General features: G+C 44.1%; 1 protein-coding gene across 1 annotated transcript; it reads right to left on the bottom strand.

Moving 5' to 3' along the window:
* Nucleotides 1-47027: 47027 nt before the first annotated feature.
* KCNJ6 (potassium inwardly rectifying channel subfamily J member 6) lies at nt 47028-140613 on the bottom strand. The gene is made up of 3 exons (XM_061192688.1): nt 140316-140613; nt 137548-138468; nt 47028-47353 (listed from the first exon to the last, which is right to left on the bottom strand). Exons 1-3 carry the CDS (start codon nt 140611-140613, stop codon nt 47028-47030), a joined length of 1545 nt encoding a protein of 514 aa, XP_061048671.1.
* Nucleotides 140614-144179: the final 3566 nt, after the last annotated feature.

Below are 144179 nucleotides of genomic sequence, written 5' to 3'. Positions count from 1 at the left end.
TCTGACAGAGTTGCAAACATGCCGACAACCCCCAAATGATCTGATATGGGATCCTTAATAGGCGTGGAGGTGTTCTCCAGACAAGAAGTCCCGCCCTCGCTGATGGTGCTGGTTCTGGATTAGAAAACCAGGTGGGAGTTTGTTTGACAGATCTGCCAGGAACTGCAGGATGACTTTCCTGATCTGGAAGAGTGAATCTCACATATTTTACCCATTTGCAGGTATTTTAAAATAGTTTTTGTAAGATGCAAACTTTACATGTACAATATCTTGGGGTTCTCCCATGTTTATTGCAAGAAGAGCTCAGTGGTGTTTATACTGAATTCTGGGTGCGCCCTATGACCTCCAGCCCCCCCTCACCCACCAACTTCTCTCTGGTTCTCAAACTGCACTCCCCTAGGACCCCTGGTGCCGATGACTGACTGGTGTCCTTTAGGCTTCATGCTCCAGGACCCATTCCTCCTCCTGGGTCTTTGGCCAAAGTCTTTCTTCTGCTAAACCAAACCTGCCACTTCCTTCAAGATTCTGCTCAAGACTCTCTCTTCCGAGGAACCTTTCCTAAAAACCCGACTCCATATTTTCATCATTGGCCTACCCCATGCCCTTGATAAGATGAAGTTTGACCAACGACTCTATGGCAATAGACATTTGCATTCACATAACTTTTCTCTTCTCTTGAATTATTTGCTTAAATTCCCAGGACTGAGTTTACTGGATCAAAGCAGACAGATATTTTTATGGCTGACAGAATTCATTCATTCAAAAAATATTTGTTGAGCAGCTGTGGGGTGCCAGGACTGGGCCAGCAGCTGGTGGTGAAACAGCAAACTGTCAGCCTTCCTGGAACTTACCACCAGTAGAGAGAGAAGACCACAAACAAATAAACAAATAGATAGATAGACAATCAGGTAGATGACCACCATAGAGAAAAACAACGCAGAGTAGGAGGCCTGGAAGTGCCTGGTTGAGGGATGGTGAGGAGGGGTAGGGAGTTGCTGTTTTACACAGGGAGGTCAGGAAAGACCTCCATGTTGAGGAGATATTTGAGTGGAGACCTGGAAGAGGAAAGTGAGTAAGCCATGCTGATAGATAAGGGAAGGACAACTCAGAGGAGCAGTAGGTGCAAATGTCTTGTGTGTCCCCTTCAGAGACTTCCATTAAGTGCATGTTGGTACACTTGACGATGTCCCACAGTTCTCCTGAGACACTGTTAATTTTTTTAAAAATTCTTTTTTCTTTCTGCTGTGGACTGAAAGTTTGTGTTCCTCTCCCCCCACACAACCAAATTCATATGTTGAAGCCCTAATCCCTAGTGTGATGGTATTTGGAGGTAGAGCCTTTGGGAGGTGATTAGGCTTGGATGAGGTCATGGAGGTGGAGCCCCATGATGGGATTGGTGTCCTAATAAGGGGATGAAGGGACCAGAGATTTCTCTCTCTCTCTCTCTCTCTCTCTCTCTCTGCCATGTGAGAACCAAGAAGAGAGAACTCACCAAGAGCCCAAACATGCTGGCACCCTGATCTCGGACTTTCAGCCTCCAGAACTGGGAGAGAGGAATGTCTGTTGTTTGAGCCACCCAGTCTTTGGTATTTGTTACAGCAGCTCGAGCTGACTAAGACACTTTCTCTTCCTCAGCCTGTGTAATCTCAACCGACCTGTCTTCAAATTTGCTGTTAAGCCCCACTCTTCAATTTTTCTTTGCAATTACTGTACTGTTTAGCTCCAGAATTTATATTTGTTTATTTAAAAAAATAAGTCTCATCTCTTTAGTGATATTATCTGTTTGGTGGGACATAGTTCTCATGCTTTCTTTTTGTTCTCAGGCTTGGCCTCCTTTAGTTCTTTGAATCTATTTATAATAGCTGATTTAACGTCTTTATTTAGTAAGTTCAACATCTGGGCTTCCTCAGGGGCAGTTTCTGACAGCGTTTTTTTCCTGTGGGCCATATTTCCTGTGTTTTACAGGTCTAATAACGTTTTTGTTGCAAACCGGACATATTAAATCATATGCTGTGGAAACTCTGGAAATCACATCTCCCAGGCTCTGTTAGCAACAGCTGCTGTTTGTTTACGAACTTTCTGAACTAAATGTGTATAGTCTATTTTCTTCATCATGTGTGGCCACTGGGATTTCAAGAGAACTCACAGACAGGACAATAATGGCAGAGTCTGGGAATGGGGCTTTTTGGGGGAGCAACTTGCCCTAACTGCCCCAGCTGGGAAAAGGCAGATGGGCCCAGGGCAAGTGAAAATGCTACAAAGTTCACATTTCTTACCAAGATTTAGTCATTTTTCTTGAATAAATCTCCTCAAATTGTTGCAAGCCTTTGGTTAATTTTCAGAGTACTGAAAAAGTTGCTTTTGACAATTTTCTGTCATTTGCAGCCAAACCTAATTTCAACATTTGCTTGAAACTTACTTTCATATCACTTACATTCAGGTTTGCAAAACTCTTTGCTCATCACTCACTGGATTCCATCTTTAATCCAACTCACCCATGTGCTGTCAGATGCTCCCTGGTCATTTCCTCTCTGTGGTAACTCTTGCCCCTCTAGGACACTGGCCTTTATCCCAAGCCTTTATCACATCTGGGCATTTTGCTTTCCATTTTCAACTGGGGCATGAGGACAGGAAGGGGCTGTTTTCTGATTATATAATCATCATGCTTTCCATGGCTAAGTGATTGGAGAATTGACTAAACTTTATATCTGGGCTTCTAGGTCAGTTTTCTTGATACACCTTTTTAAAATTGAAGAACAGATGCAATGAGCTAACACTTTATTGGGGGTATGTGTGTATGTGTGTGTGAAAATCCCTGAGAAGCCAGAAGTAGGGGTAATTGATTGAGCAGAGAAGGAGGGAAAGCAGACAAGCGGGTGTGTTACTTACCTGTCCCAGCCTCGCCAGACAGGCTGGCTGGTTGTTTGGTCCCATGCACTGTCTCCGGGCTGGCTGCATGAACGTGCAGCTGCTCAGAACCATCCTTCAGGAGGGAGGCAGGTAGAATTCATCCACTGGATCCTCCTGTTCCATCTCCCATTGTCAAAGTTCCCTTCGCAGAGATCAGCTTCCCACACTTCTGGGTCCTGCCACCTGCCCAGGAAGCCCCAGGGGTTGGAACCTCTCCTGGGCTACTGTCACCCCTTCTCTGGTCAGTCTGTCTTATTTCTCTTAGGGAGCACGTGTTTTTTGTTCTGTCTTTCCATGGGGCCCTTTGGCTTGGTGGTGGAACCACTATTACCTTCTGCTTCAGAAGTGGTCTTGATGGGTGAAATGGTCCCAGGATGCTTCCCACTTGGGGATGCTGTCACTTTCATTAACATGACCGACAACCCTTCCTTAAGGGGGAAAAAGACAAATCATAAAAACAAACCCAGCAAACGAAAAATAAGAGACATTGGTGACTTATTTAAAAGAAGCTGGGGACTTCCCTGGCGGTCCAGTGGTTAAGACTCCGCACTTCCAATATAGGGGGCGCGGGTTTGATCCCTGGCTGGGGAACTAAATCCCACAGGCCGCGCATGCCAAAAAAAAGAACCTGAAGGGTATGTCCTTGCATCCCCCAACCCCCACTGTCCAGGGAACGTGGCCAGTGCCCATGGAGACTGGCCAGTGCTCTGTGTGGGTGGAGCTAAGTTTTCCAAGGCCTGAAGCTTGTATTATTGGAGGGTCCATTTTAATAACAAATAACATGAAATTATGAATATGGAGTTAGGTTTGATGGTGAATATTTATTTAGGAGAGAAAAAATCACCATAGATCATAAATTTAATAACACACCCATTAAAAAGTCCAGAAAAGTAACACACTATATTATTAGTTAGCTGCCCGAACCACCTCTTTTCCCCTCTTTCTATTTTTTGGGCTGCATATTCTTTGCTTTCCTCTTCATATGACAATGATTTTAAACTATATTTAAAAAGAAAGAATAGGTTGGTCATTCGGTCTTTCCTCTGGCATCTGTGATCAATATTTGTTATTGATAGTTTGGCAAAGATTAATTAATTAATTAATTACAACCTCACAACTAATTACTGGTAATATCATGTAAAGTTTTAGGATTGTTAAAATTGGGACCATATCTATTGAGTTTCTATTTTTTTTTTTTTTTTTAATTATTATTATTTATTTTATTTTATTTATTTATGGCTGTGTTGGGTCTTCGTTTCTGTGCGAGGGCTTTCTCTAGTTGTGGCAAGCGGGGGCCACCCTTCATCGCGGTGCGCGGGCCCCTCACTATCGCGGCCTCTCTTGTTGCGGAGCACAGGCTCCAGACGCACAGGCTCCAGACGCACAGGCTCAGCAATTGTGGCCCACGGGCCCAGTTGCTCCGCGGCATGTGGGATCCCCCCAGACCAGGGCTCGAACCCATGTCCCCTGCATTGGCAGGCAGACCCCCAACCACTGCGCCACCAGGGAAGCCCCTTGAGTTTCTATTGATTGTTAAAATTGGGACCATCTCTATTGAGTACAACCTCACAACTAATTACTGGTAATATCATGTAAAGTTTTAGGATTGTTAAAATTGGGACCATCTCTATTGAGTTTCTGTCACCCGTGAGCTTTAAGATTGCAAGGCATTTCAACTTTCTTGTGATTCACTATTCTTAAGTATTCTTTGAACCGATCCTCTTTAACCAGATGGTCATCAATGTCCTTGTTGTAGTGGTGTGTTAGGAGTTTTACGTTATCTTCATCAGTGTCAGTATTCAGTGTCACAGAATCAAAAAATTGAAATCTCATTTCAGTGTGATCCTATGACTCACTTCTCATTATTAATTGGATACCACATCATTCAAGAAACAATTATTTCTATTAGAAATTTATTTCCTTGTCTTAATGATTGACTACTTTTAGGATCATCTAAACTTTTTCATTATTAACGTTCTCTCTTTGATAGCAGAATGATTTCTGTTGTTCATTTCTCATCTTTGTTGCTTTTTAAATATTCTATTAATTTTTATGTGTATTTTCTTTCAGTGCTTTAACAAATGTTAGTGTCAGAAAAGGCACTTTTTATACAAGTCCATACGAGTCTATAATTTCTCATTTGTTTTATTGAAACATTCCAAAGCACATTTTCAAATTGCAGTTAAACTGGCATATTCAAGTTTTATCAACTTTTTTGAATAATTCTTTTTCTCATTCCTGCTGTGTTTGGGGTTCTCTCTTGAATCTTTAAAAACATATATTAAAGTCCTTAAAATATTGTTATATCCAAGTTACAAGGCTTGAATGAATTTATAGTAGCATCTCTCTACAAATAGACTCTTCAAATAAAAATCCAGTTGATAATGTGTGCTTAAATTACTCAATCACTTGAACCTGAAAAAAAAAACATATAATTACTGCAAAATATCACAGTAGTTAACAACTTTAGGTCTCATGAAGGCAGTTTTTTCTCCTATGAAATTAAAGAAATGAGATGCTCAAGGCAAATATATTGTGATATTTGTGTCACCAAGCCAGGTGAATTGGAACAGAGGGCAGGAAGAGTGTTCCTGGAAATCATTTCTGCACTAGACTAGTTTCTCATTTTATTTCTCTGCTACAATTCCTTATATTTTCACGAATTTTGCCCATTTTTCACTCTAAAAATGTTAACATATATATTAATACATTTAAAGTCTTTATTTGCACATGACAGTTCTGGGTCATCCCTGGGTCTGTTTCTACTGACTATTTTTTCTATTTATGGGTCATATTTTCAGGTTTATTCACATGTACTTTAGGTTATTTTTCTTGTTGTTGTTTGTTTGTTTTTTAATTAAATACTACAGTTTGAGTATAACAGAGCAGTGAAAACAGACAGAAATTATAATATTTTCCAGGAAGTGCTTGCTCTTTTTTGAGTCAGGTATCTTGGTCTAGGATCTGGTCTCTTCAATCTAATCATTAGTTGAGCTGAATTAGCACTGGGGTTGTCACTCTGGTTAACTTAATTCACCTCTGCTCCTAAATATCTTGAGTGTGGGATTACCCTCCTTCCAGCAGTGCGGTGAGATCTGATACCACAAAATTTCTCTTTCTTGTGTCATCTTCCTGGCCACCATTTACTCAGTAAATTTCTGTGAGAGAGGGTTGGCAGACAGTGATGTCTGACTCTGTGTTTGGGACTCCACCAGATTCAAGTCTACACATCAGCTGTTAAACACTCAGTTTCTCCTTACCCCCCCAGTTTTTCTCTACCAGTAGCAAACTTGCTTTTCTGCCCATCCAGGCTCCCATACTTGACAACTTACCCCAGTAATGGAAGAGGCCATGCTCAACAAAGAAGGACTCATCCCTCTCTGGATTTTAGTTTATTCAGACTTCTTTTGAATCTACAATTCTTCAGTGGTGTTAAAGAAAAATACAATTTCAAGCTTATCCAGTGCTTTCTCATTGCTATGGTGTAGTGGTGGTCTTTTGTGATCTTTTACATCTTAACCAGAAGTGGAACCTCTTCATTTTGTTTTGATTTTGGAAAACCTGCTCTTTTATATTTTGTTTCTTTTAAGCCATTATTTGTTTTGTTTATTGCTTTTGATGTCTCTTTTAATTTAGTTATTTTTTTCTGAAAAATTTTTCTTGTATTTCTAATCCTGTTTTGAGTTCTGTCACCTGTCCTTTCAAACCTTGTACTTCTAAATGTTTCTAGTTTTGATTTGTTACACCTTTTTTTTTTTTTTTTTTTTAACCGCACTGCTCGGCTTGTGGGGTCTTAGTTCCCCTACAAGGGATTGAACCTGGGCCATCGCAGTCAAAGTGGCAAGTCCTAACCACTGGACTGGCAGGGAATTCCCTAAGTTATACTTTAATAACATCTATCATTTGCTTAATTCCTTTCACCTCATTTCAAATATTAGGTTACATTTTCATCTGCATTGTGCAGCATAGCTTTCTGTTTTGCTTTCATTGTCTGTAGGGACAATACTATGTTCTTTTCCTCTTTTCTCTTATAACAACTTTATACGAGAATTGGCCATGATCCTTTTCTATTGTGTTTTGTTTTTTGTTTTTAAGTGAAATGAGTTTTTCTGTATTTATAGGAGTGAGGGATACAGCAAAATAGGTTTTGTAGCTTCCTGGCTCTAGTGCTCCCTCTTCTGCTGCTTTTGCAAAGTGACAAAAAACATTGTATTCAATATTTTCTGAGATCTGACTTTCTGATCCCCTCCCCCACTTTTTTCCTGCACCACCTCTGTTCCCTGCACCCTTTATTCCTGATCTCTTCCTTGTGGAGTTTGTCTTGACAGGTAGCTTCCCTGTGCTATTTTTGAAGGCTTCTAGACTGCACCTTCATGGTCAGAATGGTGTGTCATGGTCCCCTTGTGCTCCTCTGTGAATTGGATGCTACCATTTTCAAATTGGACCTCTGTGCTGTCAGTGAATACAGGTGAGCAATGTTGTGGCTTTTCTGTTCTCTGTTCTGTTGGAATCCCTTTCTTTCCTCCCACACAGATCCTCAACCCTACAGGTCTTGTAGCTGTTGGTGATTTACCCCACATACTCATTCTGCAAGATTCATTGGAATACCTTGTTAATTATTTTGTTGTAGAAGTTCAAGGTCTTTGATTTTGATACACTGGTTGCTTGGTCTGATTTGATGGAGGAATTTGAAGAGATGAAAATATTACGCCTCACAATCTCCCCAGAATCCTTGTCATAATTATTTTCAAATGATTCTAAAAGAAAAAAAAGATGTTACTGATGATTCACCTCTGATGCCAGTCAACTGGGATATTTCTAGAGAAGATGGTTCTGTTCTGGTTTGGTAGCTACACAAGGATATGTCACCATCTATGACTGTTTTCACAGAATCCCACAAACTCTGATCTGATTCCTTCACACCTTGTATTTTCCCTGTTTTGGGCTGAATTGTGTTTCCCCTAGATTTATGTTTTGACGTCCTAATCCCTGGTACCTCAGAATGTGACTGTATTTGGAGATAGGATCTTTAAAGAGGTCATTAAGTTTACATGAGGTTATATGAGTGGGGCCTAATCCAATAGGACTGCTGTCCTTATTAGAAGAGGAGACTCAGACACAGAGAAGTACAGAGGGCAACCATGTGAAGACACAAGGAGAAGGTGGCCGTCTACACGCCAAGGAGAGAGGCCCTCAGAGGAAACCAACCCTCCTGACACCTTGATCTCAAACTTCTGGCCTCCAGACTGTGAGAGAATAAATCTATTTAAAGCCTCCCAGTCTGTGGTACTTTGCTATGGCAGCCCTAGTGTGATTCAACCCGCTCGCCCCGACCCCGCCCCCCCCCAACAAACAAATGCACACACTGCTTGTGAGAATCTGTTCCCAGTTCACCACGTCTGGAGTCAAAAGACCATACCAGGACCTTATTTTCCCTCTTGATATATAAGAATAGCTCCCTAGACCTTTTACTCCCTTAAAAAGCTCATTTCGTGGGAAGAATAAGCTACAATATTTTTCATTTTATTTTGTGATCTTGGTTCAGGCAGAACTCGGAGGTGACTGACCTTTTGTCTGTTTTCTTATAATCTGTTCTCTTATAGCTGTACCTACAGATGTTTAAATTACACTAAATATATTCTCTGCCTTCTCTCTCTCAGACTTTCACTGCAAAGGCTTTCTGGAGAAGGAGTATGACAGAAACAGGGCAAGCTTTGATGGAAGAGAGAGGTGGGTTCAGACCTTCTGTCTGTTGCTCCTGTGTGGGATACTGGGTGAGGCACCTAACATCTCAGAGCCTTTGCTTCCTCCTTTTGAAACTGCAATGATGCTCCTCCTTCAAGGACAGGCCCAAGGGTCACAGGAGACAAAGCTGTCATTTGCTTCCTGGCACATAACAGACATCAAATCAGTGCTATTTTCCATTTTTTTTTCTCTTCCTTCTCCCAACCACAGTTAGCCAGAAAAAAAAATCATGAATCAAAGAAAATTTCAGTTAATTGAATATATGTTTAAATGTGCGCAAATTAGCAACATATTACTCCCTGCACTCCAAATGAGCTGTCATCACCGGGAGTCCAGAGGGGTGTTGCTTACGAACTCGGGAAGCACACCACGAGCAGCTCTCTGAGCGTGGTCCTCTCTGCAGAAACAGAGGCTGCTTCAAGGATTCTCTATGTATCGTTTTTATTCAGCAACTGGCAAGCTGGTGTCCTACCTAGTGGTCAGCAGGAGGTAGCCCATTTTGAAAAGAGATGAGAAGACGTTTCATATGATCTTCAGAAGTCTGTAGAACTATCAGTTCATCCTTTTCTCCCCATTTACAGAGGCCCGGGCAGTGTAAAGCCCACTATGTGAGGGTGGCAGGGGGCGTAGTACGTGTGCAGCTGCCGTGGCAACCGTGGGACTGATAAAAGAGGTCCTGCTCAAGAGAAAAAGAGTCACTACATTAAGAGGCACACTTTTGAATGATTTTCTTAAAATATGAATGATTTCAAATACACAGAAAAGTTCATGACAAACACAGCACATTTACCACCCAGCTCTAGCGAGTTCCAACATTTTGTCATACTTGCTTCCTATTTCTTTAAGAAGCAAAAGAACACACATGCTGGCAAAGCTCCCAGTATATCCTTCCATGATCCCTTTCTTTTTCCCGTCCCTCACCCAGAGGGGAACTGTCATCTCGAATTTGGTGTTTACCTAGAATGGCATTTGAAAATTCTATTAACATCCTATATGTGAATCCCTATTTTTTTTGTGTTGTCAAAATGTATTTTATTGATGTCATACTGTGTATATTCTTTCTATGACAAACAAATAATGCAATAAACTCTCTTGTGCCATTTTCCCTATGGAACTTCTGTAAGAGTTTTTCTATTCTTTTCCTAGAAACAGAACCGCTGGATTGAAGAGCAAGTCTTTTCTTTCCAGAGTGATTGTAGCAAATTACCCTTCAAATACCCATGTGTAAGTGATCCCATGGCTTTATATCTGCGCTGATACTGAAATTGTTAGGCTTTTGAATATTTTCCAATTGGGTGGTTATAAAATATTTCAGTGTTTTAATTTATCTTTCCTTAATTAGTATGTATATTGAGCATCTTTTAAAAAATTTTTTTGTTGAAAAATAGTTGATTTATCATGTTGTGTTAATTTCTGCTGTATAACAAAGTGACTCAGTTATACATATAAATATTATTTTCCATTATGGTTTATCACGGGATATTGAATATAGTTCCCTGTCCTATACAGTAGGACCTTGTTGTTTATCCATCCTATATATAAAAGTTTGCATCTGCTAATCATACTGGCCATCTTTTTATATATTTCTTGGTCTTGTATTTACCTCTTCAGGATGGGGGCTGGTTTCCAGAAAGACCACACCAGGAATAGAAGCCTGGAACTTTCAGCCTCACCCCCCCCCCAACCTCTGGGGAGAGAAGAGGGGCTGGAGGTCATCACCAATGACCAGTGGTTGAATCAATCACATCTATGTAATGGAACTTCTGTAAACACTCCTGAACAATGGGATTCAGGGAGCTTCCATGTTGCTGAACACATCGAGGTGCTGGAGGGTGGCCTCCCTAGAGAAGGCATGGAAGTTCTATGTCCCACCCCCAACCCCCATGCTTCTCTTCCATTTGGCCGTTGTTGAGTTGTATCCCCTATGATAAACTGGTAATAGTAAGTGAAGTGCTTTCCTGAAGTTCTGTGAGTTGTGCTAGAGGATTATCAAACCTGAGGAGGGGGTCTTGGGAACTTCTGATTTATAGCCGTTTGGTCAGAAGATTGGGTGGCCCAGGATTTGTGAATGATGTCTGAAGGGAGGGCAGTCTTGAGGGACCGAATGACCCCTTTAACTAACTCCAGGTATAGAGTGTCAGAACTGAATTGAATTGTTGGCCACCCAGCTGGTGTTGGAGAGTTGGAGAAGTGGTGTTGGAAAAGACACCACATATTTGGTGTCAGGAGGAAAAAAATCTCTCAGGATTGTACATAGTGTATGTGTGGTGCCATCATGGAGGGAGCAATTAACAAATTCATTCACTTATTCCACAAATATTTATTGCACAACTGCTTCACACCAGACACTGTTCCAGGCACTTGGGTGGTGAATAAAATATAAAAAAATCCCTGCCCACGTGGGATTAGATTCTAATAGGGAGCAAAGAAAAGAAAAAAAAAAAGAAATCAACATGTAGCAGATCAGGAAGTGTATTAGTTTGCTAGGGCTTCCTTAACGAAATACACAAGACTGGGCAGCTTAAACAATAGAAATGTACTGTCTCTCTGTTCTGGAGGCCGGAAGTCTGAGATCAAGGTGTCAGCAGGGTTGGTTCCTTCTGAGGCTGTGAAGGAGAATCTGCTCCAGGCTTCGTGGTCATTCTGTTTCATCGTTTTTACATCATCTTCCCTTTGTGTGTGTCTGTCTCTGTGTCCAAATTTCCCTTTTTCACAAGGACACAGTCATATGAGATTGGGACCCTAATGGTCTCATTTTAACTTGATTACTTCTGTGAAGTGTCTATCACCAAATAAGGTTCAGAGGTAAATGGGGGTTAGGATTCCAACATATTTTGCCGGGGAGAGACAATTCCACCTCTAACAGGTAGGTATTGGAGAATACAGAGGGCAGGATTGGGTAGGTTTGTATATAGAGAGTGGTCAAGGAGGGCTTCCCTTAGAAGGTGCTGTCTGAGCAGAGACCTGAAAGATACTAGGGAACAAGTCCCACAGATGTCGGGATGTTGGGGGAAGAGCTGCCAAGGCAGGTTTGTGGGGGGGGCCCTGAGACCCTTGCTGAGGGTTTGAGGAGCAGCAAGCAGGCAAATGGGGCCAGGATGGAGCTGGTGGAGAGGGTCATGGCGGCGTCTGCTCTAGTATGAAGGGCTGTATCAGTTTCCTGAGGCTGCTGTAAGAAAAGACCACAAACTGGGTGGCTTAAAACAACAGAAATGTATTCTCTCACAATTTTGGAGACTGGAAGTCTGAAATCAAGGTGTCGCCAGGGCCATGTTCTCTCCCCTGGTGGTTGCCAGCCATCTTTGGCATTTCTTGGCTCACAGCAGCATAATTCTAACATCTTCCCACCTCCACTCCCCCCTCCCCCATCGTCTCACAGCCATTATCCCTCTGTGTGTCTGGGTCATCACTTGGTGTCCTTCTCTTTGCATCCCTGTCTCTATGTCTCTTCTCCTCATCTTATAAAGACACCAGTCTTATTAGATGAAGAGCCCACCCTACTCCAGTATGACTTCACCCTGATGTACATCTTAATTTTATCTTTAAAGAGCCCATTTCCATATAAGGTTACTTTCGCAGGTACCCAGGAGTTAAGGCCTCAACATACCTGTTGGGGGGACACAATAAAACCCACACAAGGACCTTGTACGTGAGGTGGGGCCATTAGACAGTAGGGGTTCCTGTGTGTCTGATACTCTGCTCAGGGCTCTTTGATGCATGGAAGCAGCTGCACGGAATAGAGCATCTTTTTAGCGACACATCCCTTGCCTACTTTCAGAAAAGCTTGGATGCAGCTTATAAAGGTAAATGCATAGGTAATAGGACAATTACAAAAGAAAGGAAAAATTTCTAATGACAAGACTGAGAAATAACTATATTCTGGCCCCAGGAATGCATCGAGGACTGAATTCACTGGCAACAAAGGCAAAAGGGAGAAATTGGTTTAGTTCCATAAATGCCTTATTTTTTTTTTCTTTAAATTAATTAATTAATTATTTTTTGGCTGTGTTGGGTCTTCGTTTCTGTGCGAGGGCTTTCTTTAGTTGCGGCAAGCGGGGGCCACTCTTCATCGCGGTGTGCGGGCCTCTCATTATCGCGGCCTCTCTTGTTGCGGAGCACAGGCTCCAGACGCGCAGGCTCAGTAGCTGTGGCTCACGGGCCCAGCTGCTCCGCGGCATGTGGGATCTTCCCAGACCAGGGCTCGAACCCGTGTCCCCTGCATTGGCAGGCAGATTCTCAACCACTGCGCCACCAGGGAAGCCCACAAATGCCTTATTTTTAAAATACAACATAAAAGCCATAGGTTAGTATGATGACAAAGGTCTGTAGCTACAGTTTGGCAAAGTCGGGGAAACCTCCCCAGCATCTGTTTCCTGTCCTGATCCTCTCTCCCCTTTGCCCGGAAGTCAGCATTTTGGGGACCGGCTGAGGGTGTGCAGCATCCTGTTTCGGAAAGCTGAAAGCATCGTATTATCTCTGAATCCAAGGAGGGCTTTCTTTGTGGAGAGTTGAAACCACACGCTTCCTAATGATTCAGTTGAACACAGCGTTTGCATTTAGAAGTCCGAGAGGGAGGGACAGCTAATGGAATCAGTAGGTCGAGACTGTGCTGAATTGACCTCAAATCACCCTTAAACTGACCACACCGGTCACATTACCCGCCCCCCATCGCCCCACTCTGTGTCACCCCAAACCCTGCTTCTTTGTTCCCTCCCACGTCCCGGTGAGTCCTCCTTCAGCACCTCCTGTGTACATCACTCCTTATCCTCCCCCCAGCCACAACCCCAAATCGCCCCTTGTATCCATTTCTGGATGACGGCACCAGCCTTGACTAGCCTCCCAGACCCCTCTGCTCTTAGAGGAATCGTCTCAAAACCTAGCACAAGCATGTCAGCCCTTCCGTAAGGATGGTCAGTGGCCCCAACCCTTCAGCCTGGCCTCAGAGGGTAAGTGGAGGGTGGAGACACACAGCCCTGCATCCCCATATTGAGGCTCTCTGAACCTCAGTGTACTTTAGCCGAGTTGGCTAAAGGTGTCACTGAGGGGATCCTGCTGACTCAACCCTATAACGTCGGGTAAGGATGCCAAGTGTCTTGGGTGGCTTTGCCCTCCTCTCCCCTCCCGCTGACACCACAGTTCAAAGCTCAGGGAGCAGTCTTACTTCTTTCACTTTTAGGTTCTTTGGGGGTGCACCATCACGCACTAGCCATGGTGTTGTAACGTTGCCAGGATTTGGGGTGTTGGGCAATCTGGATGGAACTCAGTGATGAAATGGTGAGCCCTTTGGTTCTCAGCTGCATGCCATCTCATGCTCCATCCGCAGAGCTAGGGGTCCACCTTTCTGAGAAGAGAACTCTTCTAGAAAGCAGACGTTCGCTTCTTTTTTTGCTATAAGATTCTCCATTTTTAACCTAATATGCATAATCTTCTTATTTTAGGTGCTGAATTAGCTAACATGAGAGCAACTTTATGGAAGAAATGATAACGTTCAATTATGCCCCAAATATTTGTTTCAGGGTGGTGAGAAGCGGTGGTGGGTTGCTAACGAAATAATTAGAAGCGGCTGCTTGAAGTTTCCTCAGTTTTAATAAAGCGGACATTCCTAATTAGGGGTGACAGATGAGGCTGACAGGCATTTGGACAGCCAGATCCACCTGAAACAATTATTTTACAGACAGATTATGGCCATTACAGCCTTCAAAGCTTCCAGAAATTTCTGTTAGCTCATGGACCGTGGGTTCCTAGAAATCTAGTTTCAGACATCGGAGGGGTTTGAACATCCATGGGGAGGGCACCCAGGATGCTTTGTGTGGATGCTGGATCTGGAGCTGGGTAGCATGTTGGCTCCCCTCTTGCTAGCTATGAAGCCAGGGCAGGTTACTGAAAGATCCTGAGCCTCAGTTTCCTCATCTCTAAAATGGGGGTAATCAAACCTAGCTCATCAGGGGTTGTGGGGAATCTCACCAATTGATGTACGTGAAGCACTTTGCCCAGTGCCCAGTATTTGGAGGCCAAGTAGCTTCTATTTTTACTCTGTGATCAGGTGCTCACAAGCAGAACTTTCCGTGTCGACCATGATCACGTGGGCAGCCTGCTTTCCTTCGTTCAAATTCTTTTTTTGAGGGATGGATGAGAAAAGGGCTTAAGACGCCAGACTTAGAGGAAGCTGCTTGCTCAACGCAGGGCCTCCTGGAGACTGATGATATTACAGTCTGGAAAGGCTAGAAGGTCAGGGGGCATGATTGGCTTTCTCCTTTTGCATGTTCCGGGAGGGCCTATTTAGGCTCTGGGGATGTGTTCCCAAATTTTTCAGGGTCAGGAAAAAAGTGAATTTGTAGCTGGGTGGTCTTCCTTCTTCATGCTGTGCAGTGCCGAGGTTGGCCCCTCAGGCTGGGGCGGCGCCGGGGAGGACTGGGGAGATGACACCAAGCATGGTTTGACTTGGTCTCAATTGCTCGATGAGGGTAGAAGGATGGGTCATGGAAGGCAAGTCCTGGGCTGGGATGGTAGCCATGGGTCACTCTCCCATCCCTTCTCTGGGGTTCTCTGCTTCGGTTCTCTTGGGTGGAAATTCCAGTAGGGAACTTGGATTTTTCCAGTGCAGTAACTTGAAAGGTAATTGATGATAATACTTCTTGACTGTAATTGTTGAATCCTGGTACGGTCCAGGCACTTAGCTAAGCTTTCGCTCACAGTGGCTCATCCATCCTGGCAATACCACTCAAGATAGGTCCTGCCGAGGGTGCTGAGGCTCAGGGAGGTTGAGTGACTTGCCCAGAGATGCACAGAGTATGGCAGATACACACCTGAGTCCAGAGCAGGTGCATGTAAACACTGTGCTGCTCTGTCCTCCAGGGCTTTCTCCCATGGTCAATTCCCCCTGCGGCCTCTGTAAACTCAGAGCAGACACAGAGCTAGGCTTGCTTGCTGGGCTGTGAGCCCACCTGGACTTTGTGTTCAAGGAGCTGGCAAAGTCGACAGGCACAGGTAACATAGAACAGCGCCATCCTGGGTGGGAGTGCGAGGTGCATGCAAGCGGGGTTGGTGGACTGATGGCCGGAGGTCTGGGTCCTGCTTCTGACTGTCACCACTGGAAAGGGGACATTCAGCCATCTGCATCTTCTTCTGGCCTGAGGAATGGGGCTATGTCCTTCTGATGTAAATCCTTACAATTCTAGGTCTCTGTGTGCTGTAGGATTTTAGGAAAAAAGGAAGCCATACGTGGCTAGATGGAGCCAGGGATGCATTGGTGCTCTCTGCCAAGCTGTAGGCTGCATGATGTGCTTTCCAGACGGATCCAGGCTTTGTACTGCTCCCAGGCAGTCCTGGTCCTCCCCCAGGTGAGCCCTGGCTTTGCCCTGCATCAACCCTGATACTTACCTGGTTGAGCCCTGGTCCCAAGCCTTGCACTGCCCTTGGGGAATGTGTGCAAGCCTGGCATGTCCCGGTGCCACCTAAGCAGGTGAGTTGGTCCAGCAATCCCACAGAACCAGCCCTGGATGCCCAGGGTCACAGAGTCACAGAGTCTGGATGCCTTTGCCTCCCTCTTAGTGGAGCTGCTCCCCTTGCCCTCCTTCCTCCTGGGAATGAAGAACTCCAGAGGGACCCCAGACTCCCTTCTCCCTTGTGGGACCCCCTGATATCAGTGGATGAGAAGGGAGGGATTGTATCCCACAGAGACCCCTCCTAAGCCTGTGCTCTGGCTTCATGCAGGCAGACCGTGACCCTTGGAGGATGCGTTGTAGCCTGAAGGGAAGGCAAAACAAACCTCAACACTGTGTATTTTTCCTTTAAAAAAATGCACCAGGAAAGTGTAACTAAACACAGAGACATGCAGGAAAAGCGAATACCGTTCCTCGGGCTCGCTTCTGTTCTTCCACGATGCATTTCAGAGCGCGGTTGACCTTTCTAGTCATCTCCTTATCTCCTCTGAAGGGTGGCAGCCTGCAAAGTTTAGCGCCTTTTATCGGCTGAACGGTGGAGATTGCCGAGTGCTCTAGAAGTGGTTTTTGTTTAGACCGTGTTCCAAGTTATGCAAGACATCCCCTCCGGTGGATAACGGCAGGTCCCTGAATCCCTTGTCTCCTGTCCCTCCCTCGCCCCCTCCCTCTCTGCCCGCTGCCCTCTCCTAGTTAATAGAGGAGACTCCACCTGGGATGTCCTTCTCTCCTGGTGGCCATTGGGAATTCATACGTGGGTTTCAGCCTGGTGACAGTAGCCTGGACAGTAAGAGAAAAGCCCCCTACCCCAGAGTCTGACAACTTGGGTTTGACCCTGGCATAGCCTCCAGCACACCTCTAAGTGGACAGGTCACTTAACCCCTCTGAGCTCCCATCTCCTTGTCGTTCCATGCGGTACCAGTAGTTCCCACCCACTCAGGTGTTGTGGTCGGAAGAGAGACATTGTGTGCCCTTTCGTTCTTTTCCCATGAAACTTGAGGACAGTGCCTGTCATATAGAAAACTATCCAGGTGAACTGTCATTGTCATGATGCCATCAGGGTGCCCCCGCAGTGTCTTCTTGGTGGAGCCCAGACACCGATCAAATCACTCCTGTTTAGATTGGAGAATCATAAACCTCAGGTCTCCCAAGATCAGGGAAAACACAAGGGGTTCCAGACATGACAGTGTGGCTGCCTTTCCTTGTGTGTGTGGTTCTATTTCTGGATTTCCCTTTCTCTGCCGATTGGACACCTGGGGGTTGGGCTTTATCTTCAGTTCCCAGCACTGCTGTAGCAAGTTACCATGGACGGGGCGGCTTAAAACAAAAGACCTGTATTATCTCACCGTTCTGGAGGCCAGAAGTCTGACATCGAGGTGTTGACAGGCCCCGGCTTCCTTTGAAGGCTCCAGGGGAGGATCCGTCTTGTCTTTTCCAGCCTCTGGTGGCTCCTGGCATTCCTTGGCTTGTGGCCTCATCACTCCAACCTCTGTTTCTGTCTTCACTTGGCCTTCACCTCTGTGTCTGCCTTCTCCTCTTTGTAGAAGGACACTAGTCATTGGATTGAGGGCCTACCTTATGATCTCATCTCAACCTTAACTAATTATGTCTGCAAAGAGTCTATTTCCAAATAAGGTCACATTCTGAGTTTCTGGGTGGACATGAATTTCTGGGAAATACTATTCAATCTACTACAGGTATTAACAATGGAGTCAGCATGGGGTAGCCACACATTCATGCCCCGGTGGCCTGGAAGCTCCTTCCTCCAGGCCCTGAGACAGGCTGACCGGACTGGAGAATGTTCCTCTACTTTCTTTCTCCAGAGCCCAAAGCAGCTCAGAAATTCCCTCTTGCTCTCCACTGGCATTTCCCTGACTCTTCTTGCAGACTTATCTTTTGAAATCTTCCTATTTTTCTGTCATCCCAAGTACCCTACAATGAAACCAAAGCCATGTCTGAATGCTGTGGCTTCTGAGCGGGTAAATAATTTTTTAAAATGCTAAAATGTTTAAAAACAAAACATTTTAAATTTGAAAAGAACACAGAGATAACCACCATATATAAATCAAGAAATTGGCGGGGCTGCAAAAACGCCCAAACCAAAGTCTGTCTGTTCTGCCCCCTCAGCTCTGTTGTCTGTTTCCGCGCCCATCTTGGGCTTTGTGGGGATTTCATTCTGCTGGCTTTGTGCACACATAACAGATCTCCAGGTCTTGGCAGCCCTTAGGGAGCAGGTTCTGGCAGGCAATCATGGACAAGACTCCTTTCCTTTCAGGAACTAGTGGTATTTTGTTCGTATGCCCTTATGGGCTTATGCAGCACTTCAGTGCTTAGAGGCAGAATTTTGTCATCTCTTTGTGCGCAGAGATGTTAGTTGCAAGTGGATGAGTGGTCTTTGGCCCATGGTGGGTGAAGGCACAGCCCAAGGTTTGGTTCTCCTCCCGTAGCTGGCGATATGGTTGTGGGGCAGGGTAGTGATGGGGGTGATGGTTCCAGCTAATTTGTTTCTTGTGCATCTTTGGCCCTGGCAGTCTCCCTCTAGCATTTCCCGGAGTGGAAGAGAATGTAAATCCTCTGTTTGTTTGGATTCTGTTTGACATCAATTACCTTGGTCAAGCTGTGTCCTAGGGCTATCAGGGCAGCTGTCTGACTTCATTTCTCATCTTGGGCTTCTCCCATCTAGGGCTTGTTAAGGCCCATTAGCCAGTCGTGCATCTCATATGAGTAAAGGTCTTTTTTTTTTTTTTTTTTTGTGATTCAGCTTAATTTATTATTTAAAAAAAATTTAAAATTGAACTATAGTTGATGTACAATATTACATAATTTACAGGTGTACAATATAGTGATTCAAAAATTTTAAAAGATATACTCTATTCATAGTTATCATAAAATATTGGCTATATTCCTTGAGTTGTACAATATATCCTTGTACAATATATATAGCTTATTTTATACATAATAGTTTGTGCCTCCTAATCCCCTACCCCTACTTTGCCCCTCTCTCCTTCCTTCTCCCCACTGTAACCACTAGTTTGTTCTCTATGTCTGTGAGTCTACTTCTTTTTTGTCATAAGGATCATTTTATAAGGCAGCTCTTTGTGATTCCAGCACAGGTAGAAACTCAGGAAAGACATGAATAGGTCTTGGCTGTTGTGTTGTCATCAGAGAGCCACTATAATGCTCTAACAGGAATGTAATTAATATGATAAGGTTCTATTTTCCTTGTTGCTATTTTTTCTTTCTTTCTTTTTTTTTGTGATAGAAGGAATGTGTGAATTATGGGGGAGGAAGTTAAGGAGGGCCTCAGTGCATGTTGTCTGGAAGGACGTGGAAGGGGGTGGGGACAGTGTCCAACCTGGGCTGAGGGAGTTAAACCTTTCACTGGGCCCTTCCAGATCTAGTGTCGGGAGGATTAGAAGGCAATTGCAGTGCACTGCAATGCGGGCAGGCCGGGTTTTTCTACTACAAGGGCAATGAGTAGTGAACTTGCCCCTCCCCCATGGTGGAGTAGAGTCTCTGCCTCCTTGGATCTGGGGTTAGGGTGGGCACCGTGATTGTTTGGGCCAGCGGAGTGTGGTGACAAATGGCCCAGTTCCTGGTGAGACAGGCTGGGACCTGGGACCCTTTACTGCAGGGCTTGCACCTGGACAAACGTCTCCTCCAGCAACAGATACAAAGAAGCTATAAGGGACTAAAAATAACTGCGTGCATGCACAGCTGGGGCAATGTATGAACAGTAAGATACAAAAAGGCCACGAACCAACTGCCATTTCTGATGTACCAGGAGCAAAAGCAGGGGACTGCGTATGATCCTTGCACACAGCACAACCCAGGGGGTGGGCAGTCTGCCTGAGCCGTCCCTCTGGGCCCAACCCACCGATCCATCCCTACCTCCACCCCATTTAAGGAACCAGCTCGCCCACACTCGGGGAACGAGCAAGGGAACCTGTTACTTGTTTTCTCTCCCTCGTGCTGCAGCACGAGTCCCAATACAGCCTTGCCCGTGTTCCTAGCCTGGCCTCTGATCAATTTCTATTGATTCAAGAATCCTAGAACCCTGGTCAGTAACATTGGCGCTGCCCTTCACTGAGCGGTGTGGGCTTCTTGCCTCTTGGAAGCGCTGTCCTGTGAGGAGTGGGACACCTGGAGACATCCACGCTGGGCAAAACCTGAGTCTGGTGGCTGTGAGCATCCTGGGCCATGAGCAGCCACGTGGAGACAGAGCTGGGCGAGGAAACCAAGGCGCCCAGCTGACGGCTCACGGATCCGAGACACACCATCCCCGCACGCGCTCCCCCGTCCACAAAACTGTGAGCAAAATAAATGGTTGTTTGAAGCCTCTATGGGTGGCTTCACGTGGAGAAACACATACCTGGGGCATTTTGTCAAGACAAGATTGGTCACCCAGCTGGGTCGGGGAGGAAGCTCTATGAAAAGTGGCCCAATAAACTGGTAGATAAAGATTTCAGCTGCTCTCTCAGGTGAAGGTGAAGACGGGCGTCTATTGGGGACCAGCGAGGGTACACGATCACTGCGCAGGCCTGGATGAGGTCCCATCACCCCGCCTCTTGGTGGGGCAGGGCAGCTGGAACAGTAAACACATGCAATCCCCAAGTCCATTGTTCCATCACTTAGTGAATGCCTACTGAGCTCACACCTGCTTGGCACACGAGACAGGAGGAGTCGACAGACACGACTCTGGTCCCAAGAAATCCCTGCCTGTCCTCGATGGGATGGAGTTCCTGCGGGGTTACTGTGGAGAGGGAGTGGGCTCGCTTGGAGTTTGGGCTCCTTGATTAGGCAGCTGACCAGTGTCCTCAGACCTGTTATGTCCTGGTCGGCCTGCCCCATCTCTGCCTGCTGATGCGGTACTGCTGGATGCCCTCCCTGATGGCCGGTTTGGGGAGAGACCCAGCCAGGCGTGGCGTTAGTGGCAAGACCCTGCTGAGGAGGTCACGGACACCCCATCAGCTAGTTTCCTTCATCATCAGCCAGCGTTGGGCCCCTGCTGGTCTTGGCTCCCTGGCTAACATTCTGCTGCCCCATCCTGGCTCGAGCCTAATGACCCCATCACCACGTGGGTAAAGATGGTTGGTCCTGGTTTCCATTTCTTCCTCTCAGCACGAATCTGTGTATTTGCTGGGTCATCTCGGAATGTTTAACACATAACTGGCAGTATAGCTTTCAATTCAATATTATCATTGCAGCTTGCCATGTCATTTTGGACTAAGTGTTATAATCTTTGAGCCTTTGTTTTCTCAGCTAGAAAATGGACTAATATTACTGATTTTGCAGGGCTATAAGGATATGGAATTCCTTGCACCTATATGTAAATGTGCTAACAAGTGGTGGGTTTTTTCTGTGGTTATGCCATCAAACAATCAGAGTCCAAAAAGGGAAGAATCATCGGCTTGCCTTGAGTCTATAAAAGTAGAAAAACCATGTTTTTTGAGACTGGCCTGTGGAAAAGAAGCTGGAATGGAGAGCTACAATGTATCGACAGTGGCCTTCAGCAAGGCGGCCCTGTCACCTCTTTACCAGCTCTGGTAGGGACAAGCTGTGTTTTGAGGAACTGGCCTTCTCATCTTCTTGTCTTTGGGATTCCTTGACGCTGGAGGGCAGAGAAGCAGAACCTGGTCTGCTCAAAGCATCTTTTGTGGATGGAATTGAACTCCCAAGTCTTCCTTCTAGAGATGACTTCAGGGCTTTGAGAAAAAGAAACATGATGTTGTGATTTAGGAAAACTGTAACTTGAGCAATTACTGAGAAGACCCAAAATAATGCATTTCTTTGTAAGAGAAGAAAGATCATATTATACAATCAAAGCATGTGAAAGGATGTGTGCATTGTGTTGGTTAAAGAAGCCTAAGGTGAGCTTTGGGAAAGCATTAGCAGTGGGAGATGCTGGCTGTTCTGCGTCCCACTGGATACAACGTCCATCCCTCCTGATGGGTCCTGCCAAGTGATGAATGAGAAACACTTACCTTTCTGTAGGATATCTACTGACCTTAGGTGGCTGAATTGTAGCCCACTGGTTGTAAATGCTCAGGTCACAGTGATGGTCAATGATCAGAGAAGAGGACCTCTTTTTTTTTTAAATTTTTAAATTTAATTTTATTTATTTTTTAATACAGCAGGTTCTTATTAGTCATCCATTTTATACACATCAGTGTATACATGTCAATCCCAATCGCCCGATTCATCACACCACCATCCCCACCCCCCCCCGCAGCTTTCCCCCCTTGGTGTCCATACGTTTGTTCTCTACATCTGTGTCTCAATTTCTGCCCTGCAAACCGGTTCATCTGTACCATTTTTCTAGGTTCCACATACATGCGTTAATGTACGATATTTGTTTTTCTCTTTCTGACTTACTTCCCTCTGTATGACAGTCTCTAGATCCATCCACGTCTCAACAAAAGACCCAATTTCGTTTCTTTTTATGGCTGAGTAATATTCCGTTGTATATGTGTACCACATCTTCTTTATCCATTCGTCTGTTGATGGGCATTTAGGTTGCTTCCATGACCTGGCTATTGTAAATAGTGCTGCAATGAACATTGGTGTGCATGTGTCTTTTTGAATTATGGTTTTCTCTGGGTATATGCCCAGTAGTGGGATTGCTGGATCATATGGTAATTCTATTTTTAGTTGTATAAGGAACCTCCATACTGTTCTCCATAGTGGCTGTATCAATTTACATTCCCACCAACAGTGCAAGAGGGTTCCCTTTTCTCCACACCCTCTCCAGCATTTGTTGTTTGCAGATTTTCTGATGATGCCCATTCTAACTGGTGTGAGGTGATACCTCATTGTAGTTTTGATTTGCATTTCTCTAATAATTAGTGATGTTGAGCAGCTTTTCACGTGCTTCTTGGTCATCTGTATGTCTTCTTTGGAGAAATGTCTACTTAGGTCTTCTGCCCATTTTTGGATTGGGTTTTTTGTTTCTTTAATATTGAGCTGCATGAGCTGTTTATATATTTTGGAGATTAATCCTTTGTCCGTTGATTCGTTTGCAAATATTTTCTCCCATTCTGAGGGTTGTCTTTTCGTCTTGTTTATGGTTTCCTTTGCTGTGCAAAAGCTTTGAAGTTTCATTAGGACCCATTTGTTTATTTTTGTTTTTATTTCCATTACTCTAGGAGGTGGGTCAAAAAAGATTTTGCTGTGATTTAAGTCAAAGAGTGTTCTTCCTATGTTTTTCCCTAAGAGTTTTATAGTGTCCGGTCTTACATTTAGGTCTCGAATCCATTTTGAGTTTATTTTTGTGTATAGTGTTAGGGAGTGTTCTAATTTCATTCTTTTACATTAGCTGTCCAGTTTTCCCAGCACCACTTATTGAAGAGACTGTCTTTTCTCCATTGTATATCCTTGCCTTCTTTGTCATAGATTAGTTGACCATAGGTGCATGGGTTTATCTCTGGGCTTTCTATCTTGTTCCATTGATCTATGTTTCTGTTTTTGTGTCAGTACCATATTCTCTTGATGACTGTAGCTTTGTAGTATAGTCTGAAGTCAGGGAGTCTGATTCCTCCAGCTCTGTTTTTTTCCCTCAAGACTGCTCTGACTATTCGGGGTCTTTTGTGTCTCCATACAAATTTTAAGATTTTTTGTTCTAGTTCCATAGAAAAATGCCATTGGTGGTTTGATAGGGATTGCATTGAATCTGTAGATTGCTTTGGGTAGTATAGTCATTTTGACGATATTGATTCTTCCAATCCAAGAACATGGTATATCTCTCCATCTGTTGGTATCATCTTTAATTTCTTTCATCGGTGTCTTATAGTTTTCTGCATACAGGTCTTTTGTCTCCCTAGGTAGGTTTATCCCCAGGTATTTTATTCTTTTTGTTGCAATGGCAAATGGGAGTGTTTCCTTAATTTCTCTTTCAGATTTTTCATCATTAGTGTATAGGAATGCAAGAGATTTCTGTGCATTAATTTTGTATCCTGCTACTTTACCAAATTCATTGATTAGCTCTAGTAGTTTTCTGGTGGCATTTTTAGGATTCTCTATATATAGTATCATGTCATCTGCAAACAGTGATTGTTTTACTTCTTCTTTTCCAATTTGTATTCCTTTTATTTCTTTTTCTTCTCTGATTGCCGTGGCTAGGACTTCTAAAACTATGTTGAATAATAGTGGTGAGAGTGGACATCCTTGTCTTGTTCCTGATCTTAGAGGAAATGCTTTCAGTTTTTTACCATTGAGAATGATGTTTGCTGTGGGTTTGTCATATATGGCTTTTATTATGTTGAGGTAGGCTCCCTCTCTACCCACTTTCTGGAGAGTTTTTAATCATAAATGGGTGTTGAATTTTGTCAAAAGCTTCTTCTGCATCTATTGAGATGATCATATGGTTTTTATTCTTCAATTTGTTAATATGGTGTATCACATTGATTGATTTGCGTATATTGAAGAATCCTTGCATCCCTGGGATAAACCCCACTTGATCATGGTGTATGATCCTTTTAATGTGTTGTTGGATTCTGTTTGCTAGTATTTTGTTGAAGATTTTTGCATCTATATTCATCAGTGATATTGGTCTGTAATTTTCTTTTTTTGTAGTATCTTTGTCTGGTTTTGGTATCAGGATGATGGTGGCCTCATAGAATGAGTTTGGGAGTGTTCCTTCCTCTGCAATTTTTAAGAAGAGTTTAAGAAGGATGTGTTTTAGCTCTTCTCTAAATGTTTGATAAAATTCATCTGTGAAGCCATCTGGTCCTGGACTTTTGCTTGCTGGAGGATTTTTAATCACAGTTTCAATTTCATTACTTGTGATTGGTCTGTTCATATTTTCTGTTTCTTCCTGGTTCAATCTTGGAAGGTTATACCTTTTTAAGAATTTGTCCATTTCTTTCAGGTTGTCCATTTTATTGGCATAGGGTTGCTTGTAGTAGTCTCTTATGATGCTTTGTATTTCTGCGGTGTCTGTTGTAACTTCTCCTTTTTCATTTCTAATTTTATTGATTTGAGTCCTCTCCCTCTTTTTCTTGATGAGTCTGGCTAATGGTTTATCAATTTTGTTTATCTGCTCAAAGAACCAGCTTTTAGTTTTATTGATCTTTGCTATTGTTTTCTTTGTTTCTATTTCATTTATTTCTGCTCTGATCTTTATGATTTCTTTCCTTCTGCTAACTTTGGGTTTTGTTTGTTCTTCTTTCTCTAATTCCTTTAGGTGTAAGGTTAGATTGTTTATTTGAGATTTTTCTTGTTTCTTGAGGTAGGCTTGTATAGCTATAAACTTCCCTCTTAGAACTGCTTTTGCTGCATTCCATAGGTTTTGGATCGTCGTGTTTTCATTGTCATTTGTCTCTAGGTATTTTTTGATTTCCTCTTTGATTTCTTCAGTGATCTCTTGGTTATTTAGTAACGTATTGTTTAGCCTCCATGTGTTTGTGTTTTTTATGTTTTTTTCCCTGTAATTCATTTCTAATCTCATAACATTGTGGTCAGAAAAGATGCTTGATATGATTTCAATTTTCTTAAATTTATTGAGGCTTGATTTGTCACCCAAGATGTGATCTATCCTGGAGAATGTTCTGTGCACACTTGAGAAGAAAGTGTAATCTGCTGTTTTGGATGGAATGTCCTATAAATATCAATTAAATCTATCTGGTCTATTGTGTCATTTAAAGCTTCTGTTTCCTTATTTATTGTCATTTTGGATGATCTGTCCATTGGTGTAAGTGAGATGTTAAAGTCCCCCACTATTATTGTGTTACTGTCGATTTCCTCTTTTATAGCTGTTAGCAGTTGCCTTATGTATTGAGGTGCTCCTATGTTGGGTGCATATATATTTATAATTGTTATATCTTCTTCTTGGATTGATCCCTTGATCATTATGTAGTGTCCTTCCTTGTCTCTTGTAACATTCTTTATTTTAAAGACTATTTTATCTGGTATGAGTATTGCTACTCCAGCTTTCTTTTGATTTCCATTTGCATGGAATATCTTTTTCCATCCCCTCACTTTCAGTCTGTGTGTGTCCCTAGATCTGAAGTGGGTCTCTTGTAGACAGCATATATATGGGTCTTGTTTTTGTATCCATTCAGCAAGCCTGTGTCTTTTGGTTGGAGCATTTAATCCATTGACGTTTAAGGTAATTATCGATATGTATGTTCCTATGACCATTTTCTTAATTGTTTTGGGTTTGTTTTTGTAGGTCCTTTTCTTCTCTTGTTTTTCCCACTTAGAGAAGTTCCTTTAGCATTTGTTGTAGAGCTGGTTTGGTGGTGCTGAATTCTCTTAGCTTTTGCTTGTCTGTAAAGCTTATGATTTCTCCATCGAATCTGAATGAGATCCTTGCCGGGTAGAGTAATCTTGGTTGTAGGCTCTTCCCTTTCATCACTTTAAATGTGTCATGCCACTCCCTTCTGGCTTGTAGAGTTTCTGCTGAGAAATCGGCTGTTAACCTTATGGGAGTTCCCTTGTATGTTATTTGTCGTTTTTCCCTTGCTGCTTTCAATAATTTTTCTTTGTCTTTAATTTTTGCTAATTTGATTACTATGTGTCTCGGCGTGTTTCTCCTTGGGTTTATCCTGTATGGGACTTGCTGTGCTTCCTGGACTTGGGTGGCTATTTCCTTTCCCATGTTAGGGACGTTTTCGACTATAATCTCTTCAAATATTTTCTCGGGTCCTTTCTCTCTCTCTTCTCCTTCTGGGACCCCTATAATGCGAATGTTGTTGCGTTTAATGTTGTCCCAGAGGTCTCTTAGGCTGTCTTCATTTCTTTTCATTCTTTTTTCTTTATTCTGTTCCGCAGCAGTGAATTCCACCATTCTGTCTTCCAGGTCACTTATCCGTTCTTCTGCCTCAGTTATTCTGCTATTGATTCCTTCTAGTGTAGTTTTCATTTCAGTTATTGTATTGTTCATCTCTGTTTGTTTGTTCTTTCATTCTTCTTGGTCTTTGTTAAAGATTTCTTGCATCTTCTTGATCTTTGCCTCCATTCTTTTTCCGAGGTCCTGGATCATCTTCACTATCATTATTCTGAATTCTTTTTCTGGAAGGTTGCCTATCTCCACTTCATTTAGTTGTTTTTTTGGGGTTTTATCTGTTCCTTCATCTGGTACATAGCCCTCTGCCTTTTCATCTTTTCTATGTTTCTGTGAACGTGGTTTTTGTTCCACAGGCTGCAGGATTGTAGTTCTTCTTGCTTCTGCTCAAGAGGACCTCTTTTAAAAATGTAAACTAATGAATTTCACAGAAATTACCCATTAGAGTGTGGTAGGATGTGAGCAGTGCAGCACGTTTTGTCAAAATGTCAGATCATGTAATTTGGTAGGATAAACCATTTTACCATAGATGGAAGGAAGCACCAGATCATACCTGGTTGGCGAAGAGTGAGATTTTCAAAATATACTGCAACTGTGAAAGCAATAATAGGAGTTTCTGTGGCTGCTGTAGTTACCTGAATGGCAAACTATGAATGTACTACTCTTTCTACTCCATCCGTCCAACCATCCATTCACCTACCCACCCATTTACCCATTCACCCACCCATCTATCTACCCATTCACTCATCCACCCATCCACCCACTCATCCATCCATCTATCCATCCACCCACCAACCCACCCACCCATCTACCCATCCATCCACACACTCATGCATCCATCCAGCCACCCATCCACCTACTCATCCATCCATCCATCCAACAAAAAAGCACCAACTAAGTACCAAGCATTGTAGAAGGTGCTGGGGACAGATGAGTGAGACAATATTTGGCTGTAAGGAGTTTGCTGTCTACTGGGGACGACAGACAGGAAGAGTTAATATACAGTGCAGTGCTAGCTTATGAGCTCTGAAGATGGAAATTCGGAAGCCTGCTGGGGTCAAAGGAGTTAGGGAAGGATGTCTGAGCTCCCCAGATGGCCCCAGATTCACATTCCAGGAAGAAAAAGCAATATTTTCAAAGTCTAGGTGGCCTGGGAGGGTGTGCCCTTTTGGGGAATGTAGACATTTGATAAAGAGGGCTAGTGGGGTGGAATATTGGCCCATCCTTATAAGGCCCAGCAAGAAGTTTGGAAATGATGCTGCACAGCAGTGATTATTAACCTGGGCTCCAAGGACAGGGGCCCAGGGCACTTGGGTTTGAGGGGCAGGGCTCCTAAGCTCCACCCCTGCTGCAACTGGGCAACTCATCTTTTGTCTAATTTAAATAATGAGCTTCTGCTTGAGAGTTCTGTCAGAGAAAAGTTTCCTCAGCTTAGTTTGGAAACCACCAGAGTAGATGAGGGGGCTCCAGCTATGGCTCTGGCTGGGGAGTTGCTTTAGACAATCGCTCCAGGATAATGTGGAGGGTGGCTCCAGGGGAGTCAGCTAGAAGCAGGGACAGGGGCTTTTCTCTTGGGTACCTGAAGGGATGGAGACATGCCCATGGGTTTCTGCTGGGCCTGGTGAGTGCTAAGTGGGACAGATGTGTAAGGGGCTGGGGGATGCAGAAGACAGGTTAGTAACTCTACCAGGTGCAGCAGCGAGACTTGGGGGGAGGTCACACTAGTAAAAGTGGGATGAAATAGTGATGGTGTCCTGAGGGTTTTATTTCACATCCAGCAGGCTCTGGGAAATGATATAACCCAGGTATATTTTTACACAACGTCTTCTGTTCATGTTATAGTGTAAGGCGACCAACATGCCATTTGAAAACTCTGCTGGACCCAGGGGCTTCTTTCATGCCTCCCTAGAGGGGGCTGGGGGCCAAGGCCCTCTGGAGTCAGAGCTGAGGTGCTGGAGTTGGGCAAAGCCAACTCCATGCAAAATGGAACACTGAGAACATGGAAAACTCTCTTAGGAACGTTTCTTCAGTTCAACATTGGACTTTGTCTGGTATTGTTAAACTCCTCTAGTTAAGACACTTAGAGTTGTGACAAGCAGCTGTGAACTGCTCTGTGAGTCCTGGGGTCCCTTTCATCTTTTAAAGTTTCATGAGGTGCAAACAGCAGATGGGTATAGAATGGGTCCTGCCTGGGTGGGCAGGTGTGGGAAGGAGCAGGGCTGCCCCAGTTCAGGGATCTGGCCATAGGCAGAGCGTGGGGAGAGGTGGGTGGGGGAGGGGAGGGGGGAGAGAGACAGAGATGGAGAGACAGACAGAAAGAGAGAGAGGGAAAGGATTATTACAAACCCATGACACCGTCCTTGATTTATATGGGGGGAGGTCTGACATCCTGTTGGTCCTGTGAAAGGATATGGCACTTCAAAAATGATTCATGTTCCCACATACAGAAAAGGCTGACTTCTTTGGACACACACACACACACACACAAAAAGAAGAAACCAAGGACATATCAAATTTTTCTTTTATTGTTCCAGTCAAAAAAAGAGGAACACCTCAATATGTAAACAGTTTCCCTAACACAGCGAGTTCTTAAAGATATATTTTTTTATTCTAAAAAAATTTGGCATTGTAGTGATTTCTCAATACATAATTTGTGCTTTCGCATTTTGCATGCTTTCGCCTCATTGCCCGTGCACAGATGTACTTGGAGTTGAGTTACAAAAGGACTGAAAAGTGGGTCAGGAGCCAAACCAGCACTTGAGCCCTACCTGGCTTTCCAGCCAAACCAGCACTTGAGCCCTACCTGGCTTTCCTTTCCAAAAAGCGTGGCGGGAAGGTTGGCAATACTGACTTCAGAAGCCAGTCTAATCACTTATCACGAGGAAAAGTCAGAAGCCTTGGTAAGATTTTTTGAAAGATGCATTTTCTTATTTTTTTCTGTTTATCACTAAAGGATCGTTGGTTTTGCTCAAGTAAAACTTCATTTTTTGCATTGTATTGTTTAATATCTATAAATCTCTCTTATAATAACCCTTGTTTTATGATTTTTCTGGACTTGTAATTTACTACTAAATGCTATTGAAATTCCACCAATGATTTATTCTGTTTCCACAGATTCATTGAATCATATCAAAGTGCTTGACAGTTTTGTCAAGGACATTTTGCCTTTTTCTAGTGAAAGTTATTCTTTTAAAAAAATTCAATCCTAAAGCCTTAAGAGCCTTTTAAGCACGATGGTGGGTTTATTAATAAATGCTGCCGTACTATTCTTTCTGTGGTCTGTGTTCCTTAGCCTGGAATCCCGTCTTCTACAATTTAGCACCAGTTTTCAAAATGCATATTTCATCAAATCTACAATAAGCCATCCCAACCCATCTAGGCTGGCCTAGGTACCATCTCCCAATCTTGCTTTGTGTATGCCTATCTTTGGACCCTCTCTCATGCTGGCTCCTCAAACTGAAAGGAAGGCCCTCCCTCCTGGACCTCTATCTTCCAAATCCCATTTAGTCTCAAGGAATGTCAAGACAAATATCCCTTCCTTTCCCAGGAAACCACTCCTTATGGCTTACATGGAAGCTGATCTGCTTTCTTTAAATTTCAGAACAGTTGTTTTGCCTTGTCTATTAGGTTGTCTTATTCCTAAAACTAGAGTATGTTAATTTCCCTCTTAGGCCTCAGTATCTTCATTTGTAAAGTGGGAGTCAGTATTTGCTCACCAGGCTTTTGTGTGGCTTGATGCACTCAGCACGTGTTGTCACGTGGTGAGAGCTGGTAGCCATGAGGTTGTAGGCTTGTTGAGGGCAGAGGAAGAAGTCACCATTTCTTAGTCTTCAGAGTAACTTGCCTAGGGCATCACTCACTGTACTACAACTTTTCATGGGCCAATACTCAGTCAAGCTCATGTAGATATAGAATAATAAAATATGGAGCATCAGCCAGCTTTCAGAATATTTTGAGTATTCTATATTTTGAGAGTTCTTCCTTTTTCTTTTGAGTATTCTATATTTTAAGAGTTCTTTCTTTTTCTAGTTTTAGTCGGTGGTTTAGATCCCTGAGAATGGAAATACAAGTGCATGCCTGCTCCCAGCATTGGTGAACTTCGTGCACCTTGAAAATGAAATATTTTATTTCTCTGTAGGAGAAATTTATCAAAAACTCAAGTTCTTAAAAGAATTTCTGGGAACAACATTGAAGATCAAATACGTCTGAGCCTTGTCTCTTTTTAGAAGACCTGCATTCTCTAGGAATGGATTCTGGACCTGGAACACCAACATGCACCCCAGTGACACCCCAGCTTGATGACCTGGTCCTGGGAGCGTCCATTCTTTGTTTTGTTTAAATAGTTCCTGACATTTCTGTGTGATGGTAGGAATGAGAACTTCCAGGTCAAGAGAAACATGGATGTCTACAAACATGCAATGCTCAAACCAGATTAAGAATTACCCTCAATTTCACAGATTCAGATTAAAAAGACTATTGAAGTTTAGGCACTGCTTAGGACTAGTGAACTTTCCAGAATAGTTTTCTTTCTATCTTAGGAAATGGCTCACAGAACAACCTCATATTTTATAGGGCCATAGTAAATGTTTGGGGCCTTAGTATTGTGCTATTTTATTAGGAAAGACAAACATAATGAATTATCTTTCAATTAATAGTGGAAGAGAGTGATATGGTTGAAATAAAGCAGTTGAATGAAAATGTTATTATGGTGTAAGCTTTTTGCCTCCTTAATTACGTTCTGCTTGGTTTAGTATTATTATTATTATTATTATTTTTGGCTGGCCTGGGATCCCAGGTGCATGCTTCAGGAAACGTAGAGTTGGATTCAGGTTAAAAATAAGTTGCCAATAACCTGCTGGAGCTGACTGAGCTGTTCATGGATGAACCTAAGATGTAGGCATGCACTTATTTTCTGTCAAAGATGCTAAGCTTCCTTGGGGCTTTTTCTACTGTAGAGGAGAGTATAGTGCTTCTCTGGTAATACCTCATTTGTCTAGAAGGTACCTAACTCACACTCACAACTTGTTTATTTGCTACAGGTTTAGTGGTGGTAAAAGAGAGGAGAGAAGGATGTGGTTGGCAAGGGGATGCTGGAGACAAGCATATGGGTGGTGATGAAATTTCACTGCTGCCAGCAAAGGAATCAGTGAAACTCTTAAAAGCAGCTAAGACTTAAAGCTAAACCATCTTGGGCTATTTAGTGTAAGGAAGGATGGTATAGACCAGATCTGATGGTGATGTAGACCGGAACAGATACTGAGTCATAGACGCAGAGACTGTGGGATTCAAATACTTGCTGAAAAAGATGAAACTAACAGCAGACACATTTTTTTCCCTCAAGCTTACATGAAACATTCACCAAGATAAACCACATTCTGGGCCATAAAACACACCTTAACAAACGTAAAAGAATAGAAATCATGCCATGTCTGTTTTAGACCGCAGTGGAATTAAACTAGAAATCAATAACAGAAAGATAGATGAAATATCTCAAAGTACTTGGAGATTCAACAACACACATCTAAATAACACATAGGTTAAAGCAGAAATCTCAAGAGAATTAAAAAAATATTTTGAACTCAATGAAAATGGAAATACAACTTATCATAATTTGTGGGATGCAGTGAAAGCAGTGCTTAGAGGGATTGAGAAGGAAGAAATAAAATTGTCTTTGTTTGCAGATGACATAATTGTCTAAATTGTCTATGTAGAAAATCTGAAAGAATAAAGCAAAAACTCCTGGAACTAATAAGCCATTATAGCAAGGTTGCAGGATACAGGGTTAATATACAAAAAGTCAATCACTTTCTTTCCTATATACCAGCAATGAACAAGTGGAATTTGAAATAAAAAACACACCACTATTTACATTAGCACTCCCCAATATGAAATACTTAGGCTTAAATCTAACAAAATGTGTATGAGGAAAACTACAAAACTCTGATGAGAGGTATCAAAGATGAACTAAATAAATGGAGAGATAGTCCATGTTCATGGATTGGAAGAGTCAATATTGCCAAGATGTCAGTTCTCCCTAAATTGAACTACAGACTCAATGCAATTCCAGTCAAAATCCCAGCAAGTTATTTTGTGGATACTGACAGACTGATTCTAAAGTTTATATGGAGAAACAGAAGACCCAGAATAGCCAACTCAATATTGAAGGAGAAAAACAAAGTTGGAGGACTGACATTACCCAATCTCAAGGCTTATTATAAAGCTACATTAATTAAGATGGTGTGGTACTGGTGAAAGAACAGACAAACAGATCAATGGAACAGAATAGAGAGCCCAGAAATAGACCCACATAAACAGTCAACTGAACTTTGACAAAGGAGCAAAGGCAATACAATGGAGCAAAGATAGTTATTTCAACAAATGATGCTGGAAAAAACGGTACATTCATATTAAAAAAAAATGAATCTAGGGGACTTCCCTGGTGGTCCAGTGGTTGAGACTCTGTGCTTCCAATGCAGGGCATGAGGGTTCGATCCCTGGTCAGGGAACAAAAAAAAAAAAAAAAAAAGAATCTAGATGCAGACTTTACACCTTTCACAAAAATTAACTCAAAATGAATCATAGATTTATATGTAAAATGCAAAACTAGAAAACTCCTAGAAGAGAACATATGAGAAAACCTAGATGACCTTGGGTATGGCAATGACTTTTAAAATACAACACCAAAGGCATATTTCATGAAGGAAAGAATTGATAAGCTGGTCTTCATTAAAATTAAAAATTTCTGCTCTGCAAAAGACACTGTCAACAGAATGAGAAGACAAATCACAGACTGGGAGAAAATATTTGCAAAAGACTCATCTGATAAAGGACTGTTATCCAAAATATATGAAGAACTCTTAAAACTCAACAATAAGAAAGTAACCTGATTAAAAAATGGGCAAAGAGATTAGACCCATGCACCTATGGTCAATTAATCTATGACAAAGGAGGCAAGAGTATACAATGGAGAAAAGACAGTCTCTTCAGTAAGTGGTGCTGGGAAAACTGGACAGCTCCATGTAAAAGAATGAAATTAGAGGACTCTCTAACACCATACACAAAAATAAACTCAAAATGGATTAAAAACCTAAATGTAAGGCTGGATACTATAAAACTCTTGGAGGAAAACATAGGCAGAACACTTTCTGACATAAATTAGAATAATGAAAATAAAAACAAAAATAAACAAATGGGACATAATTAAACTTAAAAACTTTTGCACAGAAAAGAAAACCATCAACAAAACAAAAAGACAACCCACAGAATGGGAGAAAATATTTGCAAACAAAGTGACCACAAGGGGTTAATCTCCAAAGTATACAAACAGCTCATGCAGCTCAATAACAACAACAACAAAAAAACAAACAATCCAATCAAAAAATGGGCAGAAGATCTAAATAGACATTTCTCCAAAGAAGACATACAGATGGCCAAAAAGCACATGAAAAGATGCTCAGCATCACTAATTATTAGAGAAATGCAAATCAAAACTACAATGAGGTATCACCTCACACTGGTCAGAATGGGCATCGTTAAAAAAATCTACAAATGGACTTCCCTGGTGGCGCAGTGGTTAAGAATCTGCCTGCCAATGCAGGGGACACGGGTTTGAGCCCTGGTCTGGGAGGATCCCACATGCTGTGGAGCAACTAAGCCCGGGTGCCACAACTGCTGAGCCTGTGTTCTAGAGCCCGAGAGCCACAACTACTGAGCCTGTGTGCTGCAACTGCTGGGGCCCGCATGCCTGGAGCCTGTGCTTGGCGGCGGGGGGAGGCCACCGCAATGAGAAGCTCGTGCACCACAAGGAAGAGTAGCTCCCACTCACCTCCACTAGAGAAAGCCCGTGCGCAACAATGGAGACCCAACTCAGCCAAAAATAAATAAATAATAAATAAATAAATAAATAAATAAATTTATTTTAAAAAATCTACAAATGATAAATGCTGGAGAGGGTGTGGAGAAAAGGGAACCCTCCTACATTGCTGGTGGGAATGTAAATTGGTACAGCCACTATGGAAAACAGTGTGGAGGTTCCTTAAAAAACTAAAAATAGAGCTACCATAGGTTCCAGCAATCCCACTCCTGGGCATATACCTGGAGAAAACCATAATTCGAAAAGATACATGCACCCCAATGTTCACTGCAGCACTGTTTACAATAGCTAAGACACTGAAGCAACCTAAATGTCCATTGACAGAGGAATGGATAACAAAGATGTGGTACATATATACAATGGCATATTACTCAGGCATAAAAAAGAATGAAATAATGCCATTTGCAGCAACATGGATGGACCTAGAAATTTTCATACTGAGTGAAGTAAGTCAGACAAAGGCAAATATATGATATTGCTTATATGTGTAATCTAAAAAAATGGTACAAATGAGCTTATTTACAAAACAGAAATAGAATCACAGATGTAGAAAACAATCTTATGGTTACCAGGGGGGAAAGTGGGGGGGAGGGATAATTTGGGAGATTGGGATTGACACATACACACTACTATATATAAAATAGATAACTGATAAGGACCTATACTATATAGCACAGGGAACTCTACTCAATACTCTGTAATGACCTATATAGGAAAAGAATCTAAAAAAGAGTAGAGGGCTTCCCTGGTGGCGCAGTGGTTGAGAATCCACCTGCCAATGCAAGGGACACAGGTTCGATCCCTGGTCCAGGAAGATCCCACATGCCACGGAGCAACTAAGCCCGTGTGCCACAACTACTGAGCCTGCACTCTAGAGCCCGTAGGCCACAACTACTGAAGCCCACGTGCTTAGAACCCATGCTCCGCACCAAGAGAAGCCATCGCAATGAGAAGCCCACGCACTGCAACGAAGAGTAGCCCCCGCTCACAGCAACTATAGAAAGCCCACGTGCAGCAACGAAGATCCAATGCAGCCAAAAATAAATAAATAAATAAAAATAAATTAATTTTAAAAAAAAGTACAAACTTTCAGAAAAAAAATTAAATAAATAAAAAAGAGTAGATATATGTATATGTATAACTGATTCACTTTGCTGTACAGCAGAAACTAACACAATATTGTAAAACAACTATGGCCCAACAAAAATTTTTAAAAAATGGGCAAAGACCTGAACAGACACCTCATCAAAGAAGAAGTACAGCGGCAAATAAGCATATGAAAAGATGCTCCATATCTTATATCATCAGGGAAATGCAAATGAAAACACTGAGATATCAGTGCACCCCTATTAGAATGGCCAAAATCCAAAACACTGACAATTCCAGATGCTGGCAAGGATATGGAACAACAAGAATTATCATTCACTGTTGGTGGCAATGCCAAATGGTACAGACACTTTTGAAGACAGTTTGGCAGTTTCTTACAAAACTAAACATAGTTTTATCATATGATCCAGCCTTCACACTCCTTGGTATTTACCCAAATGAAAAAAAAAAAAACCTTGATGTCTACATAAAAAACCTGCACACAAATATCTATAGCAGCTTTATTCATCGTTGTCAAAACTTGGAAGCAACCAAGATGTCCTTTGGTACGTGAATGGATAAATAAACTGTGGTACATCCAGACAATGGAATATTATTCAGCACTAAAAATAAATGAGCTACCAAGCCACGAACAGATGTGGAGGAATTACATGTGTATTACTAAATGAAAGAAGCTAATCTGAAAAGGTTATATACTGTACGATTCCAACTATATGACATTGTGGAAAAGGCAAAACTATGGAGACAGTAAAAAGACTAGTGGTTGCTAAGGTTTAGGGCGAGGGAGAGATGAATAGGCAGAGCACAGAAGATTTTTAGGCAGTGAAACTATTCTGTATGATTCTACAATGGTGGATACATGTCGTTATACATTACACATTTGTCATAACTCATAGAATGTACAATACCACGAGTGAACCTTAATGTAAACTATGGACTTTAGGTGATAACGACAATCAAGATAGGTTCATCAATTGTAACAAATGTAGCCACTCTGATGGGGGATGTTGATAACGCGGGAGGTTGTACATGTGGGGGGACAGGGGGTATATGGGAAGTCTCTATATTTTTCGCTCAGTTTTGCTGTGGACCTAAAACTGCTCTAAGAAAATAAGGTTTATTAAGTTTTAAAAAGATGAGAAAACTGTTTCAAAGCAGTTCATTTATTTATCCAAGATCACACGGCCCATCTGGGGATGGAACCAGGACCAGAATCCCAGTCTCCTCAGACTGAATCCAGGTTTCCTACATACCAGTGAAAAGAAAGGCTACTTTATGTATGACCCGTTGCCTGTGGCTTCAGGGAAGCATATGGTACATTTCAGAAAGAATATCACAGTGGTGGTGAGGGGGGGCCGGGGGGAAGTGATTATTATTGTTATGGCTTTGGCTTTCTGGAAATTCACTTATGTGGACCAGCTCATAACGGATTGGGAAGGATAAGTGCGCACGCGCGCGCGTGCGTGTATATAAGTGCATGTATATTTGAGTATATGTATATATGTGTGTATGCATTTGTCAGTTGATGTGTTAGTTACAAAAGACTGGAAACTCCCACTGCATTGTGTACATTTAGCGGAGTCTTTTAGAAAAGGAAAAAAAGCACATGAAGATACAAATAGAGAGGAACCACAGGAGAAGAGCCCACACGTCTTGTTGATGCCTGTTGTAATAGAATTAAAAAATACGATGGAAGTCAAGCTGCTTAGGTTGTGGAAAGTTCTCACTTATTCCTTAACACCCATCTGAACACGGCCAGCTGACCCAGTGAAATGCAAACTCTGGGATCTGATCTGGCCTGACTTGTACAGTGTGGGCATGACTTAGAGATTTGAATGTTAAGATCCTCTCTCTGAAAGCAGGCCATCATCTTGAGTACCACCATGTCCAAAGTTTCCATGAGGTCGGTGTCCAGTGGGATTGCTGCTGAGACATTCCTGGTTAGCAGAGTTTATTCCAGCCTGATTCATGGGGCCAGACTGAATTGAACTCTAAAAGCTTCAGTGCTAAATTCCACTTCACCTTTCATGCCAATGTCAAGGAGTTTTTTTCTCAGTTTCAAAGCCAGATGGAAAATGGCAAGTTCAAGGAGAAATAGTACTGGGGGGACTTTGCATCCTGGTGGCAAAAATGAATATATCTGATTTGAAATTAGGGCTTCTAAAAGAATTTGTAAGTAAATTTTAAAAATCGCCTTTGTTTGTACTTGAGCTTATTATTGAAACACTAACTATTTATTGTGGACCAATCTTAATCTTTTAGGCAGAGATTAATAAGATGGCAGCTCTTTGGACATCTATTACATCAGATGATGTGAATTTAGTTTTGGTTTTGGAATCTTTTTTTTTTTTTTTTAAAGGCGAATGTGATTTGGGTGTGAGAGTGTGTGTATGGGGATGATGGCTTAAAGAATAGCTTTTTAAGGAGCAGTTTGGCCACCTAAGTGCATGCCATCCTAGGAGGAAGGGGTAGGAATATCTCACACCTGGCATACTGAATGAATACCTATTTGCCTGGGCACTGTCCCATGTGTCCTTGGTTTCCCCCAAGGCTATCTACAGGTGGAGCAGTCCTGGGGAGCCTCAGCCCCCTGGGGCCTCTGCCAGTTCTCATCAAAGACTCCATGGAGTGGTCAGTACCTATAGGCTATGGTTGCCATGGCAGCAGCCATGAATGTCCTGAGTAACCAGGCACCACATAGGTGCTGGGTTTTTCCCCAGAGCACAGTCTGTGCAGATGGTGGGGGAGGAAAGACCACTTTGCACAGGCAGATTTTTGGGTCATTGTTTCAGAATCCTGTACACGCTTGAGAGTTCACTGTTGTCCCTGCGTGGCTCTCATTTTAGATGCAGAATCATTGGGTGGAATAAAGATATTCAGGACTATCTTTGGCAAGCTGGCTAACCTAGTCACAAGGACAAGAAGGTTTCCCTGGAAAAGTACAGCTGTCTCTTCTGCACAAGACTTCACTGATGTTCTATTCAGTTATGGGCTGATGTCAAAATGCCCGACCATCACTCGTGGGCTCTCAGTAGCTCATGTTTATGCGGCAGGAGCAAAATATTCTATGTTTTGGTCTCAGGTGGTCAGACCATGAACATAGTATATGCTCAATTAAAACTGGTGGTGGACAATGAAGTGGTAAGAGATAGGACTAGCCCCAATAATAGGTCTCAGCTACTGCTCAAGAATGGAATGAACATTCAGAGGAAGGTGCCAGGAAAGATGACTGTTAGTGGTTAGCTGAGGGAGGAAATTCAGAAAGAGGAGCTCGGTAGAAGGCTTGGACGACCACCTGCGGTGATGTGAAACCTGGGTGGGCACCTGGGGACAGCACAAGTTGTGTCTCCAAGAGTTGCAATCCAGAGGCATTCCTTGCAAATAAAAAGAAAACCCTTGACATTGCTGCCACATTTGGTGGCTCTGCCAGAGGAAAGGGAAGGGATGTAAAGTTTCTTGACTGGGGCAGCACTTGTTTGGTTGTGGGGTAGATGTGTGTGGACAGATCAAGACCTCTCACTTAAAAAGAGGAGATAAGGTCAGACTATCTAGGGAGATGGCTGAAAAGTGAGAATTTCTAGAGGCTGAAGAAAGATATGTAAAGGAAAACAAAGCAGTGAGGTAACCACCATGGGTAATGAGAACTCTTTTGGACTTCCTTACACTTACTTCATTTATGCATTATTATCGTTTGATTTTGACTTACGTATGGGAGGGGCATCCCTGTGCATAGGGGACTCAAAAGGTCCTACTTCAGTTCTTCTAGGGAGAGTCATCATCTCTAACCCACGCGGGTGCTCTGTGGGGTCACGTGTGCTGGCCAAGAGAAGCTCAAAAGATACAGGCTTCCCAGCAGACACTTCTGGGGGGTCATTGTCTAGATGCGCAGAAACCAGGGCTGGAGGGAGAGGCTCCCCCAGAGAGGTGGTGGGTATGAACAAGGCTTCTGGACTACCCAAGGCTGAGCCAAAGGACAAGGGAGGGGTATGGCTCATACCCAGCCCCGCAGTCAGCCATGCTGAGAGATGATGCCAGAACGGCACCTGCCATGGCTGGATCTGAGAACAGTGTTCCTTCTCCTTCTCTAAGAAGCCTGGCTAAAGACCCAGAGGTTCCAATCAGGCACAGCTGTCGACAACCCAGCTCTCTGCGCTACAGCTGATCCAGTTCTGCTACTTGCCTTTAGTGGTGATAGACCCAATATTGACATATTCCATAAGGCATTCAGCTTGGACTGGGGTTTTAGGAGCCAAAGAGATCCGATCCTGGACTCCAGGGATGTTTTGCTCCTTTGGATGGATATTTTGTGGTTTCTGTTAGAATTTTAGAAATGATGATGAATTACATGTTTATTTCACTAGTGCCTGTTGGTAGCAGATATTTACATTGCCCGAGAAAAACAGCCCTTCCTATTCTTATAAAGATTGGCTGGTTGATATCACAGTATTCATGATCCGTTTTAATACAACGGGTATGTAGCCTTAATCTTGAAATGGTCAATTACGCTTTGTTAGTAGGAAGATTTAGTTCTCTGAAATCCAGCTCTGTTGCTTATGTGGTCACAAATCTCTAGCTAACCACAGGGCACATTAGGATTGATGTCTAGTGGGGTAGTGTCTAAAAATAACTTTATAAATACCATTTTCACTGGTGATAATCTCAATCACTTAGTCATGTTGACTACTTCAATTAACTATTCTTGTGAGTGCTAAAGTATTTTGTCCTCTTTTCCCTACGACTCTCCTATTTGAATTAGGTGGATGCATGAAGCTTTCTTTCACCAAGGTAATGAGGCCAAGTAACAGTTTGACTCCTTTTAACATTTATTTAAGTTTTACGGTGTTGAACTTTGAGATTTTTTTCCCCTCCCACTTAGTTATTATGCTGTTCCATGCAGTTGCAAGATCGCAAGCTTTTTGCATGATTGCAGATACCATCACCTACTTAGTTTCAGACACAGGACCAAATTCATCTCAATTGCCATCATTTATCTGTCAGCAATACAACATCACAATGATTTATTACAAAACTTTTTCTTTTCCACCTAACTTCCAGGAAAGCACTCATAAGAGAACTTGATATATTTTTCAATAGAACTAAAGAGATAAAAAACATAACTTGGTTGACCTATGTCTGGCTTTGGAAATGCTTCCTTAGAATACAAGTGAGTTCAGCTTAGTGATACTAAAGAATGTCATTTAGTATTGATTTATCTCAAAACTCCATTGTCTGAATTTCTTTGATCCAATATTTCTGTAGTTACCAATTTTTATCTTGTGCTTCAGACTCAGAAAGCAGCAAACAATGCAATAACCCTTTACTATGCCTCTGTTTCTTCCTGAGCTCTTTTCACAGAACCTGTTTGTTTTCTAAGAGAAGCATTTAGTTTTTATTTGCATGTTAAACTTTTAGCTGAGTACCTAGAGGGAGCCAGAACTAGTACAACTAAACAGGAGTGGTGGTTTAAGGTTCTTCTTATCACGCTGATCAATTGTGGGCTAGAGGAAACTAGCAAGGGAAGATGGAGAGACAGCTCAGCAGTCTAGTTAGTTCTATTCCAGGAGAGAATTAGAGGGAAGGCATGTAGGGGAGGGGAATTTGTTTGGATGTGTGACAACTACTGCAAGTCCAGTTCATCCCACTCAGCAGAGACCCAGGCCCCAGCTGTCTACATATTTAAATACCTATGCATGTCAGCGAAGCAATAGCTCAGTCCCTGGAATTCCCATTTTTTAAAATTGTTCATTAATGAGTAGTTGTACCACATCACTTTCTGAGCTGGCCACTGGCTCTTGCCTGAATGTTTACTCTTTACTACTCTTGGGGGAATGGTTATGAAAAGAAAGGAGCTTTTCTTTGAGACCCAACTCAAAGTCCTGTGAAGCAGTTGTTTCTCTTACAAAAAAATGAGTTATTTTTCCTTGAACAAACCTAAGCACAATACTGGAAAATAGAGTTATACTGGAAAAGAATGTCATCATTCTAATTTGCCCAGGAATGTTTTAATAGTACAGTACAATATGTAATAGTACTTAATGGTATTAATAGTATTTAATAGCACAGTAGTGGGGTTGGCAAACTTTTCCTGTAAAGGGTCAGAGAGTAAATACTCTAGTCTTCCGGCTATGTGACCTCTGTTTTAATTACTCAGCTCTGCTGTGTATTGTGAAAGCAGTCATAGAAACACATAAACCAATGGGTGTGCCTGTGTTCCAATAAAACTTTATTTATGAACACAGAAATTTGAATTTGATATAATTTTCGCATGTCACCAAATATCCTTCTCTTGTTTCTTTTTTTTTTCTTTTCCCAAGCCATTTAAAAATGTAAAATCAGTTTTGGTCGCAAGTGGTGCAAAAACAGGCAGTGGGCCAGATTCTGTGAGCAGATTTGGTTTGCTGACCCTTTTTGTGGTAAAAAGAGCCCATGGTTTTAGCCTCAGCACCTGGACTTGAGACCAGGATCTGTGATTGACTGGGCTTGTAGCCTTGGGGAAGTTACTCAGTTTGCCCAAACCCTAGTTTTCCATCTATAAAACGTAAATTATAATACTCAAGCTCTGATGGTGGATTAGAATTAAATGAGAAAACTTGTGCAAGTACTCTGAATGCTCCAAAACACCACACAATGTAGGATGTAATATTGTTTGGTTATTATTGTACATACTGTGCTTTGTCAAAATCAAATAGTAGCCTGACAGAGCTTTGACTGCTAGATGACATTCTACATCAAAAGCTCTCCAAGACGTTAAGGGCAGAAGTATTAGAAAGAGGTATGCTTTACTCAATTTTAAATTAAAGGATAACATTTTCTTAAATGCAGGATGGCCATAGAGTCTAGAAACAAGATATTATTAGTTGATTATATTGTAATGCAATATCAATGAATCATCTATTATGTATATGTTGCCTATGTTTTTTGACTTTATAGCCATCCATAGAAATGAAACCATAGAAGATAATGTTTACCATCTATGTAGGACATTTAATCGTCAACTACCCTTATGACTCTTCTGAATCACATAGAGTATCATCCAAGTCAAGGAAAGAAAGACTGTAAACTAGTCAGACTCTTGGCAAGCTGTTTTGGAAATGACTATGAATATATATATATATATGTATTTTAAAAATCTTGTATCACTTAGCTAAGCAAATGATTTCACATTCTTTTGCTGAGTTAACGTAGTTTTCTAATGGAATTTTTACAGTCTCTTTCTCTGTCCACCAGCTCCCATATTTATAAACAGTTTCTGAACATCCCAAAGATACTGGCTTCAATCTAAATAAAAAAGCAAAGGGGAAAAAGTAAGAAACCTGAAATGTAAGAAAACGTAGCAAGGGAAAACATAAGAATGTTGCTTGGAGACTTTAAAATTTAGGCTTTTAAATGAAGTCATAAATAATTTTTAAATTAGAGTATAATGAAAAACAGACATTTCAGAGCCCTAGTTTGGTTAAACCAGCAAGAGAAAATTGTGCTTAAGAAATAGATTGACCTTTTTAGAAACAGTAGCTGGATTTCTGTTAGGGAACATAAGATATTGAACTAAATCAATGGAACTGGAACTGGAGAACTAGGGAAAGAGCAAAAGAGAGGGACAGATGGAGGAAGGGAGTGGGGATAGAGAGGTTTCCTTCTCCTGGACATAGAGTGTCTATGTATTGGACCAACCAGGCTAAAAGGCCATGTTTCGAAGGGATGGAAAAGTAATGACCTGACATTACAGTGATTGCAAAGGTGTTAATCCAAAAGAGTATAGTTTGCCCATGGGACATCCAAAGACATAAACAGTTTTATCAGTTATATAAAGCTGGCATAAATAAATAGGTGCTCTTCCAGTTGGAAAGCATGTTGGGGTGGGTGGAAATGAGAATCTGAGGGTCTTGTCAGCCCTTGGGGAGGTCATGCTCCCAGCTGAGTCTGCCCTTTCCTCCAAACTGGAGTCAACTGTGGCAAACTGTAACCCTTTAGCCCAAAGTTCTTATCTGGCTAATGGATACTGCCATGCTTTTATGGGAAAGGGACTCAAATACACCATCAAACAGACCAAAATATCAAGTTGAGCGTGATCCTCATTCATTATGAGTATTGGTGCATTAAAATAGGCTTATTTATTTCCATAGCTATGGATTTGCTAACAAAGTGACTGAGTGATCGGAGCCTGGATATGGTGGAAGAGAATGGGTAGAAATTGTAGGGTCATCTTTGCTGAACTGTTAATGAAAGACACCATTCAATACTTGCTACTTAGAAAATTCAGTCTTAATGAGCTTTTTTCAGTTCCAAATTTTAACAGTTGACACAAAATACACTGTTAAACTGTGTTATCAATAATTGTAGAAAAATAGACATGTTTGATAAGGACATTCTAATAAAAGGTTCTTCTGGAGCATCCTCATTTAAAGATTCAGAGGCTCACATTACAAAAATGAGATTTGGTTCATGTTCCATCTCCAACCACATTGACACCAAAGACAGTGAGAAGTAGGGAAAGACCTCACACCTGGGTGCCCTGTCACAGATACAGAACTGACATGTGTGCCTGACCAAAGGGTTGTCAAGGCTCTTCATTCAGTTGTGCTCAAGGGCTCCCAACTGCTCTTCCAACCAGACAACAGGGTGTGTGTTGTCCTTTAAGCCTTAGTAATGGATTTTAAAAGGCCCATTGAGTCTTTAGGAGCTAAATTAGCAGACTTTTTGCAGCCCCAGCTGATCTTGCTTTGTGCTACCATGCCTCGCCCTGCAACTCTGGTGATGCTGCAGGGATAGCGCCTCCAAGGCAAGAGGGCCCTTCCTAAGGCTACACTGAGGTAAGGCCACAGTACCTCCCCACAGCCTGGCAAGAAGTGTATGGGGCTCCCTCCTCCTCCTCAACTACAACCTCCTCTTTGGAGTGTGTGGAATGAATAAATGATTCAACAGATATTCAATGCGAAAAGTGAAATGTTGGCAAAAGGAAAGAATTATGGCCAACAGTTTTGTTTTCCATACGGTCAGTGCCAAGAAGCAGTTGTCTTGATACAAGGTGTCAGAAGTGGGAGAAGAGAGACCCACCCCCCATGTCAAATTGAGGAGTTACTTTCCTTATCTCTGGACCATGCTTTTTAGTAGACAAGGTCCCCAAACTACAGTGTGAAGGCCTGTGCTATCTGGTCAGGGAAGGCAAGGGCAGCAGGGAGGGACAGCTAGTTTGAGTTCTTTGACCTCCATGGTGCAAAGCCTCAAACTGAGCACAGCTGTAGAAGTTGAAAATGAACTTGGATCCAGTCAATGAATATTTATGATGGATGATTATGTTAGGGAACAAACAGTTTATAAATGCCAACTTAATGTGAAAGATCTGTTTCAGTGCAAAATCTCCACCTGCCCTTGAGGTTTTGTCTAAGATTCTCTTCCTTTTCTTATTTTTTCATTTGAAAATTTTTTCATTTTGAAAATTAGATTTTCAGTACAAAATACTATTCCTTCCTTCCCTCCTCCTCTCCTCTCCTTCCTTCCTTCCTTTCTTTCTTTCTTTTTATCTTTGCAGATTAAAATGAATTAAGGCTGTAGTTTTTTGTTTTCTTTGATTGGGAGACACTTTGGATTTGATTTCTAACCTGTGGCATACTCTAGAAAGATTTCTTAGACAGTCACCAAGACTGTTGATCTAATCTTTAAATATTGAACTCTGGAAATTTCATAATAATAAAATAATAATAATAATAATGATAAATACCAATGCAAGGAATGCTGATGGATAAGCCCCCCAGGTATAGGAAGAGTGCCAGATGGAGTCAAGGTATGTGAGATCAGTGATTACAATATACTTTGCCCGTTACATGCCATTATGAATTTCATGACTTTAGACCCAAACCATCTTTTACTAACTTAACATGTCTCATATTTTAACTGTGATTATAGAGTGAAAATAGTTGGAGAGTCAATGATTTTGTAGAAGAAAAGTTTCTCAAACTGTGGTACTACAAAGGGTGAGAGCTAACTTGAAAAGCATAAACACATAATTCCCATCATTGGTGGGAATTCCCTGGTGGTCCAGTGGTTAGGGCTTGGCACTCTCACTGCTGGGGCCCTAGGTTTGATCCCTGGTCAGGGAACTAAGATCCTATAAGCCATGAGGTGTGGCAGAAAACAAAAACAAAACAAAACAAAAATACACACATCATTGGTGACATGCCAGAGCATGTCCTCCTCCCGAAATTCTGCCCCAGGCTAGTCAGTGAGGTCTTGTTACTTAAAAAAGAGACCTCAGTTTTGTAAACATTTCACAGTATATCAGCATACTGGTGGTGTGTTTTGCCATCTACTGAACCTCCAAACTTCTCCCAGACCTATGGCTTATTAGATTCAATTAAAGGGAACAGTGAGGTACCCAAACGGCTGCCAGTCTGGGACACGGAGCAAAGGCCATGCACTAAAGGGCCAGCGGTCAATGGGACCAAAGAAATCCAGACAACAGGACATCAGAACAGAAATGCCTACTGTACTTTGGGAATCTTTTTTTTTTTTTTTAATCTTATTTCTAAAGTTATATATCTAAACCTACATTAATTTTACATCTATGTACATTATTTAGAAGTTTTGTTCTACAGTACTTTTGTACATGCTGGGTTTTATTACTAACTGCAAAAGAAAATAATTACATAAGGCATATATATGTACAGTGTTTTGTCATTACCTCACCTGGGTCCTATAACTGCAATGCCCGCAGGGGGCAAGCACCTCGCCCTGTAGATGAAATATTTATTGACATGTATAAAACTGAGGGCTCGACTCTATGTCTCACTGCATGAATGAATAGGCACCAGAGACCTTCCTCATCATATCCCAGGTAAACTCTTGGATGCACTCTTTCGAGTGATCTGGTATTGTACAACACATGCAGGTAAGTAGCAGAAATCTCTAGGGCTCGGATGTGTCGTATTCAGGGAGGAGACCAGGCTTGGGTCGCAAAGGAGGGTACGTGACACCTTAACCCAATCTGACTCTGCCTTGTCAATCTGAATAACTGAGAGGGCAGGTAGATATTTTACACCTTGAAGATTTGTTTTCTGGTAATGCCAAACTTCAATATAAGGAAAGAACAAAGTAAGAGAGACAGAAAAGAAAGAGAATGAGAGACGAGGGAAGGTTGTGGGCAAAGAGGAGAAGGGGCGGCCCAGCCAGGGGACTAAACTTTGGACTCGTTCTCCAGATTCGCCACATCACCATTCCTCTCCGCCTGTTCCTCAGGGTTCTTTTCTTCCTCCTCAGTCTCCGGTTCTGCATGTTGGTTGAGTTTGCTGGAGACGGACCAGCTCAGGGGCAGCTCAGCCCTGCTGGCTAACTCGGCCAGCTCTTTGGCACTGAGAGATGGGGTGCTGGTCTCGTAGGTCTCGTGGAAGCTGTTGTAGTCAACTTCGTAGAACCCGTCCTCCAGCGTCAGGACAGGGGTGAACCGGTACCCCCAGAGGATCTCACTAGTGATGTAGGAGCTTCGAGCTTGGCACGTCATCCCTGCAGAGAGGAGAATGGAGGCTTTAGTGTGTGTGTCTGCGGGCTTTGCATTGCCCAGGGGACTCAGGGAGACAGGCCGGACTGCTGCATGTGGTGTTGAGACTGTGACCCGCATAGGCTGCTATAATAGGGAAGAACAGATCTGACTCCGTATTAAATCTGCTTCTTTTACTTTAACCTTGTATTCAATTGCTTTTGCTACAAGTTAAGAATGTTGCCTATAGCCTGAAATATACAGGATAGCCCATTCTCAAGGCTCTGACCTTTAAAGGTATAACACTTGCCCATTCATATAGAGATAAAAAGTTGCAGAACAGAGGATAACATTTGTCTTGTTGGAGGTTTACAGGGGCATCATGACCTGACCTACATGGACAGCTGCAAGAACAAAGGATTCTGACACCAAGAAGTCTGCAACAACCAACCACACCGCCTCCCTTTTTAGTATAAAAGAAGCCTGAATTCTAACTCAGGTAAGATGGTTCTTTGGGACACTAGTCTGCCATCTTCTCGGTCTGCTGGCTTTCTGAATAAAGTTGCTATTTCTTGCCTCAACGACTCGTCTCTTGATCTATTGGCCTGTCGTGAGGCGAGCAGTACGAGTTTGGACTTGGTAACAGTGCCACAACTACAAGGAGGTGTCTTTCTTGTTGTAGACATGTGCTACCATGCAGGAGGGCATGTGGTGGAGATCCCAGGCTTCCCCATGGAATCCCAGGTAGCAACGTGAAAGTTCTGGCTCACACCAGGCACTTGCAGGCACTTGCCTGCAAGGTCAGGCACGCACACAGGTGCACACTCATGTGGTTGTGTCTTGTCCACTTTTTACTCCAGGATCATCTGAGGTCATGACTCTGGTCTCACACTGCTTTTAGAGGTTTTGCCTGAGTCCTGCTGGGATTTGAGTCTTGGCTTTGGCCACAGACTTAGAATGAAATTTGACATTTTAAACTAAACTTATGCTGCCTTTCAGCTGGAGGTCACGGATTTGTGTTACCCTCCCATTACCGTGACACAGAGGCAGCTACTGTGATCCCCCAAATGAGGTTGGAAGGGATGCTGATCTGAGTTTGTACTTTCCCCAGGACCAGTGGAGATGGTTGTTCAGATCGTGTGATAATATAATATTTTAAAGTCGCCCCCCATCTCACCCGCCCTTCCTGCTTATAGACAAGAAGACTTTTTCTAATTTGCACAAAAACGCCATAGGAGCTACTGGCGGCCCAGGGGTCGGGGATTGCTTCCTTTTAAATGTGAAAAGGCAGAACAAGGGAAATCCCACCCATCTCCTTAGAAAAGGAAACCAGGCAACAGGCTTGGTGTAAAATACGGGGAATGCCATGGGTGCATTATTTTTTCTGAGGTCGAAGAATTCTCTTATGAAACTTCTCAGGAAATGGAAGTGTTCATTCAGCCATTCCTTCAGGGCTGACTTTCCATAGCTCAGTAGGCCCAGTACCAAGGGCCCACAGTGCTTTTAGGGGCCCATGAAGATATTCATCTTTATATAAAGTATATTACATATTATAATAAGGTAGATTATATACTTTATATTATATTATATAATTATATAAAAATAGAATTAGAAAAATTTTTAAATGGAATAAAGGGCCACAAAGGTAAAACCACGTAGGACTCACCATAGTCCTACTGCAGCCCTGTGTTCATTCATCCAGGGAAGCAGCCAGCCAGTCAGTCAGTATATTATTCCTTAGGACAGCCTATAAGATATATTAGGCAATTGCTTTATGCTGAATGCAGGTGTGGTAAGGAGAACAGGACACATGTAGTATTAGGCAATTGCTTTATGCTGAATGCAGGTGTGGTAAGGAGAACAGGACACATGTAGGTTTTACACAGAAGGGTTCAGATCTACGAAATATTCCCACAGCAGTGCACCTGTTCCTCGTGGCTAGAAGAAGAAAGTTGGGGACCAGGGACTGAAGTGACTGACCCACTGCAGCTGGCAGAGTCTGAGCCCACACAGCCCTCATCCACACTCTGCTCTTCCTCTGAACCTCAAAACTGAATGCTACCCTTCTTCCATGTTTCCCTGACTGACCCAACTATTTGGTCCGCCCACCCCCATGCCTCTGAAACAAGTACTGCAGGGCTACTGGGCCTTGTAAAGCAAAGAACAACAGCATCTTGCTTTTATTTCTCAACGTTTCTCTTCTGAGTTACCAACTCTTTATCTGTGTTTGGGAGTGATGGGGGAGGCAGGTGATGACAGGATTCTGTGGGCTCAGAGTCAGGCACAAACAGGAAGTCAAAAGGAAAAGGTGATAAAATACCTCTCAAACTTCTCTTCCCACCAAGGAAGCATATGTTTATTGTGACATGACTGGAAAACAGAGACAGGCAAATAAAATAAAACCCACCTAGATTTTGATTTCTGGCTATGGAAATGGCCAAATGGAACTAGAAATTAAAAATACAATTATTAAAATTAAAATCTATATGGAGGTTTAACATCCAATTGGAATTGGCTGAAGAGAGAATTAGCAACTTGGGATACAGGTATGAAGAAACGACACAGGATGCAGCCAAGAGGATGTCATTGGGACTGATGGAGAAAGGACCTCTGAAAACCCTCTCCTCCATGAAAGCAATGAGAACGCTGGCAGAAACTGACAAGGCAAACCCTTTTAGAACTCTGTAAATGAACTCCAGGAGTGTTTGCGCAAGAAAAATGGCTGAGTCGCAGTAAGAACCCTGAGCTTTGGGGAATTTTAACTTTGCCCCTGCTCAGCTTCATGCTAGCCTTAAAATCAACAGCCTGCAATCATGGTGCAAAAGAGCAGTCTAGCAACCACTGGAGGGGTCAGAACGGGATTGGAGCTCTTTCAAAGCCTCATGCTCAGAATTGCCATCATTTGAAGTTTCTAGCAGTTCCCTAGAAAATCCCATTTACAAGGCTTGCCTCTTTTTGACTTGGGACAGAGCTTGCCCAATGCACATAGCTTGTTCCCTTGGGCCGTTTGTCAAAAACAACCAGTGGTTAAACTTTGTACTCTCTCCACAGCCCAAATTCCTATGTCGTTCTAACCGCCAGTACCTCAGATTGTGACTTGTTTGAGAGAGGGTCTTTAAAGAGGTAATTAAGTTAAGATGAGGTCATTGGGAGGGGGTCCTAATCCAATACGACTGGTGTCATTATAAGAAGAGGAGATAAGTTACACAGACACGTGTAGAGGAAATACCATGTGAGGACATAGGGAGAAGATGGTCATCTCCATCTACAAGCTGAGGAGAGAGCAACCAACCCTGCCAAAACCTTGATCTTGAACTTCCAGCCTCCAGAATTACGAGACAGTAAATTCCTGTTTAAGCCGCCCAAGTCTGTGGTACTTTGTTATGGCAGCCCTAGCAAATGAATGTGCTTATTGAATTCCACAGGGATAGTAAAATCCCTTTTCACAGTACCACTTTAACAGGACTAATTTATGTAATCAAAAATGAATAAGAGAGATTTAAACAAATGCTTGTGGATGCTTTCCCAATTTTTATTCACCTTTTGGCGTCCTAATTCATTTGAAAAGAGATGAAAAGAATATTATTTGTCTAACAATATGGAAAAGTATTTCTAGTGTAAGCTGATAATTTTCATTTTCTGCAGAAAGATTCCTGTCTTACGTATTGACATTGGTCCCAGTCCATTCTTAGAAAAAATGTGATTTTTACTGATGTTGAAAAAGTAACAAAATAAAACCAACTAAGGTGCAGCCGCCAAAATTACATCGGTGTGTGACAGCAGAGCCCTTGTGATTTTCGATGTCACTTAACTCACTGAAGTGTGACCGTGACTCTGAGACCAATTTTTCACGGATTGTGTTTCAGGCTTTGAAATGAGTGTGGGCCGAGGATGCAGAATTTTCTTTGCTTAATAAAAAAGATTAAAAATGAAAAACATGAAAATATCCACAACACTAATAACAGAAAACAGGAATATTACATGCATATTTACCATGCACATAAAAGTTTAGATACTACCTATCTATGTATGTACAGAAATATAAAGTAAAAGGAGACCGCCTGGTTGTCAGAAAAAAAAAGATTCAATCAGTGTGTATGCAAGTTGTGTTTGTTTTTCATATCAGAAAGATCATTACGGTGTCCTGAGGTAGGGTTGTTTTTTTTTAAAATTAATTAATTAATTTATTTTTGGCTGCATTGGGTCTTTGTTGCTGCGCGCAGGTTTTCTCTAGTTGCGGCGAGCGGGGGTTACTCTTTGTTGTGGCGTGTGTGCTTCTCATTGCAGTGGCTTCTCTTATTGTGGAGCACGGGCTCTAGGCACGTGGGCTTTAGAAGCTGTGGCACGTGGGCTCAGTAGCTGTGGCTTGCAGGCTCTAGAGCTCAGGCTCAGTAGTTGTGGCTCACGGGCTTAGCTGCTCCACGGCATGTGGGATTTTCCCGGACCAGGGCTCGAACCCGTGTCCCCTGCACTGGCAGGTGGATTCTTAACCACTGCATCACCAAGGAAGCCACTGAGGTAGGTTTTTGAAGTGAGTGAAGTAATCTCTGGAAAAAGAGAAGCTCCTTTTGTAGAGATGAACAAAACCTGAAAAATCTGATCTCCAAGTTCAGATCACAGACTTTACTCTGAGCATGCTGGCTGTCTTGCCATTTGCATTTATATTTTTATGCCTGTATTTGTGCTATTTGCTTTATCTTGAATGCCCTTCCCCCGGTGGACTCCTGCTCATCTTTCAAGAGCTGATTTATTATCTCCTTTCTAAAGCCCTCTGGGACCGACCCCACTTGAGTTGGAACTAGGAGCCCACGGCTATCAGGACATTTCAGTGACACCCCATCACAGCCTTCTCACAGCCTTTGCAGCTCATGCTAAGTGTCTGGTTTCCTGGTTGGACTGTGGATGCCTCAAAGTTCGTTTATCTTCTTTATTTCCATATTCCTAGCATTTAGCATAGTGCTTCAACATTGGAGTTTCCCCCCAAATACCTGTTGTTAAGTGAAGGGAATGGACCTAAGGAACTATAGAGAAATGTTGACTGGAAATGTCTGACATGTATTATTAAATTAAAAGATGGCTTGTGGTCCTTACAAAAGAAAGTGGGAGATTTCTGTTTCCGCGTCATGTCAGATTACCTAGGAAGGACCCTCAGCTAAAATACAAACTAGATACTGGAAAGTTACAAACTGCCAAATTTTAATCAAAAATAAGTTCAATAACAAGTAAGGGATGGGACTTCTGGGCTTGGTGAAGATGGAGTCAGTGCAGCCTTTGTCTTCCGTTGCTTACAGTGAAGACTTCTAGACAAAACACAAAATGCAACAACCTGCAGACTCTGAAAAGTTACCACTAGTGGGAAGATTAGGGAGGGGTACCAAAAGTTGAAGAATGACTTGTTTGGGGGTAAATTTCTTGGTTTGTTTTTTTCTCTCTTTTATCATCTGGCTTTAACCTGAGAGTGGTCCCTATGCAGAACGGGGCTGTGGTGCTGCAACAAAATCTCAGAGAGAAACCCTGTCTTTCTGGCCAAAGGACCAGGACAAGGTGCCCCTCTGGGCTGGAGAATGGGGGTGGGGAGTCCTCATTAATTTTTGTCTCTCTGCACCCAGCCCTCAGTGCTGCGTAGTCCAGAGCTGGGAGAAAAATCTTTCTGGCCAGAGGACTGGGAAAAGAGGTCTCTGTGGACCAAAGAGTTTGTGGCTGCATTTTCCTCTCTTCTCACTGCCTTACTCTGAGTATGAACTCTGAGCCTGTGAAGCCGGGCAGCAGTATGGGTGGCCAACACGTGTAGAGAAATCCTGTCTTTATAGACACAGAAGAGGGGGTCTGGGAGCTGAAAAGGGTGGGGAATCTCACAGAGGACAAACCTGAAGAAGAGTATCCCCTAATTCTGTGTATGAATAGATGCAAATCATGAATAAAAAGAAACGATGAATGAAAAGAAACTACTATGTGTTTCATAACATATAATCATACTTTGAAACAACTTCAACGAAGAAACTCTAATGGGAGTTCAATAATACTTAGAACTGAATGATACTGAAATGTAAAATGTCAAGATTGTGGGATACATGGAAAGTAAGAAACATGTATAGATCTAAATGCTTATATTAGAAAAGAAGAGAGTCTGTGCAGAATATCCAACTTAAGAAATTAGTAAAAGAACAACAGGATGAATCCATGGAAAATAGGCAATAAACATCAGTGTATAAATGAATAAATTAGAAAACATAATATTGAGTGAAAAAGCAAGTTGTATAGAATATATAAAATGATACCATTTTTATAAAGCTAAAAGTAAGCATAAGTAATATATCATTTAGGGGCACATACAAAATTATTTTTTTTAAGAAATTAAGGGAATGATAAAAATAAGTAGTTACGTTAAGGGGGAGAAGGAATACAGAAGTAGATATAGCAGTAATGTTCTAGCTCTTAAATCAAACAGTCAAATTGGAAGTGTTTTCTTATACCTTGTAACGTAATACGTGACATGCATTATTTTGTACTTAGCAAGTGCTATATTTTAAAAGATTGCTAATTCCATTTGTTGTTGCAGTATTAGCCTGCTTATCTTTTGTGCAAAGGCTCCTCTTGTTCTGTGTTTTCAGAACTGTTTTTTTTCTTTTTTCTTTTTTTTTTATTGAAGTATAGTTATTTACAATGTTTCAGGTGTACAGCAAAGTGATTCAGTTATACATATATATATATATATATATATTCTTTTTCAGATTCTTTTCCATTATGGTTTGTTATAAGATATTGAATATAGTTCCCTGTGCTATGCAGTAGGTCCTTGTTGTTTATACGAACTTCTTCTTTTTATGTAAAGAATTGGAAACAATAAAAAGAATTGGGACATAATCTAATCTATGTAATTCTGCTTTGTACTATTATTTAAATGTTTCCAAACATCTGTTGGCTCAAAATAGCTATAATGTGTTTTCTTAAAGTTACCCTGTGATCAGAACTGCTAACCACTCATTTATTTGGGTCATATTTATTAAATGGACTCCATGTGCTAGGTACGGATTTCCCAGCCTCAGGGAACTTACTGTCCGTCTTTTCATTCCTGTAGAAGCTCAGAATCAGGAATTCTGACTGGGACTTCCAGAAATGAGGACCCTTGCCTGCGTCCCTTAATGACCAAGGCTTCACGATAACTGACATCCAACTGGGTACCTGGGGTCTTCGGAATGTATGGTGGGGGCAGGGGAAGGAGGGAGGCTCAGTGCATCTGGGGCGTAAACTCCATCCATGGTCTCCTTGGCTCCGTGATCCAGCTAGTGGGGTTAAACAGAAATACATGATTGTGTTTCTCACCCGTCAACTAGTTTTTCGTGCATTTTTACTTCCTTGACAGTGAGTCAGAAATTGGGTCTCTGTAGAGTAGGATGCTGTCTACTTAGTCTCCTTGACTGCTTTCTGTGCAAATAACCACAGGATATTCCACAACTGAGAGTCAGCTTAGAGGTGGGCAAGATGAAATCGGGGAGGAGGACGTGGCATGTAAGACCTGTGCTATGAATGATGGTCCCCGTTTCGTCTCATTCCTCATTATCATGTCATTGTCATCTTCATGGAATGTTCCCAAGTAGTCACTGTGAGCTGGGGCTTCCCTAAGCCCTTTACCTTGTCTATTTCATTTAATCCTTATAACAACCCCATGAGCTGGTGCTATTATTCTATCCCTGTTCTACAGATGAGGAAACTGAGGTGTGGAGACCACTCATGTCACATCCCTGGGGAATCTGGCCTCACAATCTCGAAAGAAACAGGTGGACACTGACATTGCAAGACAGCATTGAGGCCAGTGGGGTTAGAGGAGGAACGGCCTGTTGGTGTGTTCGTGGGTCAGGCATGCCTTTGACTTTGTGCTTGAGGAGCCTGCTTGATTTCCATAGCAGCGTTGTCTGGTCTAAGTTATTTCCCCAAAGCCCAGAGGCGCGCGCACACGCGTGTGTGTGTCTTAAAAAAAATTATTGCACTTCATAATTTCTCCACTGAGAGCTTCTCTGGTTAATCTTCCAAGAGTTTAACTCACTTGGAAGTGAATAGAAACAGCCCATCTTTTTGGTGGTGTTTCATTCCTTGAGTAAGACTACGTTAGAATAAGGAGTGGTGAAGGAGGGACTGCTTGTCACTGGTGGTGAACAAAAAGCCCAGGAAGCCGGGAAACCAGACTGAGGCCCAGTTGAGGGATCTAACAGGCACTGAGCAAACACGGGTCAGACCCTGCAAGATGGAGATTTAACAGGCAAAGCCTTATTTTTAGATTCGCGGTGACAAATGATGACTGGAGATGTTTTGTGCAGAATACCAATATGATGAAAGCCATCCTCAAGAGAGAGCCCTCTGGATAAAGCTGGAGGTATGCACTCAGTAGACAGAAAATGCATCAAAATTGCCTGGAGAATGTGATTCCAATAAAATAAGATGGAATAAACCACCCTCACCACTTTGGAATTCTGTAAAATTAATCTATATTGCCAATAGTCAGAAACAAAGAATTGACTGCAGGCGTTTTGTCTTTTTACTTCAAATACCAGGCTACATGATGTAATGTTTTCCTTTACTCTTTGTTCTCATTCTCAATAAAAACTGCACTGAATTAGTGCAGTAATAAAGTGTTCTGCACTAATGTTTATAAGTCTTTGTGAGGGAGAAAGATCTTGGTGATTTACCAAGCCCAGTGTCAAAAAGAAGCAGTATAGAGTAATCTCTGCCATGATGTAATAGTGATTTTAATTCATTAGGCACAGCCAACTGCTGATCATTTAAACAACAACAAGCCCTGTCTTATGCTCAGGTTAAGAATACCTTCAATAAACAGTTGTACTTCTTCTGTTACTGAAATTTTGGATGGCCAGTGAGGTTCACCTCTAGCTACACAAAAAAAATATTGAAAAGTGTATTTTTTAAAATGTTTAAAAAAAGGCATTCTACATGTGTACTCCCAATTGTACTCTCACCAAAGTAACTGATAAATTCATAAATCAAGTATTGAATTAAGTAATAAACATTATTTATTAAGTGTTTATTGTATGCCTGGCACCAAATACTTTATGTGCATCAACCAACTAACATCTTACAACAGCATTCATAGGTAGATGATGCTACAATATCTATTTTACACATAAGCAAACTAAGACAAAGAGAGGTTAAGTAAATTTTCTGGGTCACACAGCTTTATGGACTGAATTGTGTGCCTCCAAAATTCCTATATTGAACCCTAACCCCCTCATGTGACCGTATTTGGAAATAGGAACTTTAGGGAGGGAATTAAGGTTAAACAAAGTCACCTAATCCAGTAGGACCATTGTCCTTGTAGAGGAAGAGTTACCAGAGAGCTTTCTCTCTTTCCACGTGCCACGTGAGGACACAGCCAGAAGGTGGCTGTCTACAAGCCAAGAAGAGAGGCCCTACCGGAAACCAGCGCTGATGGTGCCTTGCTTTTGGACTTCTAGCCTCCAGAATGGTGAGAAAATAATTTCTGTTGGTTAAGCCACCCAGTCTGCGGTATTTTGCTATGACAGCCCTAGCAGACTAATACCAGTAACAGTGGAACTAGGGTTCTAATTTAGGGAGCCTGTCTCTAGAGCCTATGTCCTCAACTGCCACACTATTATATCTATTTTTGAAAACAGGGGTCATGTGTTCATTGTGACCTTTATAACTCCTATAAGTGCCTTATACTTATATTTACAAAATAAAATGGAGAGTAGATGAATCATCCTGGCCCAAGGGATGTTGCCAATGGGTGTTGTAACTTGACTGCCAAATAATACCTGCTCACCATTTGTCTTTCCCATCATATCTACCATTTTTCCCCCACCAGCTCTCCTAAGCCTGTCAATTCTTACCTTGTCTTCCATACAAATGTACTTATTCTCTACTCAATCTGGAGCAGTGGCTACCAGCTTCAGAATGTTGCTTGGAGACACTAAACAACCTTGATTCTTTTTGAAAGAAATCATGAGGTAGCCTCAAATCAAATCATAAACTGCAGGATTCTTCTTCAACCTCTCCCATTCTATATTTGTTTCTCTCTTCTGCAACAGTTCCAGGTTCCCAAAAATCTATACATTTATCATTGGCTCTATCCCACGAGCACACAAAGCAGCTTTGGAATTATCACACCTATAAGTCTACTGAAGAATTGTTTGTACAAGACTCAGACCTCACAGCAGAGGACCAGATATGCTTCCAGTTGAAACAGGAAAGCCCCTGTGACTTTACAAGAAAGCCCCAGTATGTACCAGTAAATAGTGAACCAAAGACTGCCAAATGCACTTGAAAGCCAATTAGAACGCTTCCCTGCTTCCAAAAATTCTCTAATAGAACACTCACCAATCAAAGACTATCTTAACACTTCCTCCTTTCACTCTGTAAGTCCTGTGAGTTGCTACTGAAGGAAAGAGATGGTAGCAAACTATCTCGTATGATCTGAATAAACAACCTTTTGTTAATAGTACAGGTGCTCTGTGTACTTTTGAAACCATCATCCACAAACCTATGAGGTAAAATTAAAAATTGAAATTCTTTTTAATCTTAGACTATTCCCACTGAGGTAGTACAATCCAAGCACTGAGTTCCAAAGTTATTGGATTCATCCTTTTTCCTATGTGGCTTGTTATCTGTTTTATATCTAGTTAGGTTCATTTGTTTCTAATTGTATTTCCTTTTAGGATTTGCTTTTGTCGTCCTTTTTTTTTTTTTAAAGAAATTTTAAACCACTTAAATAGTTCAAAAATTAAGTCAGCATAAAAAGATATATTCAGAAAAGTCTCATTCCCACCTCTTCTTCTATCCCGTTTCTGCCTACCTCCTATATGTGGCCATTTTCATTTGTTTCTGCTTTACCCTGTGTTTCCTTTTGTAAAATAAGCAAACTTAGATGCACACACATTCTTGCTTCTCATTTTGACCCTACAGAGGGAATATATTTCAGGACAGGAAGCTGTATGATGATTTCCTTCTGCTAAACCAACTTGAAATCTCTGGACGTGCTCATTTCCTTTTATCATAGAACATAGGCTTCTCAACGATACAGTGGAGCTGAACAGTGGGAGCTGGAAGCAGACAGGCCCAGGTTTGAATCTGGGCTGCCCAGAGCCGCAGTGTGGCCTGGATAGGCTACTTAGCTTCTCTTATTCCTCATCTGTCATAGCTGGGAAAATAATGACCAGAGTAGAGAAACGATGACGGCATCTACAAGAAATTTCACATGTGAAAGCCTTGACGTAGGGCTCTGTTTGAGGACATCACTGGCAATTCTCTTAGTGCCATTCCTTCCCTTGGTCAAGCATAAAAGCTGACCTTTCTTGTAGAATTAGCAGCATTGATCAATAGCATTTTTTCCCTTACATCAAGTGTTTGGTTGCTTGTTGATTTTTTTCAAAAGGAATAAAAACCATTCAGAGAAAGATCTGGAGACATCATGTTCATCTTCCTGTTGATGTCAGGGTTTACTTTATGCCTTACCATTCTTTGGACATTTCAGAATACCCTTTGATACCTGATATTTGAAGAGTCACTCGTCTCTTCATTGTCCCCCATTATTCTGCATTTTCCAGGCAGTGGTTCTTAACTTTTTTTGGTCAAGGACCCTTTTGGGAATCTTATGAAATTCATGGATCCTCTCTTCTTAAAACATGCAAACATACAACAGTTTGCAAAGGCTCAAGGGCTCAGGAACTCGCTAAAATTTGTGGGATCCTAGGTTCAAACAAAACAAAGAGAAGCAAAAACAAAAGAACAAAACAATTCTGCTTTAGGAGAAGGTGTGTGCGTGCATGTGAGGAGGAAGAGGTTTAAGGGAAAATAGAGAAGAGAGGGTTTAGTTAAACTGCAACTGGGTTATAGGCAGGTCATGTGCTTTCTCAGTGGCCAGTGCTCACTCTACCAGAATCTTCCTCACCAAATTGCAATTGTCAATATTTGTTCCTACATTTTCAAGTCTGGGGATGGGGGTTCCTGTGGGCAGGAGCTCTGTCTTGGCCACTACTTTATCTCTGTCCCCTGCTACAGTGTTTGGCAACAGTGTTTGATAATATGCCCAGTAAGTATTTGTTAATGGCTAAATGAATAAAAGGGCCCAGGTGATAATAATTCGTTTATTCATTCATCATATAATATTTACTGAGGATCTACTATGTGTCTGGCATTTTGACGAATTCTGGGCGTCAAAAGATGACATGGTCCCTGGGTTCATCGGATTTATAGTCTTCTAAGAATGGAATAAACATCTAAATGAATGTAAAATTATAACTGTAATAAATGCAATGAAGAAAAACTGTAATAAATGCAACCAACTTGGGTTGGTGTGGGAATTAGTGAAAGTGTCCCTGAGGATGTGGCATTTGGGTTAAGACTTTAAGGAGGAGCAAAGGAATGAGTGAGGTAGGGATAAGTGGACTATATCAAGGGAGCATTTCTGGCAGAAGGAGGCTCTGTTGGAGGAGGGTCCCTGAGGTGTCCAAGAAACTGAAAGACTAGTGTGTTTGGGGTATGGGTGAGGGGAACTAAATAAAATATTGCTCTGGCTACAGAGGGAAAAATGACTTGGAGGAGGGCAAAGTGTGTGTGGGGAGAAGAGTGAGGAAGCTACTTCAATAGTACAAAGAAGAAATTATGGTTATCAGAAGCAGAAGAGAACCAGTGGAGATGGGGAGACTAAAACGGACTGAAGATGTATTTAGGAGGCCAAATGGATAGACCTCTGTAATGAATTATTCATGGGGGTGAGTTAGAAGGAAGAGCCAAGAATGATGCCCAGATTTCTGGCTCAGGCAATGGGATGGATGGTGGTGCCATTGGGAATCTTGAGTGCAGGAAAATTACATGTTTGGTCTTGAGAATGTTAATTTTATTGTGACTTTGAGATATGCAAGAATATTGAATAGGTCCTTGGGATAACCAAGTCTCAAATCCACAGAAGAGGTCTGGATTAGGTATATACTTGGGATGTCAGTGGCATGTGGATGGAATTGAAGCCTGGGGGCAGATGAAATTGCCAAGGGAAGGGTATGTGATGAGAAAAACTGAGGATGAGACTATTGTGAAAATTTAAGATTTGAAGGTGGAGGAGGATTAGCTTGCCCAGCATGTTGAGGGAGAGAGGGTGGCTAGAGAGATAGGAAGAAAGGCAGAAGAGTGGAGGGTGGCACAAGCCACGGGAGAGGAGTGTTCAAGAAAGGCAGGTGGTTAACAGTGCCAAGAACCAATGAGAGAAAATTGCCCCAAACTGAAAAGTATACATTGGATTTCAGACATGGTGGTCATTATCAACTTAGTGAGAGCTGATGGGTAAAGGAGTCAGTGAAGTGGTTTGAGAAGTGGGTTTGGGGTGAGGAAATGGGGTGAGTGAATTTAGGAAAGTTTTTCAAGAACCTGACTATGAAGATGAGGAGAGAAGGCAATAGTTAGCAAGGGACATGGGATTGAGTGAGTTTTTAAAGATGTGGGACACCTGCCCACGTTCAAATACTGATGGGAGAGGCTCTGGTTGAGTGGGCAGGGCTCCATCTAATGTAGGAGAAGATGTAATCAGTAGCCTATGGTTCTGGAGAGACTGGTAAAGCTAGGAAATCAAGGTGGCAGAAGGAGGCTCTGTCCTTACAGACCATGGGTGTTGGTCCAGGTAGATTTGTGATATGTGGCAGAGTTGAGTGAATTTCTGTCTGAAAGTGCCTATTTTCTTTGTGAAGTAGGAGGTGGGTGGGGGAAGATTTGAAGTTTTCTGTGGAGAGTGGGAGAGTGGATTGATCAGAGAAACAAAGAAGGATTAAGACAGGAGGATAATCATGAACTTGCAATGAATACTTATTGCTTATATTCCTTCTTCCTAAAGGTACTCAGAGTTTTATTAGGTGCACCTCCTCCACTATAGCCCATGAACTTTGGGGTCACACTTGACTTAAGCTTGTTGATACATTTCATTTTCTTGGCCACGGTCATTGGTTCCAGAAGGCATATGATGTTCCTTCAGTGGTTCGTTCAGGATGAATTTCAAACCATTGCATAAAGTGATGGGCAGAAGTGAGCTCTCCTCATGATTGTGAACCAGGGCACACATAGCCCTGCTGGCTGCTGGTGGCCATATTGGGGCTGTGAAAGCAGAGAGATAGGAAAAGATGACTGGGAGCAGACACCTTATCTGTCCATGGACTTTGCACTTGTGAGAGGCAACAAACCCCCTAAGTGTTCTAGCCTGGTTGTCAACAGCATCCTAAAACAATCTGTCTGACCCTGGCACCAGTTTGCCCTGATGTGTGTTACCTTCTCTAGCCAGACTGCTGGGGTTAACACATGGGTCCATTGATCTGCCAACTAGACCAAAACCAAATGAAGACTAATGTATTCATTTGTTCAATAAGAATTTATTGAATACCTTCAAAGTGCCATATATATTCTGTGCTTGGTGATGGGGATTCAGTGATGACCTTGACCTCAGAGAGCTGACCATCCAGTGGAGGGCTGCAATAGGGCCAATGACCCAGCACCACTGATGATAAATTCTCATCAAATTTCAGTAAATGAATGAATGAGTGAATGAGTTTCTCATTACCACTACGACAGTTCAGGGTGATTGGCCATATTCTCCTGAATGGCATATCGCCTTAAAAGTTCCCCCAAACTTCAATTCCCCTTCAAAGCTGTTCTTGATGTTCATTTCAATCTACTTTTTCTCATCAAAAAATACTAATTTTAGGGGCTTCCCTGGTGGCGCAGTGGTTGAGAGTCTGCCTGCTAATGCAGGGGACACGGGTTCGAGCCCTGGTCTGGGAAGATCCCACATGCCGCGGAGCAACTGGGCCTGTGAGCCACAACTACTGAGCCTGCGCGTCTGGAGCCTGTGCTCCGCAACAAGAGAGGCCGCGATAGTGAGAGGCCCACGCACCGCGATGAAGAGTGGCCCCCGCTTGCCGCAACTAGAGAAAGCCCTCGCACAGAAACGAAGACCCAACACAGCCAAAAATAAATAAATTAATTAATTAAAAAAAAAAATACTAATTTTAAGGGGGTGGCCAAGGAGATGGTGAGAATTTTCTCTGGGTCTAGACCTACATAGATATGCTATCAAATGTGCTAAGCAATAAACCGGTCCTGATGCTGACGTCCAAAGCACACACACTTACACACACCCACTCACTCTGGGGCCCGCCCCACGCTGCTGCCAGAGTCTACCCTGTCAGTGCTTGTCCCACGCTGGCCACCAGCCTTTCAGTTTTCACTGTGCTCTCTGTTGGTCAAGGAAACATCACTTTAGAGCCGATTCCTGCAGTGGGGATTTTCCTGGAGGGACCAATGAACATGCAGAGGGAAAATCTTTTGGAACGTTCATGAATGCAGTTTTGTTCCTGATGATCCCAGGTTATTCCTGGCTGCCCTGTGTCTTCCCATTCATGGCGTGAATGCTTTTCACGGCTTCGTGGGGTGGGTGGAGAGGGGCCAGCTCTCAGCTTTGACACACTATAAATTACACTTTGAGTCCAAAGTTGCGCCAGTGGCCTGGACAGCAGGGCTTTCATTGACAAGAGCAAAACTTTGTGGAGAGAAAATAAAAAGGACTTGGGAGTTCCAGAAGCCACAGCTATGAGAATTGAAGTCTTCCTGTGCCATTCAGGAAAGTGAGACCAGCTGGGGAGAGGGGGGACCGGGTGGAGGTGTTGGGGATGTGACTAGGGTTTGCACACTGCCCGGGTGTCCAGGAAATGGCTCAGGACCCCCTGCCTTGGGCCTGACTTAGGCGTGGGAAGAGGCCAAGACAAAAGGCCCTAAAGAGTTTGAAGTGGAATCGGAGATCGTCAGGACTCAGTGCCTTTTCCGTGGCCCTGGAAGATTTCAGACCTCATGGAGCAGCCTAGGGTCGGCCCAGCTTCTGAGAGGCTGGCTGCCAGCACCGACAGGGGAGTGTCTGGTAGCGGCGTGGGCGGGCCCCAGAGTGAGTGTGTGTGTGTGTGTGTGTGTGTGTGCATGTGAGTGCACTGTGCATGTTTGTGTGTATGTGGGTGCGTTTTGCCCTTGTGCAAGCTCCCCTCGTGTGCGTGCAAGTAACGTGTGTTCCAGAGCGTCTACGCGGGAGTGTGTGTACCGAGAGGGTGGAGTCACTGGCAGGCCCAGTGGGGAGAGGCGCCCAGCAACTTCTACCCAGGAGCCTCGGCACCTGGATCTGACACAGGGACACCATGGGATACCCTCGAAGACCTTGGGGGGAGCAGCAAGGAGACAGGATGTACTTAAGCCACACCCCTCCATCCCTCGTGCCAAAATGATGTATAACCCACCCCAATTCAGAGCGCTCCTAGGGTGGTGGAGGGGGACGTCTTGAACGACAGTTTATATCTGAGTTAACCCCATTTAAAGTTGCAAGTGAGGGAATTCCCTGGCGGTCCAGTGGTTAGGACACTGTGCTTTCACTGCCGAGGGCTCAGGTTCGATCCCTGGTCGGGGAACTAAGATCCCACAAGCCACAAGGTGTGGCCAAAAAAAAAAAGAATTTGCAAAAAAAAAAAAAAAGTTGGAAGTGATTGTTACCTTTTAATTGCCAAATTTAAGGTTTATTTTTTCTAGGAGGAAACAAAAAGGGAGCTTAAGAGAAGAGTTAATTTCAGTCACAGAGAAAGTCAGTTCTATCTCTACTTATCTGAGTGTTGTCTATAAAATTATAAACTCCCCTTGAACATGTTTTTAAAAGTTGGCTTAAAATTTTTAGAACTCCTTCTCAAATAAGACATAAAATGACATTTATAACTAAAATGCCTTTGTCTTGGAGGGAAAAAGCAGAGTCTGTGAGCCTGAGGACGCCCTCTGATGAGTTTACAAAACTTGGGAAAACTTATGTGATCCTATTACTCTTTGTAGAGTTCAACATAAACATCCTATTTCAACTGACTTTAAGATTCTAGTAAAACCAGTTTTGAGTTTGATAATTAGAACAATATAGACATTTGGGCATGGGGCTCAGTTTTTTCTAAAGACTTAGGATCTTTCTGATGGGTAAAGATGTACAGATGGACCATTTCTATGGACCCGTGGGCTCCTGTCCAGTACATTGATTCATCAGTGTTAAAAGCATGTACTGTGGTTTTGAGAAGACTAAAACTTACATGAACTACTGCCTACATTGTTTGTGTGGCAATTGAGAGTTAAAAATGTTGAGGGAAACTCTAGATGATGACCTCATCCCACCTATCTAGCTTTTTATAAAACCTCAAACTCAGGTGAAACTGCGGGCAGGCAACAGATGGGTGATCATGTCCTGCAAAAAATCAGTTATATGATTGTGGAGCTCCTACTATGTGCAAGCTCATTGGATTGGCTCTGTAGCAGACCAGGCCGGTCCTCTTGGCCATCAGGGCCCTCTTCTGTGGCTTCGGGGTCCTCTGTCTACACTCTCTCCCTGGATGATCTCATTCACTCATGTGATTTCATGTGCTGCTGGCTTTCAAACCTCCAGCCTGACCCTCATGCCTGATCTCCAGACCCGGACATTCACCTGCCCACTGGGCATCTCCCCTCCAGTGTCTCATTAAATGCTCCTGATGGAACACGTGCAGCCACTTTCCCTCCAAGCCTGCCCCTCACCCCAGGTTTCTGATTCCAGGTACCATTACCACCAGCCGGACAGAATTCTCTCCTCCCCCGAGCATCCACTCCCTGAACACATCTGGTTGATTCTGCCTCTGAAATATTGCTGGGATCTCTGCTTCTCCCTCCCCTCATGGTCACCACCGTGACCCGTATCATCTCCAGCAGCAACTCCTGCCTTCAGCCTTTCTGCTCTCCTCTCTTTTCTCTTCCTGCCACCAGCGTGACCTTGGAACAAAGCAGATCTGATTCTATCTGTGTCTGGCTTAGAGCCTTTCAGTGACTCCCTATCGCTCCTCGAATAAAACCCCAAATCCTTACAGCTTTCTCTCCGGGTCTCTGCTCTCACTACCCGAAGTCCATCCTCCTCTCACCTGGCTGGCTTGAGACCTTCCTCGGGGGCCATATTGCCTTCTCCAGGGGGTCTTTCCTGATCCCTGCACTGAGTTAGGCCTCCCTGTCACTCTCACCCATCACACCCGCCTGTTCCCTTCGAGACTGTCACTGCAATTCTTGATAAAATGCCTGTATTCCCTGATAGAACATAAATGCTGTGACAGCAGGGACTGTTCCTGCTTTATGTTTCTGGAACCGTGCCCAGAGTGGGACACGGTAAGTGCCCAATAAAGACCTGGGGAACTAAAGAAATGAGAGGAAATGACAAAGCATAACCAGCATTTCTTTCACTGAAAACCCTTACAATGGCACAAATCCAGTTGGAGAGGGAAAGCCTTCACCTGGGAAAAAGATAATGGGTAGTTAGAGGCTGCATGTGATCAAACCTAAATGAGCAGCCCAGGGAGTGTTTCCAAGTTTAAAGGCTGAGGGATTCTCTCTGGGTTGGGGCCGGCTGGGAAGGCTCTGGACCAGGATGCCTTTAGCTGGGCCCTGAAGACCGGGCAGGACGGGGCTTCAGGTTAGCAGAACCCATGTGCCTTGAAGTTTCCATCTGTCACTTGCAAACAAGCTCTGGGCTAAGGTGCTACCATTGAGAACTAGACACTTCAACAAAGGCTCAATTTGGCATCTTGTGGATACCGTTGGCATCCCAGTGGGTGACCTAGGTCTCTAGACCACCCCTTGCCACAAATTTGCACCTGGGCAGTTGTGTAGAAAGCTGAAAGTGAAGAGAAGGGTCTCGGCAAAGGTGACACAGTTACTAGAGAAAAAGAACATCAACTGATTTGCATTTGATTTGGCCAAGAATACGAAGCCAGTTACACCTATCAAAACAACTTTTCGTTCTCCAACCTGAGGTTTGTCTCTGCCTGTAAGAGGCATGTGTACAGCCCTCGAATTTTTTTAGGGATGATTTACGTGTGGGAAGGGAACAGAATGGGGGGACCCCTCCTCCTGATTTTCCTTTAGGTCTATGAATCTGTCCTATCTCTCAGAAGTGTACAAAAACTGGAGACCCTTCACTGAAAATTAAGTATAGCTTAAGCCTGGCCTAGACATAGTTCACTTTTATTGCCTTTTCATAAATTTTACACCTTGGGAGCCACGTTTGATCACTTTGCAGAGATACGGTTTCTGTGTCTCAGAGGACCCATTTGTACTCTGCCTTGTTAATAGCCTGTCAGAAGGAAATGGCTTGAGAAAGACAAATACTGTATGATCTCACTTATATTTGGAAAAAAAAAAAAAAAGCCTTCAAACTCAGAGAAAAAGAGATCAGATTTGTGGTTACCAGAGGTGGGGGGGTGGGGAAGGGGAATTGGAGGAAAGTGGTCCAAAGGTACAAACTTCCAGTTATAAGAGAAATAAGTCCTAGGGATGTAATGTACAACATGATGACCATAGTTAATACCACTGTATGGTATATTTCAAACTTGTTAAGCGAATAGATCCTGAGAGCTCATCACAAAGAAAAAACATTTTCATTTCTTTTTTTTGGTATCTGTATGAGATGACGGATACTAATAGTGATATTAGTGCTAGTCATAGTGTATTGTGATAGTCATTTCACAATACATGTAAGTCAAATCATTAGGCTGTACACCTTAAATTTACACAGTGCTGTGTGTCAATTGTATCTCAATAAAATTGAAGAAAAAAAGGAAATGCTTTGAGCATCTTTTAAATTCTTAAAGTTAAGGGCATACCTGCAAAACCATAGCCAAACTTCCTGCCCTCCCTCCTTTCCTCAAAATCATTTTCTGGAAGATTCAAAGGTGCCCTTCCCCTAGGGGGAGGGAAAGTGATGGGCAAGGGAAGAAGCAGCAAGTGTGGGAAACACTGACTGCAAGAAAGCCAGTGTTTTTCTTTTGAAAAAATGAACAAACAAACAAACAAACAAAAACAATAAAACCAGACCCTAAAGGATTTTTTAACCACAAGCAACAGATTTTTAAAAACAAAGAAAACCTTTACAGACTGACTTACAAATCTAGTGACATTCTTGTGATCTGTTGGAATTTCCTTGTTCTTCAACTAATGGTGAGCAGTTAGCGAACTTGGGGTCACTCCTACTTACGATTCTATTCTGCTCCCTTTCTTCAAATTTGGATTCTTTCCTGACATGTGGAAAATTGGGTTTGGCTTGTAGCATGTGAGACAAGCCTTTTGAATGAGCACATCCTCGTAAACATGCGTCATACTGTTTGAAAGGAGGCATCATCCCGTTAGCCTGCTTAAGCTAAATTCTGTGTTGAAGCCTTGATTTCAAGTACATATATCAACTAATCTCTACATTCCTCATTCCAAACCATTTATGGTGAAAAATGTAACCCAGGAGGGTATGATGTTTCAAATACAGGGTTTTGATGTTAAATGAGAATCAAACATTTCTAAGGAACGAATGGAAACTTGGTGTGGCGTGATAAACCCTCACCACGCTTCATCCTTTGGCTCTGAATCGCCGCCAGGTGTCTGGGTTCTGGCCCGCCTGAGCTCCGGGCAGTGACAGGACCATCCCTTTGGTTTCTATTCTCACTTCTTGCTTGTTATTATCCTGGCATGATACCATGTTCTGGGAGCCTCAGCATTTACTTGGCTCTGCCTTTTAAGGCAAGAAGGGTCCGTATAACGACACTGTGTTCCTCCTCGGGCTAATCTCTGCCATCTCATCTCACTGTTCCTCCCGGAGGGATGCTGCGATGTTCCAGACGGTGTGCCGGAGATGCTGAGCAGAGTTGCCCAGAGACAGGAACAGCAGGTGCCTGGATTCTAGGTCATGGTGTATCTGCAATCAGCTCAGACTCTTTGTGACAGTGGCACTTGTGCAGCGTGGCGTAGATTGTGTGCGCGGGTCAGATTGAAGGCAGGGGGGATCCCCTCCTCTGTCCCAGTGGGAGGAAGACAAATCCTATGTCAGATGGAATAATACACGAGTATCTAGCACGGTGCCGAGCCCTTAACGTGTTGCTAGTCAATGGCACGATCTATTAAGCGTAGGCTGTTATGTTATGCTTATTGTATCCTCGATGCACTGGTGATTCTTTTTAGCTCATTTCCTTGCACCCCATGATTTTTGGGGTCTTTCTAAGAGCGTTTTATTAAGTGTAAAGACCTGGCCGAGGGGCGTGTATGTTTTTGGGGTCAGGGTGGGCTGGGAGAGCAGTATTTTGTGGCTGTTTCGCGGCTTGGTTCTGAGTTAATGTACTAAGCATGTCTTTTATTTTCTGTGTTCTGATGCTTTGACACCTGGGGCCTTGCTGACCCTGGAAGGACTGTCCCTCCCAGGGTTAGCCAACCTCTGCACATACTGACTGATAGTAAACAGCTTGCCTGTGAGAGAAATTTTTAAGTACAAACTGACCGATCCAGAGTCCACACCCCCAGCCATCTCCTCTATGAGGTTTTCACACTCCTGGGCCACTGTTCACCTGCCCCAATCACCGCAGGGCCAGGTGTCAGACAACCAGGGACAGCTCCTAGCTCGGGGTCCGCTAAAATCATCCAAACCGGCCCATTCACTCTTGCACCTCCCACCTGCGAAAATGGCTAAAGGAAACCTCATTTACAATGGAGTCGGGAAGCCCTGAAACGTACAGAGCTGGGCAGGAAGAAAGGTTTCCTCTGACCCTACAACACAAGCTGCCCACCGTCTGCAACTAATGACAAACCCCACGGCCCGCCCCGATTCCCTGCTTTCAAGCCGCCTCCTCTGTTCTCTGGACTTGCCTATGGTTCACCATAGTTTGCTTGTCCCGAACTGCAATTTTTTGCTATTCCTGAATAAACTCATTTTGCTGGTAAAATACGTGGGTTTTATTTTTTTTTATTTTTTATTTTTAGGTCAACACTCCCCACAGAAACCACAATAAAAGCTTTTCCCATAGTTTCCCCTCCCCCTCTGCCTCCTGGCCAATCTCAGTGCTTCTTCCCACCACACACCCCTCCACGGCGTGGCGTGCCGTGGGATCTGTAACAAGTCGTCTTTGCAATGGCAATCATCTCCTGATCTGTTGGCCTTACTGAACCTCAACTTTTCTACTGATACGTAGAAAAGTTGTTTCTCTATTTTAAAACAGTTAACCCCTGGAGGAAATAGAGGGCAGGGTCTGTGGCTTGGTTGACAACAGTGTAGCTGGTGAGGAAGTAACAGCACCGCTAACAGTGATTGTGTTTCCTGAACCTCAGATCGGGACCCGTGATCTGAGCCAGCACCATGTCTCAGGTGTTACGGGCATTATCTGTTCTGGCCTGGAGTAGCCAGGACAGGGCGGCTGCTGCCACAGACGCTCTTTAGACAGTCCTGGGGGGATGTCAGGAGCTCATGGAAGAGGCGGCTTTGAGCATGACCTCTGCCTTTCTCTTTCAAGAATTAAAATGCTCCCCAAAAGAGCTAGGACTTGGCGATCAAGGGCTGGAAGGGGCCCACAGGGGAAGAGGCTCTGCCTGAGAGGGTGGAGGCTGGCATCGTTGAGGCTGGCTGCTCTGTGTGCAGAGTTTGGGGCCATAGTCTTGCAAGTAGTGGGTTCCTTGCTGCCACCTGCTTGCCGAGCTCTTAGAATGTTCCTCAGGGGAGCCATGGGGAAAGCCGCCTGGCCTCTCCTCTGGGAAGTGCTCGTGCACACGTGGTGGGCATCAACCTGGAGAACTGGTCCATGGCCTCAGGGGGATGGATGTCATCCGGTTAATATTTAGATTGGGGGATGAAAACCAGAATTGTTTATTTTCCTTTCTGGATAATCTAACTTCACTCCTTTAGCATTTTCTCCTAACCAAACTGTCAGTAGGTGCACGTTTTCTGCTACTGGAAGAGAGGGTCTTGATTTCACTGTGCTGCTTCCTAGACCATAGATGTCACAGGATCTTTCCCAGCCTGACGAGATGATGAAAACTAGCCTCCTCCCCTTTTTTTTGTTATTTCCCGGGGTCCATCATTTCTAGAGCCACATTCTACTGGATTTATTACACTGGGGTTTTAAAGTTTGTTTTTTTTTTTAAAGAACTGGTAATGTTAAAATCACTGTGTTTCTCTTTTCTCTCCCTTTGACGTCTATTTAATTTTTTTTTCAAACCCTTGCCAATTAAAAAAAAATTTTTTTTTAATAAATTTATTTCTTTTATTTATTTATTTTTGGCTGCATTGGGTCTTTGTAGCTGTGCGGGCTTTCTCTAGTTGCGGCTAGCGGGGGCTACTCTTCGTTGCGGCGCATGGGCTTCTCATTGCGGTGGCTCCTCTTGTTGCAGAGCATGTGCTCTAGGCGTGTGGGCTTCAGTGGTTGTGGCACGCGGGCTCAGTAGTTGTGGCTTGCAGGCTCTAGAGCACAGGCTCAGTAGTTGTGGCGCCCGGGCCTACCTGCTCCATGGCAGGTGGGATCTTCCCGGACCAGGGCTTGAACCGGTGTCCCCTGCATTGGCAAGCGGATTCTTAACCACTGCACTACCAGGGAAGCCCCTCTATTTAATTTTTGCAATTAAAATGTCCATGAGCTATGGTGGAGGAGACCTGAGAAGTTTCAACCCGAGGAATCCTAGCACTTACATTCCTAGAAGGAGGATGGGATGCCTTTTTCTCCTCTGGCCACTCCTTCAATTTCCTCTAATTGTTCGGTATTGTTCCACAGACTCAGAATTCATTACAACTGTATAACTTCTCAATACAAGTTATTAAGGAATACAGAATGAGAAATTGAAGGAGACCTATAGAGAGGAATATTTTTGTAGGTTGCAAAAGCCCTCCATGACGGTCTCATGATGAAATCAATTGGAAGCTAGGGTTTCCGTGGTGGGAAGCTGTGGGGATGACAGTAGTCCTTTGCCGGGGCTGTCTGCACCGTCTGCAGAGATGCAGCCATGAACCGCGGATTGCCTTTGGTGGGCTGTCCGTTGCTGAGGTTTCAAAAGGCGCTGCTTCCAAATGAAGTAGCCTGGGTTCTGATTTAGCCACATTTGTATCCTGTATGTTTATTCTACGTCACTGAATAGAAGATGACCACATGGCATAAACTTGATTCAGTGAGCATCTTCTATGTGCGCCAGGGACATGCCCCTGCCAAGACCTTCATGGGCGATGCAGCCCTGCTTCCCTTGGACGGCCTTGGTGGCTTTGTTTTACGTCCCCCTGGTGGCCTTTTTGGTGGAGAAGGGTTTGGGGAATATTGCTCAGTTCATAGGAGGCCCTGTATTTCACTTTACAATTCACAGCACTTCATAAGGACTCCTTTACTGTGAAAATACTGATCATGAGTGTACACCAATGCATGTGAAAGTAATAACTTATGACTTGATCTGCATTAATCAGAAAATGTATAGTGGAAGACCAACTTTAAAGAACGCTAAAATGTTTGCATAAAAGGGTGTCAGGTGGAATTATTAAGACTGAGAAAGGGTGCAGAGACAATGCCAAGAGGGAGAGCATCCCTAGTGATTAGTACCAGCCAAGGCAAAGGCCCAGAGCACAGAAGACTGAGCTGGGGCCCCCCCGCATCCCAACTCATTTCCTGTTTGAACCATAGCTATTTGCATATCTGTCTCACTTTCCCTTTCCCTATTCAAGAGTAAGCTTTCTACCTAACGCAGTATTTACCAAGTGCCTTGCAAATAGCAGGTGCTCAATAAATCAATGGATGGATGGAATAATGAAAGAACAAAATGAGACAGATAATCAAGAAATGGGCCACCGAGGTCTGGAGTGGAGGTGAGTTTGCGCTGGTCTGCACGTGGGCCCAAGGGATTCAGGCAGAGAGTGTGGGAGAGGGGTCAATAGGAGATGAAACTGGGGGTCCTTCTACAGGTACTCCTCCTCAGCCTGGGTCCCAGCAGCGGTGCACAGATGGGCTCCATCCTCTCCAGGCTCCAGGGAGCCTTCCTGCCTGCAGGGGGCACCAAATCACCCAGCACCATCTCATTAGGTGTACTCGCTTTTGCAAAGGCTTTCTCAACTCTTTGCGGGATGGTTTTAGTCTGTGGAGATTCTGCGTGGTTTGACACGTTTACATTGGACACAGTGCTCCCTTTCTGCCCTCCCCTGTACATTTCCAGCTCTGGTTTTAAACGAAGAGGTGGAGTAGACTTGTGGTTGCATTACTTTTCACCTGACCATTTTATAGTGTCTTTCCTTGGTGACATATTTGGGGCAAAGTCTTCACTTTTTTTTTTTTTTAAGTTAAATGTTTAATTCACTCTGAACTATACATGCATTCCTCCATTATGAGTTGGAATCTGCCTTTTAGCTGGCAGTCCTTCAAATATAATTTTAAGATCTTTATTAACAATCTGACTTGGGAGCTCCCTGTACCTCACTGATTCAGTGATCTGATAAGAAGTTTGTATTTCACAAAAGTGGCAGTGTTACTCTAATAGAAGAAATGGAAGAAAGACCCTCGCTGGGTCAGGGAGAACACCCAGTAGCTTGCTTGGTTTCCTCTCTCTCTCTCTCTCTCTCTCTGTCTCTCACTCTCTGTCTGTCTGTTTCTCTTTCTAGGTCCCTGGAGACTAGTTCAGCCCTGGACTCTTATAAGGATTGAATATCCTCAAACCTCTACGTAAAGCACAAAGATTCATGGCAGAGTATGAGAGAGACAAATGTCTATTTATCTCTTTTTGGACTTGATAAACAAAAGGATGTCCTCATTTGTGGAAATAAGAAGGAACTCTCATTCCAGCTCTTAAAACAATCTGTCTGGTGTGTCTGCATTCTAGAAAAGTAGTGCACTAAGATGTGGCTTTGATCCTGCCTGGCCCACTTGAGGCTGATTCAGAATGTCTGGGGCCAGTTCCCTCCTGTCCCCTCTGAGCAATCAGCCCTGACAAGGTGGGTCTGGGCAGGAAGGAGGCAGCCCACAGTCGTTGTTGGGAGTAGGCTACCCTTGTCTGCCTGTCACTCGCTGTGTGACTTGGGGCAAGTTGCTTCATCTTTCTGAGCCTCAGTTTCCTCATCTGTAAAAGAAGAATAATAATGCCTTCCAGGTTGCCGTGAGGTGTACTATACAAGGCATGCAGGGAATTTTACCTGATCCATTGTAAGCGCTCCATAAAGAGAGCAGCTGGAGGGCAGCAGTCTCCACACTTTTGTGCCATTCCTCCCTTCTGGAATATTCTTTCTCCTCCTCTACCTGTCAAAGTCCCATCTAATGCCATGAGGAGGCCTCTCTGAGCATCCCAGCCAGCTTTATTCTCAGGAATTCTGATTCATTTATTGTCTGTCCCACTCACTAGGGTCTTTTCATATTCTGTCTATTGTTTTTCCCTTGACCATTTTTTAGGGTTTTATTTATCACTATTATAAAAAAGTTAACTATGAGTCTTAGTTCCTCAACTAGGCAGTAAGTCTATGGAGTTTACTTTTTATTTTTATTTATTTATGGCCGCGTTGGGTCTTCGCAGCTGTGCGTGGGCTTTCTCTAGTTCCGGCGAGCGGGGGCTACTCTTCGTTTCGGCGCGTGGGCTTCTCATTGTGGTGGCTTCTTTTGTTGCAGAGCATGGGCTCTAGACACGCGGGCTTCAGTAGTTGTGGTGCACAGGCTCAGTAGTTGTGGCGCACGGGCTTAGTTGCTCCGCGGCATGTGGGATCTTCCCGGACCGGGGCTCGAACCCGTGTGCCCTGCATTGGCAGGCGGATTCTTAACCACTGTGCCACCAGGGAAGTCCAGTCCATGGAGTTTAGTGAATGTATTTCTGCACCTCCACCCTCATCACTTAATCAGATAACCTGAAGAGAATTTTGCATCTTTTGCATAAGCTCACTAAATACTTGAAGATAATATCTAAATGATATCCCCAGAGTGGGTTACTTGATTGATTCTACTGGCACTACACAAATCTTTTGTTATTTTGAAGTGGGCGCTCACTCCCGCAGCCAGCCTGGATCAGGTGTTATGTACATAAACAAAAATCACTCAGTAATTCAGCAAGTGTGGGCGCCTAGTATACGAGTCAGGCACTGTGTTGGTTATGGGACACACTAATGAATAACACTAGACACAAATCCTGTCCTCTTGAAACTTGTGGTTTAGGGGGGGTGACGAACATTGATCAGCGTATAAAAATTGTGATGAGTTTTATGTAAGAAAAAGGTATAGAAGGCTATGGGTGTAGATAAGGGTAGGGACGTGATATAAACTGGTGAGTAGAGAAGGCTGTCTTGGCGTTAGAATTAACATTACCCAGGTGAAGGGGAATGTGGAGAGAAGGGAGTTATTGGACCGGGTGAGCCAGCACCCTGTGGTGGGAGAGTGTGGGCTGGCCATAATGGGAAACGGGGCTAGAGTGGTGGGCAGGGGCCCACGCGCAGGCTTGTGGTCATGTCAATAACTCAGCCTTTCCTCTGAAAGCAATAATAGGTCATTGGGGGCGTTTAGAGGAGGAGCCAGAAAGGACCTGATCTGCATTTTCATCGAAAAGTGCTGCAGTGTGGACAGTGGGCTGGAGGACGGTGCATGTGGTCACAGGAGGGCAGCTAGAGGCCTTCCTGATGGTCTGGGTGAGTGGAGCAGCCGCAGAGAGGGAGAGAGGGGATGGATTCAAGAGGTAGGAGTTGAAATGGGCTGAGCTTGAAGCTGGATTGGAGAGGGGCGTGGGGAAGATGCAGGGGCCCGATGTCTCCTGGGTTTCTGGATTGAGCATCTGGATGGATGGAGGTGCTGTACACCGACATGTGGGCTCCTGGGAGAGGACAGGGCTTAGGGGGTATTTGTGAATTTAGTTTGGTTGTGTTGCATTATGGTGCCTTTGAAACCCAAGCTCCAAGAGGAGCTTTCACGTGGGCCGTTGGATGAAGCATTCGGGATCTCTGAGGACAGGTCTGGGTTAGGGGTAAGCTTAAGAGTCACTGGTGTGGGGTAACTGAAGTTGTGGGTGGGAATGAGAATTGGAGACAGGATAGAATGAGGGAGAAGAGGGCTTAGATTGAACCTTGAGAAACTCTGACATTCATGGCTGGTTACAGGAGTATGAGCTTGAACAAGAGCCTGAGGGATGGACAGAGGGGAAGAAAAAGCATGAAGGTTAGATGTCATAGGAGCCCAGGGAAGAGAGCAGAGCCAGAGGGAAAGTGTGGTCAACATCAAAAATGGCTGGAAGGACAAATAAAATGAAGATTGGAACTGGCTCATTGGATCTGGAGTCTAGAAGTCATTGAGGAGCTGAGTGAGACATGTGTTGCTGGAGCAGTAGGGTCAGACCCCAGTGGGAGGTGTGGATGGGCAAAGAGAAGAGGGAGGAGGGAAGTATAGACAATTCTTAATTTGCTTGTGTGGGGAGAGAGAAAGAGAGCAATGGGGAACTGTGGAAACAGGGGAGCGTTTCTTTATCTTTGTTAGGTTTTTAATAAGAGAGACTTGAGTACAATTACAGACCAATGCAAAGGATTCACTGGCAAGGGAGAGGCTGAATATTCAGGAGAAAGAGGATCTCATCTATAGTGTTTTAGGGTGAATGGCTGTCCTTGTTTGCCCAGGACAGAGGGGTGTCCTGGGACCCAGGACTTTCAGTGCAAAAACCAGAACAGTCGTAGGTTAACTGGGATGGTTGGTCACCTGAGTTTTTAGAGAAGGTGAGAGGGGATGGGATCCAAAGCATAGGAGTAGGAACCTACTTCTGCAGGAGGAGGGCCACCTTCTCTCTTGCAATGGAGGGAAGGAAAGGATGAACTGAGGTGGAGGGTGGTTCATAGGCTTGTTTTGTGGGGGAATCGAAGGGTGCTCAATTGATGTTTTCAATTTCCTTTAGGAAGTAAGGGGTATGATTATTTGCTGAGGGGGGATGACTGGAGAAAGTTTCAAATGCTTCTCATGGAGCCTGGGAGAGCAAGTTGACAAGAGAAATATAGTGGTATTACTGGGTGGTGGTGAAGGACCATGTGAGGTTGGGTGCCATGAATTTATAACAATGTTCATTTGCCCGTCACGTGTATGGGATTATCCAGCAGAGATCAGCTGCTCAAGGGCAGCTTAGAGATGGTGGATGGTTGGCTTCCCGCAGGGCTGACATTTTTCCAGCCGGTGCAACAATTCTAGCAACAGAAGAAAAGGGTGAAAGGAAAAATTTAATGTACTGCCAAGAATTTTATTAAAGTGGTGGAAGACGGAACTTAGGCTGCATAAAGAAAAAGTGAAGAATTTAGGCTGGAGAAAGGAAGAAGTGATGATGGATTTGGAGTAAAATCAATGGATTGGTAAGGTTGGCGGTAAGGCTGTGAGCCCAGGGTGGAGGCTGTGGTTGAGCTGGAGGTTTGAAGTTGTCACCAAGCATGCCAGAGGGCACAGGGCATGAGGCTCGGAGGGTGCTGGCTGGGACCTGTGAATGTACATTCTCTTCATGGGATGTTATAACAAAGGAAGGGAGGGACGAAAATACTCTAGGGAGAAGTAGGGTGAGTGATTGATGGTAGAGGCAAGCTTCTAAATGTGTTGAAAAAAATAAAGCAAACGCATTTAAATGCTTTAGGGAAACTACCATTATCAACTGGTCTTTGATTCTAGGATGAATGGTGTTATGGGTTGAATTGTGTCCCCCTAAAATTCGTATGTTGAGGTCCTAACTCCCGTGTCTTCAAATGTGACCTTATTTGGAAATAGGGTCATTACAGATATAATTAGTCAAGTTAAAATGTGGTCATTGGGGTAGCCCTAATCCAATAGGACTGGTGTCCTTATAAGAAGGGGAAATCTGGACACACACACACACACACACACACACACACACACACACACAGAGAACACCATGTGAAAATGAAGGCAGAGATCAGGGTGATACATGTATAAGCCAAGGATGCCAAAGTTTGCCAGCAAACCACCAGAAATTAGGAGAGAGACCTGGAACAGATCCTTCCCTCAGCCCCCAGAAGGAACCAACTCTTTCGACACCTTGATCTTGGACTTTTGGTTCCAGACTGTGAGACTAGATTTCTGTTGATTAAGCCTCTCAGTCTGCGGTTCTCTGTTATGGCAGGAAACTAATACATTTGGGATTATGGGACTTCAGTCAGTATTTCATATACTCTCCTCTTTCATAGTTTTTCCCTATCCTGTCTCTAGTTCTGGTGTAATTCTAATTTGGTATTCTGAGCAAACGTATTCCTCTAATTATCTTGCCTTTCTTACTCTCCTATGTAATATTTTTAACCTTTAACAGGCTACCCTAGGTAAGAATATATGACCTGTTTTAGGGGCTTGAAATGCTTTGCACAGAAAGTTGGAGACACAGTCTTAGTTATAACAACTTCCAGAAAAATTAGGTAAGACGACTCCATACTCTAAAGGACAGTCCTCAAAGTGTGAAGTCACCCCGCTCCAGCACAGACCCCGTGACGACAAGGAGGCTCAGGCATGGAGACCCCCAAAGGGTTTGGAGCCACGTGCAAGAGATGCCCATGTAGGAAGCTGGTTGTCTCTGGGCAACTTTCACCATCTCTTAGAAGCTGATATTCTGTCTCGTGGGAGCTTTATGAGCACCTGGGGATCATGGATGTAAAAGCATCCTGCACAGTTTGTCAGCTCGCCGTCCATCTCCTCAATTTTTTCATTCATTCATTCCTGGGGTCAGCGAGCCGACATCCCTCAGGACTGCTGTGTCCGAGGCACTGGGATCGTGGAGCAGGCAGCATCGCCCTCAGCGCTGGGCAGACAGAAGCCGCTGTCAGCTCTCTGGCTGGTCTCTTGTCTTCCTGATGTAACAGTCCCCTGTATCGACCAGTGGGAAATAAAGTTTCCGTGTCTCCTGATAACTCCTCCCAGCTCGCTTTCGTTCAGTGACAATCCCAGATCCCCTTCCCACAGTCCCTGAAGGCAGCAAGTGCAGGAGAAAGGGCACCGGCCAGCCGGGGGTCAGAGCCCTGACTGTGTCCTCGGGCAGGGCCTGTCCGCACCTCCCTCCCGCTCCCATTGGCCTCCTTTGATCTTCTCAAGCGCTCTGTGAAGCGGCGGGGGGAGTAGCTGCTGCCATTCCCGTTTGACGGATGAGCAAATTTGTGATTAAGTGACTTGCTGGAAGCAGAGGCGAATTCCTGGAGGAGCCTAGATGTGGTGGGCATTTGGGGTTTGCCTTCCCAGCATCTGCTTCCTCATCCTCTCTGCACAGCGCCTGGCTGTGTTTGGGGACACAGCTCTTTTCCTGGGCTCTGGTGAGGACCCCGTGTCCAGGTCAGTGCCAACACGCGTGGACCTTCCCGAGGCCACGTGGGACCCAAGTCAATCACAGTGATTCTCAGAACTTATGGGAGCTACAGGAAAGGACCTTAGCCCTTCCCCTTTGAACTTGAACCTGAGAGGTGTGAGAGAGGCTGGCTGAGACAGAGGCAGCAGCACAGAGGAAGTACAGCTGAGAGAAGGAGGAAGGGAAGGTCCCATGACATCGTTTGAACTCTTGGGTCAAACTGTGTCTTAGTTAGTCCTGCCTGGGCTTGTGACACTGGTCTTTGTGCTCCAGCTTGTGTCTGTGTGCGTGTGTGTGTGTGTGTGTGTGTGTGTGTGTGTATGCACGCATGTGTGTTACTGGCACTGAAGAGGGTAACTGATACCCAGTGCTATGATGTGAAACCTTGAGCCCCCTAGACCAACACCCCCCCAGTGGTAGCCACATTGCTTTCTGAAATAATTACACTTTCAAAGATGACATCTCTGAACGTGACATGCAAATCAAAGCTGCAATTTTTTGTAAAGAAGCCGAATGAACTCACTGACTATTCTTTACGAGACTTTCAACAGACTCTTTATTCCAAGGAAGAAGTGATTCTAGATTTTCTGTGGATCTCTGTGCAGGCTGTGATTGTGTGTGTGAGTGAGTGTGTGAAAGTGTATGAGGGGGAAGGTGGGACATAGGTGGGGGAGGACGGACGAGAACAATGATGGGAAAATTCTTTGCAAAGTTAAAGGTCTTGTTCAAATATGATGTGACCTTCCATGATTGTTCAGTTGATTCTTGGCCTCTGAAAGCTCCATGATTAGTGCAGGGCCTTCCCTTGATTCTTCCTGATGACGCGGGAGTTCCCAGCGGTGATGACTCACACTGGTGGGGTAGCATTTCTTCCTCAGAGACCATGACCTGGAGCCCAGCCTCGAGATGGAAGAGAAGGGAGCGGAGGCAGAAAGGAGGCCAGGCCAGCAGGTGCTGTGCTGGGGACGGGTTCTAGAGGCACATCCTCCCCTGGCTTGGCTTCTGGTGCTGTCACCACCTTCTCCTCTCCTGTGTCTGGAGTTGGCTGATGCCACTACTGGGACGCATGCAGCCCAGCCCCGGGGGCATTGCATGGACACAGTGTCACACCACCACCTTTGTCCCGTGGTTTCTCTCCACGTTCCCATAGCACATGGGACCCCCGTGGGCTTAGGGATCGTGCTGATGATGGCCACTGATCATCCTGGCACAGCCGATGGGGACCGGGCAGGCACAGCGTGCTTGCCTATTGCATTCACAGCAGCAATGCTGTTTTTGTTGTTGTCACTGTATAATCTATTTTATTTTTCATTTGAAATATTGTTAGTGCTTACCCTAGGTCCAGCCTTTTTCCAGGTGGGAAAATTCAAAAGCAGGGGACATAGGGAGAGGCAAATACCCTTGAGATGAGTGAAGTATTCAGCACCCTCTCCCCTTATACTCTCCCTTGGGATCCAGCCTTCTCTGCAGATGGAATAACAGACCCGCCTCACCTCTCAGACCTTCTCTTACCAATTCACTCTCAAGATTTCAGCTAGGCTCCAGGCTTTTACATGCACATAGCCTGAAAGACGTAGCTCCTGGATCCATGGATCATTTATGGCTCAGGGTACGTACATTTGCAATGGGTTTGAATGGAGCAGAGCACCCAAGGGGACTGGGCTTGCGAGGCCACGTTGCCTGGGTGCAACGTGATGTGCTGTGCCCCCCCAGAGTGACGCACCCCTGCTGCCCAGACTGGCGTCTGCTGCCCACCACCATCGCCTCCTTGCCCAGCATTACAGGAGCTGTGTTTGCTCCTGGAGACCAGCACCTTCATCACATTGCTTGGGGCTCTTTCCGTGGTGTGTCCAGGGTCTAGGCTGGATAACTCCTCCCTTGAAGATGCCTGCTGGGTTTGAGCCCGTCGGCTTCAGACCCCTCATGACCGCTAAGGGGCCTGCCTCAACATCCCCAGCAGCTCACCTCTCTCTGCTGGTCCCTCCGAAGGCGCAGCTGCAGACTTGGCTTGGTTTGTGGTGTAGATGATGGCTTGGTGGCCCTTGTCCTGGGCTGACTTCTGGCCCCTGGTGCCCCCACCTCGAGGTGGGCGGCCAGTGCCTCTCACCCCCCCGGGGCTGCGCAGAGCTGCAGGGGGTGAGCCGGGAGGAGCTCCTGGAGCTGGGAGCTGGCATCCGATCCAAGGGCAGTTTTCATTTCTGTCCTCACCCAGCCTGCCCGCTTGGACGGTGCCCTGGAGAGCAGACCCTTGGTCTGGCTTCTGGCCGGGGTGCTGTGCTGGTTGGGTGTGGGCTGAGGACAGAGATGGTGGTCGTGCACGACTTGGCCCCTGGGCCTCTCTTCTCTGGAAGGTGCTGGAAACCACTGGAAAGAATGGGGGATGTTTGCTCCTCCTTCGTCCCTGGGGGCTGTCGTGGCACTTGTGCTTCCTTCTGGCCTGGAGAGAGGTCCCAGCTGCAACCCTGTACTGCTCCCCTGGAAGGTCCGGGGAGGGGGAGAGGCTGCCCCCAGGGTGGAGGAGGAGTTCGGGGTGCCCCTGCCCTGGGGCCTGCACCGGCCTTGCTCCCTGGGACAAGGAGTCCCCTCCTCCACTCCCACTAACCCCCAGGTGTCTGGGACCTGGGAATGCCCTCCCCCAAGTGGCTCTGATCTTATTCCAAGGCCCAGAGTCGCAGAGTTGGCTGTGTGGGCATCCCTGGGCCTGAGGGGCTGCAGGAGACCTTGGACATCCCTGCTAGGGTGAACCCACATAGGTCCCAAGGACCCTCGCTGGACCAGTTGGGAGACGGGGACTGGAGAGAAGACGTGTGTGTCCTGGGGGGGCCACCTCTGCTCCTGCTCTGGCCCCATGAAGCACAGCCAGTGGGAACCCAGGGAGACATTTCTGCCTCGGGAGAAGCTGGTCCTGAGATGGGCGGGGATCTGCCCCTCCATCCCCAGGAAGAGCCCCACTTCTCCATCAGCAGCAGGAGCGCCTGCCCAAGCTCCGTGGGGAACATTGGGCCCTCTTCCCCGCCTTCTTCTCTTCTCCTTCCTTTAAAGGGACACTGTCACTGGCTACATAAGTTGTGGGGTCTGATGCAAAGTGAAAATGTAGGCCTCCTGTTCACAACTGTTAAGAATATCAAGACTGTGACAGTGGAGCATTAAACTAAGTCAGGGCCCTGTGTACAGGTTGCTGGCTCATAACGCTGACCCCGAGCCTTTATAATTTTTATTAACCTAATTTTTTACTGAGGTATAGTTGATTTACAATATTATATTAGCTCAGGTAGTATAACACAGTGACTCAAAATTTTTATGGATTATACTCCATTTAAAGGAATTATAAAATATTAGCTATAAAAAATAAAGTAAAGGGACTCTCCACTGGGAGAGGGTCCATCGGGATGACCGCAGTGAACCAGAGGGGCTCCCCTGATTTTCTGGACTTGGTGGAAATCACAGTCCTCCAGTTTTGCCATATCATTCCTCATAGAAAGACAAGTAAATAAAGTGGTCATTTCTCAACACTGACCCATCTGGGCCACCACCTGGTTTGGAAAAGTCCCTGCAACTTGAAGCGCCTTTTCAGGGGAAATGGCACACTGTGTTCTCTGGCAGTGTCTTTCCCGTGGTTGTCTTGCAGGCTGGTGAAGTGGTGAGTGCGGTATTTGAACTCAGGTCTGGTGGCTACTCAAATTCATCACACCATGCCTGACTGGACTCAGGCTCTGAGACTCATTTTTCTAACTAGGATGTTTTCTCCCAAAACAAGGCTCCTGTTTCTGTAAATATTTATCGATCACTTTGTTACACATGGAACGGAATTGCTTTGAATGAGGTGGGGGCAGGGGACATGGCCATCTGCAGAAAGGGCTCAATTAACTGATTTCATACCAGCCACAGCCTGACGGAGACATTCATTTTAGAGATTCAGTTGAAAATAAAAGTGAGATCAGAGCATCGCAAGCCTGAGGCAGGAACGCACCGTGAATTCAAGGGAGAGACGGAAGCATTTGGACCCTGAAGACAAGCGTGACATTGCAATTTAGTTTGGATGAGAAAACTTGAGATCTCTTGGAAATGCCTCTGCACATGTGCGAGTGTCTCTATCAAGTTTCTGCTGCTGTGCAGCCATTTAACATTGGTCCTAAAATATCTGCAGTGCAGAACATTTGAAATGAACTTTTCATTTGCTAAAATGTTGCAGCGAGCAGGCAGAAGTGAGGCTTGTGTGCAACTTTCTGATGGTTTAAAACGCCTCGCAGAAATGGGGGGTGGTGATAGTTTTTCTTTGTTTTTTGGCTTGTCTACAGAACGAGTGGAAAGAGAAAATGTACCTAAACACTGTGCTCATTCCCAAGGGCACACCAGGCAATGCAAACACCAGAGGCAGGACTGATGGGAGGGAAAGGGATGCTGAGGCCAAAAGAACTCTCTGTGGCACAGATCCTGCCTCATCAGGGCTGGAAAGGACATCAGAGGCCATCCCCGCCCCCGCTCCTGTGGCAGGTGGGGAGACAGAGGCAGCGACCGCTTGCTCCGGGCTGTCCAGCCGGCTAGTGGCAGAGCCTGGGGCTCACCTAGACCCTCCAATCCCCAGGCCAATCCTCTTTCCATTCTGCCTCCCCACAAACATTATCTGTCTAGAAATGTCGGCTCCCACACTTCAAAACAGAAAACTCCTTGTTCTCGCTCCCCAAGTGAGTAATTTGTTTTCAGTGTTTACATTAGCTGGAAACAGAGCTGGGAATATCCCTCACTCTATTTTCAAATGAGATGTATTTTGATCAAGTTTCCTGGCCTCAAATGCTTCTCTGCTTTGTCAGGGCTTGTTGGTTAGAACTTGGTTCATGGAGGTTCTCAGAGCGGCGGGTGGAGCTCGGAGGAAGAGTGCCAGGTCGTCCCTGGGTTTTGTGTTTTTCCAGGCATGGCTGGAACCTGCAGCACAGTCAGATCACACTGTTCCACATAAGAAATGTGCTGTAAGGTCGCATTCCTGACCATGAACTTGGCACCAAATGAGTCGTAGATGTGAAACCAAAAGGTGTGACCAAGGGTGGGTAGATGACCCTTGAAGACCGAGCCCCGTCTTTCAGCTGCCAACCACCTCGCTGGCAGCAAAGCCCTTGTTCTAAGTTGGGGTGGGGGACAGTGGCTACCCCCTCACACCTGGGGCAGATCTCTTGTGACCCCAACCGCTAGCGATGCTGTAAGTGTCCAGGTAGGTCTGAGATGTAGCCGAGAAGATGAGAATGGAAAAAGGGAAGCTTGAGAAAGAGAAAGAGGCAGGAATAAAAGAGGGAAGGATGGGAGACGCATCCGGAGGGCAGGCGAGCTTGTGCTCACCACGGCCCGGGACCTCCCTGGGGTCCCTCAGCTTCCTCACTGTGGAGGGTACTCACATGAGCCAGTGGTCTCCAGCCCAACCCAGTGGAAGGACCACAGTCCACAGGTGGGGGCTGTCAGGGACATGGTGATGCTTGGTCAAGTTTGCGACTTCAGGATTAGGTCTGGTACACTCCTGGCTTCTTCTGGCCTTCCTTACCGGGTAGAGATTCAAAACCTTTTGTAAAACTACCCAAGCACTTCTGCGTCTAGGTGTGTAGGCAACCGGAAAATTGTCCCCTTCAGAAATACTTAAAATGCCGACACATGATAAAAACGTAGGTGTCGGTACAGACGAAGCTGGGAAGAAAGGCAAGTCCCCAGAGGCAGGAAGAGGGAACGGGAGGGGAAGTGGAGATGGCTAGGGGACACTGCGGTGAGGCTGCTCTGGGTCCATCTGGGTGGGGGGGCTCTGCCTGGAAGGCTCGGCACAGCATCACCTGCAGAGCCTCACCATCTGGGGACCCTTTCCCGAATGCGTCCACCTGGCACACACCTGCAGTCTCTTTTCCCCGTTTATTTTTTTGTGATTGGTCCCCTTGCACTTGACCGAGAATGGCCACATTTCACCAGCATCAGTGCCCCAGAGTGCAAGGACCTCCCGAGGCCCCAAAGGGGCGATAAGGAATATCAGAGCCGGTGGACACGCTTTTAATTGGGCACCACTCTGGGTCTTGCACGCCCTGCCCTGGGCGGGGAGCACTGGACGCAGGTGTTCTGGCCCAGGTGTGATGCTCTGAATCCGGATGAGTTGCAGAATGGGCTAGCACACGGGGCACCAGTCTCCCTTTAGCCACCTTGACCTTTTCATATCCTACTATGGCCACAGCATGTATTGTTCCCACGAGGACAAAACAAAGACTCTTGGACGGTGATGTCTCCTGTCACCCAAGCAGCAAACACACACACACACGCACACATGCACACACACACAGGACTCCATGCCTGGTCTGCTTCCCCATGTTAGAAATATCTGGGCTTGGGAGAAGGCATGCTGGCAGGGCCCATCGGCCTCCGAGCACCCTCTCTGCCTCTTCTCCACCTCGAGACAGAAAGAGCTTACTGCATGCAGGCCTGGCCCCAGGAATTGCACACTTTGCTTTATTAACCCCATTGATCTTGGGGAGCCCTGTCTTATGCTGGTGTCTCACTCCGTGGACCATCTGCATGATTTTAAGGACAAGAAAGTGAGAATGTCCACTTCTAGCAGGTCATTATGACGTCTTTGAGAGAAGGCAGCATGTATCAGTGGTAAGACAGTGTTTTAGAGTTTCTTCAACATTATTCAGACTTACAGGGCAAAGATTTGCATTAAATTTTGCCACAACTTTAATTACTGAATACCCTATTCAACTTTACCTTTGAAAAGGTCTATTGAAATGAATATTTCTAGTTTTCTAAAATTTTTGGAGAATAGGCTAAAAGATATGCCTCTAACTACAAGAGTCACCAGCATAATTAACTTTGATTATTATATAATTAATTGGATACTGGTTAACAGTATTAGATACTCTTGGTAATAGTATTGATAACCCCTCCACACCCACACTCTTGCATAACTCTCTGAAACTGAGAATGTGATTGACTGTCATGACTAGAATGTGATTGACTAGTAATGTAAGAGGGAAGAACAAATCTGAGGCCATGTTGGATCTGTTTCTTTTACTTTAACCTTTGTATTCTATTGCTTTTGCCACAAGTTAAGAATGTTGCCTATAGCCTGAAATATACAGGGTAGACCATTCTCAAGGCTCTGACCTTTAAAGGTATAACATTTTCCCATTCATACAGAGATAAAAAGTTGCAGAACAGAGAATAACATTTGTCTTGTTGGAGGTTTACAGGAACATCATGACCTGACCCACGTGGACAGCTGCAAGAACAAAGGATTCCGGTATCAGGAAGTCTGCAACAACCAACCACACCCCCTCCCTTTTTAGTATAAAAGAAACCTGAATTCTAACTCGGGTAAGGTGGTTCTTTGGGACGCGAGTCCACCATCTTCTCAGTCCACTGGCTTTCCGAATAAAGTCGTTATTTATTGCCCCAACAACTCATCTCTTGATCTACTGGCCTGTCGTGTGGCGAGCAGTACGAGCCTGGACTCGGTAAGAGTAACAAACCCTTTTGTAAGTAGCTGGTTTCTAAGTATTTGCTTTTTTTTTTTTTTTTAAAGAACGCAATTCTTTTTTTAAAATTTATTTATTTAATTTATTTATTTTTGGCTGCATTGGGTCTTCGTTGCTGCGTGCAGGCCTTCTCTAGTTGCAGCGAGTGGGGGCTACTCTTCATTGCTGTGCGCGGGCTTCTCATTGTAGTGGCTTCTCTTGTTGCGGAGTACAGGCTCTAGGCGCGCGGGGTTCAGTAGTTTGTAGCACGTGGGCTCAGTAGTTGCGGCTCGTGGGCTCTAGAGCACAGGCTCAGTAGCTGTGGTGCACAGGCCCAGTTGCTCTGCGGCATGTGGGATCCTCCCAGACCAGGGCTCGAACCCGTGTCCCCTGCATTGGCAGGCGGACTCCCAACCACTGCGCCACCAGGGAAGCCCCTAAGTATTTGCTTTTAACAAAACTAAAACAGGGGACTTCCCTGGTGGTCCAGTGGTTAAGACTTCACTTTCCAATGCAGGGGTGCAGGTTCGAGCCCTGGTCGGGGAGCTAAGATCCCTCATGCCTCATGGCCAAAAAACCAAAAGATAAAACAGAAGGAATATTGTAACTAATTCAGTAAAGACTTTAAAAATGGTCTGCATTGAAAAAAACTAAAAAAAACCCCAAAAAACTAAAACAGGACCTAACTCATGTCTCAGCATGTGGATCATTTAACATATTTTTTGATGATTAATCAATATGTAATTTTTAAAACAAATGATTCCAAAGAAGTTCAAAGAACTGAGGGACAAGCTATAGTGATACACATTCTACCCCTCTTTATGTATTTATAGGAATAATACTTATCAGTACTTGTAGCTAAACAAATAATAAATTGGAATGACAATAATGCTCATCCCTGTCTCAGACTACCAATAAGTAATAGTATCTACAGCTACATGTGAAAAATAAAAACTCCACCCAAGTCCTTAAGTGATGTATATCTAATAAAATTTTTCTGTTTGTACTTAATAATTATTTACCCAAAATTAATATATTATTTATTTATTTATGACTGTGCCACGTGGCTTGTGGGATCTCAGTTCCCTGACCAGCAGGGACTGAACGCAGACCATAGCAGTGAAATCCTGGAATCCTAACAACTAGGCCACCAGGGAACTCCCTTTAATGTTTTTTTTTTTTAATATATTTATATTTTGATCATTTGTGTTCTACTTATGTTGTAATGATATCTATGTAGAAGAAAACAGTTTAATCCTTGAAGTTTTATGATTACAAGAATTTTTTTTCAAATTTAAATTTGTATATGTATTCTTGTTGCAAAGAAGTCTGACATTGTAATCAAAAGATCTGGAAGCACAAAAAATGTAACACACTACAATAGAATTCTCTGGGGGAAGTGAAATGAAAATACAAGTTCAAGGGAAAAAAAGACACTGTAAAATGTCAGATGTTTAAAGAAAAGCTTGTCTTGTGTTTTTAAAATAGGTGATAACTATTAAATTGCTATATATTTATATTTCATAAAATATATTTAAATGAATTATGTAATCATTTTATAGTTAATGTCAGTATTTACAGTATGCCAAAAAATCTTTTGCAATTACTTAAACTTATGATAAACATGTTAGATGTCAAATTAAAACTCTGTGAGAGGCCTGTTTGCCCAAATTTTTAAGGAGTATGTGAACAGAAAAGTTGTATAAACCCCCCTTAGACCTCTGACCTAGAGCACTCAACTAATTTCCTAGTAAAAAGACAAAGATGGTTCTACTGAATTTTTAAAGAATCCAACAGCATCCTATTTATAAGAGGCATTCCATCAAAACAGTACGGTACTGGCACAAAAATAGAAATATAGATCAATGGAACAGGGTAGAAAGTCCAGAGATAAATCCACGCACTTATGGTCACCTAATCTATGCAAATGAGGCAAGAATATACAATGGAGAAAAGACAGTCTCTTCAGTAAGTGGTGCTGGGAAAACTGGACAGCTACATGTAAAAGAATGAGATTAGAATACTCCCTAACACCATATACAAAAATGAACCCAAAATGGGTTAAAGACCTAAATGTAAGGCCGGATACTATAAACCTTTTAGAGGAAAACATAGGGAGAACACTCTCTGATATAAATCGCAGCAAGATCTTTTTCGATCCGCCTCCTAGAGTAATGAAAATAAAAGCAAAAATAAACAAATGGGACCTAATTAAACTTCAAAGCTTTTGCATAGCAAAAGAAACCATAAACAAATGAAAAAAAACCCCTCAGAATTGGAGAAAATATTTGCAAATAAAGCAACTGACAAGGGATTAATCTCCAAAATATACAAACAACTCATGCAGCTCAATATCAAAAAAACAAAACCCAATCAAAAAATGGGCAGAAGATCTAAATAGACATTTCTCCAAAGAAGACATACAGATGGTTAAAAAGCACCTGAAAATATGCTCAACATCACTAATTATTAGAGAAATGCAAATCAAAACTACAATGAAGTATCACTTCACACCGGTCAGAATGGCCATCATCAAAAAATCTACAAACAATAAATGCTGGAGAGGGTGTGGAGAGAAGGGAACCCTCCTACACTGTTGGTGGGAATGCAAACTGGTACAGTCACTATGGAGAACAGTATGGAGGTTCCTAAAAAAACTGAAAATAGAGCTACTGTATGATCCAGAAATATATGCTACTCCTGGGCATACACCTGGAGAAAACCATAATTCGAAAAGATACATGCACCCCTATGTTCATTGCATTAGTCACCATAGCCAGGACATGGAAGCAACCTAAATGTCCATCAACAGAGGAATGGATAAAGAAGGTGTGGTATATATATACAATGGAATATTACTCAGCCATAAAAAGAACAAAATAATGCCATTTGTAGCAACATGAATGGACCTAGAGATTCTCATATTGAGTGAAGTAAGTCAGACAGAGAAAGATAAATATAATATGATATTGCTTATATGTGGAATCTAAAAAAAAAGGCTACAAATGAATTTGTCTACAAAACCGAAGTAGAGTTACAGATGTAGAAAATAAACTTATGGTTACCAGGGGTTAAGGGGCGGAGGGATAAATTGGAAGATTGGGATTAACACATACACACTACTATATAAAAAATAGATAACTGATAAGTACCTACTGTATAGCACAGAGAACTCTACTCAGTACTCTGTAATGGCCTATATGGGAAAAGAATCTAAAAAAAGAGAGGATATATGTATTTCTATAATAGATTCACTTTGCTGTACACCTGAAACTAACACAACATTGTAAATCAATTATACCCCAATAAAAAGAAAAAGAAAAAGAGGCATTCATAGAACAAAAGAGTACAGAAAGTTTGAAGAAAAATAATAATAAGAGGTATATCAGGCAAATAGTAACCAGAAGAACACTTGTGTAGCTATATTAATATGTGACAAAATGGACTAGGGCTAAAATTATTGCAAGAGATGAAAGGATCACTTCATAATGATAAAAGTTTCTACTCATCAGAAGATAGAAACATGCTAAATTTATGTACATCTAATAACATGTCTCAAAATAGAACAAGAAGAAATGGACACATTCACCAATGTAATGAAGCCTCTATCAGTAACAGATAGATTAAACAGACAAGAAATCAGTAAGAACACACATATTTATACAAAGAACACAATTAACAAGCTTAATTAATATCGTGAACACGTGTCAGACACTGCATCCAAGGGCTGGGATCACATTCTTTTTAAGGACATACAGAGTATTTATTAAATTGACTATGTACAAAATCAGCAACCAAGACTTGATAAACTCCAAAGAACTATCATTCAGTTCACATTCTCCAGCCATAATGAAATTAAATTAGAAGTCAATAACAAGGAAGATTAGTAAGATGCCATGCTTTTGGAAACAAAGTCATGTCTAAATAATTTATCTGTTAATGATCCAAGATCATAGAAATTGGATAACTCTTGGAATTGAACCATAATTTAAAAACTACATATTAAAACTTGTGGGATGAAACTAAAGGGACTCTTAGAAAATTAACTCTAAATTATATTAGAAAAGAAAAAGAGGACAGAAAATGAATGAGTGAAACACCCACTTTAAGAGAAAAAAGTAACAGAAATAATCCAAAGAAAAGGAGGTAAAGAGACAATAAAGATAAAAGCAGAAAATAATGAAAGAGAAAACAATAACATAATGGAAAGGATTAAGTTGATTCTTTGGAGGCTAATGAAATTGACCAACCCCTAATGAGATGAACACAGTGGGAAAAAAGGATAATTTGAATAAACAGTATTAGGAATTAATGAATGTACATACTAAAGATGCCTTGAGATGTAAAAATGTAACAAGAAATATGAATTTATACCAGTAAATTTGAAAATCGAGATGAAATAGACAAATTTCTAAAACATATGTGACTTCTAAAAACTGACTCAACTAAAAATAGAAAAACCCGAATAGTCCTATAACTGTTAAAGAAACTAAATTGGTAGTTAAAAGACTTCATAAAAAAGAAATACTAGATGCAAAAAATGAAGTGGTTTTACTGTGGGCTCTTTTAAACATTTAAAGGATAGATAACTGATTGTACAGAAATTGGAAAAAGGAAATATTCCTTTTATAAATGTAAAAATTTTAATGAATTAATTATTTAATTAATTTTTAATTGAAGTATAGTTAATTTACAATGTTGTGTTAGTTTCAAGTATATAGCAAAATGCTTCAATTATATATATGTATATACATATATGCATATAGGTATATATAATATATATATTCTTTTTCAGATTCTTTTCCATTATAGGTTATTACAAGACATTGAGTACAGTTCCCTGTGCTATACAGTAGGTCCTTGTTGTTTACTTATTTTATATATAGCAGTGTGTACATGTTAATCCCAAATTCCCAACTTATCTCCCCCCCCCAACCCCCATCTATCCCCTTTGGTAACCATAAGTTTGTTTTCTATGTCTGTGAGTCTATTTCTGTTTTGTAAATAAGTTCACTTGTATCCTTTTTTTTTTAGATTCCACATATAAGTGATATCATATGGTATTTGCCTTCCTTTTAAGGCTTGGTTTAGTCATCTGTTTTTTTTTTTTTTTTTTTTTTTTTTAAAACATCTTTATTGAAGTATAATTGCTTTACAATGGTGTGCTAGCTTCTGCTTTACAACAAAGTGAATCAGTTACACATATACATATGTTGCTAGTCATCTGTTGAATGAGATAGCAACAGTACAAACCTTCTGGGATACTTGTGAGGATTAGAGGAGATAATGAATGGAAGTCACTTGGGGGAATAGTCATTAAATAAACATTATCTATTATTATTATTATGGGTCACACAACAGTAAAACAGAGCGTTAACATGGGGAGGTTGTCCCTGAGAGAGCCTAGCTGACAAGGCCATCCATGGTAGGGGATGTGGTAATCTTTGCAAGAGTCATTTCTCCAGGGAAGGGGTAATCATTACTCACTCTGATTTTACAATAAACATTTAGCAATTGGCAGGATGCAGATTCATGGCAATCGGAAGTAGCTCTGAATTGTAAAAGGAAACACAGCAAGATCAGGTGGGGAGGTAATTTTTAATTATTCCACCTAATTTCAAGGGGGGAGATTGCCACCTTGGTGCCAGTAAGAGTTAGAGCTGGGATTCACACAGCTCCGTCCAGGAGCATAGCCCCTCCTGCCTCTTTCAGTGGTTCAAGGCAGACGAGTAAGACTAAAATAGGGTTTTAGGTGGATCCAAGGGTGTGTTGGGTGAAATCGTTCATCCCTCCAACAAGTATCACAGAAAATTTTGTACTTGAAAGTTTACTCCCTTTTAGTAATTTAAAGTGTATCTGAGAAACAAAATACCCTGACGGAGAGTTGAACAGCAGTAGGGGGTGTTGTGTGAATGCGTGCTAGAGGTTTGGTGGTTTAGTTATTTGGAGAAGGAAGTGTCAGACGTGGTTAGGGAAGGCTTCCTGGAAGACACATGATGGAAGCCAGAGAACGGATGGGATGTGGGTAGAAGGAGGAAATGAGCACACGTGCTACGATGCCCAGGGACTTTGCTAGTTGTTTTTGACGTGTGATCTCATTTTATACCGCACAGCCACCCTGAGGACCCGAGAGCAAGATACTGTTACTCCGCATTTTGTAGGTGAGAAGGCTGTGGCCTGCACTGGTGAAATGATTTTCCGTAAACCAAACAACCAGGAGTGGGGGGATTCTAACCAGGGTAGGGGCTCAGAGGAGAGGGGAGAAGATGGAGTATGACGGAGAGCCTGGGGAATGGGCAAGGTCAGCTTCTGTTGACCCAAGAGTACCCTAGTCCTGGCTTCCTGTTGGGTATTGTCAAGTTCCCATCCTGGATCTTTTGGGCCGACCCTCGGCTGAACTGGACCCTCATTGTCTGGGCAGGATGGCATGACTCGGGTGCTGCTATATGATGAGGGGAATGAGCTGCTAAGAAGGCTGCTGGCATCACAGGGGAGAACCTTTGTATTCTATTACAAGTTAATCACAAAGGGATGTTGCCTATAAATTTAAATTATACATATTGAGCATTACGTTAAAATACCTTTGCTTAGCTCACAGGAAACACCCTGACCAGGTCTACCTGTGAATGGCCACAGGAAGGAAGAAATGAACACATCCCCTCCGGAGGCTGACCGGGACCAGGAAATGTTTGACTTTACTCCCTCCCCTTTTAGTAAAAAAAAGAAGCTTGAATTCTACTTCAGGCAAGATGGTTTTCTTTGGGACACGAGCCCATCATCTTCTCGGTCAGCTGGCTTTCTGATTAAAGTCACTATTCCTTGCCCCAAAAACTCTTTTCTAGATTTACTGGCCTGTTGTGCAGCAAGCAATATGAGCTTGGACTTGGTGACACTGGGACATCCACCTCCACCAGCACTGCTGTGTCATTGCAGGCAGGTCCCCCTACCTTTCCGAGATGTACTTTCCTCATCTGTAAAATGGGAATCCAATGCTAGTACCTCTTTCATTGTTTTCCCCTTAGGAATCAAATGAGACGACAGAGGCAAAGCACCCAGACCAGAGCTGGGTGTGTTACAATAAGTGCCAATGAGTTTTAGTTCCTTCTGGCTCACCACCTGTATCTCTAGGTCAGGGTTTCTCAACAGCACACCATGGGTATTTTGAGCTGGATAATTCTTTTTTGTGGGAGTGCTTGGCAGCTCTTTCCTCTCAGCACATAGAGCCCCAAGCTATGCGCATCCTGTCTGGACCAGGAGGTCCAGCCCAGCCTAGGGTCAGCCCACAGAGCCCCAGTGCGAGGACAGCAGAGCACTGGCAGAGCTCAACAGGAAGAGGCAGTCGGGGTTCTTGGATCAGCATGGTTGGATGTCAAGCAGCATCCCCACTTTTCTCCAGCATCTCTCATCCCCCGTTGTGACAACCAAGATGTCTCTAAACATTGCCAAGTGTCTCTTGGGGACAAACTTGCCGCTGACTGAGAACCACTGTTCCAGGTCCATCTCGTGCAGTGGGGCCAGATCCAAATGGGGCTTGGGCACAGGGCAAGAAGCACTCCTGCTAGGGAAGTGGTTCTTGCCCCTGGGTGCACATCAGAGATCCTGGGAGCTTCTCAAAAGAACTGGTGCCTGGGCTCCACCCTGCGATTCCAGTGTCATTGCCTGCGGGCGGTATTTGCTCAAAGCTCACCAGATGGTTCTGACGCAGCCATAGCTGGGGACCACGGGTGACAGGCTCCCTGTGGACCGGAGCCCTCGCTCCTGGTGGCCTGACCTCGGCTGCAGGAGTGCTGGCAGTTCTGCGCATGCTGGAAGCATCATGAGCACCTACTATTGGAAGATGCTCCTGAGGTCAGGAGGGCGTGTTGAGGTGGCTGCTTCCTCTTCCTTGTCTGACCCTGCTTCTCCCCAGGGAGCAGCTCTTCCAGCTCATCCATCCTCCCTCCTGGGGCCTTCATTTCCTCAGGCACAGGATTCCTCTCCAAGCCTCGGAGATGAGGGTGTGTCTCAGAACAGGGCTTCTCCTAGTCCAATGGCCAAGCCCACTTGTTTCTGTGGTTGGATCCAACTCACTCATCATACCCCTGTTATGGACCAGAGGCGGGGCTGGGCACCAGGATGTAGGGAGGGGTCAGACCTGAGGGTGCAGACTCTGATGTACGTAGTAACCAGATAGATGGAGGCATTTAATTTTAGAGGTGTGTTCAAGGCTAGAGGGGGCAGAGAGAAGGGAAGGGGTGCCTGGGTGAAAGTGTTGCAAGGAAGTCTTCAAAAAAGATGGACCGGGCATTGAAGGATGAATAGGAGTTTACCAGGTGGATCAGTGGTGGCAAGAAGGCGAAGAGGCTCTCGCTGGTACTTGTCCTGTCTGTGCATTGGAGGCGCCTGGAGGAGACTTGGAAGAGAAGACGGCTGAAGAGCAGGGTTTACCTGCCCGCTTTCACGGTGTGACTCTCAGCTCTGGGGTTTCCCTTTAGTGATTCCAGCACATGCACCCACGTGAACTTGGCCTCTATCTGGGGTCCGTGGAGGCAGTGAAAAACAGGCTACTCTGGAGTGTGGGGCAGGGAAGAGCCCATTAGTCCATGTGTATGCCCAGGTGTAGATGTGGAGCTCATGGGTGGCCTTCCCACCTCCAGCCCCACCTGCCCCAGCGCTGCCTCTCACCTGTGTTTCCGCAGCAGACTTCTCCCCCTCTCCTGGCTGCTGGCCACACACAGGGTAACCAGCTGGTGCAGGCTTGCCTGTGACACTCCCAGATTTCGCACTGAACGTCCTACCACATCCTGGGCAACCTCTGAATCCCCGGCGAACCTGGACATGGGTCATCCCAGCTCACACACCAGCCGATGATCCTTTGAAGATGCACGGAACGTCTCGCCACGCCTAGCTCAGCTCCATCCGCGCTCCCCTCTCCGAGCAAAGGCCTCAGTCCTCACAGTGGCCCGTGAGCGCTGCCGGGTCTGGAGCCAGGGGTCTCGCGCCTCCGCTCCACCCCCCTCGCTTTCTCTAAGCTGCCTTTCACCGCAAGGCCTTTGCACTCCTGTCCTCTCTGCTTGGAATACTGTCCCCCTTAGATCTTCATGGCTCACACCTTCCCTGTCAAGGCAAGTTCTAACATTACCTTCTCAGAGACACCTTCCCTGACTCCCCTGTCCCCTGCTCCAGAGCCCCGTTTCCCACTTCCTTTTCCTCTGTGCACCTCCCACCCCGACCCATGTACTTTCTCACTTAGCCTCTCTCTCCCGCTCCCTTGCATGTGAACACATGAGAGCCGGGGCCTGCTTCACTCACTGCTGTGTCCACGCTGCCTACAACACTGCATAGTATGTGCTCAATTAATGACGAATGAATGAATGAATGCGTAAAATCCAGACAATTTGCTCCATTAGGGTGGCTAAGGAGGGGCAAGGGCGGCTCGCCCCAGACAGCCCCCCAACCCCCAGCCTCCCAGGTGGGCTCAGGTTGCCCTGCTTAGAGCTGCCAGGTGCCCTGGGCTTAACTCAGCGGACGTCCTTCACATCATGCTCAAGTGTCTCGCTTGGACTGAGCCCAGGAGGCCTCAACTGTGTTGTATTTACTGTCCTATTACTGTGTCTGGTCTAGGGTCAGTGCAAACCCCACAGCCCTTTCCTTTCCTTACCTGGAGTTTCAGAGGTGATGGCTATACCTCAGAGAGATGAATGCGCACAGAATAAATCTCAGCGATGTTTTCCAGCGACTGACTGCACTGGTTTTCGAAACTGTCCGCCAGCCCCATGGACACCTAGGGTGCGCGGCCCTCTCAGGCCCGCTGTATGGCCTCTGCACCACCAGGTGGCGCTCACACTCGCGTGTCTTTCAGGGATGGTCAGACGGCCCAGGTTGCTTTCGGTCGCTGCTGACAGCGCTGGGGAAAGAGCACCGGCTGTCACCGCGAATGCCATGTAGGAAAGGTGCTGTCGCAGGGAAACCTCGGGCTGCACCTCGGGTCCTCGGGACCCCACCATCTCTGGAAGAAGCTGTTGCTTGATCTCTCCTTGGTCCCGGGATGTGGGAGGGGACGGCTGCAGGGATGAATTTAGCCCCGGGTGCCTCAGTCCTAGGCCGCCTCCTCTCTGCCCCAACCTGAGCAGAAGTTTCCAGCCCCAAGGAGAGGGTGGGTGATAAGAGAGGAGGCCTTGACCTCTAGATTCAGACCCTGGAGGCTGTCGCTAGAGGCCTTCGCTTCTTCTAGAAGCAATAGCAAACCAGCAAGCTGACTCTTACACAATTTCCGTGTACTGGAGAAGAAGAATTTGGAGGTCTGCCCCTGAAAAGTCTGTCAGTGTTACCCCCACCCCCAAATTCCTATTGCTAGAGTCATCTTTAGGGCGGACGCCCCTGCAGTCCCCATGTCCATGGGAGGCGGTGCCCTAACCCTGCCCGAGGCATCTGTCAGATTTCCTAACTGTGGCTTGGACCACCACCCCTCACGTGTGGTCCCCAGGAGTAGCAGTGGCAGCATCCCCTGGGAGCTGCTTGGAATGCAGAACCCAGACCTACTGAGTCGGAATCTGCCTGTCAACGCCATCCCCAGGAGACTCGTGGGCATCTGAAAGCTTGACCTGTGCTGGGAGAGGCCGGATGGAGGGCCCGCGGTCTGAGGGCGGTAAGCAAGGTTGGCGATGCCTGCAGCCTGGGGACCTGACCGCCGGGTCAGAGGCTGAGAGAGGGCTGTGGGCCCTTCTTCCAGGAGGTGGTCCTGCCATGGGTCAGGCATGTGTCCTGTGACCCCAAGGAGCTCATAGTCAGGTGGCAGGTGGGCTCTAAGCTCCCCAGGGCAGGGCTTGTCCTCTGGCCACCATTGTATCCTGCTACCAGCCGACACTGGGCACCTGATAAATCACTGTGGAACGAAGCATGAACACAGATGAACAATCCCAGGGCCCAGTGGAAGGGCCCCCAAGGGCTGTGGGCATGTGCACAGGGCCCTGGGCGTCTGGAGGACACTGGCATGTTAGTGAGGGGCTGTGCCCATGGTGGGCCTGTAGGGAGGTGACCAGTGAATGAACAAAACAAAAGGAAAGCAGAGGGGTCGACCTTCCTGCCAGATCAGTCGTTCTCAGTGGGTAGCTTTGCCCACCCCCAGTGACATTGGCCATGTCTGGAGACACTTTTGATGGTTATAACTGGGGGAGGGGTGCTACAGGCATCTAGAAGGTAGAGGCCAGGGACGCTGCTGCAAAACACCCTACAACACACAGGATGGCTCCACAACCAAAAGCCCCCAATGTGAGCAGCGCCAAGGTGGAGGAACCGTGCAAGAAAGCAGAGGGCCTCTGTCCACATTGCTGGAGAGTTCCAGTGGCTCTGCATCTCCTTCACGAACTCCACTTTCCCCAGCGCTGTGGCCTGAGACCTTAAGAGGAGTGACTGCAGTTCTGGTCCCAGTTGACTGTAAGGATAGGGCTCTTGGCTAGGCTGAGGCTGCACCCGGGAGCTCTATCCGTTCAGTGGCTGAAATCCATCATTGGTTCTAGCCGCTTTTCCCAGATGCCAGCATGCCGGCAGTGCCCACCACCCTGCTGGCCTTGGACAATTGCCTCTGACTGCAGGACCCGTCCCTCCTGTGGCTTAAGGCAAGCTCCAACCTGCTGCTCTGTGACAGCCTGGGGGCGGGGGAGGAAGAGGACTTCTGTAAACACAGCCCAGGGACAATGGCTTTTCCATGGCAACAGCTCAGCACTGGGTCTGCTCGCGGGCACATGGGGCATATGCAGCCTGTGTCCTACCCCGACAGCAAGTTGGCCAAGAGAGTTTATTTTCAATTCTTTGGGGGAAAAACAATAATGTTGCTCAAGGGAACCAGATCCTTGGGTTTGTGAAATACTGGTGCTTTTATTTGCTCTTTCATTTCTTCTCCTGTCCTTCTCCTGTCCTTTCCTCCCCTTTTGTTGTTGTTTGTATTAAAATTTTACACTTTGTTTTTCATATGGTTTTATCCTGATTGGGCTATTTTCCATAACATTTTTCTTTAGTAAATTTCTCCAGAATATATATTAATAGTTAATCTTATTTTTATATGACTGTTGTAAGCTCCATGAGATCAGAAGCTGTGTCTCTCCATCCAGCCATTCACCCATCCATCTACCCATATACCCACCAACCTAACCATTCATACATCCAATCATTTATCCAACCATCATCCATCCATTCATTCATCCATCCACTCATTTATCTCCCCACCCACCCACCCATCTATTTATCAACCCATTCATACACTCACTCATCCATTAGCTCACTCATCCAGCCAGCCAACTAACCATCCATCCATCCATCCATCCACCCATCCATCCACTCACCTATCTCCCCACCCACTCACCCATCTATTTATCAACCCATTTATTTGCTCACCCATCCATCAACTCATTCATCCAGGCAGCCAACTGTCCAACCATTCGTCTGTCCATCCATCTACTCATTAGCAAACATTTGGAGTGCCTGCTGTCTGCCCGGCCCACAGATCTTATTCTCACAGAAATATCCTTCTGGTGGAGGGTATAAATTCACAATACAATGTGTTAAATGCAACTTGAGTGGTATGTACAAAGTCCTATGGGGCCAGAGAGAAGTTGCTGGCTAACTTGGCGGGTAGTCAGACCTCAGAGAAGAGAGATTTATCAGGAAAGCCTTGGAGGATAAGTGGAGAGAAGTGGGACCAGCATTTATCTGGAGGGAACAGCATTTAGTAAGTGGTTCACTGGGGCTGAGGCATGGGTTGCTGAAGTGAAGGTGGGGGCAGAGATGATACTGGACAGGTAAGTTAGGTGTACACTGCGAAGGGCCTTCAGTGACATACCAGGGAACTTGCACTGAATCCTATAGACAATGGGGAGCTATTGAAGATCTTTGGAAGTGAGTGATGTGGTCAGCACTGTGCTTTAGATAGATACCTCTGGGTGCAGGGACTAATAGTTGGGAATGATGGCTTCTCCACAGCAAAGTCAGAGAGAGGTGGGGAATGCTCTCCTAAGTGACTTAAAATTCTCTGGGAGGTTTAGAAACCTCTGTTCTAGGGTCCTAAGCTTGTTTGTTGCACAATTTCCAGCAACACCTAGAAAGCCACTCTGATAGGTGGTGGTGCCTGGACCGGGAAGGTAGTATAACTGGACCAGCTACAGAGTTTTGCATGTGTGGTTGAGAGACTCATGTTATCCAGTAAACTTAGGGATCATGACCTTATCGGTGAAGTACATGGCCTTTGGAGCCAGGTTGAGTGATCCAAATCATAGCTCCACCATTTACATGCTTTGCTATTCCCCCTTCAAGAGTTGGAGCCTAATTTCCCTCCCCATAAGTGTGGGCTGGACTTAGTAACTCATTTCTAGTGAAGAAGTAAAAGCAGAAGTGATGATGTGTGACTTCAGAGATGAGGTCATTCAAGGCACTGAGGTTTCTCTCTGTCTCTTTTGGACCACCAGCTTTGGGGAAAACTATCTGTGATGTTGTGAGGACACTCAAGCAGCCTGTAGAGAGACCCACAAGGCAAGGAACTGAAGCCTCCAGCCAACAGCCACGTGGAAGCGGATCCTCCGGCCCCATCAAGCCCCTGGGAGACTGCAGCCTTGGCTCATCTGCAATCCCATGAAAAACCCTGAGCCAGAACCATTCAGCTAAGCAGTTCTTGATTCTCGACCTACAGAAACTGTGAGACAACACCTACTTGTTGTTTCAGCCACTAAATTTTGGGGTACGTTGTTGTGCAGCAGTAGAGGACCAGTACAGAAGCCCTGTGCCCTTGGACAAGTGAATTAAATCTCTGCTTCCTCACCCACAGAATTAGGGTGATAATAACGGTGTTTCCATCATAGAGGGTCAATAACAATTCTGTGAGTTAGTCCGTATAAAGTACTTAGCACAGTGCCCGGCATGCAGTAATTGCTCAATCAGTGGTGGTTAGTTTTAACTATTACTGGTAGTCATTGCATGAATTTTGGGCAAAAGTGGAGGAGTGCGCAAGAGGGAGGAGATACGGGAATACATGTATATGTATAGCTGATTCACTTTGTTATACAGCAGAAACTAACACACCATTGTAAAGCAATTATACTCCAATAAAGACGTTAAAAAAAAACAAAAAAAATGTGGAAGAGTGGGGAAGAAAGAGAGTTCTTGCTGGATGAATGGAAGGTGGGAATTGACACTCATCCTAACTAGTCGGTGAGCTCTGCCAACCCAAATGCATCACAAGGGTGAGGATGTCCGCAGGCCAATGAGGGAGTGAATGAAGGGGAGTGACCGTCACCGTGGGAGGACCCTCTGTGCTCTGGGGGTGGTGCTGAGCCCTGCGCCCTGTTTGTCTCAGGAAATTCTCCTGCTGCCTTTTGCAGTGATTCAGCATATCATACTGTCTCCCCTTCTAGACTTGGTTGAAAGAACCCTATCTACTGACCTGAAAAATCTTTATCAAACATCCTGATTACTCATATTTTTGAAGCAACTGTGTATCTGTGAGCATCAGTTCCCGGGGAAGCCCTGAGTCAGCAGAAGGGCCAGTTACTGTTGTGACAACTTTTATTAAAATTCTTATTTGACTCTAGCTAGATATTTGTATATAAATAAATGGTCTACAGCGAATCATGTTTTGTTTTTTTTTTCCCTCTGATACGAAAGCTAGATGTGTAGATCCCATTCACTCCCTCTCAACTGGTTTCCCCAACTGGCCAGGAGTATATATAAATAACAGCCCATTCTTACTTGTTCTTTTTTTTTTTTAACATCTTTATTGGAGTGTAATTGCTTTACATTTCTTACTCGTTCTTTACTCATTTTTTCCCCCTTTTGGAGTGAAAAGAGCATATGAAGATTCCAACTGGGTGCAGAAATTCCTGAGGAAGCAAGCCCTCTGGGGACAGATCAGAGTGAAAGATGTGCCCAAGAATGATGTGAGTGAAGGTAACGAAACTCTGCTCATCACAGACTGTGACCCTGGTCCAATCAGCCAGGGCCTCAGTGAGCAACTGACGGTGAATTTCTAAGGGCTCTTGCAGAAAGGTCAAACCAGCATGCATGGCGACACTGTCTCTGCTGGCTTCCAGAATATTCGGCTGCTGTCAAGGGCACGCCCATTTCAGCCCTGTGACGGGACTGTTTCTCAGAGTTGTGTTTCCCGTGACCACCTAGCATGTTTCATCCCCCGCCCCCACTCCCTGCACAAAAACGACAGTTCTGAGACTGCACCAGTCTCCAAGGATGCTCACTGTCTGAGCCACAGAGCGGCTGACCAGCCAACTCTGGGCCTCATGTGGCTGCCACTGAAACCTGGCGTATCCATACTGTGACGGTTCATTGTCTGTGTCAACTTGATGGGGCCGCTAGCTGCCCAGGGCGAACATTATTCTGGGTGTGTCTGTGAGGGTGTTTCTGGATAGGGTTCATCTTTGAATTGTTGGACTAAGCAGGACAGAGTGTCCTCCGCAACGTGGGGAGGTCATCCAATCCATTAAAGTCCTGAAAAGAACAAAAAGGTGGAGGAAGAGAGGGTTTGTCTCCTCTGCTTGATTGTCTTTGAGCTGGGACATTGGTCTTCTCCTATCTTTGGATTTGGACTTGGGCTGGAACTACACCATTGGCTCTCCTGGGTGTGCAGCTTGCCAACTGCAGATCTGGGGACTTTTCAGCCTCCATAGCTATGTGAGCCAATTCCTTATAATAAGTCTCTTTATCTGTCGTCTATCTATCTATATCTACCTGTTAGCTATTATCTCTCTATCTATCATCTATTGATCTTTACCCCATCGGTTCTGTTTCTATGGAGAGTCCATACTAATACACGTACTGAACAGAACACCACAGCCAGAATCTCCATGACCCTTCATGGAGCTTTTTTAACCCACACCTCTGGGACCTCAGGGCTCACTGAAGAATCCCTTCTTCTCCAGAGCAGGCAGCATTCACTGTTTGTGGCAGATCTTGTGTTTCTGCAAACGTTCCCATCAAGGGCTCTGGGATGAGGATTATGCCAGTTGTGGAGGGAGCTATGACCCTAGAGCTGACTGCAAGATTTCTAAGTAACCTCAAGAAATCTGTCCGTTAGATATCAAGGAGTAAAAAGCTTAGTCCCATGGCCCCGGTCAGAAATAACAATGCCAAGGTTGAGATTTCCTTTTGTCTTTCTAACTTTCCAGGGGTTGAGAGTTTTCAATGCTTGACTTTTCCTGGCATTTTTCATTTGATGCAATAATGTGAAACTCTCAGATGAGGGGAGGAAATTCCCAAAGTGTCGGCAGGGATAATATGATCCAAGTGAAGGATGATCTAGAAATAGCCAGATGGTAATTTGATAACTCGCCAAGCTTCTCTGATTGGGCCTGTCTCTTCATCTTCTGTGGATTGTTCGTGTGTTGGTTTCAGCCCGAGAGGAGAGTGACAGGTGCTTATCGATGAATTTAGCACAGGATCCTGCGCTGTCCTGAGCAGAAGAGAAACCTGTAATTTGGTCAGGAGCTTCTGAAAAGTGTGTGCACAAGCCTGCTGGTTTCACTCTGATCCATCCCCCAAGGGCTTGCTTCCTTAGGATGTCTGCACTCAGATTCTTCATAACCTTTTTTGAAAAAGGAAAAACATGAGTAATGTTTTCTCATCTTGCTGTTCATTAAACTTTCTCTCTGTGAATGTATATGTGGCTGGTGAATTATGCTAGTGAAGTCAGCTGGCAACAAAAAAATAAGAAAAAGAAGAGAAGGTAAAGAGGGCGTTTTCTGGAAGGTCAGGGCTCTGGGCAGCCACCTTGGCCAACTGAGACCACCGTCCCTGGAGCTCCCGTGTAATCTGAGGTCAGGGTATGTGATTGGGATGCTGGCCTTGGCTGGCTGATGAAGGTGTTGGGTACCTGCTTTTCTCTTTCTTTATCGGGGTGAAAGAGGCCTGGTGTGCCCACATGTTGGGGGGCTGGCCTGGACCTGACACTTTTCTGTCTTGTCTGTTTCTTTTTTTTTAATTTTTGGATGTGTTGGGTCTTCGCTTCTGTGCGAGGGCTTTCTCTAGTTGCGGCAAGCGGGGGCCACTCTTCATCGCGGTGCGCGGGCCTCTCACTATCGCGGCCTCTCTTGTTGCGGAGCACAGGCTCCAGACGCGCAGGCTCAGTAGTTGTGGCTCACGGGCCTAGTTGCTCCGCGCCATGTGGGATCCTCCCAGACCAGGGCTCGAACCCGTGTCCCCTGCTTTGGCAGGCAGACTCTCAACCACTGCGCCACCAGGGAAGGCCTTGTCCGTTTCTTTATTCCACAAATATTATTTATTTAGATGGTCTGTGAGGAGATAGCAGAAGGTGAGCGATTACTTGGAGGGATGGAGCGTTCGTTTCCCATGGCTGCCATGACAAATCACCACAAACCGGCTGGCTTTGAAACAACAGAAATTTATTCTCTTGTAGATCTGGAGGCCAGAAGTCTGAAATCAAGGTGTCAGCAGGACTGTGCTCCCTCTAGAGGCTCTGGGGGAGGATCCTTCCTGCTTCTTCCATCTCCTGGTGGCTCCAGATGTCCCTTGGCTTGTGGCCGCATCACTCCAATCTCTGCCTCTGTCTTCACATGGCCTTTTCCTCTGTGTCTGTGTCTTTGTCTCTTCTATCTCTTATAAGGACACTTGTCACAGGATTTAGGGTGATCTCATCTTGAGATTCTTAGCTTAATTACATCTTCGAAGACCCTTTTTCCAATAAAGTCACATTCAGAGATACTGGAGCTTAGGGTATAAATATCTTTTGCAGGGTGGGTCACCCTTCAACCCCCTACAGATCGGTTGGTGCCCGAGCAGTGACAGAGTGGTCCTCTGTTGACCCAAGAACTACTGAAGGGGGCTCCATCTGACCCCGCAGCCTGCTGGGAAGGTGCTGCAAAGCCAGCAGCTTTCAAGAGCTCTGGAGCCACAGGGAGCAAAGGCAGGGTTGCTTCAGGGAGCAGCCGACCCTTGGGAACAGTGCACAGGCCAAACCAGAGCCCCAACATCCAGGCTTGCCTTTCCGAGTAGATCCAGCTTGCTTCCACCCACGCTGCCTCTCATCTCTGAGGGAAGCATTCCTGGAAAAGCGTGTCCTCTGAATCATATTACCATCCTGATTTACATTATAATTTCTTCAGCTGTGTGTTCCCAGAGGGAGGAAATCAGCTACAAGCCATCACCCAAAATTCACATATAAGCACAAAGCAATGCCGAAAGAAAAGTCGTGTTTGCAGAAAAAGATGGGGCCAGTGTCTCAAAGGTGGATTCCCCGGTGACAGACGTGGCTGTGGACTTCAGTGTGATGTAGCTGTTGAGAAACCCCCATTTCTGGAAGGATTTTCACGGTTCTTGCTTTTTTTAAAAACAGCATTTAACGAGAGCAGCTTTGAATAAATCCTTCCTCAGGGTTCCCTGCAAGGATCATCCTTTTCCTCCCATCCCCCTTCCTTCGCTTAGCCCACTGGCTTTTCTACAGTGTTAGGAGCACATTGTGGATAATATTTCTCAGCTGAGGAAACTCAGATGCACTGTCTCGTCAATGGTCGGAATGGTCTGTTTGCCCAGCTCAGCATGTTTGTTTGTTTCCAGGAAGAGGGAAGGAAAGCTCAGAGCCTGGCAGGTGGTAGGAGGGGAGATGACGGGAAGGAAGCCGAGGCCAGGGCAGGATTGGGCAGAGTTCTGCTGGGAGCTGAGAGCGGCCAGGGATGGAGAGGGGGCTGCCTCACCATAGCAGAATGCTGGTCTGGACCCCGGGCCCACCGCTTTCCTGATGCACCGCAGGGGAGGAACCCTTACTTGGGTAGGCGGAGGCAGAGGGCATGGCTTTTGCAGTCTGGTGAGCTGGCTGCTTGCAGCATCAAACTGTGCGGGGTGGGTGGGAGTGAGGCCCAGAGTGCATCTCACTGATGGCCTGAGATGGACGGTGACCACATCTGTGTGAGGCTGACCTGCACAGAGGGGAGATGTTCCCCATGGAATCTTCTCCAACAGCAAACGAACTGGTCTCCAGCCATGAATAAGAAGTCAAAACTTTCCCTCTAATTGTTGTATTAGTTTGCTAGGGCTGCCATAAGGAAGTGCCACAGACTAGGGGCTTCAACAACGGAAAGCTGCTGTCTCACAGGTCCGGAGGCCGGAGTCTGCGAGCAAGGTGTGCGCAGTTTGGTTTCTTCTGAGGGTGGTGATGGAAGGTCTGTTCCAGGCCTCCCTCCTGGCTTCTGGGGCTTTGCTGGCAATCATTGGCGAACCTTGGCTTGAAGTTGCACCACCCCTATCTCTGCCCTCATCTTTATGTGACATTCTCCCTGAGCATGTGTCTGTGTCCAAATTTCCCCTTTTTATAAGGACAGCAGTCATTTTGCATTAGGGTCCAGCCTACTGTAGTATGACCTCATCTTAACTAATTCCATCCATGATGACCCTATTTCCAAATAAGCATACATTCTTAGGTCCTGGGGGTTAGGACATTACCATATGGATTTTGGGGGATACAGTTCAATAATAACAATTGTAAAAAGTCGTGTTGGCATAAGCAACTTAGCGGAGCTTAGATTGATACTTGAAACAGTCACCCAAAGATCAGGAATATTTACTATTGACTTGTGTTTTCTTTTGCTGAAGAGGGTCAGGAAAAATCATAAAGTGCAAAGCTGATAAGCACTCAAATCAGCTGAGAGAAAAATGGATTATTCAATGGATAGTGTTTGGACAATCAGCTGGTCATTCAGAGCAAAATGCAAGCTGGCTCCCTAGCTGAGTCAGCTGGACCAAAGATCTCAGTCTAAAAGTTAAACTGTTCAAAGGACTATGGGAAAACAAAGCAGAGTTATTTTATGCTAATAATATAGGAATAGGGAAGGCCTATTCCTATGTTCCTAAAATATAAGCATGCCTATGACATAAAACTGAGATCTCATAATAAAGTGATGTTTCACTACATAAAATAAAAATATTATAAAAATATCCAAGCTAAAGATAAAAAAATAAAAATACCATTAACAAAGAAAGCCATGAGACAAAGGATAGATTGTGAAAAACACGTATGTGTAAAACATGTAACTGGCAAAGGGCTAATTTTCTTTATCTAAAACAAGGCTTTCCAAATCAATAAGAAAAAGCTAAAAATCCATTGGAAAAAATGGGCAAAGGGCAGAAAAAGCAGCACCAGGAAATATATAAAAAGATGCTCAACTCCACTCCAAGAAATGTAAATGACACCTAGTTTTCACTTATCCTGCTGGCAAAGATCAATGAGCTGCTTATATCCAGCGTGGGTGAAAATCTGTTTACTCAGGCACGAGCCCCTCTGGAGGCAGGCTTTTAAATCAACACAACATCTTGAGGGCAATTTGGCAGTATCCTTAAAAGCAAAATATGCATATCCTCTTTTCTCCCATCAATCTCACTTCTAAGAATCTATTTTATGGAATTCAAAGAGTTTCCTTGTAGTGTTGTTTGTAATAGAAAAAATGTAGGAAGCTATCTAAATATTCATCAGTAGAGGACTAGCTCTATAAATGATCACACATCCATAAAATAGACTATTATTTTGCAGTTTAAAAGAATATGTACAAAATACTAGCAAACAGAATCCAACAGCACATTAAAAAGATCATACACCATGATCAAGTGGGGTTTATTCCAGGAATGCAAGGATTCTTCAATATACGCAAATCAATCAATGTGATACACCATATTAACAAATTGAAGGAGAAAAACCATATGATCATCTCAATAGATGCAGAGAAAGCTTTTGACAAAATTCAACACCCATTTATGATAAAAGCCCTGCAGAAAGTAGGCATAGAGGGAACTTTCCTCAACATAATAAAGGCCACATATGACAAACCCACAGCCAACATCGTCCTCAATGGTGAAAAACTGAAACCATTTCCACTAAGATCAGGAACAAGACAAGGTTGCCCACTCTCACCACTATTATTCAACATAGTTTTGGAAGTTTTAGCCACAGCAATCAGAGAAGAAAAAGAAATAAAAGGAATCCAAATCGGAAAAGAAGAAGTAAAGCTGTCACTGTTTGCAGATGACATGACACTATACATAGAGAATCCTAAAGATGCTACCAGAAAACTAATAGAGCTAATCAATGAATTTGGTAAAGTAGCAGGATACAAAATTAGTGCACAGAAATCTCTTGCATTCCTATACACTAATGATGAAAAATCTGAAAGTGAAATTAAGAAAACACTCCCATTTACCATTGCAACAAAAAGAATAAAATATCTAGGAATAAACCTACCTAAGGAGACAAAAGACCTGTATGCAGAAAATTATAAGACACTGATGAAAGAAATTAAAGATGATACAAATAGATGGAGAGATATACCATGTTCTTGGATTGGAAGAATCAACATTGTGAAAATGACTCTGCTACCCAAAGCAATCTACAGATTCAATGCAATCCCTAACAAACTACCACTGGCATTTTTCACAGAACTAGAACAAAAAATTTCACAATTTGTATGGAAACACAAAAGACCCCGAATAGCCAAAGCAATCTTGAGAACGAAAAATGGAGCTGGAGGAATCAGGCTCCCTGACTTCAGACTATACTACAAAGCTACAGTAATCAAGACAGTATGGTACAGGCACAAAAACAGAAATATAGATCAATGGAACAGGATAGAAAGCCCAGAGATAAACCCACGCACATATGGTCACCTTATCTTTGATAAAGGAGGCAAGCATATATAGTGGAGAAAAGACAGCCTCTTCAATAAGTGGTGCTGGGAAAACTGGACAAGTACATGTAAAAGTAAGAAAATAGAACATTCCCTAACAACATACACAAAAATAAACTCAAAATGGATTAAAGATCTAAATGTAAGACCAGACACTATCAAACTCTTAGAGGAAAACATAGGCAGAACACTGTATGACATAAATCACAGCAAGATCCTTTTTGACCCACCTCCTAGAGAAATGGAAATAAAAACAAAAATAAACAAATGGGACCTAATGAAACTTAAAAGCTTTTGCACAGCAAAGGAAACCATAAACAAGACCAAAAGACAACCCTCAGAATGGGAGAAAATATTTGCAAATGAAGCAACTGACAAAGGATTAATCTCCAAGATTTACAAGCAGCTCATGCAGCTCAATAACAAAAAAACAAACAACCCAATCCAAAAATGGGCAGAAGACATAAATAGACATTTCTCCAAAGAAGATATACAGATTGCCAACAAACACATGAAAGAATGCTCAACATCATTAATCATTAGAGAAATGCAAATCAAAACTACAATGAGATATCATCTCACACCAGTCAGAATGGCCATCATCGAAAAATCTAGAAACAATAAATGCTGGAGAGGGTGTGGAGAAAAGGGAACACTCTTGCACTGTTGGTGGGAATGTAAATTGATACAGCCACTATGGAGAACAGTATGGAGGTTCCTTAAAAAACTACAAATAGAACTACCATACGACCCAGCAATCCCACTACTGGGCATATACCCTGAGAAAACCATAATTCAAAAAGAGTCATGTACCAAAATGTTCATTGCAGCTCTATTTACAATAGCCAGGACATGGAAGCAACCTAAATGTCCATCATCGGACGAATGGATAAAGAAGATGTGGCACATATATACAATGGAATATTACTCAGCCATAAAAAGAAACGAAATGGAGTTACTTGTAGTGAGGTGGATGGAGTTAGAGTCTGTCATACAGAGTGAAGTAAGTCAGAAAGAGAAAAACAAATACAGTATGCTAACACATATATATGGAATCTAAGGGAAAAAAAAAAGGTCATGAAGAACCTAGTGGCAAGATGGGAATAAAGACACAGACCTACTAGAGAATGGACTTGAGGATGTGGGGAGGGGGAAGGGTAAGATGTGACAAAGTGAGAGAGTGGCATGGACATATATACAGTACCAAACGTAAAATAGATAGCTAGTGGGAAGCAGCCGCATAGCACAGGGAGATCAGCTCAGTGCTTTGTGATCACCTAGAGGGGTGGGATAGGGAGGGTGGGAGGGAGACGCAAGAGGGAAGAGATATGGGGATATATGTATATGTATAGCTGATTCACTTTGCTATAAAGCAGAAACTAACACACCATTGTAAAGCAATTATACTCCAATAAAGATGTTAAAAAAAATCTATTAAATAAATAAAACAGAACAATAAAACAAACAAACAAACAAAAAAGAATACTTGAATCCGTACATAGATTACATTGTGAAAAAGCAATTAACCAGGAGCAAAAACGTATGCTTCCACTTGTGTAACAAAATACAAATATGTATTAATGCATGTGGACGTATGCTTGAATAAGTATGGAACATTTCTGGAAGGCATACAAGTGGCTGTGAACCCTTCTCTCCTGGTAGAGGCACCAGAAAAGAGAGGGTGGGCGGGGGATGTATTTTTCATTACACATTCTTTTATGCTATTGGAATTTCTTACCATGTACCACTATTACTTGTAATGTAAAAACATGGAAATCAAAATGACTAAAAAAATGAGGAAGCAGACATTGATCCTTCTTTGGCAATCAAATGGTTTTGCTCTGGGTGACTCTTATGTGTACAGCTGAGGACAGTGACAGTTAAAATTTAACTGCTTTAGACTGAAGCAAATAAAGAGAGATTCATTACCCAAATCCAACTGGCTATGTAGGTGGTGGATCAGGGTGTCTGTTGTGTGGGAGGAAAAGAACTCCTATGATTTAAAAAACAGGCATTGGACTTCCCTGGCGGTCCAGTGGTTAAGACTCCGTGCTTCCACTGCAGGGGGCGCAGGTTCCAGCCCTGGTCGGGGAACTAAGATCCCACATGCCGCGTGGTGCGGCGAAAAAAACAAAACAAAAACCAGGCATTGAATCTGGTGTTCTGACCTCCACATGCCCCCTTCCTTGCGTTAGATGCTCCCAGGATACAAGGGTAGATGGGGGCCTAGGTATTTGGTCACAGGCCTCAGACTCCTGGGCACCTAGGTGCCAGGACACAGACATGGTGGGGAGGGAGGGGATGAAGGTGAAAATGAGGGCTGGGGGCAGGAGGAGAGAGGGGGCCTGCAGCAAAATCCGGAGCACGCACCCTCCCTAAAGGCAGGCAAATTCAAGCTCCTAAGAATACTTAGCCAAATAAATGAGGAAAGTGAGGCCCAGAGTGGCTCACGTTGCTGCCCCGGTGGGCTGGTCCCCTAGTCCACGCCATCCTCTCACACGGAGCATCTAAGGCCCCCAGAGGGCAGGGTACCTTCTAGGACACAGGGAAGCCCCTTAGGGCGGAGGGCGTCATCCATATAGACCGCCAGGGCCCTTAGAAGTGCTTTAGGTGCTGGCTTGGGTTAGAACAGTGTGACGGGGGCGTCCTCACTTGGGACAGCCTGGGCTGGAGACCTGGGCTGCTGGGAGCCTGGAAGGCTCATACCCGGCTGGGCCCCAGCCACTGGCTCAGCCACGTGGGATTGCACGCCGCAGGATGGATATTCCAGACGACAGAGGTTTTCCCCTTAAATGGCAATATAAATAAACAAACGCTTCTCGGTTGAAGCCAGCATTCTTTCGGCAGTGTGGCAAACACTCCCCTTTCTTTGCAAGCCGAGAGTCATGTAAGCATGTTCTCATGTCCCCGTGCCATGTGGCTGAAACCTTAAATACTGTGCTGCCCTTCAGTGCAGACCTGATCTCAGGAGATTGGAAAGTGTTGGAACGTGGGCTTCTCTCCTAAATAGTTCCAACGGCTGCATGTTTGGGCTCTTTTTCTTTGGTGTAGGGCTCTGGGCTTTCCTCACTTGCTGCCAGACCCAGCTCTCACTGCTTTCCACATGCCAGCTGTTTGCAAACCCATCTCCTCCCTTTATTTACTGCTTCCGGTCTGCTCTGGTCTGGGAATCCAGTCAACTGACCTTAGGATTTCTTATTAGAATAAAGAAAGAAATAGGCTCTGCTTATCTTCACGTCAGCCTTAGATACTGTGCTAAAATGCATGAGGTTTAATCAGTGGACACTCTGATGTCTTTTGTGGTTGCATTTCTCCCCTCACTTTTGGGTTCTTGGTTGGATTCTGGAATCTAGATGGATCAAATTGCCGAATAAACAAGTGTCAGATGATTGAAATTTTTTTAGTGCTCTTTAGACCATATTCAATGATTCTGAATGATTTACATTTTCTTGTTCTTGTTCACTGAGTCCTAGCATCCAAGATGGAAGGCATCCCTCTCGTCTGACCTGGTTCAGGTATAGAACACCTGATGAGAAGCAGGCAGTTCTTAGTTTAGCAGATATTTTTGGTAAGGGCTTGGCAGACAGGTTTTTTTTTCCCTATAAAGATAATTTTAGAGCTAACGTGTTCTAAAGTTACCTGAATTATATGTGATGGAATTCCCAGCTCATCCTGCTGAGATTCAACCTAAGAAAGAATTGCCAGCTAATAAGGAGGATGAGTGCTTTTTCTAACCTGACATTTTTAGGAGTTTGAACCATCTGTCATTTTACAGGTGAGTAGAGCCTCAGAGCACTAGAGATATACCAGTATTTAAAAAGCAAGACTTTTTTTTTTCTCGATTGTCTGCAATATTTCAGATTCTATGCTAAGCTCTTTTATGTAATCTCATTTAAGCCAGGAAGGTTATTATCCCCTCTCATCAGATAAAGGAACTGGGGGTCCGGGTAAACCAGGTATCTGGGTCAAGGACAGGGTAGGGTCAAGACGTGAATTCATCTTCTGGTCACAAGAGGTCACTGCTCTCCCTGGTGAATTGCACTGTCTTGGTCAGCCTAGTGTAGTGTGTAACACAACCCACTGCTGGTGACAAAGACTCTCCCTGACCTGACTTTAGGGAGGCTCCTCTGAACCCTCTCTCCAAGGAGGCCTTGACTTCGGGACTTATGTGTCTGTCTTTGCATTGCCCAATTTTAGCAAAAGTCCTGCTAAGTCGGTTTAGCCAGAACTCCCATTCCCCCTTCCCTGATATCTGATCACCCTCAGTATCTGATCTGGTTCTTGGTCCTCACCACTCCCTAGATGATGTCTGATCACCCTGGCCCGCCTTCAGTAAGAGTCCTATTAGGTTGGTTTAGTCAGAATGTTCCTTTACCCCAATTGTTTCCTCTTAGTATTTTTCCATCCACCGACACCTTCCCCCTCCGCCACCTTAGCTAAAAGTCCGGGCTTGTCCACACTGTATTTGGAATTGAGCCCAGTCCTATATTGAGATTTTGTTTCCCCTATTGTAATAGTGCCTGATTAAAATCTCCTTTTACTGCTTTAACTACTCTCAGGCTCTTGTTTTTCTTGAACGCTGGCAAGGCTTGTTCTGGGATATTGAATTCCAGTGGCCAAACAGGTGGGGAAGAGGGATGCAGGTGTCAGATAAGATACCTGAGATTATTCATTAATGAGACCTGTCTGTACTGATACTTGTCTGGAAATGAGACTTGGTTGCTTAGTAAATATTTTCTCTTAGTCCTACCGTTTTAGAAAAGGTATTTAATAGACACAGTGACATTATGCGTGGAAGTGTTCGCTAAGATATCAGATCCAAAGAGAGCATGCTGGAGGTCAAATGGAGAATTCTTTGAATATATACTGAACTAACGTATTGGGTTGGCCAAAAAGTTCGTTTGGGTTTTTCCCTAAGATGTTACGAACTTTTTGGTCAATGCAATAATTCAATTGTAGTGAAGATATCATTAAATATATGCATATAGATATACATAATGTGTATATATGTATATGTACATTTATGTACATATATGTATGCATATGTACAATATATAATAATATATGTTGCATTATAATATATATTATATATTATAATATACATATACTCTTGAAAGTATAGTTAAAGTGCAGGAGAGAGTAAGAAGTACCATTTAGGGGGCTTCCCTGGTGGCGCAGTGGTTGGGAGTCTGCCTGCCAGTGCAGGGGACACGGGTTCGAGCCCTGGTCTGGGAAGATCCCACATGCCACGGAGCAACTAGGCCCGTGAGCCACAATTACTGAGCCTGCGCGTCTGGAGCCTGTGCTCCGCAACAAGAGAGGCCGCGATAGTGAGAGGCCCACGCACCGCGATGAAGAGTGGCCCCCACTTACCGCAACTAGAGAAAGCCCTCGCACAGAAACGAAGACCCAACACAGCCATAAATAAATAAATAAATAAATTAAATTAAAAAAAAAAAAAGTACCATTTAGGAAAGAACTTTCAGGGTCTACAGCTTTTAAAAAGTGATCCTTTTCTGGTTGACTGAGCCCAAGTAAGGAAGAAAATGATCTCTCCTACCCTCCACTGTCCTTCATGAGATGAAATCTTGATGAATTTCCTACCCTGGAATCACTTCAAAATCACGAATTTTAGAAAGTCTGTTGGGTTATAAAGGAGAAGGGTGACAAGAAAAATTGGTAGGCAAAGTGTATATTCCTTTTCTTCTCACTCCCCCTTCAAAGGGGTTCCACCTTGTTTTTCTCTTTCCTTTTAAGGGGCTTGGTGTTCACATTCTGTTTCTTTGTTATCAAAGCCTCCGAAGAAGGGGGCGTTGAGTTTTTCAGAGTGCTACTTATCCATCATCTATCCAACCACAGTCCCTAGTTCTTAGTACTTAGTAAGCATTCAATAAATCTCCATCCTCCTTCCCTTCCTCTTTTCTTCCCTCTCAGGAATTAACAGTCTATTGATAATAGGAGAAAACAGTTGCCACGGAGTGTCAGAACACATAACATGTCATGCTGGGCTATTTGTATGTTGAATCTCACGTTGATTGTGAAAGACAAGGCTTAGTCTCTTATCTCCTGTCAGGCATCAGGAGTGGGTGGGAAGCTTGGGTGACCTGAAAATCCTTTCCTCACACCATTTAGTTCACATCAGGGAAGCAGTGGCTCCTCCCCATCATCCAGGCTGGTTTGGGTCCCAGGCTAAGAATCAAAGGTTGGATCTCAGATGGCCAAGGCACCAGCTTATTCATCATCAATGGCCCAAGCTGCTGTACCCTTAGTGAACTTAATTTTGGGTTGAGGATTTAGAAAGATGAAAGACATCCACTGCAATCAACTAGAGACTGTCCTTATAAAAACCCTTGCCTTCTCAGTATAGCATTATGTAATTAAAATTGACAAATAATCAACACATGATATAATTACTTAAAAATTACTATTACTTTCATTGTGGTCATCATTATGAACTATTCTATGTCCAGAGGTTTATCATTTAATTTTTTTTTTTTTTTACATTTAGGTGCTTCCACTCTATAGCATACACCTGACAGTAACCATTTCCCCTTGAATCTTGTTTAAATTTATAAAATTCAAGGACTGTCGACTACAAGACTTTTAATAAAATGTGGGTGTAAATTTTCGACTTCAGCCACTGTCTGCTGGGCAGCTACACACCTTTACAGCTGTAACAGACATTGGTGGGATACGAGGTCTTGGTTGTGGGAACCTTAGGAAACCTCAAGATTTTTAAATTTGCCAGTGTCCTGTGAATATTTTGCTCAATTCTGGGGACCTGGTTACCAAGGATGGCACCTGGCCCAGATAATAGCCTATGGCCACAGTCAGGGCAAAAACATGACTTAAAAAAAAATCCATAGAGTCCTTCCTTTTCCAAACAGAAGATGAATCAGAAGCAGGCATAGATCAGAGTAACATGTTCATGGTGAAGCTTCAGGTGACTTTTCAATTTCAATTTACCTTCAATGTGGGTGAAGAGTTGGGCCACCAAGCTAGGTTCTGACCCCTCACTTTGCTGGCTTTCAAGGAGCCCAGCAGATCTTGTTGGAAGCTGGAAGGACTTGACACCCATTGGGTGAAAGCACCAGCTGAGTCTGACTTCTGAAGAACTCCTCTTGGATGTCCTGTCCTGCGCCTGATTCACAATTTTGCCCCTGGCTGGAATGGTCTCCAGGTATAGCTTCAGGCCACTGTGCTTTTCTCGGTTTTTGGCATGAGTTGAAATCAGTAATAATAGTGGGGTGTAGTGAGACATGGCTGGAGCCACCTGGCAGGGGTGGAATCGGTAGAGTTACTAGCACACCTGTGCTTACCTGGAAAGCACAGCCATTAGAACTCCGTGGACCCTGCAGGACCCGTTAAGTTAAAACAGGGGCACAGATATGAATGTATTCATTCATTCAACATGCTTCTGCTATGATCCACCACCGTGGATCAAATATGTCTTCTGAGATGTTTTGCTATGTAATTAAAAGAAGATTTCTCTACCCTCAGCTGATTGCCCACTTATTACAAGCAATCCCTGACATAGTTGAATTCTAACACACTTTGATAGTCACTTGGGGTTGGTGGCAATGGAATTTGATATATGTGTCCACTTCCAGAGGTTAAAGAGCATTGAGAGGCACCCACATTCCCATTTAACTTTTGTGTTTCAACTTCCTCTCCCTCTCCCTTTGAGAAATAAATGCAATTTATTTTTTTTCCCTTTCAGAATAATTTCCAAGGAGCTGCATAAGGGGTTCAAATTGTGTTTAATGCTCATGGGTTTAAAGTAGACAAGATCAAGTATAACCTCTTCAGTTGTACCAACCCCAATTCCTGCACTTACATTAAGAATAATGCCCCATCCTTGTTTCCCATTTTAGTAAAAAGATCAGGAAAATGATGGGAATGTGGGGGCCAATATAAGCCATGTCTTGGTTGGACGTACTATGTCCTCCTGGTTCGGAGAGGACTTCGGGGCCCAGGGCTTGAGCCCTTCTCTCTCCCTGAAATAGAGTTTAGACCCTGGCTTCGGAGTGAATCAGCAAGACAGGAGAGTACTTATAATTCACTTTCAGAGAGTCAGAGTATTGACAGTTTGACATTCTCCAAGAAACAGATCTCCCATTGAGATCCACAATTGCCTGGCAATATGCCAAGGAAATATCTATTTAGCCCAAATTTCTAAAGTCACTTCCCTCAGCTAAATGGTTATTTAGTTAAAGTTAGAATAAAAAGGATGGATTAGATATGTTAAGTTTTACTTTTAATATAGAAGGGGTAGCTTTTCATATGTATCTTTATTTGTATTGTAAATAATGACAACAAAACAGATTCTGTGAGCAACCTTGTAAAACAGTCTCATTAATGACTAGCTGTACTCTGTTTATGTTCCATTTTGTCTTCCGGCTTCTATTAAAAAGTGTTAATGGGGCTTGCCTGGTGGCGCAGTGGTTGGGAGTCTGCCTGCCAGTGCAGGGGACACGGGTTCGAGCCCTGGTCTGGGAAGATCCCACATGCCGCGGAGCAACTAGGCCCGTGAGCCACAACTACTGAGCCTGCGTGTCTGGAGCCTGTGCTCCGCAACAAGAGAGGCCGCGATAGTGAGAGGCCCGCGCAACGCGATGAAGAGTGGTCCCCGCTTGCCACAACTAGAGAAAGCCCTTGCACAGAAACGAAGACCCAACACAGCAATCAATAAATCAATAAATCAATCAATAAATAAGAACGTGAATTTCTTAAAAAAAAAAAAGTGTTAATGATCGACAGATGAATGGATAAAGAAGATGTGGTACATATATACAATGGAATACTACTCAGTCATTAAAAAGAACGAAATAATGCCATTTGCAGCAACATGGATGCAACTAGAGATTATCATATTAAGTGAATTAAGTCAGAAAGAGAAAGACAAATACCCTATGATATCACTTATATGTGGAATCTAAAATATGACACAAATGAACCTATCTAGGAAACAGAAACAGACTCATGGACACAGAGAACAGACTTGTGGTTGCCAAAGGGGAGGGATGTGGAGTGGGAGGTTGGGGTTAGCAGATGGAAGCTATTATATATAGGATGGATAAACAACAAGGTCCTACTGTATAGCACAGGGGACTATATTCAGTATCCTGTGATAAACCATATTGGAAAAGAATATAAAAAAAGAATACATATATATATGTATGTAGGTATGTATAACTGAATCACTTTGCTGTACAGCAGAAATTAGCCCAACATTGTAAATCGATTAAAGAAAAGGGTTAGTGGATAGGGAGAAACATTCCTGTGATACTCTCTGTTGTGACAGCAGGAAATTAATAACATTAATCCAATTTGGAACTCTATCAGATCAACTATTTAAATGTGATAATCTTTCCTTCTGAAATTGACGGTGCCAAGTGCTATGTATAGGTATTTTCTTGCTTCTTGAGGATAGAATCGATGTTTCAGGCAGCACTCAAGTAATGACTTGTTCAATGACATCTAAGCAGGGGGGTAAATACCGTGGTCTCTTGATGAATGTCGCCGACTGGGGGGTGGTGTCTCAAATGCCTCTTTCACAAGGAGGGGGCCCCGGGTCGGTACCTGAGCTGGAGGTGAAGGAGCAGGTAGGTCTGGGCTGTGATGGATGAGTCCTCAAGACAGAATCCTGGGTGACGGCTTGGACCTGACAGCCACGGTCCAAACGGCCAAATCCCATGGGCAAGAAGCAGGTGTGAGGCGAGGCATGCTGCGTGGCTCTTGGGCAGGACAGGGGAGGCCGGGGCAGCCGTACGCAGGGGGCAGGAGCTGTGCATAGAGCCTTGGGCCTCTCTGCTGGGCAGGCCTGCTTCCCTGAGAACCTGAGCCCCTCAGGCAATTGTAAGCAGCGGGGATCAGGGAAGGGTGGATGACACAGCACAGCTGATAATTCAAAATGAATCGATAGGCAATTTGGGAAGAAAAGCAGAAACCCTATCACGTGAGCTGAAACAGAGCTCCCAGAGCCACAGATGAACCCTGTTGGGCCAGCTGCTGGGCCAGCAGCACCTTTCCTGCCAGAGGGACTTGGAAGGGAAGTGTGGAGAAGGTTCCGGAGGGAGAAAGCTCCAAGCTAGGCGGCAGATGTGACATGCCCAGGACTCCAGCCTCAGGTAGCCGTGTGCCCTCAGGCTTTCCCTTTCTGAGACGAGGCCGACTGGACCCACGGCTGCCCTGCTGTGTGTTTACCCTGGTGGTTCTCACCTTCCCATCCCAATGGCTCTTTCAGCAACTATGAGCTCACATTCCACCAAAGAGAGAAGGGTTGTGGGTTGTTCTGGGCAAGGGATGATGGGGCACTTTAAGGACTTTTCCATACTGTCTGATTATAGAATAATGAGCCAAGTTTTAGTGGATTTTGCTGTATATAATTTTAGATAAAGCACAACTGATCAAGTGGCAGGCGTGTCAGGGTCTGTGTTCTAGGTGTCAGTGCAATAAAGGCTGCAAACTGTTACTGAGGATGCAAACACTGTGTCCCTTTATTATCACTCTGAAGTGGTCCACAAGGATAGAAGCAGTTTACATGGTGTTATGGCCTCAGCTGTGTCCCCTTCCCCCAAATTCATGTTGAAGCCCCAAACCCCAACGTGCCTGTACTTGGAGGTGGGTCCTATTTGGAGGAAACAAAGGTTCAATGTGGTCATAAGGATGAGGCCTTAATCCCACAGGATTGGTGTCTTTTTAAGAAGAGGGAGGGAGTTCTCGCTCCCAGCACAAAGAAGAAAGGCCCTTTGAGGACACAAGGAGAAGGTGGCCATCTGCAAATCAGGAAGAGAGCTCTCACCAGAAACCGAATCTGCCACCACCAGCCCCATCTGGGATTTCCAGCCTCCAGAACTGTGAGAAAATAAATGTCTGTTGTTGAAGCTGCCCAGCCTGTGGTATTTTTAATGGCAGCTCTACACCACTAATACGTGTAGCCTATATATACATAGCACCGTCATGATGGGGGTGATGCTACGGAGAGAAAGCCACCTAAGATGGGGTCATAAAAAGCACCAGGAATGAGGCATCATGAAAACGCACACCACAACCACATGCAGCCTTGCTACATGCACCCCAAATTTGGTTCTAGGCATTATGGCAACCACAAGGGAGACCTGGCTAGATACAGAACTTACAGCACCCATCACATAAAAGGAAATCAATTCCTAAGCAAAAGTCCAGCTATTCTTAGTGCTGTGACATGAAGAAATGTCTCCTGAGAGTTTGCAACAAACTGGTGGGACTGTGAACTCTAGTCAACATCGCCTTCTAGGAGACACAAGGTCCGTTTCACGGGGCTGGTTATACTTCACGCAGCTAAGTAAAACCCTTCTGCAGCGGGCTTCTAAGTCCAGGGTTATTCTCTGCTTCTCTGGTAGGTGCAAAAGCTGGGTTATAGACCTTCTGGAAGAATGTGGGGTCTGCGTAACTTCAGGCAGGCCTCCGCATATGCTTCACTCCAGACCAACTTTCTGATAAATATTGGAGGAAGTGAGCTTGAGATTTCTCCCTGACAAGTTTCTGGAGTGCAGAGATTCTGAACTCCTGCTTTAGTTGAGAAACATACATTTAGCAGCCAGCGGAGCTGGGGTAGAACTGACCTTTTCCTTTGTAATTGGAGGAGCCTAATATGAATATCTGTTCTGCACACCTAATGCCCAAGTCTTGGTGCTAAAGACCATACTCTACTAAAAGGAAAAAAATCTTTGGAGAAATGTTTGATTCCATAGCAGGGACTGGAAAAATTAAAATGTGAGCCTGGAGCATCTTTTTGTGCCATAAAGGAAGAAAGCACAAAAAAATTATGGGGAAATGTTCAAAGGATAAGAAGCCTGCCAGTAGGGGGTCCCATTGGCCAAATCTCAGATACTTGGAGCATCACAAATAATTAATGGTAGAAGCAGATTGTAATCCATGGGATAAAATAAGACTCAATGAGTCCATACTGATATAGGTAGGTAGGTAGATAGATAGATAGATAAGTAATGCAGGGAGAAAAGCTCTTCCTTAGTGTTGAAAGCCAACACCTAAATGTAGAAAGAATCATGGAGTTAGTTAGAAAATTGCCATTTGATAACCATCCTAGTAATAGTTGATTTGGGTAAGAATCATCAATGGATGCTAAAATGCAAGTTTGTGGAGGAACAGGATATTTACATGGTCTCGAAGTGTCTATCCGCAAGATGCTTTTTACAAAGTGAAAAGCAATAACTTTACAATGAAGAAAGCTGGTAGGCACCCCTACCCAAGTTGGGAAAAACCAGCATCATGTGCCTCCTGATATGATGTACAGAGAAGGGCCCGGCTTCATTTCTATTGTATTCTTGTCAAAAATGCAAAACCTGAATCTAACCACAAGGCAACATGAGAAAAATCCATATTAAGGGACATTTTACAAAGTAAGTGGCCTCTACTCTTCAAGAAAAGTCAGTGTTTGGAAGGTTAAAGACACACAGAGGAGCTCCACTAGGTCACAGGAGATTGAGACATGACAACAAAGTACGGCCTGTGACTTTCTTTGACAATAAGAGAAATTATTTGGAAAACTGGCAAAATCTGAATCGTCTTTAGATTAGATAATAGCCTTGTATCAATATCAATTTTCTGATTTTGATGATTAGACTGTGGTTTTGTAAGACTGTCTTTACATTTACAAAATATACACTGAAGAATTTAGGGTTAAAGTGGCAGCTTGTCTACAGTTTACTTTCAAATGATTAAAAAAAATCTCAAATTCCTATACATGCATAAGCACATGTATCTATGTTGATACCTGTATGTAGATTGAGCAAATGTGGTAAAATGTGGAAGATGGTTCCTGCTGTTCCTGACTCGAGATATAGCACGGCTAACAGGATCAACGTGAGAATCCGAAATGGGTGGGTGATGCTGAGTGCCTATGACTGACCTCATAACAGATTCTGGCCCCTACACTTGTCAAATTGTTAACAAAGAACTCCTGGCATGTCTGGGATCCATAGGGGCAGCTCAGGAGGTACCTTGACGGGTCCCCGAGCCATCACCAATGTGCACTGTGGTCTCCTGTGCTCAGCGTGGTGCCACGGGGACCGGAGAGAGAGAAGACAAGAAGCTTAGGGTCCACTCGGGAGATGACAATGACACTTGGAAAAGGAGGGGACATTACAGGACCTGATTAGAGGTGAAAACAAGGGACTGGCTGCGTCATGTGAAGGCCTTGCGGAGGAAGGGGCGCTTGTTGGACTTTACAGGGTGTGGAGAATTCAGAATGGGAGGAAAAGAAGCCACAGAAAGCAGTGTGGGAAAGACGGGGAACAAAAGCGAACCAGGAGAGAAGCTGAGGCTTTCCCATGTGTGTTTTCCAGTGAAAATCCATTCTAGGGAAAACGATTTTTGTCAAGGCAAGTTCCAATGTGCAACTGTTTTTCAAGAGTTTGTTATGATTATTCTGAACCAAGCTCCTGCGATTAGGTAGCAATACAGCCAAAGCAGGTTGTGGGTCTTGGTGAGGTCTTCCCCCTACCATATTTGGTTGGGTCAATGACAGTTGTGTTGACAGCAAGTTGTTTGATTGGAGGCATTTCCAATGAATTTGTTAAGGACACCTTTCTGTGTGGACTAAGTCCCATAATCGCCTGATAGAGGGCGGGGTTGTGTGGATGTGTAATACATAGCAAAGGTTGAGTGTCTTCATTGATGGCTAATCGCTATACATTCCCCTCAGCCCCCTAAGAAAATGGGGGTGAGAGTGGGAGGGGGCAGAGGGGAGTTTGGACCAAGAAAGGCTCTTTCGGGGTGGAATGGAGTTTAGGACCTTCAACCTCCAAATGAATTGATGTTAAGAATAAATGTTGAAGTAGAAAACAAACTTCTAGTTACCAAAGGGGAAAGGGTTGGGGGGGGTGGGATAAATTAGGAATTTGGGATTAACAGATACACACTCCTATATATGAAATAGATAAACAACAAAGACCTACTATAAAGCACAGGGAACTATATTCGCTATCTTGTAATAACGTGTAATAGAAAAGAATCTGTATAACTGAATCACTTTGCTGTACACCAGAAACATTGTATATTAACCATACGTCAATAAAAAATAAATTAATAAATAAATATTTTAACTTAACAAAAGAATAAATGTTGCTGGGAGAGAGTTGTATAACTTTAAGTAAGGGGAATAATTTGCAGCCAAAGAAAAACAGAGCAAGCACAAAAGGAAGTGTAAGTGCGAACCCTCCCGAAACAAAGACACTCACGTTCTTTAATTTTTTTCCCTTTAAACCATGATGTTAATAATAGTACTGTTTACTGATGAATCTCTGCTTTTGAACAGAAGTTCAATTTTAGCTCTCTCTCAAAGGTCAGGGACCCTCTGCTCCCCATTATCTTCTCATTCTGGGGGAATGCAAATGCAAAGAGCAAATGTAAGTGATTTCCTCTCTGCTGGACTGTGGCAGCAATTGTCCCCCTCCTCCCTGGAGGTGCCATGCTTGCTGCTATCACTGGTACTTATTATGTGGCACACATCTGAAGTGGGATTCTGGCTGGGAGTACAAGAGCAGAGCTCCTGTACCCGCTGGCGCACCTCCCCATTAAAAATGTTCTCTGTATATGCATTATTCCATTTTGTATAGTAATTTGTTTTTATGTCCAGTCTTATCGCCTAGAACAGGAGAGAGCTAAAAGCAGTTTTGACATTTTTAAATGGTTGGAAAATACCCCAAAGGAGAATAATATTTTATGACACGTGAAAATTATGTGTCCATAAATGAAATTTTATTAGGACACAGCCACGGTCCTTTGGAAACATATTGCCTGTGGCTTCTTGTACTCCAAGGCAGCAGAGTTGAGTAGTTGTAATAGAGACATCACAAAGTCTGAAGTATTTACTACCTGGCCCTTTACAGAAAACATTTTGCCAACCTCCTGCTCTAAAATATGAGTTCCCTCAGGGCAGGACTGTGTTTGTCTAACTTTGCCCAATGCCAGGCACATGGGAGGTTCTGGAAAATCCTTGCCTGCAGATTGAGTACGCCTCAGCCTCAGACACTTTGCCTGTAGAGTTTTTACCTTCAGAAAGCCCGCTTAGGATGCTTCAGAGGTGGGCTGGTGTGTCCTGATCTAGCACCTACCCTCATCCTTCATCACTGCAGAAGGTGAGTGTTATATAGTGAGAGACCCTTTATTTATTTATGGATTAGAAACTTGGGTAAAGGAATCTCCCTTTCCCATGATTTGCTCTTCTGAGCTATTTGCTTGGTCCTTTGGCAGAGGGGAGGAGATTTGTGAGCAGAGCCAGACAACATCAGAGGGAAATATCCATGCGTGGGATGAGGGGGAATGAAAGTCATGAGGGACTCATTATGGGAGCCCCATCTCCTGTCCCCACTGAGCCTCCAGTGGACTAGACCTGCTTTAGAAAGGGGCCCAGAGATATGTCTACTTGGAAGAGCCCCTTGTGTAATTTAAGACCAAATTCTGGGACAAGTTTGCCTTTTAGATCTCTGCTTTAAACTATCTGTATTTACATTGGATGGACTTTATAAGATGCCTGGTGAATATTGGATGGGGAAAGGATCTTGTAAAATAAACAGGCTCTTTAAATAAAAAGTCTTTAATTTTTAAATTAAATGATATAACAGCCTCATTGGGAAGGCAGATGTAGTCCTTGGCTCTCAGTAGAGTTGAGATAAGGTGGTGCCAGGTGAAAAGGAAATGCTTCAGGGAGTCTAAGACACATTTAGAAAGGCCAGACCTTGCTTTTTACAAAACCATCAATGTATTCATTCTTTTTATTGAGCACCTACCATGTGGCAAATTGTGCTAGTTGTTGGGGATAGAAAAAAAGGGCATAAACTTTATCCTCAAAATGTAGAGTCTGTTGGGGACACCCAGCCATGTGATCAGTCATCCACAATGCAGTCAGACATCATGGAGATTTGTAGAAACGCAGGGGAAGCAGAGAGGGAGGACGCCAGAGTTTGCCAAGCAGTCAGGAAGGTTTCACAGGAGGCAGCATTTGAAGGGAGATTTGGTGGGTGAGTAGGGGTTATTGGGAAGATAAATGGAGGAGGATATTCTAGGCAGAGATAATGTCAGCACATGTGCAGGCCGGAGGCAAAATAACCCATGGTGCGTTCAGTAATTTCAGTAGCACAAGCAGGTAGTGGGGAAAGTGACAGGGCTCCTGGACAGGTGGCAAGACTGTGACATGCAAACGAGATTGGACTTGATTCTTTAGTTACCCAGAAACTACTGAGAATGTTTGAGCTGGGGAGTGAGGAGATGGGATCTGTAAGTTACAAAGTTTACTCTACTAATTGCAAGGAGGGTAATTGTAGAAATGAGAGCCTATAATTAGGGAAGTCAGTATGGAAGCAGTGTAATAGCCCAGAGGGAGGGAGTGGTGTTGTGAATCAGTGCAGTGGCCAGGATGCTGGAGAGGAGAGGACGTTTGGATACTAGAGACAGGTACGAGATGGAATGGATAAGTTTAGCTAGGGCCACCACATACGGTTGTGCAGGTTGTACACTGCACAACTCACTAAATCTAAGCGGTACAGATATATTTATGACACGAATTTCCCAGCAGATGGCAGTAGAGTTGAGGAGGGATGGCTTTTCCTCATTTGCACAAAGGAGCCCTGTGGGATTGGGGAAATGGTTGGGAGCGAGAAGGCTGCAGTGCCCAAGGGAGGGGAGAGCATAAATGACAACCACATTTCTGACCTGGACAACCAAAGACTAGAGGTTCCATTCATCAAGGGGTGGAATACAAGAGAGGGAGCAGGTCTGAGTTTAGGACAAGTTGTATTTAAGGGACCCGAGAGCCACTTAGATGGAGACATCCAGGACCAGTTAGCTGTCTGGGTCTGTAGCTCAGGAGGCAGGGGTGGGGCTGTACCTGTGGGAACAACCTGCACACCTATGGGAGTTGATGCCAAGAGGCAGGGATGGGTTGCGTTGGGAGGATGTGCAGAAGGAAGTGATCAGGGCCCAGGATAGTGCCCCGGGGAGCCACTGAGACTTTCAATGGTGGGTAGCCTTGAAGAAGGGGTGCTTGGAACTAGTTTCCAGAGTGTTTCTTAATGTCAGGAGGGAGATGTTTCAGGTTGATCAAGGCCAGGTTGATTTGGGGGGAAGGGGGCAATTTAAAATGACTCTAGACTTTCTCTGGTGCTTAAGGGACCAATCTGGTTTGTGACCCTATAGGATGTTTCATGCATTCATCCCTCCATTCATTTATTTTTCACCTACATATTTATCCAGTGCCCTACTATGGTCCAAGAACTGTTCCTGGTACTGGGATAACTCCCAGTATGCTATAGCAAAGAGTAGGACAAGGCACTGTTCTCAAGGAGCTTGCATTCTAATTGTTAACACACAAGTCCACAGGATACTGTCAGCTGGTGACAAGTTCTGCACAGAGTGACAGATGCACAGCGATGGGAGCCAGTTTCTATCTGGTGGGCAGAGAAGACCTCCCTGTACAAGAGCTCTGTGCTCAGAACGGAGAGCCCACGTGGCTGCAGCGTGGTGAGTTGGGTGGGAAAGTGGTTGGAGGTGAAAGCAGACAAGCATGCTGGAGCCAGGCCAGAAGGGCCTTGTAGGCCATGGCAGGGAATCTGGATTTTCCAAATGCAGCCAGAATCCATGGGAGGGTTTTAAGCATGGGAATGACTTGCTCTGGTTTACATTTTTATTAACATCCCTCTGGCTGCTGTGTGCAAAATGGATTTGTGTAAGGTGGTCAAAGTTAAACAGGGAGACCCAATTGAATGCCATGGGCTCCACATTATGACAATCTGTGGCAGTAGCCATAGAGATAGACATATTTTGGAAGTCACACCTATAGGACTTCTGGATGGTAAGGGCAAGAGATGAATCAAGGATGCTCCTGAAGTTTCTGATGTAAGTCATCACACGGTTGATGATGATATTTATGAACATGGGGAAGATGGAGAGGGAAGCAGATTCTAGGGGATGCTAGGATATCCAGTTTCTGCTTTGGTCACCTTAGTTGTACAAGCATCTAAATAGGGATGCCAAGTAAGCAGCTGGATCTTTGAATTCAGAGCTCAGGGGAGAGGTTAGGACCAGAGATAGCAATTTGATGTCACATGCAAAAAAGATGGTAATTAAAGCCAAGGTCCTGGCTGAAATAACAGAAAAGGATAATTAATGGAGGCTAGGACTCTGGATGGAATGGGCCCTGAGATTTTGGGGAAAAGGAGAAATAGCTTGAAGATGAGGATGGAAAGGGGATTTCACTGAAGAAGGAGGGAAAGCAGAAGTAGTGGTGAACGCTGGGGAAGAAAGGCTGGAGAAGGAGGAAGTGGTCAGCGTGTTGATGTGAAGAGGCCAAGTAAGACAGGAATAGAGGGGTGGCCTCTGGGGCTAGCAGGATGGATGTTGTTGGTGTGTGTCAGTGGTGTGCTAGGAACGGTAGCTCATTTGGAATGGGAAGTAAAAAAGTGGTGATGGAGATGCAGACAATTCTTCCTAGAAGTAATGTGGGAAAGAGCGTTGAGAAATGGGACAGTACTGGAAAGGGACATGGTACCAGGAGAAGTCTAGTTTTGTTTTTGTTTGTTCTCAAAAATGATAGATATTAGGAAATATTTTTATGTTGTCGGAAATAAACTATTAAGAAAAAAATTGATGATGGGGGAAAGAAGATGGTGTAGTCTAAAAGTCTTTGAGAGGGCTGCAGGGATGCGGTCCAGGTTTGGCCCCGGGTTGGACAGGGCTCCAGAGAGTGGTGAAAGGCCCAGGTGGCGGAGGCGGGGGTGTGGTGGTGAGATAGGGCCCGGTGGAAAGGCCAGTGTTCCAGTCTGATTGCTTCTATTTTCTCAACGAAGTGTGAATCCAGGTTGTTTTCTAAGAGGGAGTGATGTTACAGGATTGAAGAGAGAGGAGGATGTGGAGCTCATGATTTTGGTGGATGGGAAAATAAAGAGACTAAGCATTTAAACGTAAATGCATGTGCCTCGGGTCCATCTGTGGATTTTGTTTCATCATAAGAAGACACCCCAGACTTCCCTGGTGGCACAGTGGTTAAGAATCCGCCTGCCGATGCGGGGGACACGGGTTCGAGCCCTGGTCCGGGAAGATCCCACATGCCACGGAGCAGCTAAACCCATGAGCCATAACTACTGAGCCCACGTGCCACAACTACCGAAGCCCACGCACCTAGAGCCCATGCTCTACAACAAGAGAAGCTACCACAATGAGAAGCCCACGCACCGCAATGAAGAGTAGCCCCCGCTCGCCACAACTAGAGAAAGCCTGCGCGCAGCAACAAAGACCCAACGCAGCCAGAAATAGATAAATAAATAAATTTAATAAAAAAAAAAAAAAAAAGGCGACACCCCAGGGCGGGACCTGTGAGAAACACTGAAGGCCATGGCACATTTTTGCCTAACGTCTTCTCCGTCTCCTGTCTACTAGGCCATCTCCTGCCCAGGTTACAGATGCTCCTCGTTCATGAGATGCCCCCTTCCACCTGGGTGAACATGTATTGGAGTGAACTCAAGGAAAGAAGTGCCACTGTGTCATTCCACCCTTCAACGTGGCAATAGAGGACACTTTGCTTTGCTGACACGGGAGCTCCAAGTGCACCCAGCTAGTCTCTTTGATGTCAGGAGTGAGCATTTCTGGTCACAGGTGAGGCTTTTGCTAAGTCATCCACCAAACACAGGGTGTGACTCTGTGCCAGGTCCCCACAGCAGCAGAGGCTGTGAGGTGGTACTGGAAACATCCCTGCCCTTCCTTGCTCTTGGCCTGGTTTGCTGATGGCCAGTCAAGCTGCCAGCCTCCTTCCAGGTAGACATGACCCATCCATTTTTAGCTTAATGAATGTGGCTTCTTTCTTCCCCCAGCCTTGGGGGCTGACACAGGGTCTGCAGGCCAGGCTAGACATGCTGAGGTCCCTCTGGGTGAACATAAAGGGCTCATGCTGTAAAGACCCAGGGAGGTGTCTGGAAATCTTTCTTGCCCCATGTTTGACCTTGTGGATTCTTAAGCGTTTCTGTAAGAATCGTAGACATTTTTGTTTTGCAGCATCATTTTTGTTCTCCTTAGGTTTTACACCTTTTCCAACTTTGGTGAGAGAGACAACATATATAACCAAGTATCTAAAGCAAATGCTTTATTACTAATACTTTGTTACTACTTTAGCTCTCTGAGTTGTATTAAAGATACTTCACTTAGAGCCAATGTGAATGTAGCCTTAGTTCCTTTCAGGCTCAACATTCAGTCTTGTCTCCTTGGAGCTCCCTGCTGTGTGTTCTTCTCTAATATCATTACCCACCAGCCTCTCCTTTATCCATCAGCTTTCATAGATTTCTATTAATATTCACTCTATAGAAACTATGCTTGAGAAAATGTATTTACTTCGCAAATGTTTAATTAAAATCTTCTAAGGATGGCCTCAGTGACAAGAGAAAAATTATCATCCGCCTCCTCAAGCCCCCAAAAGGGTCTTATTGGATGTTTTGCAGTGAAATGGAAACCCCAACAGGGTTTACTTAGGCTGGTCAAAGCCTAAATCATTTTATCATTGTGCTTTCTAGCAGGAAGCTCAGCGTCAAAATTGATTCTTCCCTTTCAATGTTAAACTTTCTTTTTTTCTCCCCTAAGGGTTTTTGCGCTGGCTGCTTGGTTGCACTTTGGGTTATACTTGGCATGGCACCAGGCTGTTTTAGATGGGGTTGGCCCAGTGTCAGGTGGCATGGTTGCCTGATAACGTTGAATTGGGCAGAATCTGAGAGTACGAACAAGTAGGTGCCCTTTCAAGAGACTCAGTGCCAACTGCTATGAAAGAGCAGATTGCCCGTACCTGCCTCCTGCGGTCTGGTGCGGTGAGCCTGATGGAGAAGCCAAGGCCAGTAATCAAAAGAGACTATATCACTGAGCGATAATCGTCCACACACTGATGACCTTTAATCAATAACCACTGCTTTCAGTGCGCTGTTGTGTACTATGCCTTCCCTGGAGAGGCACAAGGGAGACAGACTGGGAAGGTGGGCAGTCCTGAGATGGAATCCTGCCTTACTACTTCACCAGTTGGGTGACCTCGGGCAAGTTACTCTCCCCAACTCCCTACTCCAGAATCAACCTCCTCATTTGTTAAATGGGGACGGTACCTAACCTTTCAGAATTGCTTTGAGGATTGAAAATAATGTATGGAAAGCATCTAATAAAGTAATTGGCATTCAATAGGCACCTAATGAATGATGGATGAGAATAGTATGATTTACAGAATCATAGATTCACTCTCTAAATTTATTGAGCGCATACTACGGTCCCATGATGAATGACTTGCCTGTATTATCTCACGGAATCTCCTTATAAATATCATTCCCATTTTTCAGAATGGAAAAAGGTTTGGTGAAGTTAAGGAAAGTGATGCGCCCAATCCAGTCATGGACAATCATGCCCAATCATGGACAGTTGGGAGTGGAGGCAGAATTTGAATTCAGCCTGTCTGACCTCAGAGTCTTAAGCAGTGGAGAGAGAGTTTAAAGGAGGGAGGAGAAGTTTTGCAAAGTAGCTAGCCAAAAATTCATTTCATGGCAAGTCTGGGCCTATGAGCAGTATACAACAGCCAACCTGTCAAAATGTTTGCATGAAATTTTGTATCAGGCCAAAGAGGTTAGTTAATATTGTGGTAAAAAACAACCCCAATTTCAGTGGCTTAACCCAACCTAAGGTTATTTCTCAGTCATGCTACAAGTCCCAAGTGAGCTGGCAAGGGTCTTCTCTTCAAAGCCAGTCAAGGGTCCAGAATGACAGAAACTTCACTGTGACATGTGCTTCCATGAGAACTATAGAAGTAGGAAGGGAATTATCATATTTAGCTTGTAAGGTTTCCAGCAGCATGATACACATGACATATGCATATACTGTTGGGACAAATGTAAGTCACATGGCCGTGTCCAACAGAAACAGGGAAATGTGATCCTGACATGTGTTTCGAAGGACGAAAGCTGGACATATTTCACAAACAACACTAATGACTACCACACATTTTAAACCCTAACTTGCAAAAAGTTTTTAACTCAGTCTAGGGGTTTTCAAAACCACTTGGGTACCTGTGGCAGATTGTATTATTTTGTTCTGAATTATTTATTCCAAGTCCCTGTGAGAGAATTACATTTCCCCATTCCATGGACATCAGGCACTGCCATATGACTTGCTATGACTAATAAATGGCAAGCAGAAGCAGGGTGTTTGTCATTTCTTTTTTCTCCCTGCCATGAGAATGGCATGTCCTAAGTAGGGCTGCTCCTTTCGTCTGTATCTTGGAGTCAACAGGATGTGAACAGAGTTGCAACTGACATGTAATAGGAATGAGAAATAAACCTTTGTGCTTTAAGCCCTTGGAGGTGTTTGTTACTGCAACATGACTGAGCCAAACCAAACTGTACAGTATCTTTTATCATTCTCAGTAAATAGAGAACAATGGAATTGGCCGTATAGAAATTCACATTTACTGTCCACTTTGTTGAAGTATATCTATACTTTAAAGCAGAAGTATCTCTAAGGACTTATTATGTAAATAAATATTATTCAGTTGAATTAACAGCACAAAAATACATTCTCCAAATTGGGGCATCAACTGATGCCATAGCATTCTTATAAAAACCTAGGCGGAGGATTGGGGACATAGAAATCTTGTTTTCAAATGCAGACTCTTGGTCCTGTCCTCCCTGAGCAGCTGCCTTAGAAGACTTGAGAATAATCTATATTCATGTCCCCTTCGGGCAGAAATTATAATGATGAAATGTTACTATGTATAGGAATGCAAAGTCTATTCTGAGTCCAGTGATCCTCATTAATTCAGAGCTCATCATTCGTGGTAGGTAACTGGGACAGAGGCCAGGCTGGCATTTACTCTCACGTTGTGAGTGTGCATTTCTTGCACGGGCTAGCACAGGTTGACATTTGCCATTTTGACCATTCAGAGTGCCTTCTGAGGAGAGTCAGTTGTCATCGTGTGGAGACGCCAGCTGCACAGTCCCTGGAAACAGTGGAGCCAGTCCCTGGGACTGACCCTCCCAAATGCCTGGCTTCCCTCCTCTCTGCTGTCTTTCTCCTGTGCAGTCTATGGGGGAAGGAATGATCTGATCTAACAGAACCCGTGAAGCTGAAAGGTCACCAACGATGTAGGTACCATTGTTGTTCCCATTTTAGAGAGGCAAAGCTGAAGCCTTAGAGAAGTTAAGCAAGACAGTGAATGCAGCAACTGTGGTTTGAACCCAGGATTGCCTGACAGTATAAATGACACAAAGAGGTACATATAAGCTGAGCTATGGCCAAGAGAGATTACTTTTAAAAAAGAGGAGTATTAAATAATAGAACAAACAAAGTCACTTACAACGTGAGTTGGTGTAAAACACAGGAGCAAGGGCATGCTTAACTGGGGAAGAAGCCCCTCTGGCTTCTGGCTGTTTAGCTATTTAGCAGAGGTGTGGGAGTGTGGTGTGTGTGTTTGCACGTGTGAATAAGTTATATGGTTTTCCCCAAGGATCCTCTTCTGGTCATTAGAAATTGTCAGGTAGAACTGCTTCACTGGCATCATTGCTGTCAGCACTCATATTACTGAATGCCCTAGGAAATAATAAAGCTCGATTTATTTAAGGATGCACTAATTAGAGGCTTCCCACTCTTTGATACTCATCTCTTAATTTGAATGGTGCAGTTTCTTCCCAACATGAGTACTGACTTCAGAGTTTGAGTCAGAGCTAACTTTTAGATGCTAGTCTATTTTTTCCCTTGGGTTTGAACTTTAAATTGTATATATTGTGTGACCATTCCTGACTTCTACTGAACATCTATTTTATGAGTTCCTCACGGCCCATTTGGAGAAGGAAGAACAATGGATTTTCTGCTATTGATGTTTTAATAATGAAAAGTTTTATAATTATCCAGTATTTTTGCCTTTTCAACCACAATAGTATATGGTGACCTCGATACACTGCTATCTAAGTTATGAGATCCTAAGTGCCTTCTAAATTATGAGAAATGTTTAACAGAGGTATAATGTTTAACAGAGGTATAACGTTTAACAGAGTTACAGTATCTTTCTTCTAGAGGGGTGGTGGAAAAGTTTAAAGTTCTACGTGTGCTCTACTGCATCCAACCTCAGATTGTTAGGACCAGAACATGTCCCCAAACTGCTTAGGATCACAAAAGTTTACTGTATTTAGGGAGCAGGTATTATCAGTTTTTATCCAGTCACTGACACTACCTAGGTATATTATACTGAAGTAGGCATTTGGGAGGAAGCCCCGAATAAATCACCTGAACCTAATGCTCGAAGAAGAAAGGATGGTTGGATTTCTTGATGTTGATGAGTGGTAGATTTCCATCCAGGAAAAATAAATTCACATGTCTTTGAATTTTTAAATTGCGCCTTATAGAGATTTACCACGAGATCTTCACCCAAGATCTTAGCATTCCAGATCTTATCAATTAACTCTTTTCCTAGGCTAGGTAGTTGGGGTTACAACTCTTAAAAGAAAAATGGTAAATCTGGAGATAATGACTTGCCAGTGGAGGGATTAGCAGCAACTTATCTAAAGGAGAAAATAAGATTTGAAAAATACAATGGCTATGAAATATCATTAGTAGAAACAGCTTAAAAGTACTGTAATGCTAACCCTCAACCATCTTAGCTGAGAAATGCCACCTTTTCAAACTCTGTGATCTCATACTGTCCTCTGTTATAGTGAAGTGGTATTTGACTATGGCAAAGAAAAGTGGTCCTTGGAAATCAGATTTGACAGAACATTATATTCTTCCAGGAGTATTTTTGTAGATGGTGCTTATTTAATTTTGATTTCAGAACAGTTTTGTGCACATCTCATTTTAATATATGCTTGTTAAAAATTCATGCGAATGTAATAAAGAATTTTAAAATGAACTGATAACATTGGAGACCGAAAGAGAAGCCTTAAAGAAAAAGAGCTAATGATGGGAGAAAAGAGAGCCTGTCTGCACGTTAGATACCAGTCGTCTTTTTGGGTGCATGCTCTACAGAATCTTCACGAACCAACAGCATTCATGATGCAAAGAGCACTGAACTTGGAGGCTGGACATCATCAGTGGTTTAGGGTTTCAAGTTCTTGCTCTGCCCATAACTATCGCACCTTAGCCAGCTCACTAGTCTTGCTGGGCCTCCATTTCCTCACCTGTAAAGTAATTAAGAGTAGGGCGAAGACACTTGCAACTCAAAAATGCTGTGATCTGTGATGTGATTTATGTGACTAAGCTCTCCTCATGTGAATAAAGAACTGAGCTTTCCTGGGGGGAAGGATGGTTTGCCCTCACCTACTTCCGGTTTTCCCTCACCTACTTCTGGTTTGCTTGCCTACTTCTGATATACACTCCCCCTCCTCCTTGGTAACCCATAGATACTGACTTTTGGACAGTCAGCCCTGCTTCCTCATCTACGAAATGTTATCTAGTATATCTTCACTAAGTTGGCTTCCTCCCACCCTCCACTTTCCCCAGCTTTCTATGTAGTATATAAATATTTCAGAAATTCTCTTCTTTGAGAAAAACTTGAAAGAAAAAAACCCCACAGAGATGGAAGGGGAGCTCATAGACTAAGGCTTGGAAGAGATCTCAGCCAATAACAGTGTGTTAACCTGATTTGGATTCAAACAGCAGATTTTAAAAGAAATTAAAAAGACATTTATGAGACAAATGGAAGTCGGAGCATTTAGCAGATATTGGATCTTAAGAAATGATCATTAATTGTTTCAGGTGTCATAACAGTGTTATAGTTATGTTTTTTTAATTAATTAATTTTATTTTATTTATTTTTGGCAGCATTGGGTCTTCGTTGCTGCACACGGGCTTTCTCTAGTTGCAGGAGGTGGGGCTACTCTTTGTTGCGGTGTGCAGCCATCTCATTGCGGTGGCTTCTCTTGTTGTGGAGCACGGGCTCTAGGCGCATGGGCTTCAGCAATTGTGGCACATGGGCTCAGTAGTTGTGGCTCACGGGCTAGAGCACAGGCTCAGTGGTTGTGGCGCACGGGCTTAGCTGCTCCGCAGCATGTGGGATCTTCCCGGATCAGGGCTCGAACCCGTGTCCCATGCGTTAGCAGGCGGATTCTTAACCACTGCGCCTCCAGGGAAGCCCTACAGTTATGTTTTTAAAAGAGTCCTTATCTTTTAGAGACATATTGATATATTTGCAGATAAAACATGGTGCTGGAGGGGCAGTTAGTGAGTGGGTGACACAGATGAAACAAGTTTGGCCATGAATTGACAATTATAGAAATTGAATGATGGGTACATGGGAGTTGATTATATGATTTGGTCTACTTTTGTATAAGTTTTATAGTTTTCATAATAAAATTGCAAAAAAAAAAGCTTAAAACAGATAATCAGCAAGGACCTACTGTATAGCACAGGAAACTCTTCTCAATTTTCTATAATAAACTATATGGAAAAAGAATCTGAAAAAGAAGAGGTATATATATATGTATAACTGAATCACTTTGCCATACACCTGAAACTAACACAACATTGTGAATTGACTATACTCCGATATAAAATAAAAATTAAAAAAAAAAAGCTTAATGGGATTCATTCTAAGGAGCCATATTTGCTGAGGTGTTGGAAAGGGCTGCCTGTCATAGTTGCATAATCGTTGGGGGTAAATATGGAAGTTCATCAATCAGAAAGCCTATAGTGAGAAGCTGGCTGGCACCGGGCCCAGCTCTGTGTGGCTGTCATCTAGCCTCTATGCCAATTTGCCCTCTATAAATAACAGTCTATATGAATGCTTTACTATTTAAGGCACACTTGCCACAGCTGCTCGGCATGTTTGTTTACGTAGCTATGAACCCTTCTGTAAACATCACTATCTCCAAATTGCCCCTGTGTCAGGAACATAAAGGGCCCCCTTTAAAAATATATTTGTGGGATGAGACACGGCCAGTTCCCAGATGTCTGGGTGGCTGGTGTCAGAATTTTCCAGGGTTTGATTCATTTTCAAAAATAGAACCACATGACTGGAAGGTTCTTGAGAGGTGACACATCCCCCTGACTTGGGGGCAGGACCAGACCGAAACCATCCACCAAGAACGTGGGTCTGTCTTTTGTGGGTGTGAGTCTGTCTTTTATAAGGGCCAGAGAACTCACTGAATGAAGGACTGGGGCCAGGACCTGCAGAACGTCAAAGGTGGGCAGGACTCACCTCCCGCCTTCAAGGAGCTTAACTCCCTGAGTGATGTGACAAAGCAGGCTTGGGGCAGCACAGCTGGGGTGGGCATATTATGTGTCAACCAGCTGGCCTGTGCTGGGCCTGAGCACCCAGCGGACTAAAGGACCTGCCGGGTCAGCCTACTGCGTGGTAGCTCGGATCCCCAGAAAATACCACGTCGGGGTCGCTGTGTGCCCACAACGTGCAAGACAGAAAGAGGGAGGGCATCGCATCGAGGTTGCAGTGGTGGCGATGGTGGGGCTCGTCCTTGAAAGAGGCATCCTAACTGAGGTCACTGAGAGTAGTTTCAGGTCAACTAAGACATATTTGAAAGAAAGCATGAGCCAAGCAGAGGCCGCTTTGTGTCAGCTTGCTGTTTTCATGGCTCCTGATTTCCCATCTAGCCTTCCAATGAATAATTAGATCCTTGTGAATCTGTTTTCCTCAGGGTGCATTTGGTCCACATCTATTTTTTTCCTGTGGCTTTGATTCATTGAAGCATTCCCCCCACCCCAAGGGCCTACTTAATACCCATAAATCCCAATTGTGCTTTTCATTCACAAAGAAAAAAGTGTGCCTCGTAAGATTAAGAGATGAGATGTGCTGGAAAGACTGAACTGTACGAATCCTATCAGGAAAGGATCAAGACGTGTCCAGCTTCCAGACAAACCCAGAACTTTCTAGAACACTCCTTCCTCCACTTTCCAGAAATTAGAAAATTATTATTACTTTTAGAAAGTTAATAGTGGTCGCCTTTGATTCTTTTTTTGCTGGCAAATACCCAGTTTTCTCTACGAAAGCAGTAGAAAGGCCACCGAATGCTCAGAGGTATCACTATTAACTACCAACAAAAAGATGTTCCCCTATTTGGAAAGGCTCAGTCATTACAAGCTATCTTCAGAAAGACAGGGTCTGCCCCAGGGAGAATTCCGACTCAGAGACATCACAAAGGTAATTTGCTTATTTCGGGCTGACTTATTTTTAGAGCTTGGGTTTTGATTTGAGGGAACACAACTCCTGCAATTTGAAGCTCGGATTAACACCAGTAACCAGAGGGTATGTCTCCACTGGCTTTTGCTTCTTGAGCTCTGAGACGGAAGGAGAACAAGGCTTGTCCACTGCCCTCCCTTCTATCCTATCTGGAGAGTTTATAGCGAGAAATCTCATATTAAAAGCGCATCGTTAAGTGGTCAGTTTATGCTGCCAGAGACTGTATCTCAGTGGCCACCACTAGGGGGACCCAGAGTCCAGGTGCTTGGCCGAGGTGGGAGTAGTTTCTGGTCTGTGGGAAAATGACGGAGCTCCCTTATTGAGTTGGTTTCTCCCCGCCCTCCTCCCCACTCCTTCCCCCTTGTCCCCGCTCCTTCCGCCTCCCTCCCCCCACACAACTATTGGCTCACGAGGGCACCCCAAAGTCAGGCTCAGGGTACAGAGAGCCCAGTGCACGTGTGCAGCACTTATTTATAATTTCACAATGATTATTTTTGTTTTAGACGTTCCTTTTGCCTTATGCAAAGGATCACACTTCATGCAAAGCCTTTTACTCACGTTTTCATTGTTTGCTGCATTTTAAAAAACTATTGCAAAAGTTTTTACCACTATAAGAGAAATTTGTTAGAGGTAATGACTTTGCCTGTTGGGTCCAGGGAGGCTGAGACATGGGAGCAATGACTTTCATTTGATGGATGACTGAGGTCAGTTATGGGTGGATGAAGAGTCTGGGGTCTGGCTGGTGGCCGTGCATTTTCAGATTGTGTAAACCTACCTTGAGCCTCAAGTTGAAGACCTCAAAGCACAGAAGGGCAGATTGTATAACTGAAGAGGATCCCAAGACTAATGACTCAGAAGAATAGTAAAGCAAAGCTTGAATTAGTGTTCTAGTTTACACTTTTCTTATGGGGCACTATTGTTAGCTTAAGGCAGAGTTTATGGCTCTATTTCATAGAAAGTTACAGATAAGTACAGATAAGTACAGGCAGAACCTCCTTTGCTGTTGGGATGTGTAACACGTATGGAAAGATATGAGTGAAGACTTCAATAAAAACAGACCATTTCTCTATTTTCAGAACAGATCATCTTTGTTAAAATGCAGCAGTAGTTAGCTGTTCAAAGCAGATGGGTCAATAGGATTATGATGAGTGGATCTCAATTTTTTTTCTTTCCTGTTAGAGTTGTTTACTGGGTCTGCATTATTATATCTACAGGGGATTTGGCAGGTAGAGTATAGAGAAAAGATACTAAGTTCTCACTTGATATAAAAGAAAAACCAAGGCTATGGGTCTTGCAAATGGCTCCCAAAGAAGGGGCAAAATTGTATTTTTATTAAAGCAATTTGTCAGGCTTTCTTTGAAAGGCTTAACTTCTTCCTCCTGGCTTGGCAATAAATAACCTCAAGTATTTAATTTAAACAATGCTTTAAAACCATCTAAAAATTGCTTTAGAGAGAGATCAAATTTTAATTTAAGTAAATATTTGAAAATTTAAAATATATTAAGAAGTGTTTTTAAAAAATTGTTTATTAATTTATTTTCCCAAGGGCTTTTAAAAAGCTAAATTGTTAGACTTTGTGGTGGACATACTTAAGGTTATAGGCCACATACTACTTCATGAATAAAGAGGTGGCGTCAATGGTGAGTGAGGTTCCGTTTTCCATATTTTATCAAAAATAAGAATGTGAGGTTCAGTTTAAAATAAGCATTGATCCCACAGATACCCCTGGATGGAGCACACCTTACCTGTAGCTTCCACCATGCCTTCTAGGATGACCACAATTTCCAGTTCCTCTTTGGGCAGCTGGGCTTTGGAGATCTCCCAGAAAGGACTCTGTTGGTTAATTTCGTGGCTAATGATGAGTGGTGACACCAGAAAGAGACGGTCATCGCCGGTGTAATACCCTACGTTGATATCTGTCTGGTTCAAGGGGATGAACTCCCCCTCTGAGGTCTGTTTGGATTTGATCAACTTAGCTCTGATGGAAGCCTCCACGATGTGGGAATTCCTCAGATCCCCCACGCGAAACATCAGGCACAGTTTCCCATCCCTCATGGAGATCACCGCATGGGTGGAAAAAACCAGGGTCTCTGCCCTCTTCTTGGGTTGCGATATTTTTACAAACATGCATCCCACCATGAATGCATTGACAATGGACCCCAAAACAGATTGGATTAAGAGGAGAATAATTCCCTCTGGGCACTTGTCCGTGATGACCCGGTAGCCATAACCAATGGTGGTTTCTGTCTCTATGGAGAATAAAAAAGCAGAGACGAACCCATTGAGGTTGGTGACGCAAGGAGTCCATGAAGGGTCCTCTATGTGGTCCATGTCTCCTCGGATGTATGCAATTAGCCACCAGATCATTCCAAAAAAGAGCCACGTCACTGTGTAAACCATGACGAAAATCAACAGGTTGAATCTCCACTTGAGGTCTACTAAGGTGGTGAAGATATCGGTCAGGTAGCGATAGGTCTCCCTCACGTTGCCATGGTGGACGTTGCACTTTCCATCTTTCCGCACGTACCTCTGGATTTTCCTTTTGGTCCGGTCTCGGCTGATGTGTCTTGGCAGGTCGTCCCTGGCCTGCTTAGGCAACTTTGGCTGGTGAATGGCCACAGGGCTCTCAACATCCTGGTCCATGGACTCACCCTCCAGGACGTTAGCTGGTGGTTTGGAAAAAAAAGAAATGAAAAACTGAATGAAAAGCTGGCTCTTTGGAGGTCATGGAAATCCCACTGTGGATGGAATATGGTAGGAAACCATCATTTGGCCATTTGTGTAGCTATTAACAGCGTAGATGAAGCCTTTTTTGGGGAGTGTCATCTGGATGGGTTGCCTTGGACTCCTGGGCTCTGGGATCTAGCTTGTGTAAGGACTTCACCACCCTTCTCACGGGGACAGAGCTTAACTGCTGTGAAATTGTCTCCCTGCCAGCAAGTTCTAAGAGTCAGCTTTTACAGTGGGATGTGTCCCCATTCTCTCTGAGATGCTGTGGTATGTGAGAGGCAGTGCACCCTGGATAAAGAAATGTTTAGATTCAGACAGTATTGGTTCTACCACTCAGCAACTGTGGGCTCCTGGACATGCTATCAGTTATGGACCAAATTGTACCTCCACTCCACCCCCAAATATGTTGAAGCCCTAACCCCCAGTGTGACTGTATTTGGAGATGGGGCTTTGAGGACATAATTAAGGTTAAATGAGGTCATAAGGGTGGAGCCCTAATCCATGAGGATGAGACACCAGGGGTGTGCACACAGAGGAAAGGCCACGTGAGGACACAGTGAGAATACAGCCATCTGTAAGCCAGGAAGAAAGATCTTCCAAACCAACCGAGGTCACCGGAAACCAACCTTGCTGGCACCCTGAGCTTAAACTTCCAGCCCCCAGAACTGTGAGGAAATAAATTGCTGTTGTTTAAGACCTCCAGTCTGTAGTATTCTGTTATGGCAGCCTGAGTAGACCAATAGACTATTAAAATTCATTGATTGATCCTCAGTTTTCACACTTAAAAAATGGTAATCATGATAGCCAATTCATGGGGTTGTTACAAAGTTAAACAAAACCACATGCATGATATGTGCCTGCATGGAACAGACATGTAATAAACATTCGTTTGTAATAAATTGTTCCTTTGTCACTCTCCTTATATTTAGGGGCAAGAATTTTGAGTGAACTCTTTGAGGTATCAGTCAAATTTCAGTTTTAAAAAAATTCTGGTTTTTATTGGTAAGTATGCATGCATTTTACCCTAATGGTTGATGCAATGCAAAGGTTAAAAAAAGTGTGGGGGAAATGTTCTTTCCCTTTCTATGTGTTTACACATTTCATTTGGTTTCTGCCTCAACATTTAACATCTGCAGTTTTGGCTTGTGGTTATTTTCTTTCTCATGGCCTTCATGATTAATGCATCGGTACAATCATTTGATGACGAAGCATTAGGAAAACTCTCCCGGAATCCGAGCGCAAAGGGACATTTGGAACTGATGCTGCTGTGAAATACATATAAACCACCGTATGAAATTACTTGTTCAGCCAATAATTTCAAAGCTTTCTGAAAGTTTTATAAGCAGTTTCTTCCCTCGGGCTTTTATTCTGTGTCATTTGACTTTGCCGTGCATTTTCTCCCTTTGGTTAAGGAAGAAACACAGTCTGTTGAGAAAAAACATTTACCTGAATAAGAATAAGAAAACAGCTGGGGATGGGACCGACTTAACTTACGGATTAACCTTGCTCACGGTTGGATAGTTTCCTTAATTATCAATCCCATAGATCCGGTTTTAGATTTCAGCACAAGGAAGAGGCAGCATTTGGTCTGCAAGCTTGATGTTTGGTCTGATAGCTTTGACTTTAGATCGCTACCCTCAGTAACTCTTCGTTTGTGAATAAGACCTTGCTTTTGTTTCAAAGCAGATACCAGGACAGGAGTCAAAGGAAGCAGCTGAGATTGAGACAGGATGCAGGGGGTTGGGGGATCTGGATGGAGGTCACAGGCAACGTCCCTGCTCACTGCAGGCACCCCCGGCAAGGAGGGATGTTTGTGGCCCAGGGGGCCTCATGTCTGAGCTCTCGCTGCTAAGTTCGCCCTGAGAGGGAATCTCTAAGTGTGACTTCACGTGGGCTGAATTCGGCTCAGGATCGGCCAGCGTGGAGCGGCCTTGTCTGCAGAGCTGGAGTGTGGTCTGGCGCTGGCCCAGGTGAGGAGCTCGCTGCCTGTGAAGAGTCACCCTGGGTTCTTGTTTCCCTGGGTCGGGAAGTGGAAGAGGGGGCTTTGTCTGAATAGCTGACTCCCAACAGTTTTCTGCCATCTTCCATGCTTTCACATTTCATGGAGGCAACCTACACATACCCCAGCCCCCAGTGTGAAGCTGTTTTCTCCATTTTCTGGCTCAGTGGTAACCTTCCTGTCTGAAGGGTCAATGGGGGAGTAGAGATAAGTGCTCTGGACAGTCCCGGGAACCCACCAGTTGATCCTCCAAATCCATTTTTTCCCTTTTCCTAGCTCAGGACTGGACCACATTTCCCGGCCTCCTTTGCATTGAGGGGTGGCCACGTGCCAAGTCCTGGCCCATCAGGAGTGGGTGTGCCCTTCTGGGCCAAGGCCTTAAATAGTGGGTGTGTCCCCTCCTATGCCCTTGCCCCTTCTACGAGGGATGATGGAGTCATGAGGTGGAGGGGCCTGGGTCCCCAGCTGGTGGCAGAGAGCTGCCATCCAACTAGAAACAAGAAACAAAAATTGTGTTTGAGCAGCTATGTATTTTGTGTCTGTTATCAAATTGAGCCTCCTGTCTAATTTTATGGGCAGCAGTATTGACATGGATAAGCAGACAGAAGAGTTCTCAGGGGGCTGGTGTGGGAAAGAGCAGGGAGAGAGGAAGAGAGTGAAGATGGGGTGTTTGCGTTTGGTGTTGTTGAAAAGAAACAGGGATCCAAAAATGGAGTCACTTGTGCTAAGCTCTACAGCAGTCAATGGGGACTGAACACCTATCCAGGTTCAGTCCCTCCCAGGAATGTGACCTTTTACCAGTTAGTCTGGAATTTCCTGGCCACAGATGGGGTAGCCTACCACACAGACCCCTGCCTTCCCCCAAGGCAGGTGACCTTGCTTGAAATAATCCTCAATTGTTTATGACTTCCTGACCCATCCCCTTTAGGCCTTTAAAAACCATCCATTTTGTACAGGGCCCCTCCTGCCTGTTTGCTAGACGGGATGCTGCCTGATTCATGAATTGTTGAATAAAGCCAACTTGATCTTCAAATGTACTCAGTTGAATTTTGTTTTCTAACATTGTCTTTTGAGAAATAAAACATTGCCAGCCATATCAGTAAACAAAGGATGTCAGAGTCATCAGCAATTGCAGCCCTCCAGTGGTGAGCTGGTGAGCCCTGAGGGAACTCAGGAAGGAAACAAAGAATATCTGCCATCTAGCAGCCATCAGACTGCGGCCACCCCCCATGGTGAGCCTTGAGGAAACTCTGGATGTGAAAACACGGGATATTGGCCCCGGATAGCTGAGGTGCATATCAAAAGAATGATTTCAGTGAGCCTAGACTCTTGCATTTTCCCATGCATAGAAAAGCACTAAATTCCTTAATTTGAGATACCTAGTTTTCTTTTATTAACAGTAATCTTTTGTTCCTACTACCCGCCCTTTGCTGTAAAACTCCTGTATATCCTAGCTTCCCCCTTGCCTCCTCGGAGCAGTTCTCTGAGGGTTACTTGAGATGCTGCCTCCCAGGCTTGAAGTCCTCAATGTATCTGCTGAATAAAACATAACTCTCAACTCTTAGGTGTGCATATACTTTTTTTTTAGTCGATACTAATGAAGTAACATGTGGTTAATTGAATGTCTGTGTTTTGTGTCAGGGGAAAAAATATCAATGCATATGCTACTTAAGTGCCTTTTAAAAACAAACAAAAATGGAAGCAAACAAAGAAAGCTGAACATCCCAGGGAGTATGGTGGAAAGGTGGCCTTGGAGTAGGGAAGAACAAATCTGACTCCATATGGGATCTGTTTCTTTTACTTTAACCTTTGTATCCTGTTGCTTTTGCTACAAGGTAAGAATGTTGCCTATAGCCTGAAATATACAGGATAGCCCATTCTCAAGGCTCTGACCTTTAAAGGTGTAACACTTTTCCATTCACGAGATAAAAAGTTGCAGAACAGAGGATAACAGTCTGTCCTGTTGGAGGTTTATAGGAACATCATGACTGGACCTACCGTGAATAGCTGCAATAACAAAGGATTCCGACACCAAGAAGTCTGCAACAACCAACTACACCCCCTCCCTTTTTCGTACAAAAGCAGCCTGAATTCTAACTCGGGGAAGATGGTTCTTTGTGACACTAGTCTGCCGTCTTCTCGGTCTGCTGGCTTTCTGAATAAAGTCGTTATTCCTTGCCCCAACAGCTTATCTCTTGATTTATCGGCCTGTCGTGCGGCAAGCGGTACGAGCTTGGACTTGGTAACAGCCTCAGAGGCACCATTGCAGGTGAGGCAGTGGGTGCACGTGAGATGCATCCAAGGGAACATGGGGAGGTAAGCTGGGCCTCCCACTTTACAGTGGCTGGTGGGGAACAGGCAGAGTTGAGAAACCAAAAAAGCCAATGAAATGTGAGAGTACCTGGAGAGTAGAGGAGACTGAAGTAGGAGTCTCAAGGGGCAGAAGAGGCGAGGCCAGCAAGGAGAAGAGGTGGGGTGTGGAGTGGGCAGAAGAAGGCAGCACAGCCTCCAGGCCTTGCCCAGAGCAGTCTCAGGGAGCCCTGGACTGGGGAGAGGGCCATTCCAGGTCTGAGCTCTGAGCGTGCGTCAGCACCCGGGCAGGAATGCAAATGCACGCAGGGGAAATACAGAAGGGAATGTGGATTCTCTAGCTCTTAACGTTTCTTTCTTTCTTGGAATCCCAGGTGTGAATTTGACAGGGTGATGTGAATTGCATTTGCAAGAGCATTTGAGCTGCTCATCGTGGGGAGCTGCAGCTGCGGTTGGGAAAGCATACAAACCTCCCTGCGTTCCTGCACAGCCCGGGACCCAAAAGACTTCCCCCCCCGTCCCCCCTCGACCCCCACCGCCTCTCAGGAACTTGCCCTGGGCCCCCAGCCATGCACATGCGCATCAGAGTCTTGGTGAGACCCGCCATCCTGGTCCTTCAGCATCGTGCACGTGGCTTGACCAGAGATAATGTAGAGGAACTCTCTGCTAACTGTGAAGTGCTGTACAGCGTGCAAAAGGACGGGAGGAGCGGCGCCAAGGATCTTGATGATTTACTTAACCTGAGTTATTTTGGTTTAGAGTAAATGTGACTCTGTGTGAAAAAGCCACTCTCCCGCCCCCCTCCACCCCCATGTTCTTTTTCTTTCTATTAGAAAGATGACCAATTTACATAAAACTAGGTAAGGCGCAAAATAGCCTGGTGTTGAACTTTAACCTCCAAGAAATAACATGTGACTGAGTTACAAACTGGAAAGGACCTGATCCCAGAATCACCGGAAGCACCTCGAATTTTGGTGGCACCGCTTGTGGAGAGAAGGCTGCCGTGGTGGCCCAGGCCAGAATAGATGTTCTCCTGATGGGAAATTCTACATTGCAAATTATATGCGAATTCTATGGGGGAAACTTACGGTGTCTAAGAAAATGTCTGAAGAGCACTTTAAGAATTTTTAGTATCGTGGGGGAAAAACCCGACGGAAAAACGGGATGGGTCTCAAACGCACAGGAAAAATCAAAGATTGGAAGGAAATGCACACAGATGTTAATAGGGAACTTCTGAGAGGGGGGCTATGGGTGCTTTTAATTTTCCTTTTAAACATTCTGATTTTTCCAAATTTTCCAGAATGACTTTATATTCCTTTTATCATCATAAAGAAAAAA

The sequence above is a fragment of the Eubalaena glacialis genome, chromosome 6, assembly GCF_028564815.1.
Source record: "Eubalaena glacialis isolate mEubGla1 chromosome 6, mEubGla1.1.hap2.+ XY, whole genome shotgun sequence".
Taxonomy (NCBI): Eukaryota; Metazoa; Chordata; class Mammalia; order Artiodactyla; family Balaenidae; genus Eubalaena; species Eubalaena glacialis.
This window is presented reverse-complemented; position numbering and strand designations above follow the sequence as displayed.

Bases quoted from the DNA above. Each gene is read 5' to 3' on its own strand.
- KCNJ6 (XM_061192688.1), bottom strand. From the start codon at position 140,613: ATGGCAGAAAACTGTTGGGAGTCAGCTATTCAGACAAAGCCCCCTCTT. The intron at 138,469-140,315 runs GTGAGCAGGGAC...CCAAACCACCAG, and splicing joins CCTTGCCGGGGGTGCCTGCA to CTAACGTCCTGGAGGGTGAG. The intron at 47,354-137,547 runs GTAAGGTGTGCT...TCCTCTCTGCAG, and splicing joins AGGCATGGTGGAAGCTACAG to GGATGACGTGCCAAGCTCGA.